General features: G+C 39.5%; 14 protein-coding genes, 1 long non-coding RNA gene and 1 pseudogene across 20 annotated transcripts; 7 read left to right on the top strand and 9 right to left on the bottom strand.

Moving 5' to 3' along the window:
• The first annotated feature begins 13,932 nt into the window (after positions 1–13,932).
• LOC116252191 (E3 ubiquitin-protein ligase BOI-like) lies at positions 13,933–16,524 on the top strand. The gene is made up of 4 exons (XM_031626302.2): positions 13,933–14,483; positions 14,977–15,062; positions 15,144–15,445; positions 15,779–16,524. The coding sequence occupies exons 1-4, from the start codon at positions 14,428–14,430 to the stop codon at positions 16,256–16,258; spliced, it is 924 nt and encodes a 307-aa protein (XP_031482162.1). The 5' UTR covers positions 13,933–14,427; the 3' UTR covers positions 16,259–16,524.
• A 6,669-nt stretch (positions 16,525–23,193) lies between these two features.
• Positions 23,194–25,580, top strand: LOC116253387 (uncharacterized). Its single transcript, XR_004172432.2, has 3 exons — positions 23,194–23,436; positions 23,519–23,584; positions 23,680–25,580. It is a non-coding gene; the product is annotated as an uncharacterized LOC116253387 (long non-coding RNA).
• A 2,288-nt stretch (positions 25,581–27,868) lies between these two features.
• Positions 27,869–35,890, top strand: LOC116253402 (cell division control protein 48 homolog C-like). The gene is made up of 10 exons (XM_031628202.2): positions 27,869–28,905; positions 30,475–31,091; positions 32,129–32,281; positions 32,995–33,111; positions 33,215–33,319; positions 33,810–33,875; positions 33,981–34,045; positions 35,058–35,253; positions 35,369–35,506; positions 35,596–35,890. Exons 1-10 carry the CDS (start codon positions 27,912–27,914, stop codon positions 35,641–35,643), a joined length of 2,499 nt encoding a protein of 832 aa, XP_031484062.1. The 5' UTR covers positions 27,869–27,911; the 3' UTR covers positions 35,644–35,890.
• A 935-nt stretch (positions 35,891–36,825) lies between these two features.
• Positions 36,826–40,677, bottom strand: LOC116252139 (uncharacterized). The gene is made up of 5 exons (XM_031626222.2): positions 40,417–40,677; positions 38,348–38,409; positions 38,120–38,210; positions 37,936–38,035; positions 36,826–37,817 (listed from the first exon to the last, which is right to left on the bottom strand). Exons 1-5 carry the CDS (start codon positions 40,563–40,565, stop codon positions 37,164–37,166), a joined length of 1,056 nt encoding a protein of 351 aa, XP_031482082.1. The 5' UTR covers positions 40,566–40,677; the 3' UTR covers positions 36,826–37,163.
• A 756-nt stretch (positions 40,678–41,433) lies between these two features.
• Positions 41,434–45,707, bottom strand: LOC116252227 (superoxide dismutase [Fe], chloroplastic-like). 2 transcript variants are annotated; one of them, XM_031626360.2, is made up of 10 exons: positions 45,561–45,651; positions 45,420–45,469; positions 44,878–44,961; positions 44,608–44,787; positions 44,318–44,506; positions 42,975–43,146; positions 42,740–42,858; positions 42,159–42,185; positions 42,010–42,033; positions 41,434–41,922 (listed from the first exon to the last, which is right to left on the bottom strand). In XM_031626360.2, the coding sequence occupies exons 4-10, from the start codon at positions 44,695–44,697 to the stop codon at positions 41,710–41,712; spliced, it is 834 nt and encodes a 277-aa protein (XP_031482220.1). In that variant the 5' UTR covers positions 44,698–44,787; positions 44,878–44,961; positions 45,420–45,469; positions 45,561–45,651; the 3' UTR covers positions 41,434–41,709. The 2 variants fall into 2 exon arrangements, with proteins under 2 accessions (XP_031482220.1, XP_031482219.1); XM_031626359.1 differs by lacking the exon at positions 44,878–44,961 and having other exon boundaries at positions 44,608–44,679; positions 45,561–45,707.
• A 2,314-nt stretch (positions 45,708–48,021) lies between these two features.
• LOC116252681 (superoxide dismutase [Fe], chloroplastic-like) lies at positions 48,022–51,690 on the top strand. The gene is made up of 8 exons (XM_031627115.2): positions 48,022–48,224; positions 49,221–49,256; positions 49,341–49,529; positions 49,981–50,152; positions 50,247–50,362; positions 50,804–50,830; positions 50,980–51,003; positions 51,107–51,690. The coding sequence occupies exons 1-8, from the start codon at positions 48,192–48,194 to the stop codon at positions 51,224–51,226; spliced, it is 717 nt and encodes a 238-aa protein (XP_031482975.1). The 5' UTR covers positions 48,022–48,191; the 3' UTR covers positions 51,227–51,690.
• Positions 51,691–52,990: 1,300 nt separating this feature from the next.
• Positions 52,991–56,451, top strand: LOC116252682 (10 kDa chaperonin 1, chloroplastic-like). Its single transcript, XM_031627116.2, has 7 exons — positions 52,991–53,258; positions 53,338–53,417; positions 53,511–53,561; positions 54,705–54,770; positions 54,855–54,902; positions 55,394–55,423; positions 56,130–56,451. The coding sequence occupies exons 1-7, from the start codon at positions 53,006–53,008 to the stop codon at positions 56,196–56,198; spliced, it is 597 nt and encodes a 198-aa protein (XP_031482976.1). The 5' UTR covers positions 52,991–53,005; the 3' UTR covers positions 56,199–56,451.
• Positions 56,452–57,787: 1,336 nt separating this feature from the next.
• Positions 57,788–79,208, bottom strand: LOC116252323 (regulator of nonsense transcripts 1 homolog). The gene is made up of 29 exons (XM_031626498.2): positions 78,474–79,208; positions 76,358–76,609; positions 76,083–76,253; positions 75,605–75,655; positions 75,312–75,404; positions 75,091–75,186; positions 74,844–74,894; positions 74,634–74,752; positions 73,504–73,612; positions 72,254–72,376; positions 72,083–72,154; positions 69,732–69,803; positions 69,545–69,611; positions 67,976–68,118; positions 67,827–67,898; positions 67,610–67,738; positions 66,608–66,763; positions 66,335–66,448; positions 66,130–66,228; positions 65,958–66,035; positions 64,434–64,568; positions 63,557–63,631; positions 63,315–63,429; positions 62,052–62,428; positions 61,895–61,960; positions 61,737–61,808; positions 59,979–60,110; positions 58,895–59,014; positions 57,788–58,578 (listed from the first exon to the last, which is right to left on the bottom strand). Exons 1-29 carry the CDS (start codon positions 78,996–78,998, stop codon positions 58,459–58,461), a joined length of 3,804 nt encoding a protein of 1,267 aa, XP_031482358.1. The 5' UTR covers positions 78,999–79,208; the 3' UTR covers positions 57,788–58,458.
• Positions 79,209–86,643: 7,435 nt separating this feature from the next.
• Positions 86,644–92,367, bottom strand: LOC116252293 (protein TRIGALACTOSYLDIACYLGLYCEROL 4, chloroplastic). The gene is made up of 5 exons (XM_031626453.2): positions 91,944–92,367; positions 89,331–89,577; positions 88,504–88,885; positions 87,042–87,388; positions 86,644–86,903 (listed from the first exon to the last, which is right to left on the bottom strand). The coding sequence occupies exons 1-5, from the start codon at positions 92,273–92,275 to the stop codon at positions 86,703–86,705; spliced, it is 1,509 nt and encodes a 502-aa protein (XP_031482313.1). The 5' UTR covers positions 92,276–92,367; the 3' UTR covers positions 86,644–86,702.
• An 874-nt stretch (positions 92,368–93,241) lies between these two features.
• LOC116253466 (nuclear intron maturase 2, mitochondrial) lies at positions 93,242–98,500 on the bottom strand. Of its 2 annotated transcripts, none has more exons than XM_031628288.2 (3): positions 96,018–98,500; positions 94,661–95,011; positions 93,242–93,814 (listed from the first exon to the last, which is right to left on the bottom strand). In XM_031628288.2, exon 1 carries the CDS (start codon positions 98,227–98,229, stop codon positions 96,052–96,054), a length of 2,178 nt encoding a protein of 725 aa, XP_031484148.1. In that variant the 5' UTR covers positions 98,230–98,500; the 3' UTR covers positions 93,242–93,814; positions 94,661–95,011; positions 96,018–96,051. The 2 variants fall into 2 exon arrangements, with proteins under 2 accessions (XP_031484148.1, XP_031484149.1); XM_031628289.2 differs by having other exon boundaries at positions 94,724–95,011.
• Positions 98,501–99,229: 729 nt separating this feature from the next.
• LOC116253099 (ras-related protein RABH1b-like) lies at positions 99,230–106,007 on the bottom strand. The gene is made up of 6 exons (XM_031627862.2): positions 105,750–106,007; positions 103,560–103,630; positions 102,284–102,372; positions 101,689–101,800; positions 100,476–100,566; positions 99,230–99,783 (listed from the first exon to the last, which is right to left on the bottom strand). The coding sequence occupies exons 1-6, from the start codon at positions 105,864–105,866 to the stop codon at positions 99,637–99,639; spliced, it is 627 nt and encodes a 208-aa protein (XP_031483722.1). The 5' UTR covers positions 105,867–106,007; the 3' UTR covers positions 99,230–99,636.
• Positions 106,008–106,370: 363 nt separating this feature from the next.
• LOC116252901 (probable purine permease 11) lies at positions 106,371–108,085 on the top strand (annotated as a pseudogene).
• Positions 108,086–110,393: 2,308 nt separating this feature from the next.
• Positions 110,394–112,559, top strand: LOC116252900 (probable purine permease 11). Its single transcript, XM_031627514.2, has one exon. It carries the CDS (start codon positions 110,593–110,595, stop codon positions 111,784–111,786), a length of 1,194 nt encoding a protein of 397 aa, XP_031483374.1. The 5' UTR covers positions 110,394–110,592; the 3' UTR covers positions 111,787–112,559.
• Positions 112,560–115,757: 3,198 nt separating this feature from the next.
• LOC116252691 (probable purine permease 11) lies at positions 115,758–118,114 on the bottom strand. The gene is made up of 2 exons (XM_031627128.2): positions 117,353–118,114; positions 115,758–117,222 (listed from the first exon to the last, which is right to left on the bottom strand). The coding sequence occupies exons 1-2, from the start codon at positions 117,387–117,389 to the stop codon at positions 116,090–116,092; spliced, it is 1,170 nt and encodes a 389-aa protein (XP_031482988.1). The 5' UTR covers positions 117,390–118,114; the 3' UTR covers positions 115,758–116,089.
• A 2,288-nt stretch (positions 118,115–120,402) lies between these two features.
• Positions 120,403–126,233, bottom strand: LOC116252692 (UDP-N-acetylglucosamine transferase subunit ALG14). 4 transcript variants are annotated; one of them, XM_031627131.2, is made up of 9 exons: positions 126,067–126,233; positions 125,912–125,971; positions 125,464–125,564; positions 124,118–124,223; positions 122,999–123,216; positions 122,757–122,896; positions 121,020–121,169; positions 120,877–120,936; positions 120,403–120,731 (listed from the first exon to the last, which is right to left on the bottom strand). In XM_031627131.2, the coding sequence occupies exons 5-9, from the start codon at positions 123,138–123,140 to the stop codon at positions 120,555–120,557; spliced, it is 669 nt and encodes a 222-aa protein (XP_031482991.1). In that variant the 5' UTR covers positions 123,141–123,216; positions 124,118–124,223; positions 125,464–125,564; positions 125,912–125,971; positions 126,067–126,233; the 3' UTR covers positions 120,403–120,554. The 4 variants fall into 4 exon arrangements, with proteins under 4 accessions (XP_031482991.1, XP_031482990.1, XP_031482989.1 ...); XM_031627130.2 differs by lacking the exon at positions 125,912–125,971; XM_031627129.2 differs by lacking the exons at positions 125,464–125,564; positions 125,912–125,971.
• Positions 126,234–134,557: 8,324 nt separating this feature from the next.
• LOC116253728 (uncharacterized) lies at positions 134,558–136,071 on the bottom strand. Its single transcript, XM_031628702.2, has one exon. It carries the CDS (start codon positions 135,602–135,604, stop codon positions 134,729–134,731), a length of 876 nt encoding a protein of 291 aa, XP_031484562.1. The 5' UTR covers positions 135,605–136,071; the 3' UTR covers positions 134,558–134,728.
• Positions 136,072–140,665: the final 4,594 nt, after the last annotated feature.

Below are 140,665 nucleotides of genomic sequence, written 5' to 3'. Positions count from 1 at the left end.
CAGCTGACTCAACTGGAACATCCAGCCCACCGATGAGGTGGCGGTCAGACAAGTGTCCGCCGTGTGTGCGTGTCAACACGTGCCAATAGGTCCGTGTCATTAGATAGATTCTCCAGCACACGTGCCAGTAGATCTGTGTAACAGCATGTCAAGTAATTTTTTTATGCATCTAATCAGAGATTATGTTCAGTGTCCACCCTAAATTGAGCTTGGAGATCGTGTGTTCCCCGCCATGTATTAAGATGTATTAATTAATGGGGATCCAGTAAATGCTTAATTATACAAAGGATCAATACATGCAAGTGCCCCATTGGATGTAAGTTTTCTAAGTTATACTAACCACAATTTAACCACATAAGTCTAATATTGCCACATGGTTGATTTTATAATGATCGATTTCAGATGTAAAACAATGCCCTTTTCTTCAAATCCCCAGAATTTAAAATTTGTTTATCCCTTGATTCTTGAATGTCGATTTCCGGTATCACAAGGCCTGTTTGTATCAAATCAACCATGTAATTCAGTTGTACGTATAAATTAATTAACCTAAACTGGCTTAAGATAATCAACTTCAAAGTGCAGACGTGTGCATATTCTTAAATTAAGTAGCCAGTGGTTCCCAACTAAAAATATATGCATTGGGAATTGAATATGATCAGAGAATCAGGCATATATTATATGCATGAAACCTGGTTTGCTGCAACTGGCGTAAGCTTGGCTGGTAAACCCTAATGAATTTATTAGTCCCACGCTTGTTGGCAGAGTAAGGAACAATATTTGTTTAAGGGGATTCTCTCCATGCCTGTTGCCTTAGTGAGGAACAATGCTTGTTAGACAGATTCTTTCGCCTTTATCATGGGCAAGTGGGAGATGTTGGCACATGGTCATGCACTCATATACAGGCCGACACGAAGCTTTGCCGTTAAAAAATAAAAGTGGAAGCACTTGAGAAGTTTCCTCTTAGAATTCTTTTTTTTTTTTGGGTGTTAAAAGTAATAAAGCTTAGTTGATGAGGCCGAAATTATGAAATTCTAGAATTGAAATTCTCATTGTTTATGAAATGAGAATTGCGTTATCAAACAAAAATTTTAATTCTAGAATTATAGGCTCATTCTTGAACCAAAATTACAGAATTTTGATCAATCTATAGATTGAAATTATGATTGTAGAATTTTAGAAATTTTTTATCTCTTTAGGTACACGTGACATGGTGGTTTTAATTCATCAATTTAAGAATCTCAATTCTTTTTCTTAAACACGTTATTTTCAATTTTGGAATCAAAATTTCGGACTATCAAACACAAAGAGACATTAGAACCTCGATTTTCATTCCAATTCCAGTTTGAAGTTGAAGTGAAATTTTGTTTTCAGAATTTTAATTGTAGAATCAAAAGTTAAGAGGTATCAAACTACGTACGTAAAGGTCTTGCATTCGAACCAGTTCAACAGCATGAATCATCTGGTTGCAAGTTTTTACATACATGATTTGATTCATTATGTAAGGACACTGTCATAAATTTATATCCTCATTCATTTTTGGCAGCACAAAAAAATGAGGGAACTTGATTCTTTTTCCCCTAAATGTTGACGACCTTTCATGCGTAGATATTCATGATAAAATCGTGGGCATTATTATGAACACAAGCAAGGTTCATAACATTTGATGTGATTTACTTGATTCGTGGACTCCTTACAATAATATTGATGTGCATTATTTTGGACTCCAATCGATGGATATTTCTGCGAAGCTTGATGACTTGCCTCCACTCACTGAAAAGGTTCAAAAAGAAAAGATTCCCCAGACGAGTGCCATATTATGAGGCGAATAAGCTAAGATGGGAAAAGGCTCAACTTTATAAACAAAACCCTCATTAAATCAATCACTTAGTACCGGCTCTTGGCTCGCTGAAGTGCAAAGATTTTTCTTAATGAAAAGTGATATCCGTAATGTACAGAAACAGAAGATGCATCGAATTCAACTTTTAGACTTTTAGTTTAGTTGTAGGACATCAATTATTTGTGCCATAATTGCTTCTTACGGCCCAGATATATATATATATAACCAGGTCCATCTATGGTAGATCTAAGGTAGATATATAGTTGAGAAAAAAAAAAGTAAATCAATACACCAGCCGCACTAGAAATTTTTTCTGGTGAGGACACTCATTTAATACCTATAATTTTTTTGGAGCACTTATATATATAACAATCAAATGTATCAAAATATTAACATATATATTAAACTAATTTTGTGAGGCTGATGTGGGCAAATGTGAGTTCTCTAGTTACGTAATTTAGTGACTCTAAAAAACAACATTTAGTATATTGATACAGTTGATCAGAGTTAAAGAAGTACTTAATAGGAACAATGGTGGAAAGGATTGAACGAGATAAATTTATAAAAGGGATGTGCGATAGACTGTCATAGAGGGAACGAAAATAGGAAACATGGTACAGAAACAAGACAAGGAAAAATCTCCTTTTCTAATGTAGAAAATTTTTTTATCTTGAAATATTTTCCAAACAAATTTTGGTGTTTTTCAAAAAGTTTCAAGGGGAAACATGGATGGGCGAATTACCACCGGCTGATCATTTCCGACCACCGGCAGACTGCCACATCCCAGCCCTTTGTATCATTGTTATCAGAATATATCAGATTGAAGCGGCCTGAATGGGCAGATCTGAATTGAATCCAAAACTGATTCAATAGCCAAATTCAAGACTGCCATCTATCAAGTATTAACGAATTTCTTAACTATTTGAAGATTTTTTTAAATTTTTAATTACTTTAGCAACTCTTACTTCGTCAGTTTAAAGCCCCTTTTGGCCTGTAAGCAGAACACATATTCATGCAAGAACTGTTTCTGTCAATCATTCGATTATTACCTGATATCCTCTCTGAATCCTGCTTTGTGAAAGCTAATAAGAAAACGGGGGAAGACAGAGAGAAATAGAGTGTGTGTGTGTGTGTGTGTGTGTGTATGCTTAAGCTCATGCATATGTGCGTAAGTTGGTTTCATCTACCCGCCTACTTTTGTTGGGATATGGAGGCAGTCCCCCTGAAATCCTCTGCAGAAAGTGGAAGCTGACACAGTGATGGTCACCAAACAGTGCCGCAGTTCACCTCCTTTGTCAGTAAACGCCAAGCAAGACAGACATGATCGTTTCTTGTTCTCATCATCCATCCAAACTTGTAGAGTTATATTACAGGAGATGACAATTTGGAAACAAGCTTATGGCAGTTCCTAAAATTACTTAGCCAATTCCATCAATAGAATTGGTTTGTTATCCACGTGAAGTTCCTTCTTTTTTTTTTCATAATTCATACCTTTCCTTGGATCAAATTAGAGTTAGGCGGACTCCAACCATTTGAAACTTCCTTTATCTTTTCTGATCATGAGGGGGACTACAGTGAATCCAGAAAGTTTCTTGAAGTCTTCGCTGAAGTTTCAGTTTGACATGCAGATTACGTTGATAATTCAGGTGCCAATCAATCAGATTACGCCAGAGAGATGTCCCCGACATTGATTATTCGCGAGCTTCCTCGACTTGAACGATTCTTGAGTTCAAACCCTTCCGCCAGGTGGATGAAGGTTTTTGTTAGCAACGTGCTCATGCCATACTTTTGCGCACAGAAAGACGTGGTGATGCTCCCAATCACTCTGTTAAATTGGTCTGGCATGCTCAGTGCCATTGGTTTTCATCTAAGTTCGACTCTTCCTTGTTTACTTTAGTGAGACTCGTTGAAAGTAACGTGATATTGAAAGTTCTGGCTTTGCTCCGCAATGGCGGTGATTGACCAGATCATTTTAACGAAGTGAACTGTTTTAATATCATATTATCTACCCGCTTAATTAGAAGCTATCATTTGAACAAAGTGACATGGTTGATTATATTATCCGCCCAACTTAATTAGGAGAGTGCCTAGATCTAAGCTTGACGCTCGCCAGAGTATGAGATGAATTCAGAAAGTTTTGGTAAATTTGGTGCATAAACGTAGAGAATCGCTCTTATACATGCCATTTTATGTGGGTATATATATAAATCGGTGATGATAATGGTAAAGAACTCAAATGTCTAAAATTCCTGAAAATTTGGTTCCTTGCAGGATTCTCTCATGCAGTAAAATGAAGTGCCTAAAATTAGACGTTGTATGGGTTTTCTTAGACCATTTGCCGACTCTGTCCGTTTTAATAAGAGATGGGCATCAAGGGAAGGATGCACATCAAGATATACAGGAACAATATCAACTTCAAATAGCGATGTAATTAACGATTAGAATATGGTTTTTAGGTTTTTTTGGTTGTACAGATCATAGATTTTATTCAGATCTGATCTTCCATGTATCTAAGAATTGCCATTGAATCGGAACGTTTTGCAGCTTTGAAACAAACACATGTTGGACCACAGTATGGGCTTTCATATTCATCTGAAAATGAAGGCTGTCGGCATGTATAGGATTATATATCATGTAAGACCAGGCAAACCTCCAGCTTCATTGCTTTTGTAGACAACCTTATTGAACATGTGAGATGCATATTTTGCGTAGGGAAGGATGGGGTTATGTATATTGGAACAATCCCAACCAGGACCGGACAAACCCATATAGATTCCAAATGAATTTCTACATAGATCTTTGGGAACATGAAGCTTCATAGGAAATATGACGGGTTCAATGCTTCTGCAAAAGACACATGATTAGATATCCCTCCATGATAAGATGCATCCTTCTTCAAGGCCTAAAGGTGGTTTCCTAGGGAAAGACATTCAGAACCCTATTACTCAATCAGCTTTTAGATCACACACCAACTTTCTATTGCTTGATTTGATTCTTTTGTTTCTCATTAGCTGAACAGAAGTCTGCAGTTATATCCTTTGGAATTAGGATCTACTAAGGCATTATCAGCTTTAGGGGATTACTGTTTAGGATGACTTTTTGTTTGAAATATTCACAAGAGTAGATCTTGGGGAGATTGTGTTGCTCTGTGTGTTGATAGGAATTGTGAGGATGCTTAGTATGTTTTTTTTTTTGTTTTAATGTTCCAATCGAGCATCATGTTTATGTAATTCATCACAAGAAAAAGATAAAGTTTTATAAAAAGAAAAAAAGTTAGACATGTCTGCATCCTGCCGACTCACAAGATCCAAAACTCCGATCCTACTACACTTGTCCAGGAATAGACTTGGCGGACAACTTTTTCCTGAAGTAGGGATTGCTCCTAAAAGAAATAGAGGAGTTTGTAAATTATACATCTTTTGTCTTCACTTTTTTATCCTAAATGAACTTGAGTAGCTTCTTTCTTTCGTATGTTGAAGATTGTTTCACCTACTTGATGTATATGATGACGATGGTGAAGATCAAAATATTTCAGGATATGTTTGACCAGTGTAAGCCAATCCGTGGAAATCAAACTTCAACTAAGGATCTGGGCAATCATATATAAGTTATGAAGTTCCTGATACTTAATCCGATACTTAACCCAATTAAGAAAAAATTAATAAAGGCTCGTTAGACTAGTAATGTAGTCATCCAAGTATTAGTTATGTCACAACTTAATTATCAGTTGCCTCATTGCCTATTAGATTGAATAACCAGCAAAACATTATCAAGCTTACATGTAACCTTCATATTACGTGTTAACTAAGCATTGGCAGGGCAAAACAAGCCGACTTGACGCTTGGTGTTTGTTCTAATTACCCATTTATGCATAATGAGCTGCTAATTGCGCAGCTAGTCTAACAAAAATACAGTGTTGGTTAAACATGAACTTATTATTTATTCATCAGCTCGACCTGCAAACTGAAAGACTGCAAGAGCAGGGAATTGATGCCCACTTTGGGAAAAATGGTTCATGGGTTGGCTAGTTAGAATTGTTTTCCTAAACGAAACTTAGTTTCAGAAACTACGCTTGGTAGTAACTCAGTCTCAGACGTTCGTTCTAGAAGGACTCTTGTTAGATTACGAAGATTAGTTAAATGTATGCATCAAACAAAGAAGTCATTTTCATAATAGCTCCATCACAATAAGGTCCTATATTTGAATTGGACTCAACCTCCTTAAATTTCTATCATTCTTGGCAGCACGGGTCTGACCAGAGCAGAAGCACCATTTTTCTCTTGATGTGATATATATATATATATATACACACACACACACACACACACACATAAATATAATGTGTTTTTTTACTTTTTTTTTTACAAGTTCTTAACGTTTCAAGCTCGGGAGCCGTAAAAACATTTCTAACAACTGCATGCTGACATACTGTTATTATTTTACAGGTGGAGCCGATACATCTTAAAGTAAACCAAACAATTCGATGTCAGATCGGATGTGCGGCTAGAAAAAATGACAAAACTCTCTTGCCAGATCCAACCCACTTGTGTCGTTAAACCCAGAAAAGCTAAAAAAAAGATAGTGTAGATGCATGTGCACGTATAGATGAATTTGCTTCTGCATCTTTTTGTACATTTTCTTCAACTACAGCTCACAGCTCACTCTCATAAATGCAAGGCCTAATCAAAATTGGCTCCTTCTGATATTGAAGATCAAGTATTTGTCAAATCTTGGGTTCTTCCCCTCCAAACCGAAGCACAAGGATTTGACAAGGTGGAGCATAGAGCAATATATGGGCAAGTAGCGACTGTTGAGAGGGGCTGAATGGCCATGGCATCAATGGCAATGGCCCCCCATGCCTGACTTGCTAGAAAGTGTAGAACGCCCCCACTGTCTTCCCATTAATGTACAATGTCCACACTTTTGAATGCCAGAACCACTGAATGTGACAACATGCAGGGGCCTCATGATCTTATCTTTCAGAAATGGAGCTTTGAGCAAGTTGGGGAGGAAATAACATTCATCTTTTGGTGGCACTGGTCCTCCTCCTTGCGGAAGCTGTCAAAGGTAGGCCTATGAATGAAATGGTCCAATTAGGGAGATCTCTCTCTCTCTCTCTCTCTCTTATAAGACGAAGGACCAGCCGTCTATCCACTATCTCTCCCACCCCTCTATCTTGCCGTGGCTGAGTCTCGGGTTTACCTTTTTACCTAATGTCCTTTCTTCTGTAGTGTTTTTGCCTTTGTTTGGTCTTCCTTTGTTAGTAGTCTAACAGACCCGCCCTTCATTCGCCTTCTTTTCCTTTTTTATCATTTCCTCTACCTGTCTTTTTTTTGGGATCATGTTTGGAGGTTGTGACTCACATATTCTTGGTAGCACATTTGAGAGGAGTGCAACAATAGGGTCTTCAGGGGCATATTTTCATCACCGAATTTTGTGGCACGCATTGTGCATAGAGATGTCCACTTTGCTATTTGGCTACGACACAGTCTTTCGTTTGCTGCTATGTGACTTTGCCGCTCTGTCTAACCACTCTCTCCCCACCCCTCTTATTCAATTTTATTGTACTGTTGTGTTGTATATATCGTTTTTCTATTTTTTTTTGTGGTTTGTTCATGTATCTATAGAACTTCTTGTCCTCAAATTTTGTTACCTCATTTTATCGTCTTCTCTCTCTCTCTCTCTCTTTGTGCATACAAGGGAGTCCAGTTCTGCTGAACGTTGGATGTTTAAAAATTAAAAATCTGTCTCTAAAAACAGTTGCTCTATAGGAGCATTAGTAATGGTTTATGGCATTCTCAACATAGAAATCCTCTCCTATATATGTATATGGAAAAAATTATGAGTCATTGCGTGATAGGTTAAGAAGTTTCTTGATTGATAGCGAATTGGACAACCCTTTGAATTTACACTAGAGTTGTATGTTTTTGAAACCAGCTTTGAGCCTCACAAGCAGATTAAGCTCAATAATGTGGGGATTTAGCACTGGACTTGCTGTTAAACAGCGAGATTTGATGTAGGAAACTAGAAAAGGATCCCTCTTGGCCTATGTTGAACGGATGTATAATCTAGTTCAATTTTGACTGCCGAGAGTTGAGAAGGGTAGCCAAGAATATAATTTGGAGAGGCAAGTGATCCAAATTGGATGCGCATGCAGCACAGCACCTAATCCTAAAAGTCAGACGACGTCCGAACGTAATCGCTCACATACGTATGCCCATAATTTGATTGTCAAAAATAATGCAACTGCTGCTGGCAGTGTCCGGGGGTCCCAGACGGAGCAAGGACCATAATTAATTAAATCAGATGCATCCAAATCTCACGACTCCTAATCCAAGTTAGACGCAACCTCACAACTGGAACCCTCATCTCTTTGTCTTACGAAACCAATCCACTTGCTCATCATCCAGATCCAACATATATATATATATATATGATTTCTTAGAAAAATTACATTGATCACACACATGCAGGCACATTGGCTCATCAAATACTAAAGGATATATATATATATATATATTCATCTAACTAAAAATATATGTCTGGAGCAAATCGATAGTTGAGAGAAAACCAAAAAGAAAAATGTGTGAATGATAAAAATACCACACTTTTTTTTCTTAACCATTCATGATCAAATGACGGTATGACTTAGAAAAGTAAGAGTCACAATTCAATATATATTGGAATTTTATGTCATGATAGAACCAAATCACATGCTTTATCAAGCATGTCGGCATGAAATAAAAATCTCTCCCTCCCTCTCTCTCTGCCATGTGACTATGCAAAAAATGAGGAAGACAGACAGGAGGAGTGAAATGAGGGAGCAGTTAAAAAGGTAATGGGAAGCAGGAGGAGGAGGAGGTGCGGGCGAGTTAATTTCCCTTCCTTGTTTGGAAGCGCCAGCAGATCACGAGCCATCGTATCATTTATGTCCCAATAATTAATTGGGTTGTGGCCATCCATTCTTCCATTTCCAAATGTCACCATATGGACACACATATATCATCATATCATATTCTCACAATTAATGGCCAGCATGCTACTCCACATTGTCAATGTCAATTTATGAAACACTTATTTTAAGCTGATTTTACATCATATTATGTTAACATTACAACACAAGAATACATAATAAAAGAAATATTAAAATAGTATCCTATGATTTTTTTATCTGTTCGCTAGGGACATGCATTCAAACACCTCTTGCCTTGAGGGTCCATGCTTAGACCAATCAAACACTCGGAGACAGAAATATTATAGTGTTCATTGTTTGCTCGACCACGACCACTCCCCTGTTTCGCTCCCAACCATTTACTGCCTAACCTCGATCGGTATGACAAATAATTGAGTGGCTGGGTCAGAACGAACGATTGAATTAATTGAGTCATCTAAATCTTCAAAGTTTCAAGCTCTCAATAGTTCCCTAACTTTATTTAATTTTCGCCGACATGTACACTCGTAGTTGCTAATTGATTTTCTAAAGAGCTTTCATCCTTTAGAGTTGAAAAATATTGATTGATCGACATTGCGCCCATGTTAGGCCGCGGCAAGAACCAGAGTCACAAGCTTTTTCGTGCTCTGGATTGAATTTGTTTAGTTACTTAAATCAATAAAATATGCTATCCGCACTGTAGAGTTTACGCATCTCAAGGAGATTTATGTGTTGAGATTATCAAAAAATAATACATGCGGTTTCCCAATGATAAGACGACAAACTATATAATATATATGGCTACCAACATAAATTTTGAAAAAAAAAAAGAAACGATCATACTTTTCATTGGGCTTAATTGCGTAAAATACAAGGTTGGATAAGATATTAGATTATAGATCCTTTTCATAATCAACAACAGGCTGGCCAGAAACACGATTTGTGGGACTCGTTGATTTCGATATCGAACTATTTGGAATTCAAATCACCAAGATTTGGAGGTTTTATGAGATGTAGCTGACTAAGAATCTAACTTGGCAGCCATGATTTTTTATTTTTGGGTAATTTATAGTCTGATGTTTGGTTTTGCTTTACGCCAAACTAGAGGTCGTCGAAAGTTTTCTTCGAAGTTGAATTTTTATGTAGTTTGAGGTCTGGTTTCAGATCGAACTTCCAATAATTTCCAACAAAAGGTGGCTTTATTCCACGGCAATCAAAAGAAGCTTCAAGTTTCTTTCTTCTGATCTCTCCATCACTTTTTGTTGTTATAAAAAAAAGGGCGAGCGTATGTTGACTGGCTTTTGATCAAGGCTTCTCATTTGGTGTTTTTTTAAGATAGAACAAATTCGATCGAAATGTAAGTGTGGAATCAACCGGTAATTGCATGATAATCAAGTGATCTTGAAATCCTATTATCCTTTTTTAGTTTACTCCATGGTTAAAGATAGACGAACGGAATACAGGAAGGGGTGAAGAGGAAACAAGTGTTTCTAATTATATATATATATATATATATTGTGAGTAAATGACTTTGGTTATCTAGAGTCAACAAGCTATCTAATTAAGACCGTTCATCTAAAGCAGATGGATGATGATAGAAAAACATTGAAAAAAATGTGTAAACTGATAGTAGATGATGAAAATGTTCATCACAATTTTCTTTCTTATTTTTCTTTTAACCGTCCACCATGTTGGATTGGACGGTGTAGATTAGATGGTTGAGTGACTCTAAAAAACTACAATCACCATTCAATTTTCCTCTCTCTCTCTCTCTATATATATATATATATATATCGCTTTACAAGGTAAGAAACTATATGATTAAGCTAGGCTGGCTCGTGGTTGAGCCTGCAACATTGAAAGCAGTGGGTCCAATACGGACCAGATCGACAGTAAATATGTGGGGGCAATCTCAGACTTACGCTCATTGTGTTAACTTTGCAGAGGTGAAAACAGATCTTCATACCTAAAAAACGTTGAAGAATGGAGCAGATCTACCTCATATCCAGGAACAGAATAATAGTGTATGGACCAATGAATCTCATTCAATCACAAACGAAAACTTTGCAAAATGACTCCCAACAGTTGGACTTGGTGGTATAGTAAAAGCATGCTTTAGTTTGGATTTCTTTTGTTTAACTACATAGGTCGCGCATAAAACAGACGGATTAAATGAAATAAATCTGAGATTAATGAGTAAATAGATAAATTTTTTTTGGGGGTTGACAAGCAGTTAACAGAACAATCTCTAAATAATTTTACTATTAAATTTCATTAACTTCCAAATGACATTATTTTGTTTGTTTAAATTGTGACATCTATTTAACTTGCCACTCCCTAAATGAACTCCGAAGCGGAAACTCATAAATGTCATTGATGACAAATGAAGGTGACTAATCGCAATCCTACAGGCGTGCTTCTCTTGCCAAAAGGTTGAAGTTAGCTAGACAAGGGACCACACACGTCTTACTAATCAAAAGGCTTGCTAATGATGTTTGTGTAGTGACACCATTCTTTTATATATATATATATATATATATATATATATAACTCATCTAATTAAGGTCGTTTGATTCATCATGACGGATGGTTAAGAAAAAAACTATGAGAAAAAATTGATTATCAATTTCGTCATCTACTATTAGTTTCCACTTTTTTCTTCATGTTTTTTCTTTTAACCATTCATCTTCAGATGGATATGGCTGGGTAACTATAAATAGCTAGAGTTACCACACACACACATATATATATATGAGTGTGTGATCTTATCTTCCATAGCTTGATCTTCCTTGTGTTCAATCAATTCTTTGTGTGATGCAATTTGAATGCTAAGCCATGGACAATGGGCTGTCACACAAATTTTGTGAAATTTATTCATATTAGGGTTGGAATGCCAGCACATTAAATCATCATGGCATTTGTTTTTTCTTATGGATCTTTTTTTTCGATGAAAATAGAAACACTTAACTTTTTAGTTGGAAGGCCTTCCCATGTTGGTTGTTTTTCTATCATTTCTACGATTGGCTTATTTTATTGGCTTGAATAAAGGTAGCGGGCCTAACCCCAGCGAATTTTTCCTCGGATCGAACCCGGCCGGCCGGCATGACAGTGCAAAACTTTGAGGCAAAAGCCCCTTAATCAAACCACCACATGGAGAGCACCTTTCAAGGCGGATTCAGCTGGTTGGACGGTCTAAAGCTTTGATGTGGAAGCCTCCTAACTAAACCACCACATGGAGAACATATTTGATTTCTGTGCACACAAACCAAGATATTCTCTAGATGTCATTTGAATATGAACCATTTCATTTTGGCATCTAGGGCAAAGTAAAAGTGACCTCAATGCATTCTTCATACTCAACCAGCAAGGAACCTTTGGCTTACTTGAAAATCAGGTCCCATGTGATGGAGATCTTGATTTTTGTTCCCCTGAAGGTCTCAAATTAATTTCCTTACTGCCTTTTAAGAACAAATGTTCATTTCTTGCTATGAACTCTAATTATGAGTGTTTCATGAATTTAACCAAAAGATTGTGGCAGAACAAGGCTGATGGAATGTTGCCTCCTTGGGATTTTATTAACAAAAATAATGGCAACGAAGCTATGATTGCTATTAATCGGCCAGGTACTCCTCAATCTGGGGAGTACCTTATACAGCTATGAGTTTCTTATCAATTAATATGACGAGTTCGTCAAAAGATTGAGACAAATTCATGACACCTAGTTTTAGTATTCTATGAATTTATTTCAATCTCTAGAGTAGATTCATGGAACACTCATATGGCGTTTCAACTGCTAAATGACTCCTAAAAAGCCATTTGATATTAGAAACACCATGTTATGTTAGTATTTCATAAATTTGCTTCAGAATTGAGGTAGATTCATAAAACGCTTCTACGCTCATTTTGGATCAAATTCATGAAATATTAAAATGTTGTTCCTAATGCCAAATGAACCCTAAAGATGCTTGCTAAGAAACCCCCAATCTGTCACAAAGACAAGGACATGAAGCTAAATTTTCAGAGATAATAGATTTTTAGCAAGTAGTAGAATATGAAATGAGATTTAATTTGTAAACGTATGTACGCGTGCAAAAGATTATTGGACTATCGCAATAAGCTATTGAATTTTGTCAACTGTTTACATTATTGTACACATCTATCACGGTTACATTATTTATCATAGTGATCGAGCCATTAGGAGAAGCAGAATTGGTGTACCCAATTGAACAAAAAAAAAGTACAGCCCCATATTCGTTTAATATTACATATTTTTTTTTTCTTTTTTTCCAACCATCGATGTGAGCAAAATCAACAGCTTGAAGCTTTTTAAACTTTGGGTGCATTTGATCTCATTCTTGTTAAGATCAAGCTCTGGTCTGTGTCACCGAGCAAGTTGAACAATACAATGTACTAGTGAGAGTGTACAAATAGCCAAACTATAAGAATCTTATAGTTGAGTAATTCAGGAAATTGAAACTGGGTAGCATCCTAATCTATATTCATGGTATTGGGATTTTATTGCCACACATTTTTAATTGATCTGCATCCTAAGTTGCCATACTTAGTGGGAATTGAAGTTTCTCATTCCAAAATTTATATACAAGAACCTTCAGATCTCCATTACAGGCAACGCCACATTAACTGGTTGTTTAAGGCGCTTTTTTTCAAGTATACGCGTCCCAAGGTTCAAGAAATTAGAGATAGAAAAATGAAAACAACTGCAACCTAAAATAGATGTGGATTCACACTGACAGCAATGAGCCTATAGAATAGGTCGGATATATGGAACCTCTTCCCTTCGTTTTCCCAGGACAGAAAAATTGCCAAGTGTGATGTGAAAAAGTCATAAGCTCTAAATGTGCCTTTAGTTACTACGACTTTGAACTCGTTTATCGTCCATGGATTTCAAGGTTCTGAAAATATGAAAAAGCAAGAGAGTTACCGTTGCGAGCCTCTGGCTTTTTTTGTTTTTTTTTTTTTTCCTTCCTTGGCAGAAAATGTCAAAGAACAGATTGACAAAACTAGCATGTTTATATATAAAGAGTCCAAGACTCATTCTCCTCGAAACAAGAAACGCGAGACTCGAAAACAAATCTCGATTTGGGGACACCAATTTTCCAAGTCAAACATTGATCATAGAATTTAAATCGTTGCAGTTATTTAAATCCTGGAAGAAAAAAGGGGGGGAGAGAGAGAGAGAGAGCGAGAGATGCCATATATATTCCCTTCTTTCTACTTTTCCATCCACCTGCATTCGTATGTGCAGTTGTGCACAAACCATCCATCGTCGACGGCATTATCATCACCATCACCGAGAGAAAACAAGAAGCAGAAGTAGGCATCAACCAGAAAGAAGAAAAAGAAGGCTGCCCACTGAAGAAATCTAGAATATTGATTGAGAGAGATTTTCTTCTTTTCGGTTGGAGGTCCTTATTGGAAGACGCGGTGATTCCTTGAACGGAATTCATACTTGGTTGAGTTGTGAGGAAGCAAAAGAAGGAAACTGAGATAAAGGGGAAAGAAGGGGATGTATAGATGGAACGAGTAGATGCTCACCAACGCTCTGCCTCGGGCTTTGTTGTGACCAGATTCCAATCGTTCTTCACTGCCCTTCTTCCTTTCTCGCCGGTCTCGTTCTTCATTTCGCTTCCTTAGAAACATGGCGGTTCAGGCTCAACACCCATCAAACTTCTGGCTTCCTGATTTCACAAACAGGTTTGTTGCTTCATTTTTCTCATTGCTTAATTTTACATCAAAATTTTGATCGCCAGACTCTGTTTTGCGTCCTTGCTCTTTCTCAACAGCAATTTTCTTCCTCACATTTTCTCGATTGCTCTCTGTTGTTTGTTCATTCACCATTCACCAAAAACAGATGGGCAGGTCCCTGTTGAATCCCCATTTTCAATAGCATAAGGTTTCCCCTTGTACTATTTTTCTTTTTTATTCAATAATTGTTTCTCGGTACAAGTTTTGGGAGCCTTCTCTTCTCCTTTGGTTTGTTTACCGTTTTCGTCATTCAAAATCTAGGCACCGAGTAGCGCCTATTTCCATTTCTTTTACTTCATTCCCTGTTTTCATTTTCACAGAAAAGAAAAGGTTCTCACAGAAGCCTTATTTCTGAATTATTCAGTGCTCTTTTCTTTCTTCATTTCATAATCATTTCTCGTCAAAAGATGTCCTGGTCATTGTTTACTTTTCCCTTTTGCAGGAACGGTCAGGAAAAAGAATTGCTTGGTGCTGCTCTAGGTTCAGATTATGCATTCCAAACTCCTGATGACAATTTCATTAGCCACTGTAATCTCTCTCCCTCTCTTCCTCTCTCTTTTCCTCTCTCTCTCTCTCTCTCTCATACAATCTTTCGTGATTATATTTCAGTAGGAAGCAGCATCCCTCATTCGAATTCGGCAATGGCCTTCCTGCAACCGCCCCAAGCACAGCATCAACAGCAATACCACCAACAACAGGAGAGTCCTTGCATGATAAATTTGGAGGACCTTCGTCTCCCTGCTGCATCTGCTAAGGCGCCCATCTCCACATCCTCATCGCCCGTGTTCACAGGCCTACGGCTCTCTCTTGAAGACCAACAGAATCAAACCAGCCCCTCCCTCATGGCCAATGACCTTTCTCTTCTTCTCAACCAGCACCAACAAGAAATCAATCATCTCATCAGAGTACAGGTGCCTACCAAATCCCTTGTTCATCTAACTCAAGAGTTTTGCTTTCATTCCTTCGATTGGTGCAGTTTTTTTTTTTTTTTTAGTTGTTTTTAATCTTTAAATTTAATCTATGAAGGCATTTTTTCTTCAATGTCATTTTTATGTACCCAACGAAATCATTCAGTATCTTCTTTCCGCTATTTTAAGTTCAATTGGTAGCCTTTCTTCATCTTTAGCAGAAGCAGCCTAGAAAAACCAACTTTCCCTCTCTCTCTGTCATCAGCATATATGCAAACTAATAGTAATCAGAATGCTAACTGCTCCCCTCCTCTGTGATCCCTGGAAACTGAACAGAGCGACCAGTTGCGCCAGAATCTGATAAGGAAGCGGCAGAAGCAATACGGGGCGCTCGTCTCGGCTGTGGAGCGGATCGCAACACGGAAGCTGAGGGAGAAGGAAACTGAAAGGGAGCGAGTCTCCAGGCGGAACGCCGAGCTCGAGGAGAAGGTGGAGCAGCTCCGGGCCGAGGCGCGATTTTGGCAGACCGCCGCCAGGGCTCAGGAGGCCGCCGCCGCGACCCTCCAGGCTAGATTGGCCTCCGCGGAGGCGATGCCCAGCCGCGCCGGGGAAGAGCCGGATGACGCCGAGTCGTGCAACTTCGAACCCGTCCTGGGACCAATGGGGCCGTGCCGGGAGTGCCGGCGGAAGGAGGCGTCGGTGGTGGTGCTGCCCTGCCGCCACCTCTGCGTCTGCTGCCTCTGCGCCCGATCTCTCACGCACTGCCCACTCTGCGGCAACGTCAGAACCGCTTGCATCGAGGCCTTCTTCTCCTGACTCGTATCGGAATTATCCGAGTTTTCTGTCCCCATACTCTTCTCCCTTTACTTTCCTCAATATAATTTTTAGTTTTCTTTCATATGATATGATCTTTCCCCTTTTTTAAACGGGTTGGGTTATTGAATGATGAGCCATATTCAATTTCTGTAAAAAATAAAGCTGAGTGGGACACACTGGTAGATTCTAGAGAGAAAGACAAATAGATGAGAGTGTGTATGTACAGGTTTTTCTTTGATCCAAGCTTTTATTTTTGTTATTGTTAATCACTTTCCTTTTGTTTTTTTGGTATTGGATCATTGCTTTCATGTTCCATTCTCATTTCAAGCATCTCTCTCTCTCAAATATGCCTTTCAATTTGAGTATGCCAAAATGAAAAATCGATTCTCCCAATTGGAATTGTACAGTGAAACAGACAGGCTTCAGTTTTTGAATTTTGTGACATTTTGGCTTGGCTTTATCACTTTAGGCCTTAGTAGTTTGAAAATTATGTCACAGTGACACAATTAAGACCCGTGTTTGATAGTTTCTGGTTTGAGCTAATCAGTCACTTTGCAAACAAAAATATTCTCCTTCTTTTCCTTTAAATAGGGAATGTAGAAATTTCCTCTCAAATGGGTATCTCTAAATGTGTAAAAAGAAATTTCATAATAACAACGTCTGTAAAAGAAATTTCATAATAATAAGATCATCAATTCTGCCATTGATAAAACTCAACATCTTTATTCAGAACAAAGATGACCACTTAGACATTTTTATGTTTTTTAAGTTTCGAAATTTCAAAACTAAGTTATAGTAGCGAAAACTATCGTGTAATTATGTGGCACCGACGCACCATGATCATCACCTTACAAAAAAGTGCACAGTTCTTTTTTACAGGACTCAAGACAACCATCTTTGATATGAAAAAGTTGAAACAAACACTCGAGTAGATAAGGTTATCCTCTTTTCTGACGGCAAGGAACCTTTCAAAGACCAACTACTCAACTCAATGCGTCGGCTCTTTTGGACGAAAATGCTAGGTGAGCTCGAGGCGACGTAATAAATATTAAAACCATATAATATATAGACATATAATACACTAATATATAGACAATCGGTGATTTATGCGACCGATTGCCTACACAATACATGCATCTCAGCAAGACTTTAAGAAACCAGAAAAACTCATTTCATGCACACCTAATAAGAAGAAAGGCACTTTCTTAACAGCATGTATTGTTTCCTCTTCCATTGACATTATACTGAAAGTTCCATCTCCTATTTTGCGGAATTTTTGTTGGGGGCTGCTCAGCACCAGTTTTGGTATATTTCCCTCTTTCCTTGGAGGAATATACCGTATATTCCTTATTTTTGTTCTATTATATTATGTCATTGGTGACACCGATATTGGATTAAACAGCAAGGCACATTTGGGAGGTTAAAAGTCTAAGTGGGAAAAAGTACTTTTGAGCGCACAAACACAAAGTTGAAGTTTTCATAGGAAAAAACTTATTCTCATTTAATTTAAATAGGAGATTTCTTAACCCGAGAAGTTTGTCGTACTGGTAAAAGAGCAATCATCTGTTTGATTCCTATGGATGTCAAGGCCAAAACAAAGGCCTTGGAAGTGGGAGTACTCTTCTTATAGTCACAAATTTGCCAATTCCAAGAAAAATTGGTGCCCAACTTTTCACATGGAAAATCTCTTTCCAATCCTCTTCAGGTTTGCAGCTTCATGTGATTGGTAAAATTTTCGTAGGCAAATTAAACATGGCGGGCGGCTGTGACAACATACACGACCATTTCTCCATATTATGAGTCAAGAAACCATTCAGTGTCTGATATGAATCGGTCTGCACGTGTTAGTTTCCTGGGAAAACTTTTCTCTTGCAATGTAATATGTGTGGACTTCAGTTGGTGCCATATCATATGGGAGGCGGTGGTGCTGGCTGGTGGACAGAATATAATAGTTCTAAAAATATGAGTGGCTTGGGTCCTTCTTTCCACATATTTTCCTTTTTACTATTTGGGCTGCTGATTTTTTTTTTTTCTTTAGTTTTTCTGCCCATTGGTTGTGATCCCTCTTTCCCTTCTCTTCTCTCTCTTCAGATATGTTGCTTTACACTTACACACGATTTTAAATTGACTTCTAAGCGAGCCAGAGGTTCATCCTTACCTGCCTGAAGCGAGACCCGAAGACCCTTTCATTCCTCCTCTGCCTTTAAGATCCTGAGTTGTGTCGATACCAATGATAGCAGTGGTGCACCCTACCATCTTAAGATACAAAAGCAAACACTTACAAGAATTGAACTAGAGACCTGCTTTTCTACAAGCTTCTAGCTGATGTCATGTAAACGATTCTTTTTCAAACTAAAAATGTTATTAATTATTTTTTTTTTAAATTTACACGTGATATCACATACTTTTTCAACTAAATGGATGAACTAATAGGCTTACTAGAAATTGTTTTCACTAGAAACACCAGTGCATGTACAATCCATTATGTTTTAAAATTTTGGTTTTACACATTTATTACTTTCTCATATATATATATATATATATATATATATATATATATATAGAGAGAGAGAGAGAGAGAGGGAAAAAAAGAAGAAAGAGAAAGGTTGGGGGGACAAGTCCACATAGTTGACGTTCATGGGGGCGCAATGTCCCGAAAACATGCAAATCGGCTTGCCAATTATTTTTTGAGTTACGTCAAGATTAAATTAGGTGGATTTGACATTTTTTAATGCTGATAGAAAATCACGATGTTCTCTAAAATTTAATGCCCGAAAAAGTCAAATATTTTGGTTGAACTGATTAAGCTGATAGCGCTATATGTCATAAATAAACAAAAAACAGGGAATGCATCTGCATTACTAATGCAGAACAAATAATGTACTCAATACATCTTATATAAGTATATATGTATGATATCTAGGAGGTATAACCATTCAAATTCTTTAAGCTGATGATCTTTCTTTTCTACACGCAGATTAGATTAGGTTTGAAGAAGAACATTTTGCTTGATCATGACAACTGGACGCAATCAAACTCTAGTTGATCTCTAGCTTGAAAGCCTAAAGTCTGCGTGAGCGAGAGGATTGTGACCCACGACTTGAGAAGCACTCCTCTCGGCCACATGTAAAAAGCAAAAAAAGGTATTACCAGCCCGACAAACTATGCTATGCGCCTTAAGGCAAATAACTACAACCCTTTCATGTCTAAGCCGTTCTGAGAAAAACAAATACCTGGATACATGATCCGCGTAAATGGGCATTTCAAGAATTTCTCTGTCATCTTTGTAAGGACCACTTCATACGCTGCTAAGATTTTACTTCAATAAAAAGGATAGCTGATATCGATTCCGAAGATTTCTTATCCCTAAAGGCTCCATGTTTGACGCATCTGATGTCCCTTTCGTTTTCCTACAATTTCAGCAGAAAAGAAAGAGAGAGGGAGAGAATCAAACAATATTGGTGCCCGGTGTCCTTGTGACGTATTGTCTCTTCTATACTTGTTTGTTTTCCTCTTTTCCTCTTCACGTTCTCCACCCAACTTCCCAGATTCCACATCATTGTTATTGCGTGATGATCACAGAAAAAAACGAACATGTGTGATGCCATTCCATACCATTTCCAATCAGTATCTCTGTTATTCCATATCCCTGACACAATGTCCTCCAAACACGAGAGAGAGAGAGGTGACAAAAGTAGTTACTCTCACACACAATAATGCAGGAGGCAATAGGCATGGTTTTTTAGGGTATTCGACCCGTATCGGTACATTCATACAAAATTAATTTATAAAATTTTTAAATACATGCATTTAATTTTCTTAATATCGACTCGATTTAGGGGACATTAGAGAAGACAATTTAAAATCACAGAAGATCTCGGATTTAAAATCCGACCCAACATATGAAGTTTTGGCCTTAGAGGGAGGATATCGTATCAAATCTTGTTTCTACTTTAGTCTCGGATCCGAAGCTATCAAACACATTCTAGATACACTGTGTTTGAATGGCGTGAGAAAGTTTTCGGAAAAGATGGAAAAATTCACAGCGAGATTGTGGTTTCTAGATGGGTTTCTTTAGATGCCTTCGTTGCATTGCAAAAAAGTTGGTCGAATGCTTCCTCCGATAACGCTGTTTTAAAAATCATCATCATCTCTCCTCCATGATTCTCCACCTTACTTTCTTCTTAAGAAATCGTAACTCACCGGGAAATTGAAAAATAAATTCACCGGGAAATTGAAAAATAAGTTGTGAATTGAAATTTTAATAAATAAATAATAAACGCTAAGGAGTTATTTGCAGACCTACCTAGCTTGGCCCATATGTTGACCAAATTAAGCGTTCCAACAGGTGCCCTCCCTTAAAATAATTCGATAGATATTTGACAATTTGTGGAACCGACCCAGCCATTAAAAAAGGTCCGGCCGCCGGCACATCAAACTTTATCTAACGCCATTATTTCTGGTCTGGGTTGCCTCCCTTGCAACCCTTGAGTCCAAATCAATACACATCCTCTCTACCTTCCACACAACAAATATCCGGATGCGCCAAATCTAACAAACCTCACCTACGTCTCTTACCTCATATAGCCCTTTTAATATATATATATATATATATATATCAACGCCTTGTGATGCACCAAACTTTCAGATAATAGTCAAACAACTTTATGTTCCCATGTCACTTTGCGTATGGAGTTTTAGTGGCATAAAGATGGAGAAACCAAGATTTTTCAAATTTTACTGCGAAGAGGGAGGAACAAGATTGTCAGAAAAGTTTGGCCTAAAACTCGAGAATTATTTGTATGCTTGTCTGTGTGTGCTTCTTTTGCTATAAAATTTGGTGGGAGAATCGAAGCAGATCTCAACAATCTTTTCTGCTTTGTGTAACCCCGTGCTAAAGCTGAAGTAGAGATCTATCGATCTAGGTTTTGGAACTTGAGACCTTCAGATTAAAGGAAGCCACAAGAGTTTAATAATGTCCTGATGCATGTTCCTACAACTTTCAAAGAAAAGAATGCGCATTTTGTTTCTGGACATTTGTTCTCAGTTTTGCAGTAAGAATTTTTTAACCAAATTTTGAAGCAGTCCCAAAGGATTTGAAATCCAAAAGCTAACCATATTTAGAGTATAAATCTAGAACAACAACCAAAGCAATTGGTGGAATAAATAATCCATGCTTTTGAGACCAATACATGCTTATTGCATAAGAATGTTTTCAAATTATTCTTAAGCCACGCTCGCGATCTTGAACCAGAAAAAATGGAAAAAAACAAGTGAGAGGTGATAGATCTACCACTACTGTGAAATCAGGTAGCAATCTTATCTCTTATCTCTAGTGAAGCATCTTCCAAAATTGCGAATGCAAAAGGCAGTGCAAGAACAGGTTGGAAGAATCAATCAGGCACATAAATAATGCATGTTGATGTACTTAGCAATTAGGCATCAAAAATATGGGCATGTAGGTGCTTAATATGTATGAGAATTCTCTCATCTGGAGTTTTGTCCTCAACAACTCTTTTGGACTTCTCAAGGCCAGTTAGGTAGGCATGTTTGGATCTTCATTTCTTTCACAATAATTTCTTTTTCTATTTTCTCCTTCACATGATGGCATGTACCATCTCTTAAAAACTAGGTGAACTATTTACTGGTGTCTACTTCCAATGGAAGCTTATTTTGTTGGGGAGGAGACAGAAGAAGAGGGAATGCATACAGTTCTTCTGGACCAATGTGAAAAGAGTATGGATCAGTGCCTCTTAAATCGAATGCAGTATTATCGTGGACAAATTCGATCGTGTACAGGATATAACGTAAACTGATTTGATAAAAACCAAGGTACCTTGTTATCCGCATTTTTCCTTATATTAAATTTTCACATATAATCCTGGATATAAATCCTATATATTTAAAATATTGATTGTTCAAAAAAAAAAATTTATGTGACATTTTCAAATTTTTCTCTCTTACTAGGGGCCTAACTTTTCTTTTTTTTTTCTCTTCTCCTCCATTTTCTCTACTATCCAATACACTTTACTACCGTTAGATATTAGAGAGGAAAAGTTACCTTATATATATATAATCTGTGTGTGTGTGTGTCTATGTGTTTGTGGAAACGGTAATTGCAAATTTTGAAAAACTAAATGTTGATCTTAGTGGGCATTTAGCTCGAAATTAAGTGGTTCTCTTCCTCCTATTTGGCTTTTCTAGGCCGACCACGGTAGATTGAATTGTTTGCAAGTTGCAGGTGTGAACAAAAGGATTCTTTATGATGATGCAGCGAGTGATCGGAAGGCAAAAAATTCCTTGCACTTATCTCACTTTTGCACTCCCATGATCCTTCTTTCATCAGCAGGTAATGATCATGGCATTATTATATATATATATATATATATATATATATATATATATCTAGAGAGAGAGAGAGAGCTGAGCTACATGTGCGGTACAACAACAGCAATGAGATAAGTGTGAGGAATAATTTCCTTTACATCCACGCTTGCTCGGCTGTCCATTGCTGATGTCCACATTGACAATATCATCGCCTAGTTGGCCGGAAAATGAGCCGAGTCGAGCCAAGCTGACCTTGAGATGGAAGAAAGTATATTTCTGGGAAACTAGTGAGCACTAATATTTATCCTGTTCCCTAGCTAACAGAGGTTGGCCTTAAAGACTTTCAGGTTGAAGGTTATGATGCTATTGCTTCTTTGATCTTGTCGAAGGCTCGACCGTTTGTGTCTATGAGCTAACGAGCTGTGTTTGCATGCGTATCAACTCGGTTGATCAGTCTGACTAAACTCCTTCAACAATCGCTGAATTAAGCTTGTAATCAAAGATCTTTAATTTCCCATCGTTTGAATTCTTTTCTCCTAAGACTCGTTTTTGAGTAGTGATTCAATATTGAACACGTAATTAGTCAATCGCGTGCTTCTGCGCTCTTCCCAGATCTCTCTTTCTCTCTCTCTCTCTCTCTCTTTTCCTTGGAAATGATGCGTAATGTCTGGTGTATAGCGGCTAGTGGAGAAGGAAGAAAATGGTCGTGCTGCTGCTTTACTTTCTTGCTTGCCTCTTCCTTCCCACTTTCGCATACTCCCCGCCCTACTTATTCGCAGAAAAGGACCCCCAACTCCATTCCTCTCTCTATTATTGTGATCCATGGTGACACCAGAAAGGCGTGCCTCCAAGTAACGCATATATATCTTCGTTTTAAAGGGGACCCAAGTGATGAAGCTTTCTTTCTTTATGTTTTCCTTTCTTTCTCAACAGGGACTTGGCATATGCGGACGACCTCTCGCTCTCTAGACGGTAGCTTGTTGATGCGATGATCACTAGGTTAGTGCTTCAACGTCGGCCATTTGAGATATTGAAGCTTGGTTGGTCAGGCTATCGGATTTGACAAAACAAGTTTGCTTTTATCATTTGGTTAGGTAAGATAACGTGGATCCGATGCCGACCATCGATTCTATTTTGGACACAACCATTTCCTTTCCTTTCCTTTTCCTTCCAAGCAAACAAGTTGCTGGCATCCAACCATCTCTTCCTCTGTGGATCTATCTGTGTGCATGCCTGTCGCAGAGCAATTATCTATCTGATATCAGTGATGGGAAGCAAATCAAAGGCGCATCACGTCCAGTCAATCTGCGCACATAGACGTATTCGGCATGGTTTGCTGAAGATTGGTCCTTCCCCTGTTTCTTCTAAACCATTAAAAAAAACTTTGAATTATCCAATTTAGGTATATATTTTCTTTACTTGATCATTCGAACTCTTGAAAGATATGCAGCCATGTCACCGATTCTTTACTGATAGACAAATTCCTCGCGGATCACATCTGGAGGATCCCATCTGCTAACAAATTGAATCGATAGTTTTTCTAAAAGAAATGCGCTCAACTTTTGGTGGTGTAGCAAAAGGTACAAACAATTTAATTCTTCCAACTGACAATTTCTCTTATATAATTGAAGCAGCTAAATATTTTTTTTTCTTTTCTGTTCGATCGAAAGTTTAATGTGGTGAAACAGGGGTTCCTCCTTGAGAAGATGAGAGAGAGAACATATCTGGGCCCAGACTTGATGTCCACATATGTTTATAAAATGGTATATATGAATGTATATATGTAAGACTCAATTTTTCTGAACATTAAAAGTTAAATAATTAGTTTAATAGCCTCAAGGGGTGTAGCCCAAATGGGTGGCAAAGCGGCTTACACTTAAGGGATCTAAGGTTCGAATCTCGTGTTTGATATCATGCACCAATGTGTTACTTTCTTAGGTTGTAAATGGTGGCAAGCATGACACATAAGTTGAAGAATGAACCTAAGTCTACCAGGCCTATTAAAATAATTAGTTCAATGACTTCAATCTATCATCTGTTTTTACTATGTATTTGTGCATGTCGGGTTGGTTGAATTTCGTCGTTGTTATCGTGTGGGGATTTTCCCCTTCACTTATTGGAGAAACAGTGCATGCTTGCATTATTTGTTTAGTCGGGAAGCGAGGAAACATGTAGGCATCATCACCACAAATGACAAAGTTGATACTATACCTTATGGACACCAAGCATGATTATCTCTGTTCTGGACAAAATAGAATATTAATTGCATTTGGTCCCTGTTTGGCAGGCTTAGATTCATGTGGAATTACAAGTATTAGCAAAGCATGATTTTCAAATTTGTCGAAACCCCAAAAAGTTCTTTGAAACTTTTTTAGATTTGCAGGTAGTATTGTCTGCAAAGTAAAAGGGAGAGTGATTACTGTTCCTACTGTCTTCCTGAAAGGCAGTAGTTCTGCACCATAGCCTTGTGTTGCCAGTCTGCTGTAACTGTCTACCCAGTTTGGTGTTAAGATATGGCTTTGATGATTGAGTTGCATGTTGCATTTTCAATCGACTCTATCTTTAGTGCAATGTTTTGGCGACAGTGGTGCTTCCTAACATCAAACGGTATTATAGGAACCAAACACACTTCTCATTGCTTACAGCACCATGTTCTAGACAGTACCTAAGGCTCATTTACCCAAGTCCTTAATCATGCAGAAAATTTCAGTAGATCTTACATAACCCCCAGTGATTTTGGTTGGGGTACAAAGGAATGCGCTCTTCAGAAACTAAGTTACTTGGAGAGATCATCATAGTCACGAAATGAGCCAACAATGTTTGCTTCAAATAGCATGAAATGCTTTTGAAGTCAAGAACCTCTACTTGTAGGTGGCTGGTAACTGATTGTAGTTTCACTGAATTTTTGCAATTTTACATCCTTATTTTGATGAATCCAAATCCAACTGGTAATCAAAGTCCTAACATGATTCAAACTGACTATGCACATAAAAATGCTGATATCCTTGATCAAAGTTCAAATGGGCAGCAAGCACTGCTGCTGCCTTGTCAAAGCTTAAAAAGTTTTCTCTTGAAGAAATTAAAAGAAGCTTGAATAGATTCGCTTGTCAAAAAATTATGTTAACAGAGTATTGGCCAAACTAGTGATAGTGGTACCCTTAAGAATTTGCATTGGACGTTGTCCTTCTTTTACAGTGTTTCTGATAATAATTCAGTTGGCTGTGACTTCCAACTGTTTCTGTAATCGTTTCAACCAACTTGGTCAGTGTGAATCCATTTCATTTAATGACGCGGGTCCTGAAGAGACTGATACAGAGAAAGATAAGCAAATATGGAGAACTTTGATTCAAACTTTCAAAGGACAAGGACTCATCCCCCAACACAAGTTCGCAGAAAATATTTCTCCGAAAACGTAGTGGAAAGCAGATTTAACGGTAGTTGGCGAATGGTTCACTCTTGAAAATCAATGAAATTGTAAATTGCAGAATTTTATTTCCAACATGCTTGAACCCCTTTGCCGAAAGCAGTTGCAGGTGTTGCAGTAGTCCTTTCCTTGTAGATATATCACGTGCTACTGCTTCACTTGGAGGTTCTTGGAAACCAGTGAAATTGATAACTACGGAATGTTTTCATTCTCAAATAACATGAACTCTTACGTTGAGAGAAACTTTAGGCATGGCTGCAGTCGTTTCCTCATACATAGATCATCTGCCACTGCCTCACGAAGTGATGGTGCTTTGAAGTTGTGAGTCTCATCACATGGAGATGTTGTTGTCTCCATCAACCAAGTGGATCTAAGACAACCATCAAATTCTCAAACACCTTCTATCTGATAATCTATATGTATGTCTTAGTCACACTTTTACTTAGTAGACATTACTAATCTGAGCAAACTCGTGGATTCATATGCATTTATGTTCAACCCAGTTACTTCTTAACTTTAGCTAGACTGCCCATTATAAATGTAACATGCGAAACTATGTGAACCATAAAGCTAAAATTAGTTATATTCTGATCCACCCTCCTGATATACATTCTTTTCCTGTCCTCGGAATGTCTATTTGGATCCTTTCCGCAGAAAGAGTCTGGTGGTTGAGTTGAGTCTCCCAAATAATGTTGCTGAGGATTCCACTTCTGTAATTATTGGTCCTTCTTATTAGTTTTTATCCATGCAAATTGTTGCACTGGACTCTTCTCAGTAATGGCTGCACTGGTCATGCAATGGAGAATCACCACGCTCATTGAGGTAACTTAATATATGCCTATGCCGTGAGTGGTGCATTCCTCTTATACTGTAGGTAAAGCAGGGAGCCTCACTTTTTCCAGGTTCTGAAGAACTTTCTTGAGCTTCTGAAAAATGATTTGAGACCTAGGTTGGGTTGGGTTGAAATTTGAATGGGCGGCTGAAGCATTACCTTAACAAAATTTAAGCTTCTTTAATTTGCATATATCAAGTTTATGCATGTGTTTGGTTTCCAAAAAATGGGCTTCAGTTCAGATTTTGCAATTCCTATTACGTGTGTGTGGCTGGAGTTCTGTTCCAGAGATCCATTGTTCAAAGCTCGTTCCTTCCAGCTTCTTTAAAAATATCGTGATACAGAAACTATCTCACGCGCAGTTCATTGAGTTCTTGTTTGTTTTGAGCTCAAGTTTCTTCATCTTGCAATATGAATGGCGGATGCTTTTGGTGACTCTGTTCTCCTCCAACGCGAACTTGGCAGTCACAAGTCACGGTTGTCATCGATACATAAACCAAGAAAAGCGTCTGCCTCTTAACCAAATAAGAACAGTCCAGCTTCACGAGAGTGACGAACTGAATGGAAGCAAAAGGCCTCGGAGTCGCTTGTTCAAATTGGGAGTTGTTGCAGTTGAAGCGTTTTATAAATTCAAAAACGTGGTCTGACATTTAAGAGAATAGCAAAAAACATAATCAAGTTTCATTTAACTGCTTTTATGTTGCGGATAGTTTGATGGAAGAACTAAATCCTGATTCTTCAAGCATGAGCTTGTTTCTGTTGAACTTGTTTTTTTGTAAAATATTAATTTATAATCTGTTGTATAAAATATGCTTCTGAACCATTTTTGCCACTGCCTCATGCGCATGTTCCCAATCCGCATTTTCAGTTGATAAGAAATAAGTACGATTTTGGAAGCTTGTGAAAGATTTAGGACTGATCACGAAAAAACTTTTAAACTGGGAGCTTTTCCCGGAAAAATAAGAAATTCACCGCCTCCAAAACCCTAAGCACCCCTCTCTAGTCTCTCTCCCCCCCCCCCCCTTTTCTCTCTCTCCCTTGTCATCGTTCTGCTGCTTGGCCGGACGGGGATGGGAAAGAGGATGATGATGGACGGCGGGAGGTCGCCGTCGAGCATTCAACGGATGCTAGTGGCCAGGCTTGAGCAGTATGCCTACAACCACGACATCGCCAACGACGATGACGTCCTAGACCACCTCCGCACCAGCTACCCCGAGTACAAGCGCCAGAAGCTTGAGCCGTTCCGCCGCTACGTCCTCCCTGCTCTTCGCCGCGTCCGCTCCTCCATTGCCGCCGCAGCCAATTCCCCGTTGGATGAGGAACACGACGAAGGGGGCTGCTGCTCCACCCCAGCCTCCGCTGTCGCCGAGTCGTCGCGGAGAAAGAATAAGAAGAAGGCGAGGATAGACCCTTCTGAGGAGAAGCTAGCTCTTAGAGAGAGGGACCACCTGAGGAAGCGGAAGATGGCTCTCGGTGATAATGTTGGTGACGAGGACGATACTGGTGAAGAGGACGACAGTTCGAGCTCAGAGGAGGCGGATTCTTCGCCGCAGTTTGACCTAATGAAATCGATGATGAGATCGAGTTATGGTAAACTTAAGGGAGCTTCTGCAACTAGCGCCAAAGAAGAGATGCCGAAGTTGGAGAGGAATCTGGAGGTCGTGTTGGACGCGAAGGCGAATGTGGAGGCTGTAAAGATGGAGCAGACGGGTAGAATTGGGGAACTCGGAATCACAGTGGCGGCTACAGCGGCGGCAGAGTCGAATGTGTCGAATCTGGTGCTGGAGGATGGCAAGGGGATGAGCGGGAGGGAGAAGAGGGGGCGGCCCAATTTCAAGGATCTTGGTGGAATCAAGGGCATATTGGACGAATTGATGATGGAGGTGATGATCCCGCTATTCCATCCTCAGCTGCCTGAGCATCTGGGAGTGCGGCCATTGAAGGGAATTCTGTTGCACGGACCGCCAGGATGCGGGAAGACGAAGCTTGCTCATGCCATTGCCAACGAGACTGGGGTGCCATTTTACAAGATCTCGGCAACAGAAGTCGTTTCCGGAATCTCAGGTACTTGGGCTTCCGTGTTTAGTTTTAAAAAAAATATATATATTGAACGGCGCCTTCCATTGCATTTTTTATCTTCTCATTTGTCTTTAGATGTCCTATAGTTTTACATTGATTCAGATCAAAGTATGTAAACGATAGGTTGCATATGGATTCTTCCAGGCTGTATAATTGCATTGTAACCCAGAATCGAGGTTCCCTTCTTTCCGTACTTCCTCTGGAATCGAAGTGCTTCAGCCAGAAAGATATGAATTTGAGAAAGAAAAAAGATGTGAAGAACCCGTTAATTCTGTTGCTTCGTAATGAAATAAACAATTTCCTCGAGTAGATACAGGAAAGGTGGCAAGAAATGTTCAAATGGGGCATCATTTAGTTTAAGTGAGAATGTTGGTTGGTAATATGCTCATGGTCATTTTGATGGCTACATAACATGATTGCTTTAAAATAGTGTGTGGATCATGTTAATGCTGATTCAAGATGCTGGGCCGTCAGCGTGCTATATATTACATGTATCACTTCATGTGTGTACAATCCATACATTTTTGCATCTTTCATTATGTGTTCTATTATGGAACCTCATTTGTAATATTATAATACAAATAACAACATGAGCATGCACGTTCTTGTTTCTTTTCTTTTTCTGGAAATATATCTCTGTGTATAGTTATACCAGTGCCACAAATATCGTTCTCGGGTTTTTCTTGGCGAGATTTTTCTCGGGTTTTTAATGGCAAAGATATTTTTTTTGGGAAAATCCTGGGAAAAACTCAGAAAATTTTTAAAAATAAAAAAATTAGGTATAAATGAAATAAATGCGAAACTAATAGGAAAACATGAATAACACTATAGAAAAGTGATAAAAGGAATGTTTTAATGATAAGAAAAATGACGAAAACAATTTAGTTTAAGTTTATATTTAAATCCATGATAATATTAATGCTAAAAATGGAAAAATGAAAAAGTCGCAAAAAAAAAACATGATAATTTTTTCTCAATTTTTTCAAAATACCATATTTCCCCCCTTTTTTTTCGTTTTTCTGATTTTTGACGTTAATATTGCAATATTTTCAAAAATATCACGATATCTGTGACAAATTATACTGCACAGAAAACTGTATCTATTCGGTGGAGGTTCTTTGGTGCTAAAAATGTAAGCTGAACTTGGCTAACTACAAATCTACAATGCCTTTCTGCATTTCTGATGTAAAGTATTCGCAAGGAAAGCAACACATAAGAGTCTCATAGCCTAGCAACATGAACCCAAGCTTAGGCTCTTTTACCGATGCTATTTACAGGATTAATTGTGTCCTACTTTCATGGAAAGGAATGTTGAACCTAGTGGAAATGCTTGAGCAAGGGAATCTTGATAACAAAAAAAAAAAGTTATTTTTCTTTCTTCTAGAAAGTTTTCTTCCCTGCTCTTGATAAATCCTCTTTGAGTGGCATATATTTATACCTTGATTCCTTCAACATGGCCAGAAAATGAACATAAATTACTATCATCCTACTTTGGAGAACCTTGAAGCAGCTGAATTACTCGCTTCAATCCTTAACGATTACAGAATAGTGCAGGTGTCTCTGAGGAGAATATCCGCAATCTTTTCTCTAAGGCATACAGGACTGCGCCTTCAATTGTCTTCATTGATGAGATTGACGCAATTGCTTCAAAGAGGGACAATTTACAGAGAGAAATGGAGAGGAGAATTGTGACTCAACTTCTGACATGTATGGATGAGTCAAACCATACTGCTAGTTCTGTTGGTCAAGATTCTGATTCAGAAACTTCTGGCAAAAAGCCTGGATATGTGCTTGTAATTGGAGCTACAAATAGACCTGATGCAGTAGATCCTGCACTTAGAAGGCCAGGCCGGTTTGACCGAGAAATTTGTATGGGTGTTCCGGATGAAAATGCAAGAGTGGAGATCCTTTCGGTGCTTACCACCAACCTTAGACTGGAAGGTGCATTTGATCTGAAGAAAATTGCAAAGCTGACACCTGGTTTTGTAGCTGCTGATTTGGCTGCCTTAGCAAACAAGGCTGGAAATCTTGCAATGAAGAGGATACTAGATAAAAGGAAATTAGACCTCTCCCTTGAACGAGAAGGCAAAGAGAGTGAAGAAGATTGGTGGAGATACCCTTGGGTACCTGAGGAGATGGAAAGGCTTAGTATTACGATGGCTGATTTTGAGGTAATAATCATGTCTTTCAGTGCTTGGCTTTTTTTTGTGCCTTCTAACTAATTCTCTCTCCCTAGATGTTTTATCCACCATTGTGCTGCACATTATATTATTCAAGACTGCATTTTTTATCCTGTATTAGTCATGTTGCATTAAATTTAAATCCCTCTGGACCATCTGAATGAGATAATAATTTCTTGGAATCTTGTGTAATATATTACTGGGGTGATAATATGACCTAAGTGTCTCTCAGCTTTTTAGACAATGTTCCAAGAAATGGCTGTGATGTACATGTGAACATTGATCATTTCTTTGTGCATGCACTGTCAGCAATGGGTCATGATGCCACACAGCCACAGTCATTGGCTGACATTTTCTTTGTGTAATTCTTGTTCTGGTTATACCAGTGTTGTATATCGTACGATATGGGGCCGTATCGTATGATACGTATCGTTGCGTTTCAAAAATGCGATACGATACACCACTTATATCGTACAGTTACGATACAGGCACCACATCGTATGATACAGTTACGATACGGTTACGATACAAGTATGATACGGTAATTTTTACTGATTTTTTATTATTTTTTGAGAATTTCTTATATTTTTCTGATTATTTTTTTTAAAAAAATACGATACGGTTACGATATGTTATGATATTTTACGATACAACGTATCTTAAGCCAAACCAATACGGCTTACGATACACTTTTTACAACATTGGGTTATACAGATCATTCACAGTAGCTTCACTTTGCAGGTTGCTTGTTATCGCTTAAATCTCAAAAGCAAATCTATTTTCGTTTTTTTCAATTATGAAAGATAAAAATACTCTACTCTCTTCTTTTAAAGTGGTTAGCACTTTATTTTAGCTTTTGGTGCAAACGAAAAGCTTGCACATGAGTGTCACACCTTTCAGTTGATACCAGTGAGTATGGACAGCAGGTACATCATTTTGTCTCTTTTTTAGCTGGCAGTGTTGCCTGGTGGGTTAGTTTTAACTTTTAACTTGCTTCTTCACAATTGTTCATGTCTGGATGTTTCCAGGAAGCAGCTGCAGTGGTTCAACCTTCATCTAAAAGAGAAGGGTTTTCTGCCATACCTGAAAAAACATGGGATGATGTTGGTGGTATGCATTCATTGAGGAGGGATTTTGAGCTTTACATTGTGGGACGAATTAAACATCCAGAAGATTATGAGGTAATTTCTGTTTTTTACTGAAGAATGGCACACATTTTCTAGTGTTAATAAGGAGCTAACAATGCAGCAGATATTTCATTCAAGTTCTTTTGCATCTTTCCTTTTCACTCGATCAAGATTTTATTGTTCTCTCCTCCAAAGTCTTTGGCTGAACGTACAGTCTAGGACCCCAAATGTGCATGGTTGTACCTTCTTAAGTTAGGGAGATCATAGGAGAACCTTCTTAAATTAGGGAGATCATAGGAGAAGGACTTCCTTAGAGAGTTCTGGGGAATGAGGTCAAGTTTTATCGCTGCCTTACTATACTAGAACAGAACATCACAAAAGCATGTGTTTGTATCAGCTCACATCCAACATAGCCCCTCAAAAACCTTAGGAACTTGATAACGAGTTGGTTTTCATCTGAGACTTTAAGAGCAATACCATTCATATTGTTCTCGGTTCACAAGTAAATAGTTGTGCAGGACCTGTCTAAAAAAGTATGTTCCATAGTAATTTTTCACGAAACTTTAAACTAAAGGTATTTTTCTTTTTCTTTCAGCCTGCCAATGGGTTTTAATTAAGCAGGTCGATTTAACTCACATGGTCTTAAGCATATGCTCTTCTTTATTCCATTTTCATTTTCCAGTTACTTGTTCTTAGGCTGATAGGCTCTGTCATTTCATGTTTGACAAACTACATATGAAACTGACTTTTAAGTGGCTTGTTTGCAGGAATTTGGCATGGATCTGGAGACTGGATTTTTGCTTTATGGACCTCCTGGCTGTGGAAAGTCATTGATCGCTATGGCTGTAGCAAATGAAGCTGGAGCCAATTTTATACACATAAAGGTTTTGTTTTTCTTCAAAGATTTTTTTTCTCGTAGAAGAGGATTTGACATACTTTTAATCTCTCAACTACCATAATTGTAATGAACGTGCTGCTGATCTACAGGGCCCTGAGATACTGAGCAAGTATGTGGGTGAAAGCGAGTTGGCAATTCGGACAATTTTTAGACGTGCCCGTACTTGTGCACCATGCATACTTTTCTTTGATGAGGTACTAACTATTAATAAGCTAATTAGAAAGTTAAAAGTAAAACTCTAATATTGAATGTAAAGATGATAAATGTGATTGGTATCCAAATGGTGGCAAGCCATGGTGGACATGAAATTGAATGTGACTATCTTTTTTTTTTTTTTGGGGGGGGGGGGTGTGGGTGTGGGTGTGGGTGGGTTTGTCTTCTTTTCAGAACTTCATAAATTTAAGGTTCCATGCCTAGGATTCATAACTACCTTTGGCAATGTTAACAGAAGTATCTGATAATGTTCAGATGTTCCTGTGCTGTTGCCGTTCTTATCATGACTTGACTATATACTAGAGATTAGAGAACTAGCAGATTATTTACCTCAGTTGATCTAACTTCTATTATGTCCTCTGAATTTTGCTCAAAGGGATGTATCATGTCTGCAATACTCACTGCAATTCCTTTTCTTGTCTTTCCCCTTTACTTCCCCATCTCCAACGCCCCTGCCTTTTTTTTTTTCAGGTGGATGCTTTAACAACAAAAAGAGGAAAGGATGGTGGATGGGTTGTTGAACGGCTAATAAATCAGGTGAAGATGTGTTTTCACTTTTCCTTGTCTGGATTAGCTGGGAGTTTCTCCATCTTTAAGTTTGCATGACTTAATGCTGCATTTTGTCTCTTGCATTTATTGCAGCTGCTTATAGAGCTTGATGGTGCTGATCAGAGGAAGGGTGTTTACGTTGTTGGTGCTACTAATAGGTAATATTGTTGCTGGTAATGATTCTGAATTTCTATTTGAACAAGCAGAGAATTCTCATGTTGTTACAAGTGGAGCTAGTTAACGAGTCAGATTGGCCAATTGGCAATGCTTGGTGTGTTGAAGCTTGTTGCTCATGTTTGTAGACAGTTGCAGAATGAACCTGACCTAAACTAGCTGAGGTCTGGCAGGCTTGTTCACAAAGAGATGCGTTATTTGAAGCTGAAAGTTAGTAGTGTTTTAACTGTGGAAGTACTGAATACAGCTATAGTTGATTCTAGAAAAATACTTTGCATCAAAAAGCTGGAAGCAGTGAGATTTAAGTTATTACTTGTAACCAGTGTCGCAAAAAATGTGTTTTAAAAAAAAATGTTAAAAACGAAAAAACGCGAAAACATGTTTGTTTTCATTTGAAAACGTTTTTTTTTTCATGTTTTTTTAATGCCAGAGTTTTTTTTTTTCATTTTTTATTTTTTTATTTGTTGCAAATCTACTTATTTTTTGACGTTTGTGTTATTAGATTATCACTTATTTTATTTTTCTCTCATTTTTTAGTTGTTTTAAAATTTAAAAATTTACTGTATTTTTTCTGTTTTTTTAAGCTCGCTGTATTATACCCGACAAAATGTGGCCGTTTAAAACTCTGAAACGTTATTTGTGACTATGCTTATAACACAATTTCATGATGTCCATATGTTGGATACAATTTAAAACATGTCTAAAGTGTATCCTTTACGACATAGTGAGCCTATAAAAATCAAGGCAAGCTGGACACTTGTATTTCATGTTCAGTACTGAGCCTAGTTTATGCGCTTAACTTTGAACCTCTCCATAGGTCAAAACATGAGCAATTCACCTCTTTCCCCAGCTAATTGGAATGTGGTTGATGACTTGTTGGTGTTGATTTATTGCACTTTTTGTTCATATAATTGGAGAGATCATTCAAACTTGTTCATGGAGGTAAATTCCTCTTATCAGCCAAGTGAGATGACCGCTGTATTTTTATTCCTGCAGGCCTGATGCAATTGACAGAGCTCTCCTGAGGCCTGGAAGGCTGGGGAAGCTCATGTTTGTGCCTTTACCTAGCTCTGATGAGCGCACATCCATCATGAAAACACTATCGCGGAAAAGGCCGATATCTCCAGATGTGAACTTTGATGAGCTAAGTGAACAAAGTGAAAACTTTAGTGGAGCTGATCTTGCAAAGTGGGTACGTTCTTTTGCTCCTTTCATTCCCTTTTGATTATTTTTATCTGGTTGCACATTGTGTCCTCTAGCTAGGCATATGTAATGATGAGGAACGTGCTTCACTCTGATGCTTATAGGTAGAGGAAGCTGCTATGGCTGCATTTGAGGAAAAGCAAAAGTCCGAGGACAGGAGTAAAACAGGACATCGATGGCTTATCAACAAATCACACTTTGAGGAGGCCTTGAAGAAGGTTACTCCGTCTGTCAGCGAAAAGGTAAAATGGCCACTGAGAAATCACTCAAGCTTTGGTAAACTTTAAACTGGTCCTTTGAATCTTATGTTTGAAGTTTTGCCTTTGAGCAGCAACGAAGATACTACAGCGAGATATCATTGTATTTTGGAAGGGGTTGATGAGTTGCAAGTTGGATCTTGATTGTCATGGTTGAACACTCTGGAGAGCCATAGCTTGGTACAGCAGTAGGTCTTGGGCTGTCGGGAATGTGAAGCTGGTGGAAAGCCTTGTGGTGGCTAGTTTCGGCCTCTATTTCCGGACTGCTCTTTTTTTATTGCCCACAATGTGGGTTACGACCCCTTTTACTGCATTGTAATTTTTTGATGTAACAATGCTCCGATGAAAATAAAAAAAGAATTATGCCTTTGTCTTTTCCCACCCCTCACACATTCTTACTGTTTGAGTGCTTGTTTTATCGGATGGATACGGTTTTTAAGATATTTAACTTGATCAATTAGTCATATGCTATCTTCCTTTTTGGTTCGTTGATAGCAAATAATAGAACTAATACCTGAAAAGAGCAGCCTGTTAACGTGAAACGCCGCCAGATGTGCACACCTTGGATTTCACTGGCGTGTTGAACACTGAAGGGTTTCATGATGCTTCTAACTTCTAAGGTGCCCCTTTCTCTCAAATGAAAAAGCATAATAAAAGATTACGGTGAAATCGTAAATGACCTTACAGGCAGAAAATTTTGCGAGGGTTTCTTTGGTGGACTAGATGATATTTTGTTGGTAAATTGAAACTGGATCTCATTTTCCCACGGTGGAACACTGTCGATGGTAGTGAAATTCAGCTAAAGACTCTTTGACCTTTTATTTCCTGTGTTCTTTTCCTTTTCCGTTGTGCATTGGGTTGGATAAACGAGAGGGGCACCCCTTTGTGTGGAACGTACCACAACAGGTTTTTAATAAGTTATTCCTGATTTTCTGGCTTCATGCCTTGAGAAGATCTGAAATTGTCATTTGCCTGCTAAGTGCGCCTCCTTAGGAGATGGAAAGACCATATTCCAGAGCTTTGATAAAAGTATTCCCCTTGAATTGCTCATTTTAAAATTGAAAAATGATACAAATGCCCTTGAAATTGCGGAAAATTGGACCGTTGGGGAGATTTTTTTACTGAGAATAGAGTTGTTTTGCAGAGAATCAGTTGTTTTCTGCGGAGAATGAGTTGCATTGAGATAATTCCTTCCCTAAAATGCCAAACTAAGGTTGATATCCTAAGAAACTATTGAGCGTGCATGCGCAAGAGAAACAGAGAAACAGAGAGGGGGGGAAGAAAATTCTGCTGCAAGACATACATAAAAGATGAAATAGGTAGGAATCTAATTGCATTTCTAACGGTAAGCCTTGGCAAAAGATACAACAAAAAATAATAATACATCAAGCCGATAACCGAAGCATCACATAAAAAGTCAGACTAAGCCGCATTTAATCGCCCCTACCTGCAGCCCCCGAGTTCGTTTTTGCCTTTCTCGTGATTAAATGCTTGGACAAACATTCCCACTGATTAAATTGAACTACTCCCTTGAGACATAGGAAATGTTCGGAGCGGCAGTGAGTAATGTAACACAGCATGGATTCTATATCTCTGCAATTTCTCGATCAGGTAGAAATTCTTCATCCACACAGCATGGATTCTATATCTCTGCAATTTCTCGATCAGGTAGAAATTCTTCATCCACCTTTCTCAGTGCATCTTTGCTGAGTTCATGGCTAAAAACCATTGTTTGGCCGCCAGGGGCAGGAACCACTGGGTTGCTCTCCTTTTGAGGAAACAATTGCAGTTTCAGGTCTGTACATAGTTTTAGATCCTCCTTGCTTCGAACCTTGGACATTTTATCAAGAAGATCAGTTATTGCTGAAAAACATTCAAACCGCTGCCTGCATCCACTATCGTGGCTATCAAGTTCTCTCGTGCCACCTAAAGCGCCTGGATCCACACGATCCATGTCTCTTCCATCTGTCTCTCGTTTCTTCAGGTTCTCCAATCCAATATTAACTAGCCCTCGAATTCTTTCTCTGTGCTTGTCTGCTCTTTCAGGTTTGGATCTTAACCTTGCTTTCAGTGCAGAAACTACTCTATCCTGGTCAAGTCCATCTGGACAGCAAGACAGAAGCATGGGCTCACCTTCAGGAGTAAGGGCTTCCAATGAAGAATTGACACCAAAAGTTTCTTCCAGCAATGACACATTCTGCACGTAGCGATCAAAAGCCTCATCTTCTGCCTCAATGTTCCGCTCTTTATGCTCTCTTAACTTGGAAAACCTCCAGTTGTTAATGATGGCAGCTTCCTGAACTCAGTCGGAGAGATAAGAGAAAAAAGTCAGGAAGCACTGATCATCCTGATCCATAAAAACAGCTGCAAATAATCTTGACATAAGAACAACACGATATGACCTTGATACAGACCTTCCTGGACAATGGTTTTCTTGCACGCAATGCCACATGTGCCCCACCAAGATGAGCCAAATTACTAGAGGCCTGCCGGAGTGATGTGAGTCTGCTGGATCTGGAAAATGTGAAAAACTGAATAATTTTGTTCATTATATGAGCTTGATATATGTTTCTCTTAAGTGGAAGTTGGGAATTTTACGATAATGAGGACACATCAGTGATACTCTGGCCAAACAATGGAGAGCTTGAAGTAGGGAGTTTGTCCGAAAAATTCGCATTAGGCCTGAGAACTGCAAGATATTTATTGAAAAGTTGAGCAACGTGCACGCAACAAATGAAGATCAAAATCTTGAATATATAATTCAGTATGCAGCTAATCAAGAAAATTCAGAATGTTTGCTATTTTAACTTTATATAAGGTGCATACCATGAATGGTACATGGATTTTGAGCTTTAGAACAGCAACTCTTACAACATTGGTAAGGGCACCTGCACAATCATAATTGCACCAACCAATGATTAACACAGAAAACTTCTTATAGGACAATAAAATGCAGCAGCACAAGCATGTAACTGCAGCCAATAGCACAAAATGATGCCATAGCTGAATGAAAATGCTCATTAAAACAGTTGGATTGGTCAAACCCAGCAGTCTCTTTCCAGCATAAAGACAGTCACTAGGACTTGATGCTAGAATAGTCCAGGCATGCATAGCTAATGGATATCTGTAAATGCAGTACCTCGAGAGTGCAAAGATTACTCTGGGCCCAATGGAAATAGGACAGAGTAGCTACTTTCATGTTATACTACAGGCTTGAGAAACACCAAATTTTCACTAAGCATCAGATGAACTAATAAAAAAATAACCTATGTTTTGGGGAAAAGCAAAGCGAAGAAACACAAACTGTCAGTACCAGATGGCACGTTTTGTTACAAACCAAAAACAAAGTCATAATTTTAGGGCCATAGTTCCTGATTCTACATTAGAAATAGCCTTTTTTTTTTTTATCCTGTGAATGCTTAGTTTAGTGTTTAAGAAGGGACAGACAGTTCAACCTGCAGGTTGAAGAAATTATAGATCCTCTGATTTATTACAAATGTACAGGCCATCCACTATTTGCAGCATTGTGTATCAGATGGATCATTGGCGGATCATCCACCCTGCTAAGGTTTCATGTTGTTGACACGCAGTCTCAGCCTACTTTCCCATCTTAACCATCCTTTTGTGTTAATAATTGTTTATCAAAGGATAACAGAGTTGTTCACTTGTTTCTAGGTTATGTGTATTGACACCAAACTTTGCCTAAGGGAGGACGAGCATATAAAGGCTCTATAAAATTTGCAAGAGCATAAATATTGAGATCTGGGAAATGAAAAGCCAACTGTTTATCTACAACCAAGCATTTGAACTTGATTAGTAACCTCAGAATCCTTCATTCATCGCATTATGCAACCATTTCCATGGTAAAGATAATTTGATGCCGTCTTAACAGCAGTTGTTTTTTCAGTTACAAGAAAAGTGGGAAAAGATAGAACCATCAGAAACCATGTCAAGCCGTTGCTAGGAAGGAGTCACTTAGTACAGCTCAGTACTAAAGAGGATATTTCCCTCTTCACGTAAAACCACACATTCTTTAACACTAACTACAGAAACCAATTGCTCCCATTCTTTGGCCTAGAGCTAATAGAATAATTGGTTTTCATACGTCAAAATTAGCATGGGCCTCCCTCCATAACCTTCCCTATGGGGGCCCAAACTCAGAGATTTGCTCATGACTAAAATACTCCACACTCTTCTCTCCCTGAACAGACTCATTAAAACAGCAAAGGCACCATTCATGATTTTAAAACATCTAAATCTCCAAAACCAGGCAATTAGAAAGTTAGAACAAGAAAGAGAAACAAGATCGTAGACAAACATAGAACACAAACCGTAAACAAGCATGAACACGAGCATGGCTAACAAAAAAATTAAAGAATAAGGAAGAAAGGACTCCACCAAAAAAGACGTGAACACGATTCCAGACACTTCCACCACACTTCCATAAAGGAAGACGCATTACAAAAAAAAAGGGAGAAATCAGGCAAATGCAAAAGGAAAAATCAAAACCAACGATTACCCGCTTCGGAAAACCTAAAAAGCTTGAGAATGAAAAGGAAAATCAGCTCCCAACGTAGAGAAACGCGAAAACTTGATCGTCCAGAAACACTCAATTTTCCTCGACAAATCAAATCGAAATTACATGCCAAACAGAAACCACCAACAAACGAATACACGAACTCGACCTATATCGCCCATAAAATAGAACAAACGACTGTCTCCAAACGGAGGAAAGCCCATAAATCGAGATTCAAGAGAAACGACAACTGCCCACATAGACAAACACAGAAAATTCTTCCAGTATTGCAGGGGCTACACCATTCTTTCAGTAAACGAGAAAAAAGAATTTATCAGAGAGAGAGAGACAGAGACAGAGGCAGAGGCGCCCGTCTTACCGCGACCGAGCGACGTTCCCACACTTGGAGCACTTGGGCTTGTTCAGACCCCGGAGGCTTGTCTTGGTCTTGGGCTTGGGCACGTCCGTGTTCCCTTGCGGACTATTTACAACCATTTGTTCGCCGGAAGCCGGCGAAGCACCAGCCATGGCCGGGAATTAAGGCGCCGGACGTCGATTTGATACAATAAGACGAAAAAGCCCCAAAGCCGCAAGGGAAAAAAAATTTCGCCCTTTTCTTGGTGCCACTTATAGGGTTACGGATTGGCTACATGCCTTTTTGAAAGAGCCCAGGGTCTCCGTCTCTCTCTCACTCTCACATAGAAGGAGATCCAGATCCTTCAAATGAGATGATCCAGAACGTACTTTTAGATCATATTGGAATTCAGTTAATTAGGTTTATTTTGGAATTGGATCAGACCCAGATTGATGAGTATAGAATAGCTCGGACAAGCATGGCACACTCAAATCTTCATTTTGTTGGATCCAATATCATGACATACATTTCAGAACAAATTCCTCTGCTTCACTGGACATTACCTGGATCCAAACTTTGCATCACAGTTTTAGATCTTGAATTAGCCTGATATGGCCTTTGAAAGTCAACGAACCGAATTTATCTGGTTAGTAATCAAATCCATATTATTCATTATACAGTCTTCCATTCCGGGTCCATCCCGCGACCCAACTAGAGTTGGCAAAGACATGTAAAGATCCGATGACAACTTGGTTAAATTCGAGTATGTCTCGTTGAATTCCCAGATCAAAGCGACATTGCTCTTTTCTGCCAAATCTATAGACATATGAAAGTTTATCTACTCTGGGAATTCAACGAGACAGGTAGGTGATCATGCTACAAAATATCACAACTCACAAAAGGATTTCGGGCTTTCAATCTCATGCATAGTATTTGCTTACTTTGAACTTTTATAATTTTGTCAGATTGTTAACTAGAATACATGGTGAATAAATACTGCAATCATCTATCACTAGCTAATCATGTGAAATGATCTCAAGATAATGGAAAGCCCAATAAGCAGCTGCTAATAGTGCTAATACTCATCGTGTTACAAAATATTTTGTTTACTATAATGAAATCTCCTGCAAGCCGTCATAAAATTCTCTCGTTAAGCTCTGAAAACTGTACAGCCCGAATATCATATAAATCAAGCTAACTAAAGACCAAGGGGCTATCCTGTGCTAATTAAAGCCGACCGGGTATACCAAAAAGACGATATACCGACGCATTGAAGATACAACTACCATACCGACAGAAACTTAGAAGGCCCTTCCTTCATTCTGAATCTGACCCTTCAGGCTCGCCGTCCATATACATCTCCACTGGTTCGCTGTTCTCCCATTCTTGTGTCTCCTCTTTTCTTATCCTTTCCTCCTCCTCCCTTGCCCGTTCTTCTGCTTTGGCTTTTGCAATCTCCAATCTGGCACTTACAGACTCCCACGAAACAAGCTGCTCCATGAACACTGAAACATATTCTGGACGCTTGTACTGCTTTGACAAATGCAGACGAATGAATGCAATGTTTGTTTACGGAAAGAAACTGGAAAAGTTATGGGCATAGTTAATTGAACCAACCTCATAGTCAAGGTAGTAAGCATGCTGGATCAAAGAGAAGAACCAAAAAATGAGTTATCAGCAGTTAGAATGGAAACTTGGAAATTGTTAAGAGGAAATGTGTTAAGTCACAAAGACCATTAAGAACATGGAAGGGATGCACAAGTTACCTCCCATACATCAATAGTCAGCAATGGCTGCAAGAAATTTAGCACTTGCATCAGAAGCGAATGATAATCTAGAAGAAGCAACTCATAAAACCCAATATATTTAAAAACAGAAAGGTGTTAGTGGGTGAATGACACCGCACCATTCTTGCTCAATGGTGTATCAGTTCTGGGTGAGCAGGAGAGAACTCCATAGCCCAGTGAGAAGCTGAAGCCCCCTTCCTTCCTCCTGCCCTTGAGGTCTAGGGCAGCTTCAGGACCTAGATGGATCCATAATACACCTGTCAACTAGAGTGTCCGCTCGCCACCATTTGCACTCAAATTTAACACCCGCTGGAATCAAACTGCCGAGGGGGCTCTCACTCACACAACTAGCTGACCAGCTATGCTAAGCCCCTTGGGGCTCAATGGTGTATAGTTAGTCAATCTAAGACTCTAGAGGGAGGAACTAAGCATCAATGTTTCTATTTAACCAAATAACTGCTCAGATTACACATCTTCAAAGAAAGGATGTAAAATAAGCTCAGAGTACCGACTCAGATTACACATCTTCAAAGAAAGGATGTAAAATAAGCTCAGAGTACCGAGTAATCCCAAACAAGAGGGTTCACTGCATTGGGACTTTTGGAAATCACTAGCTTGTTATCTTTCTCTGTAGGAAGAGGATTCACTGCATTCCCCACTGCAAGTTTGTTTGCCTTATCTGGAAGAAGAAGGAAAATACTGGCATTAAGCTATCCTAGAGGTAGTAAATCCTCTGCAACTCTGTCAACAATAATACAAGATACGCATAGAATGGCAACAATATCTGGTACTTACAGGACAGCCAAGCCCAACCAGACCCAAACTGTGTAGTTGCTGCGGCCTTAAATTCTCGCACAAATGCATCAAATGAGCCAAAATCTCTTTCAATCAGTTCCAGAAGAATCCCAGTAGGAACTCCTCCTCCTCCAGGCTTCATAGATTCCCAGAAGAAATTGTGGTTCCATGCCTGCATACATTGGAAAAACTTTGTCATACAAGTATGAGTTCAGCAAAAAGCAGGTTCCCGTCTGGAGACCTTGGTTTTCTCATGATAGTAAATTTGTACAATCAGGAGCTTGATCTATCCTGGTTCTTAACTTTGCAATATATTAGAATAGCAGATATCGAGTAAACAAAATGGATAGACCTAAAAGAACCTAAAGAATCACATTTTGGAAACACGGTATAAGTCCATTTTGATCCATATCTTATTGCCACTTGCCAACCGTGTCTTGTGTAGGCAGGACATGGCACCAAAAGTAACATCCTACTTGATGAACAGTCAAACATATTTTTGACATGTCCAATGCTATGTTGCTAGATTTATCTATTGGTCTTTGTGACCTCAATTCTTATTACTATCAGCATTGTTTTTATCCTTCAAAAATCTCCATTAACCGCATAAACATTTTAACTTTTATTATGAGTCAGAATTGTTTAACAGCTTAAGACTAAAAGCAGCAAAAGAAAAGAGCAGAATAAATATATGTATTATATATAAGGATCGAACTTTAGCAAAACCCTGGATGCTGTCCAAATGTTTGTGACCTGTTCTGCATCTGTACCCGTAATCTGCATCCTAGGTTCCGGTAAGCAGATAATGCTTCTTCTGCTAAACCAGATTGCTTAAATGCTCACTAACCATCAGCTGTGAATATCAACATTCACCATCATGAGCATGTAAGAAGCATCTTTCATATATGTTGCACCACTTGCCTTGGCAATGGATGCTAGCAGACACAGCACATGCTAGAGCATCTTAACAATGTACTTAGGCAGAACCAGCCTCTGTTCGAAATGGAGAGAGGAAGAAAGGAAGCAATCTTCACATACACAATGCTCACCAGCCATCACAGACTTGGTCATGCATTAACATGAAGCACTATAATTAGTTGATGGATTTTCAATCTACATTAGGGGCCATTCCACAAGTGTCATAACAATTATAAATGTGCGCCATGATAATTACACTGAAGTGGTTACTAGACTAAATAAACAAACACCCAACAAGTAGTAATCCTCCCATCACATCACAAAATTTTGACCAGCTTAATCCATCAAACCGACTAGTCATACCAAATTATCATATCTAAAATATATAAAAGCTATAAAAGACACAAAATACTGGGTCTATGCACCTGTGCAGAATTATTAAACGGAGGAAGAGGATCCCCCTTGTTGTATGTGGTGACGATGATTTCTTCTAGTGACATTCCGTCCAGCTCAGTTCCTGCAATCTGCTTGTTTAGATTGTCCACATATGCTCTATGATGCTTTCCCCAGTGATACTCTAATGTTTGACGGCTCATATGTGGCTCCAAGGCATCCTATTAAACAAAAATAAATACATAAAATTAATTCTAAAGAAGTAGTACTCCTTACTTCTTGCCCAAAAAAAGAAATATCGAAGCCAATGCAATGGGCATACCAGTGAATATGGAGGTGGCTTCAAGTCGAGCTGAGCATGAACAAAAGCATGCCTCTTCCTTGAATAATTCTTCTGAAACCAATTAATCATTTAAAGAATAAGAAACCAGGCAAGTGAAAAAGCAAAAAATAATTCCTCGCATAGCCATATCGCCGGACGAGATGACTCCTCATCTAGCAACTGCATGAGATAGGTTCCATTTATCAAATTTCTTATGTGATGCAGATAATGGCTGCATATTTCTTGAAAATATGAGTATATCAGTAGTACCCAAGGTCATGCTTCGGTCACGCACGTGTATGAATGCCATCATACTCTGCATGGGAGTATCACAGGAGCGCGGTTCTCTCACGCCTAATAACAAACAAGTAAACCACATGTAGCACGAGACACGTTGACATGCAATAAGAACAAAGAAAAGCAACAATTTTCGTATAAATGTCAACCAAACAGAAAATGTGCAACTACATTGGTGGAACATTAGGTAGGCAACTCATAGAAACCTCGCTGTATCCGAAACAGGCAGAGCAACATATAAAAACCTTGCCATCTCCAAAATACACAGAACAAAACCATGAAAATATATCAATCAAATTGTTAACTTCCAATGAAAAGGAAGCGGAAGAAAGAAAAACCATGAACCCATCGAATTCTCGTCTCTCATATAAACAAAGAAACATCATATAGTTCACTTATGTGTACACAATACCATGGGTGCAAGATCTCAGAAAGGACGGTGCGAGAGTACGAGGAACTAACATAGAATACCAGAATCACCCCCACAAAAGAGAAGGTAAAGCCAAAAGATGGACCTTTGGTGCTCCCCATTTCAGTTGATGAGCTAATGGCGACCTTCTCAGACCTTTGGCAACAAAACAAATACAGTGGTAGTGAGCATTCCTCCTTTGTAAGTCAAACCAAGTGACAAAAGTGAAACGGGGGACTCCATACACCTGAACAAAACAGAGGAAGTGCTTGAGAAGGGAGAGCTGATGGTGTCGCACACTCCATTCTGAAGTGCTCTATCCACGTTCCAACTGAATCTAGCGCCAAGGGGGAACAGGAACACCGCTACAAAGTCGCTGGCATCAAAGGGCATCCTAGTCATTCAGAAACCCTTAGAATACAAGACGGATTTTTCTCTTTTCCAAAAAAAAAAAAAAAATCTTTTGGTATTAAAAATAATTTACTCAAACCTAATAAAGTAGCGCCGCAGTTGTCACCGAAACATTGGATGGAAATGCATAGACACTCACCTTAATACGTCATCTGGCAGTGGTCTCCACACTTGATGTCACCATTACAATGTCTTCTGGAACCCGAAACGAGTCAAAAGAACCAAACAGTGACAACAGTTCATTTGAGCAACTCCAATATGAGCGGAAACCTAGATTATGAATCTAACTTCGTCAATCTTGGCTGAATCCATTCAAGTAAAAATTTATGTAAATTGGTTGGTCTTATATCAAAGTAATTGAAAAAAGGGTAATTTGAAACAAGATCTAATGCGGCAGATAGATTTTTATGTCCTAAACCCTGCAGTCAGCTAAAGCTAGTGTTAAACAAAAGCAAATGCAGGAAAATAAAGGCTGAAAAGAAATAACTGAAAATTATGATAACACAACATGAAATAAAATAAATAGTTAAAAGAAAGGATTTAATATCTTTCCCAACCGATCCTCATTTTGCACATTTCAAATGGATAGTGCTTTGATGGTGGTATGGGTGGAGCCAGAAATTTTTAGTTGAAGGGCACTAATAATAAATTTTAAATGTTTAACGGATATTCACGTGTAAATGAATAAGATTGTCTTGAAAGGTCAACATAAAAATAAATTTTTTTTTATGGGTCTAAGTGGGTAATCTAATCGCCCAAGCTTGCCTCCATCCCACGGTGATGGCTGCAGTCCTCTAGCCACATAGTAAACTCTTCCATCTCACACATGTGCAAGGCTTGGAACTTGTTCATTGTGCACCAATAATCATCTAGTTGTTGTCCATGTTCATTCAACTGTGTTAAGCCTTTGATTGTTTTCATCCATCTTCTGTACAAAATTTTGGAAACGCACGTCTAAAAAATCGTGGGCAAGTGTTTCATCCTCCTTTAAACCTGCCATCACGAATAACGGATCTTTGAGCCTAATTCTGGTGTCACTTGATGCAGTAATGCAAAACTATTAAGCTAGACAAACTAATAAATCACTCTAAAGAAGATAAAAATGATTGAAAACCAACTTACATAAGCATGAAACGTTAAAGAGAAACAATTTAGATTCTCACATCACCACCTAAACTCACAAAATGAGTCCCGCATTCCTTTAAATAGAGACAAACGGATGAAACTCAGATTTGGATCAATTTGAATAAGATTTGAATATCTCTAGATTCAACATGTGATCAGGATTTTGAGTACAAACTACGATCTGACCTTTGATATTACTCCATTAATGGTCGGGGGTTATTCTCTTTTTACTAGAGGAGAAATAGACCAAGAGTGGTAGCGGCTGGTAGGTCGTGATGAGACAACCGAAAAACATTTTTTGTGAGTCATTCGGCAAAACATGAACAGGCTTATTGAAGTTCAGTTTTACATTATGTTGTCTTTTCACCAAACATGTCGTGTAGCAGTAGTATGTTACAATATCCTGTGGAATTATGTGGACGACAGCCTTATGTGAAAGCTGGGGGTGTGTGATGGGCTCGTTTCCGAGTTGATGGAAGATGAACCCCGAACAAACCCAACAGCTGAGTTGCTCGTCCATTTTAAACATAACAAGGTTGAATTTGATGTCATTCACAGCTGCTAGCTCTTTCATGTGAGCTACCAACCGACCTCCTTCTACCAAATGAATTACTGATGTTTGTTCAGGATTCAATGCAAACGATTCAGATCCAAAACGGCCTAATCAAATGGTAGACAAAAAAAAGAACCAAATTTGACAGATTAAATTAAACCCGACCTACCCATTTTACTTTCTGCCTTACATGATCCCCACTTGGCAGTAAGATCGAGTTTTGCTCCTGGCATCCTTTCTGGCTAGTTGCCACCGTGACGATACGCCATTAAAACAAAAACGTGTAGCAGCAGCAGCATTAATGGCTGAGTGATGGTCGTCTAGCTCTCTTATCTTGGCTCCTCCGGCCCCTCATGCCAATTCCTGCGTGCAGTCACTGAGTTCTTTACCCGAGGAAACAGGGGACAGACCGCTCGTGATAGAGGTCCGATTGCTGTTCGGTCCGGACCTGATCTCGTTCTTATTCGGGCACCCTCTTGACATGCCCGGCCTTTACCCAACTCAGTCCGGGACCTCCTGCAGGCCCAGGCGATCCGACTCATCTGCTATTGCTAAGAACTTTAAAGGTGTCTTAGTCCTGCAACGCTTTCAGACGGTCTGGACCAAACGACCATTCTAGCGGCGTGAATTCCATCTGATTTTCCACCTACCACATGCGTCAGTCTTCGGTGGTGGTAGTACAAGGTACTTACAAGCGGCAGTACACGTTACTACACAGCTCAAAACCCCAAGCGGCCCATCGCTAGGAAGTGCGGAGAGAGCGAGGGAGTGAGTGAAGCTGTGAGATCCATGGCGTCCTCAGGTGATGCAGCCAAAGAACAGGTTCGGCCACCGACTTTCCCTTTTTTCTTTTCCTTTTTTGTTTCGTTAAAATCTTGGATGACAGTTGGGGATTTTTCTTTCTTTTGGGTGCATATCCAAAAATATCTGGATGCACAAGCTTATCCAGAAAAGTTGATTTTCTTAGGCAATTAGAGTGGTGTCTCCACCATGTATGATCTTTCTTGCCAGTGCTCTCACTCACTCTCTCTCTTCAACAAGTGATCCATCTGCCTGACTCGATCTCCGGGACTTTATGAACCTTCAGTACAAGAAATTCTGTATATAGATGTGTTCCTGTTAGCATAAAAGTGGAGGACTTGATCCGTTTGAGTACTTGAGCTAGAACATCCTTCTCTTGAACAATAAAGTAAAAAACATGAACCAAGAACAAGAGTAGAGAGAAGTGGTTTTCGTGAAGAATGGTGATGTTTAAACATTAAAAATTGTTTTCGTGAAAAGTGATTGAAAGGTATTGAAGATTATTAAAACAGCAATAGGTTAATACGCCATAACACCTGCATCTTGCCAATCCCTGAAATGGGTTCTGGGGTGAGTAAAGTTGGAGGTCTGACCGCTCTGTACGCCTGTTAGAGTCAGCGATATGGTTATGGACGTAATCAAAGCAAGGGAAAACCCAGTGATTACTCATCAGATCTAATTTTATATATATGTATATATATATCCAAAATAAATGTTCTTCCCTCCCGGCCTGGTTTGATTTTACGCACCATCAATTGTCTTTCTTTGCAACAAGGTCCCTCAGAGCCTCAGAGGTATAAGTACGGTTATGTAATTATCTATCATGGTTAGTTTGAGGGAACTCTAAATCTCTAATCATATCAGCATCCGATAGTCGTCAATAAATTGTTGAAAATTCCAACGAGGTAGAGATGTCTCTGTCAACAGCCTCGAAGGCAAGGTTCATTTCAGAAAAATGGGAAACCTTCAGTTTATTTCAGGTTCATTTGCTTGACGCTATTTGGTCTTATTTTACAGGGTAAGTTTGAGTTAAGGCCACCTCCATATCCATTGGTATGTCTCGACTTCCCCCTTTTTTCTCCTTCTTTTTTGGATGATTTCTTTTAAGGATACTCTGCTGCCTGGTGTTTGATACAGGACGCGTTGGCGCCTTACATGAGCCTCAATACACTGGAGTTCCACTGGGGAAAGCATCACAGAGCTTATGTGGACAATCTAAACAAGCAAGTTTTGGGTACTGAACTGGGTGGATTGTCACTAGAAAATGTTATTGTGAAAACATACAATAACGGAGATCTTCATCCTCCGTTCAATAATGCTGCCCAGGTGCTTTCACTCTGTCTTGTCATATTCCTTTTGGCAAATGCGTGAAATTCGCTTCTTAAGTTAAATCTCTGTAGTTGCTAGAAGTTGGGAGTTTTACAGTAAGAGTGGTCTCTTTGTTCGTGGAAAAGAAGGGGTTAAATGCTCGAACTTGGTTGAAATAGGCAACTTGAATTGATCTTGATGTATAATTCCACTGTTGGGCAATTCCTTTGCAAAGAATTTTCTTTTGTCTAGATCGCTCTGGTATTTCCTGTGTTGTATCATGCGTCTTCTGAACCCCACAGCGCATCGAATGGTTATTTTGTTTGAGCACAAAATATGTGATGTTTATTTTGTCACTGAGAAGCCTTCTGATTAGATTCCCTCGATGGAATTAGACAGCCAGGGTTGTTCCAAGACATGGATACGGAAGACCAATTCTGAACATTTAAGGATTTTTTGCCTTTTGCAGGTATGGAACCATGATTTCTTCTGGGATTCTATGAAGCCAGGAGGAGGAGGGCGGCCTGAAGGCCATCTTTTAAAACTTATTGAAAGAGATTTTGGATCTTATGATGCGTTTGAGAAGGAATTCAGAACTGCTGCAATTAGCCAGTTTGGTTCTGGTTGGGCATGGCTTATATGTAAGGATCCTTCCTTCGTCACGGATTATTGAGTGCATCATCCTTTTACAGATTCAACAGTGACTTGACAAAGTATGTTTTAGATGATTTTCAGATAAGGCTGATGCCGGTGAGGTGAAAGGAGCGGATCCTGTGCCTTTGGAAAAGGATTACAAGCTTTCAATTATGAAGACACCAAATGCTGTGAACCCCTTAGTGTGGGACTACTCGGTACGGACCTTTCTGTTGTCTGTTCATTTAAGATGCATATGATAATATCCGAGTGCAAAACAGAAACCAGATTCAGAAGATTTTCAATGGAATCCTCCCTCAGAAGAGTGTAATTAATCGTTTGAAGAAATTTTCTGTAATGGAAATCAGTTCCTTGTAAATTATGTAAAACTCCCTGCCCTGGGAATCAAAATTCTTGGGAGTAATCATGTCTGCTGATCAATGGAAAGTGTGATTTCTTAAAATATGGACCAAGTCATGTTAGAGGCCGTACCAAAGTATTGACGTTAACACAAACTGAATGTCCTCTTTCCTTGCTTTTTATTACGTTAGATGCTTTAGCCTTTAGGCTTTGAGTTCACAAGCATAGAGTTCAGTCTTGATTTTCAGTCTGTTCCTCCTCCACTATTGTATTCTGACAAACTTTTCAACTTCTTGTAGACGTTGCTGACTGTTGATGTCTGGGAGGTAACTTCTTGTGTCATCCTCGTTCTCTAAAGTACATTTTGCTTGTTGAATCTAGTAGCCCTTTAATATGCAGTTGTTTTGGTGAATGTTTATTGTTAAACTTTTCCCATTTTTGGCTACTGATATTTCAATTTGATTCACCATTGCAGCATGCCTACTACCTCGATTACCAGGTTGGCCTCAAATTGCAATACTTGATTCTACTTCGTTCTTGTCTATAGATTCGATAATTAATGAAGCAGCATTTCCATGAACGTCATGTGTTTATGAATGCAGAACCGACGGCCCGACTATGTATCGGTCTTCCTGGAGAAGCTTATTTCATGGGATGCAGTGAGTGCTCGACTGGAAGTTGCAGAGGCGAAAGCAGCGGAGAAGGCAAAAGGAAAGCTGTGAATCTTGAAGCTCGAGAGACTAAATAAGAGGAACCCACCTTTTCATTTGTTGAGGGTGGAAGTACTGTTAGTTTTGAGTAGTATGTTATCTTTCAAGTTTCAGAAGAATGGGTGCTGCAATTTTCTGTTTGGTTCGGTCACTTCAGTGTTTAGATGCTTTTAGATCCGATCTTAAGCCTGCTATGACTTGTTTTAGATCATCTGGCGTTGTCGTTCCACATCTTGCAAAAGCAAATAAAAAGTCAAGCAGAGCAAATTTGAACCGGATATGAAACAGTAGATCATTAAAAATTCTGATGGATCTCAAAATGCATAATGCGTCCATGTATACAGACCCCAGAGTATTCATAATTAACTTGTACAGGGTGTGATTCGGCAAAATCTGGCTATTTTAATCCAATTCAATTCAGCTTGTAGCAATGACTTGTTAAAAATATTAATATATTGAAGGAATCTATGCTTCAAGTTGTTGGATTTACTGGATTATTACTTAAAAGATGTAAAAAGTAACATTGTTGAAAAGAATTCCGGTGCTTAGATTTCATGGGGTGTTTCGCGTCCTGTCTCCTGCAAACCTTCTTATCTCATCATCCTGGGTATCTGTTGAACTAACGCTTGGGGGGAGGTGAGAGTTTGTTTTCAAGGAAAGGCTCGGATTAATATATACTGTGGGTGAGCCTGAATTGCAAACCGTGAGTGGGTGTCACATCTGCGCTTGACAGCAAGAGTTAGCTTGTGTTCCGTGTATTTGGGGATGAAAACTTCCCCCGCCCGCCATGTAACCTGATCTGCCCTTTCTCGGCTGGTCAGTCATGAGAGCGGTTCATAGAGTATCTGAACGTGCTTATTTGGAATAAGCTCCATAATGTGAAGGCACTTGTTACTGTAATTGACCCTTAAGAGAAACTCGAACCTCAGACAATCTTCTACAAGGGAGCGTGTGTGATGCAGGAAAAAAGCCAAGAAGCAGGCTAAAGTGACAGGTTGCTTTTAGTGCGTTGAATAATATTCAAGTTAAGGAGCTCATTTGCTCTCAATCTGCTCTAGAGGTCTGTTCTTCTGCAAGAGCCTCGTGGTCCTGACGTTATAGGAGATATGAACTACTGAACAGGCACTCAAGGCGATGGCGTGACGGGAGCTGCAGCTGGCTGCCCCTGCTTGAGAAATAGCTGGAGGGAAGAAGCAGCCCATGAGGAGCACCTGAAGCAATTAGTTGCAGATAACCCCTTGATGTTCATTAGCATCTCCATTGTATGCGTTATAGGTGGGATAGATCATATTCTGCAGAGTCTGTTCCCTGTGTATTATTTGTCAACGAAAAGATCATAAATACTAACGACTAAAAGGAACCGCTAGAGAAGTGAGCATATGATCGCTGAATGTTCTTCAGGTAATGCTCAGTTTTTGCCTTCGGATCCCATTAATCTGAATGTATTGCTATATTAGTTTCTAAGCCGCTTTGTTCGCTTGGAGCTCTTCAAGAACCTGACTAATTTCCCAAGAGCTTGTATGAACTTTGACTTGGTTACATGTCAAGCTGCCACAAAGTATGAGCCAAATACTTACAGCCATGGCATAAATTTGGAACTATGAAGTGCTTGAGGAGCGTGTTACAGATTTTTTTTTTTAATATCGAAATATCAAAGAGGTCGGAAATGTGTCGCAACGTTGATGCCATGGGAGTGTGCGACAGGCGATGAGAGGGTCGAAGGCTCATTATTGGATATGGAACCGAACCCTGATCCACATAGAAACAACTAGAAGGTCCGTGAGAGCAGGAATGGATAATAAAACCCTGCTTGGCCCCCGCCTTCTTTCTCTATATTCCTGTTCCCGGCCGCCACGGCTCCGCTCTCACTCTCCCCTTTCTCTGCCAATTAGCAGGGCTGTTTTGGGCAAGAGGATATTCGAAAAAAAAGAGTTGCAGAGGGAGGAAATGGCGGCAGCTGCAGGGTTCCTGGCTACATCGTCCCCTTCTGCACCCAGAACCACGTTTGTCTCACCAAATCCAGTGTCCCACAAAAACCTGAACGGTTCTCCCTCTCTCTCTCTTTCTCTCTCTCTCTCTGTTCTGTTCTTCAATTTCTAACATTCTTTTCGGATTTCTGATAGGTGGGATTCTCACGTTTTCAAGAAGAAGCCAGACTTTCCCCAGAATAAACGCAATTGCCACGAAATGGGACCCCGCAAAGGTCTCTCTCTCTCTCTCTCTCTCTCTCTCTCTCTCTCTCTCTCTCTCTCTCTCTCTTTTGCGTGTTGAAATTTTGTGGTGTTCAAATGTGCAGGTTGTACCTCAAGCGGATAGGGTTCTAGTTCGCCTGGAGCAGTTGCCTGAAGTACGTATGCTTGCTACTCTCTTTGCTCTTGCGGGTTTCCTTTTTTTCCAAATTCATTTCTCTTACCATTTTCAGTGTTTGATCATTTTTATGGGCTTCTGTTAGAACATATATTGCCGTGGATGCTTTAAGTTGAATGTACTCCACTACGATGTGGGAGTTGGTCTCTTCTAAGCATTTTAGTCGTATTAGCTTTTCATTGTTCTACATTCTTGTTTTCTTTCCATTGATTAGAAATGGAGCTCAAGACTGCTTCTTGTTGGAATTTTTTACTTCGTTCAACTGCAATTTAGGAAATTCCGTACACATTTGGATATTTCTGTTTGATTCTTGAATGTAAAGGTTGTCGCTTCGAGATTAAATGATGTATCATCTTTTTATTTTATGTTCTGTTGTTTGGATAAGGCTGTCTGAAATAATGTTGTGGACAACTTACGCGTCGGGTTGACTGCTTTCATATTTCTTGTAAGTTTCCTAATGTGCGTGCTGTGCCCTTTGGGATGCCAGATACTGGATTTGGGGTTTTTTAACTTGTAATTCACACGGCTTGCCCTTTTTGAGTCTATACAACAATCAGCTATTCACTAAGAAAATTTATCATTTTCTCCGAGACATTTCACTCAGTGGATGACTGCATAACTGCATGTGTTTGTTCTTCATTTAAAATAGTTAATCATGAAAAAAATTGCTCGCGACGAGCTATATGTATGCAGAAAGACCATCAAATCTGCATGAAATTTTTTCTGATGAATCTGGAGCAACTAGTGGAAATTTGAAGATGATTCTATTATCAGCAATAATAGTATTTCTTATAGTTATTTGTTCCCTATACGGGAGGCATATTCACCAAAAACAAAAACAAAAAAAGCTGTGGTTGTGAGGTGAAAGCATGGAGGTAAAACCAAAGTGAATATTGTTAACCTTTATTACCTAGCTATCATACATCCTTTCTTAAAGTTTGATAATGGAGTTGAATTAAGAAGTTGCATGCTCATGCCAGTATTATATTTATTTCTCACAAGAAATTTTGTTAATGGCTTATACATTTTTACGATTTTTACGAGTTTCAGCTATCCAATTTCTGCGTGGTTGACCATCGTTTAGATTAGTTTTACTGTTGACCAAATTAGTGCTATGATGCAGAAATCTTCTGGTGGAGTGTTGTTGCCAAAATCAGCTGTCAAATTTGAACGGTATCTTATGGGCGAGGTGAGCCTTGGAAAAAGTGTCAATTTTTGTTGGAAAAATTTGTGAAAAGTCTATTCCATGTTTCATTTTTGTTTGCATGAACAGGTTTTGTCTGTTGGAGTGGACGTCACTAATGTTGAAGCTGGCAAGAAGGTAAGCTAGCTATTGATAAATGTCACCGGAGTTGTTGAAGCACTTTGAATGCTGCTTACAGTTGATGCACAGAACTGTATCGACTTGTATGAGTTCTTGTTTCCTATTCTAAGTAGTTATACCTGCCCGCCTTACCTATGCCTGCATGTGGTATTTCATTTCATGATTTAGTATATTGCAAGCATCCAACACATATTTATGTTATTAATTGGTAGTTGATTATACATCTCCAATATGCTTTGGATTGTAATGACCATCTGCAGCTCCATAATTAGCTCGTCTTGTAACATTGTGTACTATATGTGTCAATATGTGTATGTAATTCTATCCCCATACCATGTGCATGTGAATGTGGTATAGCAATCACTGCGTAACTGCAAGTAGATGTTGAAGTTATATGCAATCTTGTGTAAGTATATGATTGTTAGTGAGAAATATGGGTCATCCGTCATATGAGTCAGATCTTTAACCAATTTTTCTTTTATTTGCAGGTTCTTTTCTCGGACATTAATGCATATGAGGTGAGTTTGTCAGTGCTTGAACTTCTATTACCTGACTTATGGACTGGCTTTTTTCAATGCATCGAGAACTCCACCTGATCTATTTTAGTGCTTGATTTAGCTGAACTTTCTAGTGAAGGCCATGCTCAAATACCGGATTGTTTTCATGGCAACTCATCGTATTTAAGAAACTAGGCGGGTGTTGTTTACAGTCGTAGTTGAAAACAAGTTTGTCCTACTTGGTGATTGTCGTTGAGACAAAACCAGCTTGGAACTCCTTGAGGTCCTGCAGGAGTCTCGATTATGTAGTTGTGCGGTAATCTTGCATTCATTCGCATTTGAACTGACCGCAGCTCCTAGTCAAAAGCCTATGATGCTTTTCTGAGCTTCCTCTTACAAACATCATATTTTGTAATCCCAAATTCATCAATCAAGTAGGTACAGCTCCAAATCAAAGTCTTTCTATTGCTTATCTGAGCTTCCTCTTGCAAATATTTTGATAATCCGAATTATGGTCCTTGTTATTGTTAGTGCTTTGGCAAAGCGCTGCTTCCCATTTAACGGGAAACTCACAAGTTAGGTTTCCGTTTTGGAGGCAGTTCACTTCCCTTAGTTGAACCCCCGTCAATGTTATCAGCTGTCTGTCTGCCTGCTGCTTCACAAATGTATTTCTGTCTCTTTTTTGCTTGCTGGTCAGTAGATGATTACTTGACGGGTTTCTGTACAGGTGGACCTGGGGACTGATGCCAAACACTGCTTCTGTAAGGCTGGAGACCTATTGGCTCTGGTTGAGTAACCAGGACCAACTATTCATTTCCCATTACGGGTGGCATCTTTGAGTTCTCCGGTAGTTTTTAGGCCGTTGTAGGTTCTTGTCGTTGCTGTTTTGTCATTTACATGAAAATAAATTAGTTTGTTGGTCGTGGCTTTCCAAAATCTCCCTCTCCCTCTCTGTGTGGGATCCTACATATTATGTTGTGGCCACTCAGACAGAATTATTACATCAGAAAGATCGACTAAGCAATACCAAGGTGAATTTTGTCGAGCCACATCGATGTGACGCGGTCAGTGTATGACATTGTAAGTGGAAGGCAACGCGACCCATTGAGGCAAAATACTTGTGACGTGAGATTTTCAAGGACATCTAGCACCAACATAATCTGATTACCGCTGTTAAAGGACAAGGTACGGTTAAAAAGGCAATAGAGAACTGGATCATGCTGTAACTTGCAGGATCTGGAGGCTCTTTTCCTATAGTTTGGAGTTTTATGTGCAAGTTTAGAGAATTGGTGCCAATACGTTCTGGATAAGCAACCAACTGTTTGCAAAATTCCTGTACCATCTATTCCATATAGTTCCCTATTTTTCAGACGCGCTTGTACTCGAACAAGTTTTTAAGAAACCCCAATACCAAAACGTTTCACTGTTTCCCTAACATGATCCCGTAGTTTGATCCCCAACTACAGATGTTACTAGTGTCGCGCCTGAACGTGCAACCGCACTAAAATTCTCTCCTGGCCCGTTTATTGGCTACGATGTTAGACGCACCTGTCTTCCTATCACTACCAACGGATATCAGGGACGAGCCACGTCCTCTGTGAACGTCGTACTCGTTAGGCAAGTCGTGCGGTTACGGCCAACATCAATAGGTATACAAAAGCTTAATGAAGTGGGCATGGCAAAGCCGCCGCTCACAAGAACGCTTCAGTCTCCAACTCATGCTCATCCATTGCGTGCTCGAACGTGCTGTGGACCAAGCAACCGGAGCAGGCAGTGACAAGAGAGGGAGAACAAGCAGGATGAAGGACCTACTCCAGGCTCATGAACTCCGGAGATTGCAGGTTCCAGACCTAATGAAGCGACGCTACGTTATCTCAGATATTCTGAGTAAAGATAAACCGCAGCAAGGTTAAAATACAGTATTCACGAATACGAGGCCTGCACATCTGCTGTGACAGATGAAAAGCCTAACCCTTTTTTCAGAAAAAAAAAAAGACAATTACCTTAGAAAATGGGTCCGACCTAGGACCTCTAATCAGCGAAAACTTATGAGAGACAATTTTAAAAGGATTAATTTACCAATTTTTTCTTCACTATCTGAAAAGGTAGTGTGATATGGCAGACGGCACAGCAACCAATATAATCTTAAATCGCAACAATACCTAGAAAGCGTCTTAAGCCGACGTGACCATGACAACCAGATAGAGAGTCCATCTGCAGACTTAAGCAATGACCAACAAAATCACCATCGACGCCAACTCAACCAAAACGCATCATGCGCCCAAAAATGACAAGACTAGCCGACAATCGTATGTACACATCACGCGCATCACAACCAGAGCAAGTAATAAGGTTAGAAGCAATAGAGTTTAAACAGAATACAGATAAAACCAAAATATATGAACATATATAATTATATGACAAACTGTAGCAGTTAAAAAACGGGTGCTGGTGCCATGGAGTGCAGGAGCAGCGAGAATACACATTCTAATAACTTTCTTACCCAACACAATGGGAGTATGAGGTTTTGTAAAAAGCCGAGCAAATGGGGCCAGCCTGCCCTGCCACTGCAACTGTACACAACTTTAACAGTCATGGCTGCGTGTGGAACTTTTTAAGGCCACCAGCAAAACCCATCAGCACTGCATTTGTACACTGCCTCTCATGTTCCACCTGACGTACCCGAGCCTCAAAGCCGACCATCTTCAGCTCGCAAAGAGATCGAATTGCAGGTGTATACATATACATGTAACATGCTCACTCCCCCCTCCGCACATTGCTAATTCTCAAAACAACAGAAAACTTTCAAGTTGGGTGTGGGGTTATTCTTTCTCAGCTCTGGCTGTGCCCGCCGTGGCTTACCGCTTTTCCATTTGCAAATCTTGAATTGCTGAGCCTTTCATCCACCCATATGGCCCACTCCTGGTTGAGGGAAGCAAATGAACTCCAACAGCAGCATCACAGACACATGAATGCGAAGAAGCAGACATGTCAGCAAAACCAAAATGCTGATCTCAAAGATTATAACCCATCTCATGGTCAGGCCCCATGTTGGCTCAGCCAGTGTAATGAAGTTTCTGGTTTTGGGCAGTCTGGCCCTGCTGTGGAGCTTGCATGTTTACTGGTTGGCTGTTGTACTGCGTGAAGGGCTGGGAATAGAGAGGATTCATAAGCCCCTGAAAAAGTGTTCATCTGTCAGCAGTTTGTCGAACAAGTTTTGCATAGATAGCAACCAGCGAAACCCACAACATTGAAGTTCCACCACACCAAGGCCCAAAAAACATCCATCCAGTAAAGAATTTCAGCCAAGTTATTAGCCACTCAGTAGTCACCAAATTCAATGAACAGTGGTTCAACCTCATGGAATTGTTCCCACAGAAACTCAGCTTTTTTGGTTAAGCCCAAACTCTATTGTATACTGAAAAAACATTGACCCACCCCCACCCCACCTCCCCCCTAAAAAAAAAGTCAATGTAAAGTATTATGCAATACCTGAGACTGGAGAGGACCAGGTCCAGCAACCCCAAATTGAGCTTGGGAGGAATCATCTTGAGATGGATCCGTGAAGCCAACTTGAGTAAAAAGACCTGGGGATCCATGAGGCATGTAATCCTGTGCACATACAAAAGAGACAGAAGGTTTAGGAAAACACCTGTCCATTTCTAACAACACACACACACCCTGCAAGTCTTTTAAGACACAAGCAGCGCCACATATGAGAACCAGCCGTCCACTAATATTGGCTGCTGCATTTTGCTATATCTGCGGTTATAAAAAAATGTCAACTTGAAAGGAAAGTGATAACTCATAATCGTGACTTTTAGAAAAGGTAATTTCCACGTCTATTTGAGAACCATTGGATCATATCCAAGAAATGGTTGAAAATTGAAATTAATGCATAAAAGCAGTCATATGGTGATGCTCCAGATTGTTAACTTCCCAAAAAGCTAATTTACACATTTATTTGCAAGCCATCCATTGTATAGGTGGAACCACTGAAATAGAGCATAGTTGCATACAACTGATTTGGTGAGTCTCACACAAGTGCTCATTTGGTAGCACATACAAGTACTTGTGTGTGTGTGTGTGTGTGTGTGTGTGTGTAGACAGAGAGAGACTACAATTGTGAAAAAATGGTTGGACAAAACCAAGACAACTTCCATTACCAAACACGCACAATTCCAGAGACCTTCAGGACAAAGGTGAATGATTCTTTTTTATTTGACCCTAACCACTATGTTTTTGGGTGTGCATGAGATAGGAAGAAAGGTGTCTCATACCTCAAGCAAGAACCAATTGAGTTTTATGGAAATGAGACCAAAGAATATGCGTTCAGCAAGGCTCGCTTGCTAAAAATTAAACTTTTTTATTTGACCCTAACCACTATGTTTTTGGGTGTGCATGAGATAGGAAGAAAGGTGTCTCATACCTCAAGCAAGAACCAATTGAGTTTTATGGAAATGAGACCAAAGAATATGCGTTCAGCAAGGCTCGCTTGCTAAAAATTAAACTGCTAAAACATGCTTCATCAGCATGAAACGTCAAGCATGTCCATTTTTGGCACATTATAACGCACCTGAGTAATAAAGTCATTCGCAGTTCCAAGATGAGAATAACCAGCCTGTGTGTTCTGATTCAAGAAGCTCCCTGGAAACCCACCTTGTGTCCCTTGAGTGACGTAATCAACACCATATCCACTTTGAGAAGCCTGGAGCATAATACAGCATAAAACTCATAGCTCACAGCAAGAACAAATTTTAACCAACCAAGTTTTCATTGTAAAAGAACAAATAACTTTAAGAGGCTATACATATGAACATTTCAACAATACTTCTAAAAGTTTGTTGAAATTTCTTAGAAATATATTAAGTCTATAACCTTCACATGATGTAAAGCTCTTTCTAAAGCTTTCTAAGGAAGATGCACGACAAGCATATGCATGACGGAAATTGGCGCAGACGGGGAGTATCATCCAGATAGATCAAATCATCATAATTGCAGTAAACAATAGGAAGTGGTCTAAGTTAACGAAGGGGGGGGGGGATACAGACTGCTGATACACAAAGTACTAACGACAAAAAGAGTAAAGTTGTCTACTTCTGGACCGACCCTGATACGAAATAAAAATCCATCATCAAAATGCTTCAATACTCAAGAGCAAGCTTCACACTTGCATATGCAATCTCTAACATTCTACCTTCCAATTTCATCCATCTTTCTTGTAAATCCTTCACTTTCGACTTGTTCAGCCAACTTGATCCATATATACAATGTTAGAGCCTCGGTTTCACTCCCTAGAACGTCCTGCTTTGGCTGTCTTGAACGCTTCAAGAGCAAGCTTCGCCCTCGCATACGCCATCTCTAACATTCTACCTTCCAATTTCCTCTGCCTTTCTTGTAAATCCTTCACTTTCGACTGTTCGGCCAACTTGATCCATATATACAATGTTAGAGCCTCGGTTTCACTCCCTAGAACGTCCTGCTTTGGCTGTCTTGAATGCTTCAAGAGCAAGCTTTGCCCTCGCATACGCAATCTCTAACATTCTACCTTCTAATTTCCTTTGTCTTTCTTGTAAATCCTTCACTTTCGACTGTTTGGCCAACTTGATCCATATATACAATGTTGAGCCTCAGTTTCACTCCCTAGAACATCATGCTTTGGCTGTCTTGAACGTTTCAAGAGCAAGCTTCGCCCTCACATACGCAATCTCTAACATTCTATCTACCTTCCAATTTCCAGTTTTTCTTGCAAATCCTTCACTTCCTAGTAACTATGTTACAATAAACATGTTAAATAGTTATGGTAGGGGATGATATACCCAAATGTCCTGGTGAATTTAGTAACTAATTTCCCTTGCATAAAAGTGTGTAAACATGTCAAATAGTTAAGTGATTATGTCAGTCATGTCGGAGATGACACTTGATTTGAACATTGCTGAGATGCGCACACAGTATATTGCACATGTGTGCTCTCATACTTATTCATGGAACTTCACTCATAACAATGTTCAGCAGATGCAAAAGCATTCATCTAAATATCATTACAACCTTCTGGAGAACAGTTTTTGCATAATCTTAATAGCATCACTAACAAGCTCGCAGATACTGCCAGGTTCTATTAATATGATTTACTTGTGCATACACCTTGCCTCAAAAACATCCTCAAACAGGAAAACGATTACAAAAAGCTGACAGATAGCAAATCTCCCCAGTGAAATACCAATCAAATTGAGGAAAAAAATTATGAACTTCTAAGACTGACTGCCGAAGAAAATTTACCATAACAGGCACAAAAGAAACAACAAAAACCTAGGGATACATGCACATTTCATACCTGAGTTGAGAAATCAGCAACATTGTAAGCAACATGAGATCCTTGACTCTTGAAATCGTCCCCAAAGAAATCCTGTGAATGATTGACACCAACAAGTAAATTGCCAATACCCTCCTGAATACCAATTCTGAGAGAAATAACAGATAGATGCTAAATACCTGAGACATTCCACCAAGAGAAAATCCCTCACGGAAGTTCTGATTTATTCCTTGAACTGGTGGTATCTATTCATCATATAGATATGACCTAACTTAGAAATACAATAGCTGCAGCACTAAGAACTGGATCCAAAATTTCAAGCGCAATTGCACAAACCTGGGTTAATAATCCACTCTGGGATAATGGCCCACCAACAGAAGGCTGACTATTTTGGTTGTCCATAGGGGGAAAGTTGAATGAAGATCCAATATTTCCAAGAGGTTGTTGCGAGCCTTGCTGGTGAGAAAGATGGCCGCCAATAGGACCGCCAGCATTTCCACGTCCGGCACCAAAACCTCTATTTCCAGACTGAGGGACCTGAGGTACAGCCCCAACAGGTCCATGAACTGCACCACGGGTTGGAATTGCATATGGTTGTGTATGTGGTCCACCTGGAAATGGGGGAAGCGTGAGGCGGGGAACAGGAAATCCCCCAGGATGAACGCCAGGCTTATGGTTTCCATTTGGTGGACCAAAAGGCATATACGAATGGCCTGGTGTTATAGAAAGGAAATGGTTAGAACATTCAATGTGAAAAATCAAATCTAAATGACAGAACAGAGTTTCAGAAAGAACAACCCAGCACAAATTCCTGACAAAGGAAAAATGCAAAAATGGCATCCATGTTAAGATTCAGCAAAGCACTCCATGCTAAAGCTTAATCTCATAAAAACGATACTGAATCAAAAAAAATCATTCCTGACCTCCATATCTCCACACATACTGGAAAGCTCCTTCTCATCATATTTTTTCACACAGTATTGAACTTCCAAAAAGAAAAAAGTATTAACAAATAAAGGGCAAAAAGAGCAAATCTACACATCCTCTAACGAGCAGTGAAATAGAAAATAGTATGGAAGATCACTTGTAACACCAAATGCATGATATCAAATAAAAAATGTCATACAAATGAAGCACCACAAGATAATTCATGAGTGCTGAAGGCAAGGAAAAACTGAGTACCGTTAGCAAACCCAAAGCATGTCTGCAAAGAAAGCATGAAAGTCTTGGTCACCTTTTCAAGACCAAAAAAAGGGAAAAGGTCAGGTGACATAAATGTGTACGGCTGACTGTTCTATCAAAGTCAAACACAGGTGATGAGTGAAAATCGCTTCCTTCTGTTATGCATATCAACAGAAGAATAGAGACGTATTTGCTACTGCATATATAAGGTATGAATTTCCAATTCTAACCATACACAAAGAAAACTACATTGAAAAACAAAACCAATAAAATATTAAAATTAGTATTCCATGTCATGGAATATTCAACAACGAAGTTTAACACTGGTCCAGAAACATGTTAGCCATTAAAAAAGATCCAACCACTGATAATATAAGTGGAGTAATGGCACACAAATGTAACCACCAAAAGCTTTACCTTTGCTACGAGGCCCCCTTTTGTCAGCATTGGTGCTTGCAGATCCAACAGGGGGAAAACTATCACCAGGAACAGCTGCTGGCCCACCAAAGACAAGTCTGCGATCATTATAGATCTGTTGCATAACAAGTAGACGAGCAAATTAAGTCAGGAATCAACAAGTAGCAAGTACCAAGGAAGCATCTCAAAAAGCCCTCCAATATCTCAGAAGTTGTCACGAAATTTCATCATTGTTAACAAACCTTCTTTGGCTTCTGGAACTGAACCATACTTTGCTTCAGATTATTTAACGGGCCTTCCACCAAACATTCATGCTCCTGAGAGGGACAAAATAACTTATTAATTCATCTTGATAAGCGAAGGAATTAAGATGCACATCTGCAAAATACTCCATTAACACTAAGCGGTCAACATATATAAATAAATGGATTGTAATATACTAATACACCTACATTTAGTTATTAATTTCTAGGATACATGCTTTTTACAGATCATAATGAATTGTTTAAGTTATAACAGTTTCCATGTCCATAAGACATTAATCCACAGAAACATTGCTACTTTTTGGAGAAACACAATGGGAACAAACTGTTCGACTTTGCTGCATATGCCAATAAAAAGAGATGAATGCTGGGGATGCACAGGGAAAATTTAGGAGGCTCCATATTCACTACCATTGGGAAAGAGAGGAAACACATTGTTTCAAATACAATTCAATTACAGCATTATATTAAATAAAAACAAACAATGATCATTCAAGCTGCAGCAGAATGCAATGATAAGAACTAAAGCTTTCCTTGCCCGAAATTTTTGTCAGAATAGCATCAACGACTCTTATAGGTCATTTTATCATAATTATGTATTGAACCTTCTGCAGTCCCCAACCCTCAAAAGCAGATACTTGAAGAAAGGTTTACAAATAGCCTGTAATATATGTCACACAAAAGCAGAAGTGTTTGTATCTTTCACAAAATTAAATCCAGCAAGAAGCCAAAAAGCATATTAGCATGTTAGGTAATGATGGCACAATTATCTCAAAACAAAAAATTGCAAGCACAAGGCAGAAATTCTATTTGGGAATACAAACAAAATTAAAACCGCACAGGTAAGAGGGTTTACCTTATAATGTGTCAATAAGCTGTTCCAAAGTGGTTGTTTGCTCAAAACTTTAGGATTTCCCAATATCACAATTCCATAACGAGCTCGGGTAAGAGCTACATTTAATCTACGTGGATCATTCAGGAACCCAATGCCCTGAGTAATTATTAGCAACAAGACAGAAAAAATCTGTAATTAGATACTTGAAGAGAAAGTAAGTTCTAGGAGTACTAACATGAAAGGGTAATTAGATGCAAGATACCGGCTAAACTCCATCAGAGTACCATAACATACAGATCCATAGAGATATGGATTTCCATTATAGAGAACTCTTTCCAAAACTAGCTGCAGTTAGTGTAATGTGAAGTTATGAACTAATATTTAGTTGGTTATTGTTACATTGCTCCAAGAGAAGTACTCTTTCCTTGGTTTCTTTTCATTCACCTATTCAAAATAGAGAAGTGTGGATGGAAGCAAAGGAAGCAAGATCTACCCATCTCCTGTAACTTCTAGTACATACAAGTACAACAAGTTGCACATAGAGAACAAAAGATTATCTTTATTGCTGATTGTGACAACAAGAGCAAATAGTTCCAATCTGTTGCACTTAAAATCACATTTTCTCCTGCAAGCACATTAACATATGCAACAAAATTTCATCATTACTGAAGCCTACCAGTTAGACATGTCGGAGTTACTACAATAAGAATCTTACAACTTAATTACTATCACAAATTGAGAATTTAAATATGTATGTTTACTATGAAATTTGATGACTTACCAGCTAGTGGATTGCATACTTGATCAATAACTTTAGTTAATAATATCACAAATTTACATTGATACATATTTCACCACTGTTAAACACACTAATTAAAGCATTAAATTTTTTGAAATACTGTTTGCTCCTTCACTGGCTTATGAACTACATTCATCGATAAAGATAAATGAAAATAGAAAGACCCCTATACACTAGATTGACCGGCCCCAATGTCAAGTAATGACTAAATCAGAAAGATAACTTCACCATCTTCAATAGTAATGCTCAAGCATGGTCATTTTGTGCTGGATAGAGGCAACCATGTTGCGTTAGTTGAGCAATATTTCCAGCAGTAACTGTCCAGAATTTATGTCCATACAATACCGCACATTTCCACAAAGTCTACCTTAATTTTGCTTTGCAAACTTATAACCTCAACACAAGTTACATATCTGGGCAAGTGACAGCTCTGTACAACCAAGATATAACTACTACGCTCTTTCTCCCTTTTCTTTTTGATGCCTTCCGAGTGCCTAATATTTTCTACTTTTCCTTCATGGGTCCAACTAGGTTGATTGCTCCTATAGGCTCGCTTGCACCCAGACACCTGATTCCCTACCTCGTTCAAGAACTTAGTAATTGTGTAGACATACCTGGATGCATTTGTACATTAAAACAGCGAACAACTTCCAAAAATTACAAATGGATACTAAAAAATCAGAGAAAAGACATAATTGACCACAAAATGTTCCAAAACAAGTGCACAGCCAGACCAAAAGGCACACCTGATGCTCATTGCTCCTAACACAGGAGAGTATTATGTAATCCTTCTCTCTTCCTTGGAAAGAATCAACACTAGCAACCTGCAGAAGAAAATTCCTAATCAATAAAGCTCCTCAACAACTGCTGACAAGTTTGACTTTCAAATATAGGACAGAGAGATAGATAGAATAAAACCTCAATTTCTTTGTATAGCTGCTGTCTAAGAGCTCCATTTCTTGACATGTGATTCACAATGTATGCTCGTTGCCCTTCATAAGGTGTTATGACTCCAATCTTGTCATCGCAAGAGTAAGGAGGCTCAGAAATACTCAAAAGAAACTGAGAATGTCCAAAAGCATTTGAATCAAACAAGAACCAATAAGTAAGAAAGCATTTGAACCTGGCTTGGAACCACTCCGCTCCTCAAAAATGTAGTAACAATCTTTTCTACATTTGCAGCCTCAGTCCTGTTCAGGTAGGATGTTCCACTTGCACTGATTTCTTCTTGGCCCATCTAACAGAAGTATAGTCAAGCATTAAAGTATAGCCAATATGCTAAGTCAAGAATGCCTCAGAAAGCTAACTAACAGAAGTATAGTCAAGCATTAAAGTATAGCCAATATGCTAAGTCAAGAATGCCTCAGAAAGCTAAATTGCTTCACATTGTGGATACCTGGACATAGAAAAACATTGGACGGTTTGGAACAGGCCATGGAAAATCAATACCAGGTGACTGCCTCTCATTAATAGTCACCCCGTTTTGGAGGGTACCTTCATAAAAGCTGTTTGAGGGAAATTCTGACAGTGATGGGTGCATACGATATTGAACCTGCAAAGAATTTCAGCATAAACATCAAGCAGCTCCAAGGTTAAGACATAAGACAACTTTTACTTGCCACCCCTTCCACCATATAATAGTAAATGTATGAAAACCTGAGAATCAGCATGCATGAGGTACAGCATCTGATGTGATCAATGCGAATAAGCTTATATATCATGCAAATGAAAGTTAAGGTCAATGTGTCAGTGTGCCAGACCACTAGTCTAAAAGAGTAACTGCAGAATGCGTTTTTTTCCATAACCACTTTTTCAGCTACTGCACCATAACCATAACCCAAAGCCTTCTTAAGCCATATCGTACCCTCCTCGCCAGAACCTGCATCTGCACCTCTACCCATGTCCTATAGGTCATGAAAGTCTTAAGCTTACATCTCCAGATGGGAGAAATAACTCCCAGTACTCCATTATATACATAGCAGTTATGCTAAACTTATTTATTCCTCAGCACAGGAATTCACCAACCAGACCAATTTGAAACATGGAAACAATAGAAAGTGACAGGAAACACACCATCTGTGTTCATGTTATGCATTATCGAGCTCTGGCCAGTGGCCACTTCAAATAATCAGAACAAAATCAGATTAGAGATGTGAGCTTCAGCTACAGCATACTTTCTTGAATATATTACTCACAAATTTTCTGCTCTTTTTCTTTTTCTGATGGGCAAAAGTGGTTTAGGTTATCCACTGAATAAGGACATAGGTAAATTAGTTGGAATTTAGATGAACACCAAAAACTGCCAGCTAATAATAACAAAACAGAATATAGAACCTCAGAAATTAACTTTTTCACCCAACATAAATTTCAATGCAGAAATTTTATCAATATGGATCACCTGTAACCTAAAAGGCTTCACACCCAGCAGCACAAGGCGCTCAAAAAGTGATTGTGCAAGACCAGCACGAGCTGCCTTCTTGCACATAATTACCGGACCAAGCTGGCAATGATCTCCGACAAGAACAACCTATTTGTAAATATAATAAACTATGAGGAACATAAAGCAAAAACTTCATTGAGGAAAAAAGCCAAAAGAGTTGATAGCAGCAATCTACCTGCTTAACACCAAGAACAAGAGGAATAAGACACTCTGGTTCTGTTGCCTGAGTAGACTCATCAATAAGAACCTGTAAAAGGGCGCACAAATATTAGAACAAAAGGAGAATAGAGTACAAGGACAAGCAAAACCAGAGTGAAACCAGACCTGCCGAAACCTAAAATTTGCTAAGCGTGGATCCCCAGCACCAACACAAGTGCAACAAATGACATCTGCACTCTGTGTTATCTCCCTTTCTGTTGCCCTTTTAAGAGCCTTATACTTTTTCTCATCACTGCTGGAAAGCTCACCTATTGACATGCATGGATTCAATGTCAAATTTTATTTAGGTAACATAGCTAGCCAAAGTTCCAGAGGCATATTAGAAATTAGCCACCAGCCTCCAAAAGATGGCCCACAAGGTAGTTACATATCCATATAAGATATAACCATAAATTTATAAGATACATCCATAAATTTCTACTAAAAGAACTGCCTTATAAGCATTTCTAGCACCATAGTACATAATCAGGTAACCAACAGATAGACTGAAGAGATACTTCTATGACTGCAAATTGATCAAAAGCCATAACATGAAAGAGTAAAAAAGCTGAAATGGCAGCATAAAAATAACTGAGCATTATCCAAAAATGCCACTATTCACGTTTAGTTGAACAATACAATCATATAATAACTATCAAGTAAGAAGGCCTGTGGCCTGTACACTTCAGATAGAGACGAACTCAAATTTTCCTTGACCCAGCTATGCTGCTAGATAATCTCAATTATCATAATCAAGAGTGGTATGCAAGTTCATTAAGGCTCTAAAAGGACTATCCAGTCTAGGCTTGTTGGCTAAAATAAAATCAGAAATCTAAAACAGAATATTCAAAGTGATAAAAATAATAAAAATATTATTATGGAACGAGTAAATCACATAGTTCGCCAATTCACATAATGTTGCATGATAATAAACTTGACATTCAAGCATCTAATGCTACTCGGTACATGTACGTGTGTAAGTGTCAATCTTACATACTAAAAAGCCAACACACATTACACAACCCCCTTTCTAGAAAGGAATTAAGGAAAAGAATGAGTGTGCAATGTGCTGACATGGCAGGGTTATGTCAAAAAGGGCACATAGGATGTGGGATGGCCAGACAGGGAAGGAGAGAAAATCACCCAAATCCAAAAAAGGTAGGCAACCTATGGCACATCTGGCTACTATAACAACCTTTTCAGCTTTCCAAAATTATTATACTTAAAAGACAAGGTGACCAACCAACAGATTAATAGATCATCGACTACTGACCCAACTACGCCTGGCAAGTTTCAGGCCAAGGTCTAGTCACTGGACCAGCAACTAGGCTGACCAGTCAACCAATTGGTGGTTTGACATAGATCATCGACTACCGACCCAACTACGCCTGGCAAGTTTCAGGCCAAGGTCTAGTCACTGAACCAGGCAACCAGCAACTAGGCTGACCAGTCAACCAATTGGTGGTTTGACAATCACACAGATAAATGAGGAGAAAAGAACGTAGATTAAATTGCCAGATAATATTTGAAAGGGGAATTTTAAAGTGTACATCCCGCAATTTACAATTAACCAGCACCTGAGGACATCAGGACAACTGTAGACATAAATCATTTAACTTAAAAAATCTGCTACCAGCAAGTTCGGTCAAAGCTTTCTTTTTTCTTAAAAAAAAGTTGGACAGGAATATGTAATACCTTGTTCATCTTTCAATTGCTGAAGCTTGTGAAGCTCACTTTTTTCTGACGTATCAAGGTGTCGAACCTGATAGAGTTCCGAAATAATTATTAACTACTTCAAGAACAAAAAAAAATGCAATCATCCAAGAGGATCTGCTCATTATCAAAATGAATGATTGCAAAAGAAAATTTTGCAACAAATTGCCTGATAATGTAGTGTCAGATGTTCAACAGGTGAGCTAACAGCTTCCCTTGATTTGGCACAGAGTCTAACAACCTGAAAAAGATGACCGCAAACAAAAGCCATGAACAAGTAAATTAAAAAACTACAGCACAAAGAACCATCAGAACACAATATGTCGATAAGCATTAACATGACACCTAAGTACTATTGCAGCATGTAAACTGAAAGTTTTAGCAGCAATGACAAAAGAAATAACATTGCACTGTAAAATTGTTTACAAACATGAAAACTTGGGAAAAAAAATAGGATTCTTTTTTTTTTCTTGTATAAGTCTAAAAATTCTAAAAATTCGAGTTACACTGTTGGAAATTTGTAAACCAATTTTACAAAATGTACCTGAACTCATAGAATATACAAAAAAAATAAAATATCAAACCACCAACTCAAGCACGACAACCCATAGATCTCAAATGCTATCTCCTGTGCAAATCCTCAAAAAATCTTCTCCTGCAGAATCATGCCATTCTCAAAGTGGCTACTATATCGAAGGTTTCATTTTTTGTTTTCTACCAAAGTAATGTATCTTACCCATTCAATTTCCAAAGACAGTTTATGAATTAAAAAAGGCAGGACTTCAGATATGACATGTAAACATTAAATTTTCTAAAAAGGACTTGTTTATAGTAACAAGATCTAAGTTCTCAAATAAGAAGACAAACATAAGCTGTTTAAGACCCTAAAAAGATAAATCAACTCGCTGATCCAACGTGGTCCAGGTTGACTGACTATAAATGAATTGTATTCACTATAAATGAATAAATAAACAAATACTTGCATCTATATGGAAGTAAATGAAAAAACATATATAGTTATAGAACGAAATAGATATACAAATTTATGGGTATGAGATTAGTCAGCTAATCAATGTCTACTGGTTTCTAAAAATAACTCGTTCACGGTAACAAGATCTAAGTTGTCAAATAAGAAACAAGACACAAAGTCGTTCAAGACCCTAAAAGATAAAGTGAGATAGCCACAAATATTGTTTCGTGTTTTAAACAACGAGGTTTTTCTCAAGTATAATATGGCAAGCTCGCAAGAAAAATATTGTAAATTCTTAAAAATTTTAAAAATCTTAAAAATTAGGAAAAAATAAAATACAACAACAAAAAATAACTAGACAAGAAACAAATAAAAATTAGAAAATGGAAACAAGCAATTTGGCATTAAAAACAAAAAACATGCCTAAAATTAAAGAAAAGGAAAAACGCGCAAAGACAATTTTTTTTTCATTTTGGTATTTAAAAACAACAGTATTTTTTGGTTGTTTTATCGGCTGACTTATTTTTCATGTTTTTAATGTGTTTTTTGGTTTTTTGTGACTATGAATTTGAAATCAACTAGTTGGTCCAACTTGGTCCAAGTTGATTGACAACAAATGAATAAATAAATATGAAATTAAATGAAGAAACATATATATTTATACAAAGAATGCAATATATATTGATAGGTATGGGATTAGTCAGGTAATCAAAACTAATTGGGCTAGTTTGATCAACTAGTTGCTGGTCTGAAAACACAGGTTGGTTCGTAACCAGCGCAATCAAGTAATGAACTAATTGAGACCTTAACAACTAAAAGCAAGATAATATGAAAGCTACGCCACATGGGTGCAGAGCGCAGGTGCCAATGCCGGTGCCAGATGCAGCAAATTCCAAAAAAAATTGGGTGCAGGTAAGCTTTCATGATTTTATTTGTCTACATTTGTATTTTTTTATGAAGTATACTTTAATCTCATTCAAAATTTTATTTCATAAAATAACCAAAGAATGAGGGCCTCTCAAGACGACCGAGTCTACAACCTTCATTAAAAAAATAAAAAATGCAGGCCAATAAAACTTGATGTCCTTTGAAAAGGCCACTAAGTTTCTTCTCCTTTGAAAAGGACTCTCTCTGTTGAAAAAGAGAAAGAGATAAAGAGGGAAAAAGAAAAAGATAGGAAAAGGAGGGGAAAAGAGTGGAATGAGAGAAGAGGGAAAAGATGAGAGGAGAAAAAAAAAAGAGAAAAAAAAAGCAGGTGCAGTCAGTAGCACCCAACTCAGTCAAACTGAACCGGGAGCATGTGGGGGCACACCCGCACCCACACCTGCATGAGAACATGACCAGGAAAGAGATCATACAACTATTTTTAAAAATTTTCCCAAGAAAAGTTCAAGCAGCCACCTTAAATTCTATTTACTTTTGTTATAATAAACAAATGCACGATTGAAATGTCCATGCTGACAAGTACTGCAGTTGTCAAAAGATGGGAAAAATTAAGCGACATAACAAACGTGTTCACGAAACACAAATTCATGATAATGTTTGGTTACCTTCAAACCAGTTGTACTTATCTTCTCAGCAAGCTGATCAACTGCAACATTACTTGGTGCACAAACCAAGACCTAGCAAGTACTTACAATAATTAATGGACCAAAGAACTTGACAGATAAGATGAAACAAAATTCTCAAATGATGATAAATTATATTAAACCATTACATACCTGGCCCTGTCCTTGTTTGGCCATGTGATATACAATAGCTGCAGAAGTAACAGTCTTTCCTGTACCAGGAGGACCTTGTATCAAGCTGATAGGCTTCTGCAGAACACTCTTAACAGCAAAAACCTGAAACCAACCAGATGGACCTATGTCAAGCATGCTCCTGAGTAAGTAAACATCAAAAAAACTTGAAACCACCTTAACAAAGTTATCAGCAGGGAAGAAAATGCAAAAAGGACCATCACTGCTGAACAGATGCACCAACATCTTTTCTTCAGTGACTCCTAATGATAAAAGGAAAAGGGAAAACTGTATACCGGGCCGGCCCGGCTCGGTATGGGCCGGGAAAATCCCGCCCGGGCCGCGCCCGGGCCCGACAGCCAGGCCCGGGTCGGCCCGGCCCGACCCGTTTAGGCCCAATAACTTAAAAATATATATATATATTTAATTTTTTTTGTTTTAATAATATTTTTTATTCTTAATAAATACATTTTATATTAAAAAATGTTATTTTATAATTAAAAATAATAATTTAAATGGGCCGGGCTGGCCGGCCCGACCCTTAAAAATGCATGGAACATATATGTGTGTGTGTGTGTGTGTGTCTATATATATATGTATACCAGAATACCATAGTAGAATGGACCTGATATGCACAAAACTTGGTGCATCAAGAAAAAAAACTACGGCAAATTTGTAAAAGACACAAACCAATTAACAAAAATCAAACCAGAAAGAACATATAACATCCAAAATGAACAACAAACAGCACGTATGAAACATCCACTAGCAACAATATCTAAATGTAAGGATTTTAAATATCATCATATATTAGATATTGGCAGACCAATCAGAAAAAGAACAATCATAACAAAAGGCTCCCATACACCCAAAAGAATTTTTATTACTGGCAAGAATCAGTCATCACTTTTTCTTAAACAGCAAGCATAGGTTAAATGCCAACCAGCATTGTCATTGACAATTTATTAACACCAACCAGCATTTTTCAATGTTACAAAGACAAAATTAACCAAAATCACTTTTATTACCACCAGGATTGGGATACACGATGATGAAACTACCCAAAGGCACCATTGCCATTAACACAGATTAAAAGGATCTAAACACATTTTTCACCACAAACGAGTAACAGAAGAGGTCCATGCAGAAAATTATAACATATGAAAACATATCTGTGAGATCAACTCCAAAAATAAGGTTCCTGGACTTATACCGATTAACATAGAATATACCTGTGAAGCATTTAGGTCTGGAAGGCCTGGAGCACCAAAACGACGAGGCAACGTGTTACGAACCACCTGAGCCTCAACTTCATGGCCCAGCAAATGATGGTATATGTACCTAAAATTATGAATCCCAAAGGAATTTAAAGCCCACATATAGAAACACAAGTTTTACCAACAAGAAATACACACACATGTTTTTGCACAAAGTATATCCTCAATCTGCATAACCTGTCGTAAAATTTGAAGTGCAGAAATTTCATAGGAAACTTTTCCAAGTTCATAAAATCTACTCCTTTGTTAGATTTTATGATTCAACAGCTGGAAATATGTTTTGACCATATCAACAACACTCTGTGAGCCAAATGTTTTTAAAAAAGAAGGCAAAAAAAAGCATTTAGAGAACCTTCAACAAGATGCCCTTTCCACCCCCATCATCTGAATACATACATGTGTTGTGGGCACAGACACTAAAATTTTCACAACCAATGATGCCTGAATTTATCTCTCTTTTCTTAAAAAACATATTTTAAAAACAAAGCTCCTCTGCATTATAGAATTCCTACATCTCAAGCATACGGACAAAGCTGGTGACATGGAACCTTTGACTAAAATTATATTTGCAGGTGTCATCAGTAGTGGGTGCTCGTCTACAGCGCATTTATCCACAATAAAGAACTGCCATTCATTCCACGATACTTGTGACTATTTAGAAGAACAATAAAACATGACCACTGCACCGCAAGAATATCAGCAAAGAGATGCTTTTTGCCCAGTAAATTTGGCATAAGCAGGTTTTTAAGCAGATCAAGAATCAAAATAAATCAAAAATCAGATTAAGTAGTCCGTTTTCACAGGGATTACTAGGAACAACATGCATCAGTGCAGATTGGGATCTGTACATAATTGAAAGAGAGAGAAAAAGACAGTGGACTGTCTCTCCTTCCACCTCACAGTCTGAACATGGAACGAAGGTTCTCTTTCACATGGCTCCCAGCATCTTAGTGCATGATGGGAAATGAAGTTCAACAAATGAAATAGCTTACAGTTCGGTTGACTGAAACCACGAAAGAGTACTATTTCCTAAAACATGTTTTCTGCAATTGCAGCAATGGCTGGGCAATGGGAAAAAAAATTACCCACTAACACTTGTTTCATCAACAGCAAAAGTCTTCATTGCTCCCTGCATGCGATCAAAGCTAGTGCTTTTCCAGACAAAATCCACACTAAATCCATGATTGACATCAACAGGAACCCCCTATAAAACATGAAAAATATATTCAACACCCTACACAAAAAAGCTTTTGAACCAACTATTACTACCAAACAATTGAAACTCAGAAATGTACCTGACTAGCACGAAGTTCAAGAGCAACTTCCTCTTGTGCAGTGAGCTTGATCTAAGACACAAATGACTACATCACTAAAATTAACTTAAAAAGGAAATAATCAATAGAAAAGATCCATAAAACCAAGTCCATGAAGAACACATGTTCCAGAATTAGAGCAGAATTTGTCATAGAAATAAAGTGTAAGAAGAACAAAAAATATTGCAGAATCCCAGATATGGTACGAGGTAACGATAATGAAACCTACCACATGTCCAACAGACTGCCAAGCAGGATGGGCTGCATCACCTGAATATCGTAGCCGCAACTCATCACCTGGTACCAAGCGCAGCTCATTGTCTTCCTGTTGCAATGTCAAATTAGTGATAAAAGTGACAGTATGAAGTGAAAAAGAGATTCAAAGTCCGCAGAAAAGCAATGTATCTTTAGACAAAGATGACAACATTAGTCAAGAGTCAAGACCACTACCTTTGGGAAGATAAAGTACGCAATCCGCTTCTTGTTAAGGCCAATATCCCAACGAATGGATACATTGTCCTTACTTTGTGACTCTTTCATCATCTACATCGAGAACATTGATAAGTCATAAGAAAAGTTCCATTGCTGATATAATAACTGCCAAAAGGAAATTTTACAGTTCATGTACAGTGCAATATCCAATTTAAGAACTAGTTATCAAAACACATGAAAGATGCGGGGTATACTAGTAACAAACAAATAACACAAAATACATCAAACATAAGCTTAATCTTGATACATACTTTATCATAATCTGCCTCCAACTTCACGAGTGGAGCAAAAACATTTTGATACTGCAAAAATAAAATCATCCATAAGTCGAAGCCACATAAAAGTACTTGCAACAGAAGCTAAGAGAAACATATACATTCACAAAGAATATACAATAATTTAAGAAAGATAGCTTTAGAGGGGGAAATGAGTATCTGTGTTGTTGAAGTCTACTTCATTAGTAACAGTAAATACAAAACAAATACCAAGATTCTATACACAACTTCTCCACTTGGAGTCCATCTTGTTATCTTTTTCTGCTCATATAATTTCACTGTGTAAACACTTTTTGACTTATAAGAACAGTAAGACCAGCAAAGATGCAATGTGGATTTCCAATATTCAGAACTTCCATACACCTCACAAAATTTATGTTTTGTGTGCAATGTCCAGAAAATATATCAAAATGGATACAATAACTATCGAAATGCAGTTACTCCATCCAAGTACCTGGTAAGCATCTTCATACTTAAGGGCCACAGGTTGAGGCTCATCATCTACACCAGGTTTCTCAAGATCTTCAAGAGAAGCATCGGGATTTGTTTTCCAAAGTTCTTCAACCTTGTTTATTTGTTGAGCACTGATTTGACGTGCTCTCAACTGCTCTTGCTCAGATGGAACCTGGGACCACGCTTATTTTAACAATATATTGTGTCCATTCAATCTAGAAAAGCAAGAGAACAAAACTTGAACCACACAATCTCAGTAAGGAAAGAAAGTCATACCTTGACAAGCCATGGAAGGAAGCATCTATCATCAATAAGTGGGCACCACTGACTCAGATCCCAATTCATATCTTTCAGTGCATTAACGTTCAGGCAGGGCTCCCTACACAATAGAACCACAACGCTCTCCGTCTTAGCAGAAATGAACCCTAAAAGGAACACATTTCTACAACCACAGTTATAGCATTCAAGGATGGTTTCTCCAAGAGGGCTGTCTTTGTGAAGGCATACTTCTTTGTGTTTGGCTCGAACCTATCACACATGCAACCAAGAAATGAGGTCAACATGATGACTAATAAAATTTTAAAAAAAAAATTGAACCAGAAAAGCACCAACGTCCTAAACCAGACAACTTTCTCCTCTATAAGACAAAAGGTAAAATTTGAAATCTATTCAATGAACACACGGAAAACATAGATAGCTTGGACTAAAATCATAGACAACAAAATGAGAATTTCAAATTTGTGGGGTTGGAGAAAGAAAGAGAAGCTTCGATATGGAAGACAGAACAAGAACCTACTTAAACAACCAAAAAAGCAATGCCATAAAATTTAAAAAGGCTAACCGCAGAAATTTCCAGTTAGACAGATTGAGTAAGAAAAAGTTTTCATTATCCAAACTGAAACGATAAGATACCAGATACATTACTTAGTAAGCCGGCCCTATATCTAGAAATGAATAACAAACAATACCTCCACAAACACACTGAAAGTTTAACGCTTTTTTACAGGATTAAAGCACAAAACAGCAATCAATAAATCATGACAATTTTGAAAAGGAAACCAAATTTCTTAATCAGTTAACTGAACACATAATTTAACTAGTTGCTTCAAGATGGAACTGAATGTTCGAACAACTAATACGGATCCCCACCATCCATTTGGGCAATGCTAATGGAATATCCTTCACTATTTGACTAAAAATGGAATCAAATCTTCTTCTTCCTTGTTTCTAAGAAGATGTCTTAAGCAATCAGACAAGCGCTTTGGAAAACACCAATCTTTTTAGCAGAACTTACAGTCCAAAGCCTGTAAGCATAAATCTGCTAGCAAGAACGACAGCTTGTTTATAGACAGAAGACATATCTGTTCTTTGTCATTCCCACTTAACGAGCTATTTATGAAACTACGAGCACTCAAATGCCCTGCCCATGATAGATAGTTAGATATAGACAGAACAACACGCTACCACTCAATCCAGAAGCAAAGCTCATTTCTTAACTGCAAGTTTAACATCTAATTTGCATTCCTACTCACATCCGATCCCCAATTGTTTTTCTCCCTGGATGATCGTGTTGGGTCAAATTTGACCATGTGCAATCATGTCAGCCAAGCAACAGCCACTTCAAAGTAAGGATCTATGTGCCAAGAGGTCACACTTGGCCTAGCATCCTACAAAGACATCATAAAGCAAAACAAATACCCATAAACTTTTGAATCCAATATATATTACCCTTGCCGAAAGATTTACAAAGAAAACCATGCGAAAAGTTTTAGAACATCAAGTTTACTATCTGGAACTATCAGGCTTCCAGTTAACTTAGTTGTTCATCATCACCTCTTGAAAATAATAGGAACACAAGCGTTTCCTTCACTTCACGCTCGAGAAGCCCACAGACACAAAAAAAAATCATGGAACAACCATAACTTTTTGGATCGAAGAATATCTTCACATAATGGTTGTAATCTCCATATAACATCTAACTATTTGACCGGTTCTAGTAGACTCCGTTTTACGTAATTCACTCCCTAGCGTTCCCCTTCTAAGCATGTTTTCTCCTTTCACGGAGGAAATGAAAAGAAAACAAAAAGAAAAAGCTTCCTCTCGGCACTTGTAAAGTCTTTGAAGGAACTGCACTCGGTCCAATTGCCCATTCTGCTACCTTCCTCAGTTCAATTTCCTAATTATGGACTTGTATTGCACCAAACACATCCAAACAAATCCAGGGAACAAGTGAAAGCGGAAGGGCGCAGTTCGGAAGGCAAAAACGCAGACCAAATCCAACATTAATATTTGTTCAACAAAATTTAGAAACATACTGAAGCCCCAAAAATGGAAATGAGAGACATGGTGCCCATTTTCAATAAATAAAGGATGAAGAGAAACGGCAACTAACCAGATGATTAACAATATGAGACCCGGACGTGTTGCCCCTTGAATTGCAGAACCACTTGCGGCAGGACGGGACGTTACAGCGGACGACGCAAGCAGGGTTCTGCACCCCGCAATACCGGCACGCATGCTCAGTGAAATCCCCACCCTTGCCAAACTCAAATCCCTCCTCGTCCCCAGTCTCCTCGAAGCTCAGCCCACCGATACCTGCAGCCAAGGCATCTGCCACGCCCTGGTTCGACCGGCCTTTCGTCCCAGTAGGCCTGGGAGACGACGCGGCCGCGTTGGCAGACGCCGTATCCGCAGGCAGATCGCGGTCGTTCGACTCGTTGGCGGCCGCGGCACCGGTGGTAGGGAGGTGCGAGTTGTCGGGAGACCACACGGTCGACCTGATCGGCTGGCTGAGCTCCCTGAATTCGTAGTCGTAGTCGTCGCCTTGCGTGTTGAATTCTAGGAAGGTGTAAGCGTCGCCTGTGTCGGGCTGGGACGCAGTCTCGTAGAGGTTGGGGACGACGGGCTGCGCGGCCATCGTGGGGGGAAAGGAAGGAAACCCTAGCTCCCTCGTGCTTCCCCCCTCCCGTGGAGAAAGTCGATTGATTTCCGTTGAAGGGGTTTCGCGCGCTAGGTTAGAGCCAGAGTTAGGGTTTCTTCTCCCCTTCGAAGGGCTTTCACGGAGAGGATGAAGGAGGGAGAGGGAGAGGGAGAGGGAGAAAGGGAGAAGAAAAAAGGGGGAAAAAATAGAGGAAGGGGGAATTTGATCGAGTCCCTCAAATGGGAACGATGAGTTAAGAGAACTAACCGCGGTTAAACCCAAGGTAACCGAGTCTTTGACATAGATTTCGGTGACCCGTGGGTGTAGGAAAAGATCAAGCTCAGGGATTTCGTGCGAAAGACGTCGGACTCAATCGGGTTGGCAGCTCTTACAACCGACCCGCAGGGGAATATTGGAGCTGCAAACGGATCGAATATGATTTTACGATTTGATTCGAATGCTACCCGTTATTACTGTTTTTGAACTTTAGACCAGACCCATTTGGACCCGATACGAACAAAATTAATTCGTAGAGTGGATTTTAATACTACAAGACGGCCGGAATCAATGGCATGTTCGCTACAATGGCTTTGGTGATTTGAACACAAGCAAAAAAAAGGATGAGGTCTGATTAACTAGTTAAGTGAGACAGGCAGGAGGACCCGTTTTACAGTAGGATTTTATTGCAGATTTAGGTCCAATATTAGGTTTAATTAAGATGTTCCTTCTTCTAGCTCCCCTCCTTTTGATGTGCAAGTTGGGATGAAAAGAAACCCAAGCTTTAAAAGCTTTTCTTTCTTTCCTTTGCTCTTTTAAGGTCTAAAATTGTCAATTTTAAAGCCTGAATAAACTTATGGTTATAACGTCTACGAGAATCGAATTGATGGTCAGGCTCTCACCAATTCATCAGCTCGACCAACTACACTACGTCCCCAAGCCAATTGAAAATTAGACGAATCTTACCAGTTTAGGCATATAAGAATGCACTTTGGCTATCAATTTGAAGTTTTGAATCCAAACCCAACTTCAAGAGAGGATATATTGCTAGTTGATCCTTTATATGTTTCCAAATAAAAAGTATTGCACTAAAATTTTCAAATAAAATCTGGGCCAATTTACACTAGTCTCCCTTCTGCAATTCCAATGAAAATCTTGTCGGGAGTAATTCCCATTGTATTATCCCTTTTGCAATTAACAGATGCCCAAAGCACTTCACCCAACTTGTTGAGGGTTTGATTTTGTTCTTCAAACCCAACGATCAAATATCATAAGCAAACGTCACTCTTGCAGTCAATCGTGCACCAGCGGAGCCTTGGGTGTTAAAGCTTGACTCGTTTGGAATGAATGGATCATTCGTGTCTTAATGAGCTCGGTCGAGTTGAACTTATTTTTTTGAAGCTCGAGCCAAGTTTAAGCCAATTAAGTTTTGAAACATCAAGTGTGGGGTAACTTCGTTGAGAGGTAGAATAGAAACTCAAACTCATAGATTCGTTTTTTAAAAAGCTTAAATTGTAAGTTAATGTGAAAAACAAAACGACACACCCCATAGTGAGGAAAGCATATCAAACATATATATATATTTTTCATATGTCTAAAGTTTTGTTTTTCCCAAAAAGAAAAATGAACTGTAGTTTGATTCTTTCTAAGATTTCCTTCTCTGATCTTGCTAACGTAATGCAAATACATGTGCCCAACACATGATTAAGACCAACTTTGCATGGTTATTATACACAAACAAGTAACTGTGTGAAACAATCCTGGCCCGTTCCAATCCTTTCATACGTGAAGAGTCTTCACTCTTGTCATAGGCGAAGGCTAAGCCACGGTTGTTCTAGCTGTGGATCGACTCCAATCTCAGGCCTAACTCTTCGACCCTCTTTTTCCAAGTGAATTAGTGTCTAAGCTTGTTCAAAAAGTCAATTAGGCAAAGTTTGAGTTTTCTCCTTGCTTTCGTTTCTGTTTAATTAGGAGGTTCGTGATTCATTGGACGGCAAAAAGAAAAGTAAAGCATGATTAAAAAGAAAGTTTCATTGATCTCAATCTTTTTCCTTTTGGTGGGGACTGTAAGAATGGGCGAGATCTGAGCCTACCAGATTATGCAGGCAGGTCGGATTTCAAGCTCTGGACAGGCTTCAATCCGAAGGTCATATCCACCTGCTCAAGTGGTTGATATCTTCAAGTTTGATGAGCTCATGACTTCAATGTTCAATTAGGTGCTTCTTTTGGCACAAACCAATACGAGTTTGCATAACAAGTTTGTCTCCAAGGGGGAGAGAGAGAGAGGAAGCAAACTCTGAAAATGGTTCATGTTTCTTTCAGTTCATAGGGCAAAAAATATTGCTGGTTAAAGAAAAGTGCAGACGTTAATGGCTAGATAGTGGAAAAGTTGTTGAGCATAAGGTTTTGATGAAGATGGAAAGCTTTAATTATCTACCTGCAGCCCTTGACATGATCGCTACCAATTTATAGCCACCTTTCTTTTTTAATAGAAGTTACTTGCTTGCTTAAAAGCATCAGTCTATGCACTCACTCGCTTTTGTTTTCATGACTAGAGATTCACACCCTATGGCTTGTAAAATGAGACTTCGAGCCCCCCTCCGCCCATTCTCCCGTTCCGGGGACCTAGGTTGCATAGGAGCCTAGGTGGGTGGTAGGCCTCCTTTAGCTTCACGGCACAGTTTAGAGGAGTAGCACCTACATCGATAAAGAGTTGATGTACTATCTATGACCTCCACCCCAACCAGTTATGCTACACCCCTTGAGCATATGCATTTACTCAAAATAAAACGATCAATTTAAACCTGCCATTTACATTAACATGAAATGAGTGTTACCACTAACTGTGCATTTATAACCCAAAAATTTTCCTTAGTTGTTAGAAACCCAAGATCGATGCTCCTAATGACTGCTGCAGATAGAGGATGAGTGAAGAGAAATAGAGACTCTTTCAATGGGAAAGAGAGTGTGTAAATGGATTTTTACCGTGAGAAATGGAAAATATGATACTAAACGTGCATCTCCCACGCCGAAAAGTTCTTAACAGGCCTCCAAAAACATGAGTTTTTTCCTCGTTCAATAAAGCCAAACACCAAACAGTTGGGAAATTATACTTCAGATTTTCAATCCTTCACCCCAAAAACGTCCCTCTATTATGAATATAAAAGCCCATTATGAAAGTTTCAAGAGTTTCACTGTCAATAGTAAGTTTACTAATTTATGCTGCGGCCTTTCAAGGAAGTTGCAGATTGGATGCCATGGAAAGGGTTAGGCATCATCAGATCTGGGGCTTGAGTTGAAAATTTTGGTTATTGAATCCGATCGTATTTATTTCCATCCTGGATGTGAATAAAGCAAATAACATAATCATGGCAGCGGTAGATGAAGTGGAACTCATCATGCAAAGTGAAAGATTGCTTCACCTTGGATGGATTTATCTGGCACTCCCATTAACGTTTTAAGACAGGAAGACCTCTTTTTAGCCAAACAAAATGAACTTTTAGAAAACTTAGTTTCTTGCACTTTGTGTGAAGAAATTATTCTTGATTACAAAAATTTGCAACAAGAGATGTTCATAGGAAAAATTTTCTGCCGATGAAGGTATTGACGGAGTGAAATAGCAGGGCTTTCTGTTTCTCTCTCTCTCTCTTTCTCTGAGAAAATAATACCAATGTCTTCTTTTTTTCCGGATTCTTTTAGCTGTTTCAACAGTATGGGTGGACGGCCGTGAAGGATACGTCTCGGCTGTCCCTTTGTCCTTTACATCTCCTTTGTTCTTTCGTCTCCTCATCTAAGTCATGTCTAGACGACTCTTGATTGATGATGGTGACTACTGCAACCATTATTGCTTAAAAAAGTATGAAACAACCACCGTAATTATGGTCGCTCTCTCTGTCTCTCTGTGTGTGTGTGTGGATTTGGTAAAAGGCAACTCATTTTCATTTGATGTGAAATCTTGATTTGTTGCCACCCAAGAGGACACGTAGCTTCAGTCTGGTCTCCTTTGCAATGTTGTTACTAACTAATGCTTGTGTGTATCGTCAATATTGCCCATGCACGTTAGAATACCAAAAAATAAAACACAGTGTGATTATGGATATTGTCTCTAAATCCAACGATTAAACAATAGACATAGTTACATTATATTTTCACCAAACAACAACATTAACATGGATTCAAGAACACATTGTTTTTCGTACCAAACACTCCCTCGGTAGATAAGACCAAAAAAAAAAAGAGTTCCTCATTGTTCTGCCAAATTAATGGAACTGCAATGTGCTATTTCTTCACGACAAATGCTCTCCTAGTATATCAGCAGACATAAAGCTTATATCAGCCAATTATATTAACAGAACATACATTAAATCATTTATTATGGTTGATAAGGTCCAACACAGGCCGATGCACATCCACGATAAGCAGATATGTTTTCCAGTAAGAGACTGGATCCAATAATTGGAACACTGCTTTATAATTACGAACTGTTCCTTGTAGGCAGGCTTCCTTTTCCTGAACAAGCTTACCGTGGAAGGGATTAAAAAGAAAAGTTCATGTTAAAAGAACGGTAGCGAGGATGGTTAGTGTTACATCGTCCAAAACATGATAATGGTAAAAAAGATCAATTGATTTCTTGATCGGAAAGGATGTTCTTCAAGCTCTTAAGATTTAGCAGTTGCCCACCAAATAATTCAAGCTTTTGACGCTTGGTGATCATAGGGTCACTCCTAGTTATTACCAATCACGGGCTTCGGGAAAAAATCACTCATGGACTTGCAAAACAAGAAGCTGCACTTTCCTTTGTTTTCGGCTTCGTTCTCTCTCTCAGCTAGTTCTTCTGCTCTCTTGTTTATTATTTTTCGTTTTTTTTTTTTCACTTCACATCTGTTACAGCTTAGGATCTGCAGATCTTAAAGATGAAAAAGAAAACTTCAAATTTCAATTCTATTTGAAACTGGTTTCACTTGTTTGAAATTATCTTTCTCAATCATGAAATTAGCGGCTAGCTAGCGATGAATTCTCCCCATAAAAATAATGATTCTTCATCCCTCAGCCTCATGAAAGTGGGACGCTAGAATGACACATGCAAATTGTACCAAATAGGCACAACCACTTTCTTATGGATCTGTGTTCATATTAGTAATGAAGGTGGAACTTTCTCTTCTTCATTCATGCACCAAACACTTTAGGCGTCACCCGCTTCTTTGAAAGGTACCTGCTTTAGGACCACAAAACTTAAAAAAACTACCCTTATCGTGTAGCCATCTTTACATGAGCTTAATGTGCACTACCTTGGGGTTGATAAGTTACACCCGGGGAGGTTTTATTTACCACCTCCAGGGTCCAAAACATTCAGATCCAAGTAGAAATCCTTATCAATGAATCGCCTGATTCCTCATTCTTCCAGCAGAACTTGAAAGGGCTTCGAAATCTGGTTCCTTTCGTTTTTCTCTCTGTTTCTTCTCCAAAGTCTGACCTCGTAGAATTTGATCTACCTTCTCATCGACTGAAGGGTAAACACCAATTAGATTGGTTATTTTGGGTCAAAGTACTATGAGAAATTTTTAGTTGTTTTCCTCCTCTATTTATATTCTACAAGTACAGCATTTGAATCAATCCTGTTACATGAACCGAAACGATTACCTTTCAATTTTTTAAAGATGGAGGGAGAAAAGGGAACGTGAAAATCATTTTGCATTCCAATGGTTTATCATGAGGCATGTTGAAAAAGGAAATCATTTTATGAAATCACTTATACATTAAAGTTGAAGTTAAACAATCAAATACCAACATAGGAATTTACAAGATCCAAGTTGATCAGCTTCATGGAAGCCAACAAACGAGGATTGCTTAGACATGCCTTGAGTTCAAAACCAACAAGGGGCATCCTTTCCAGCTGGATTAAAGTATTACCAATTCACAGTTTGTAACGAGCGGACTTGGATATAGAAGTGCAGTTGGTCAAGAACGGGGTTCGAAAGGATGTTCCCCGGCCAAAACAATTTCATGTATATGTCGGACAATTGATGCATCTCCTTGAAGCTCAAGGATGTGAAGACAAAAGCGGTTGTTTGAAAGTGAAACTCCGCTTTAGCAAGCTCTTTCACATGGCATGGGTCCATCGATTTAACACTTAGCCATTTACAACCTACCCAAGGAAGCGGGATCATTACGCAAGTTCCACTGTAGCGCAACTTCCCCACTAAAAATCCAGAATCTCTTCAACCGAAAAAAGAATTGATTATTTACGCTACATTTGTATTCATTTGTCCAAGCAGAGCATGATCTGTAAAGCTTGAACTTAGGCAGCTAGGAATGCAGCTTAATGTACATGAATTTACCTGAATGCATCTGTATGGTTATTTTAAAAAAATCCAAGGTACGGATAGGAAACAGGAACTGTTTCTTGTAGCTTGGTTCGTCAACCAGTAATGCAATCATTTCTATGCCTTTTCACATTACAGACTCAAGGGTATGAGCTACAATACACAAGTTTAAAATTCAAATTTCATTTCTGAAAGCTTTGAGGCAAAGTATTCGAGTTCGCAGCTGAGCCAATTATATGTAATATGAAATTTGCTTATCAGGGTACCGAGGAAGATTTGACAAAAGTGGTAAAGCGAAACACACGAAGACTCGGTGCATCGACAAGTTTTGGTAAAGAATGGGCAGGGGACCTTCTGCGGGCAGATAAGATGAAGAGATGATTTTGGAACCTGAGCATTGAACTGTTCCAATGAACTATTTCTCCGGAATGCTTTGGAGAAAGAATCATGCCAGTTAATGAGAAAAAGATTAAAAGGACCAGAAGCAACTGCACAGATGGATTTTCTTGGGAACTTCACCAGCCGTTTTCGTTCTCTCAAGATTGACTTCTAAAATCACAAAGAAGTTTGGATCACTTTAAGAACGATTCAGGGCACAATACTAAAATAAGGAGTTCCTGCATTGGGCATCTAGGAACTAGAAATGTGAAAGATGAGAATAAGGAAGCTAGTTCCTATCAGGCAAAGCCAGAAATGAGCAGTAATACTTGAGTTTTAGATTTTTTAGGGGCAGCAATATGTAAATAAGTAGCCATGAGGTACCAATGTAAAACAGGCATTTATTTGTGGGTCTGTGTGGGCAACTGCCTACACAAGCCTCACCTGCCTCTACCACTCGTTCCTATTATACCAAAAACCAAGGCTGGCCAAAGGCATAAGAGGAAAGATGTGCATCTGATCTTGCAGAATGATCTGAAAACCCAAGCCGAAAATACATTTAAGATGCTAATTTGCTAACTAACAATTAGAACTTAGGTATTAATGACTCAATATTCCTATAAAAATATCTTAAACATTTTCTTATTAAACTATGGAGCAGAAATCCTCAATAAAACTCCTATTAGGTGCAGGTCAGAAGGGATAGACACAAACCTACATGTGACTTGAGCTCTAACAAATGTATGAATGCAAGTATGTGTTTGTGTGCTTGTATTAGAGAGAGAGAGAGAGAGAGAGAGAGAGAGAGAGGGGGGGGGTTGTAGCACATTATGGCTGCACACCATGCATTCCATCAACTGCCAAACGGATGTCATCATGCCATGCGTGAACCTGTACACTCAGAGGAAGTAATTTTTCACCAATGGAAGCCAAGAAACAAAACATAAAAAGGCTTACCTGGTGCCAATTGAACTTGGACACAAAGAAATCATGCAACTACATTTCAGAACTCAAAAAGGCGCAGTTCTACCATGCCTTCTTTCCTCTTGGGTGAATACCAAAATACAACCTTCCCAGACTCCAGTAATTTCAACGAGTAACATAAGCTATACATAACATCTTCCACATGAGGAAAGTGCTTTCCAGTTGCAGGAGAGTTTGCGGAAATCCTTGAATCAATTCGGAAAACAATTGGCCCAGCAACCTGTTATTTGGCAGGAAAACGTGCCCCAGTAAGCTTGCAGAAAATGAATGTCTGGCATAGGAATTCAAGTAAACTAACTATTTCAATCATGGCATAGGAAGCCCTCTTTGAGTAAACTAACTAGTTCAAGTCTTGTACCTGTTGTTGAAAAATGATGTTAAGCTTTGGTGATGCTAGTGGGTTCACCTTCCTTCGCTCACTTGGTTTTTTTAACATATCAGAGAGGAAATATCTTGCTCCCTTTGCAAATGCAGCACCTGAGCAAATATCCAAGCGAGCATCAAGACGCGTGAAGTCATAAAAGCTTTCTCTGAATTTCCCATGCTGCAAAGTATAGCGTAGTGAACCGAATAAGTCTGCGCTAAAAGGGGATCTGCTCAATGAATATGGAAAGCCATCAGATCCCTGGTTCTCTCCACCTAAGTGCTTAGTTGGATTACAACATAAGTTGATGTTGCCACCAAGCCAGGCTGCACATGCACCACCTGCAAAAAAGGAAAAACAATTGTCAAAAATATTTGTCAAGGACAGACAACCTAGATTCATTTTAACTAACTTCAAAAGGTGTTTCCATGTTAGCCTGTCAAACTTCAATTCCAATCTCATATATCAGAATATCTTAACAGCCAGTGATGAATGACGTGCAAACTCTTAGATACAGTTGCAGGCCTCAACTCTAGGTACAAATTGCAGGACAGAAGCAGCTTTTATGTATTTTTTTTTATTTACAAGAAAAAAATTCCCACCAAGAAACCATATGTGTAGGGGAAGAAAAGCGCACGATTCATGTAATTGGAGTATGCACAATCTTAAACCACCAAGACAGAGATATTTTTTTTGGCAAAAATTGATAAAATTGAGATAATCAACAGAAAAGCCATGTCCAAACTTCAGCCGCTGCTTGCCTATGTCGCTTTCTACTAGACTAGACAGTCAATGCATATTGAAGAACCAAATAATCCAGATACCATTTCCCATTTGTAGGTTTCCCCTTTCACTTTCTTTAGTATATATAAGCAGATAGAAGCTTTTGTCAAGGACCGGATCACCTAATGAGTGAGGAACACTCAGATCTTGCATGCTTCAATTGCATAACAAGTTGCAGAACCACCTGCGCCTGTGGGACTTGATTCTGTCACTTTTGCCCTCAATTACCTCTCAATCCCTCCCCCTGTCCATGGCTATGCAGGTGACCAATGTGGTGGTCTGGGAAGGGTTGGAAATGGGGAAAATGCTTAATACATATTAATCAACAGATCGAAGTTGTTACATATTGTTCCTTTTCATTACCTCCCACCATGTTGAACTATTTGATGATATAGCAACTGCTGGGTATATTGTTCAATAAAAAAAAACCTTCACTTGCATGGGATTCAGCTTCAGATATTGAGAAGATATTTCTCATTTGTCAAGTCATGGCACAATTTTCCTGATTGTTTATTGTCTACACCTTTTAAATTCTTTTATCTATGCCACAAGAAGAGTATCAAACTGGAAAGTTTTCCAGTTTGTTTGCCTTTCGACAACCATGGAGCATCCACACAATTTTGTAGTCCTAATAATCTGCAAAGAATTTGTCTCTTAAAGCGAACACACATACCAATAAGTCCTGAGACAGCTGAATGAGGTTCATTCATACGTATGTCATATGGGATCCTCAAGAATTTTCGCTCTTTGGTCCTCACTATTGCATCCTGTGGGTTATCTTTTTCCCTCCAGATGTCCATATTCTTCTCGTAGGAAAAAGCAGCTTTGGCACACCACCCTGGCATTAGGGATGCAGGTACATCAAGACATGTGGTGTTAAGTGGTTGAGGATGTCCACCATTTTTGTGTATACCAAAACGATAACGTAAGCCAGACTTGGAAACAAGGGAAGCCAAATCCAGGGATACAGAAGCCGGCACTTCCCAGTAAGTTCCATTTCTGTCAATGAAGAGCTCAGGCCATGCTGCTTCCAGGGTAACATCATGATGTGAAAACTGTGCACATGGAAGACTTGAGTAATCAGCAAGACAATTACAGACAAGCTCATTAGCCAATTCATGAGCAATCTGTGTTTAAAGCAAAATGAATGATATACGAAAACTTCTGCACTAGAGGTATTAACCAAAGCAAGTGATATAAAAGATTAGACATGATTGTCTAGAAAGCCACTGAGAATATAAGCACCAGTGCACACATTATAAAACAAGAAACTCTCTAGGAAAGCACAGTCAGTTAATCCAAAATTTTATGGGATGATGCTGATGACCGTTCACAAACTAGGGAACTAAATAAAAGGCAGACATTAATGGTTATGCTCGCAATACTTATTGCTTGAATTTTAAGAAAATAACGTTCTTGTTCCTCCATAAACTGAAACAGTATAAAACCACAAATTTTGCACCTTGCAATTATTAGCAATCGGCAATTTTTTATGCCTACCTTATGAAAGTAGATGGCTTTGGAGCGTTTCCCTTGCCCACCATGAGCTTCTGTACTAAGAACCAGAGATGAATTTGGTGTAAGAGGAAGCTGGGAACAGAGCCCTGCAGCGTACAATGTTTTATCACAAACAATCTTCAAAATACTCATGAGTCCAGGAATTTCCAGCTCATCACCACCAGTAACTTCAGCTTTAATGGAAGTGAACAATTTTTTTGGGCGAAGTTGCGCCATCAAAGTAACCCACCTAAATAACATGTAGACAATAATAAGAAAGAATTTAGACATGCATATAACTCAGAAAGACTGATACATGCACCAGTGCTATGAAGGTATGAGAAATACAACAACCAAACCAACAGCCAAATGCTCAAGAGAGCCAATTACTTCTAAAGAAACAGAATAACATCTGTGAAAAGATACAGTAAATTGTCATTAAATTAACAAATTAAGTGAAATAAAGATTGCCAAATGACAATAAATAATTAAAATTCAGCATCAGACTAACCTTATTCAGCCGTACTAGTCCTGTGGAACATGTTTGCATCATCTTAGGAACGTAAACATCAAATCACATGCAGCATAGAGAAAAATGTTCATTTGGTATATCCATAGAAAAAAATTGTGCATTTATTGGATCTTGGTTAGAACAAAAACTTCTTTATAGCATTGGGAAATATCATAATTTGTGAAAGCAATAAAAGCATTCTAGGCCCTATTTCATTTCATCTGGTGGGAAGGATCCCATTTGCTCTTAACTGGGTGCACAAACCTGCCCAATGCCAGGTGGAAGGGAAAGTTGTATTGCAACCACCCCAGATGCAACACAATTTTGCCTTCAAAATAGGGTGGAGGAGAGAATAGTGAGTCCAAGCCTCCAGCTCAGATTTTTCTCACCAGCCTGTTTGATATTTGTTTCATTCAATGATAGGAAACTTATAAATCTTCTTCCAGATCAGCATTTTCCCAGTAATTTAGGTTGAAATTAAAGAGCCCCTGATGTCCTTCCACGAGGTGAATGTCTTCCATGACAAGAAGCTAAATTAACGTATAGTTTGAGCTCCTGAAGCACGTTTCAATGAAGCAAGATGAACAACAAATGTGAGGCTCAGAAAGAATTTGATTTTCTTCCATCGCCATGACAAGGCAGTTCTGCGGTTAACAATTGACGAGAGAATTATGGTGAGAAATGAAAGGAAAATTCTCAAGTCATTTTGCCATTCTTACCACAGCTAGGGAAAGATAAGATTAATAGCCCCACTCAGTTGAATGTCAATTTTTTCCCACTAAAAGGACTTACATCCATGGTTCGTTAATGATCCAACCACATCCCCACAGTAAATTTTGAGGCTTATCTGTGGTGTGGATAGTTATATCGTCGAGAACTCTTCAGAGAATGACAACATTTACAAGCGTGTTCAGTGGCATGCTTAGTAGTTTTAGAGACAATAGTGAATGAAAACAGTCATGTCCTTGATTTTATTTTCTTGTCTAATGCAGTGAGCTGTTCTTTTAGATTGCTTTCAAAAGTACATAAACAAAAAGAAGCTGACAATCTACTTCCAGCCTTCTACTAAAAAATTTAGCAACCAAATTTGGGTAAGCATTCAACAGAAGCATTTGAATATCTATTTGTTACAGCAACTTTCCTTCAGCTTTTTTTTTTTCTGATATTTTATGCCATCCTGGTCACGAAGTTACTTAATTTCAGCAGGCCCAATCGTCATCATAATTTATATCACCATCACTGCAGTTCGATGTCACTTTAAATTGAAAAAAGCTACTGTTCATGATTGCGTACTTGATGCAGATGCAGACCAGGTTCATGGTAACTAGGCCGACCTACACCCAAGCTATCGCATCCTGACTCAAAAGGCAATGGCATGGTTCTCCATAGTCCATAGTCGATTCAGGATTCAGGTTCAAAACCGAGAATGAAAGAAAGCAATTTGGGACAGTGGAGTGAGTTAGCAAGGGCAAAGGCAGCACACCCATAGGCCACAGCTCATCGCGTTGAGGCGGCGCCGAACAAGTTTGATTCGCAGGTCTGAGTCCGGGAAACATGATTAGGACAAAACAAAAGGGTATGGATCCAATTTGGAGGGTGCTCCCGACTCCCGAGCTTGGGAGATGCTCAAAATTAGATTTGGGGTTCGGTTCCAACAAAATCGATCCGACAAATCTGGCTGTCCACAACTTCCGGTCAAGAGAGGTTTTTTCTTTGAAAAATTCGCTCCGAAAGAGACACCAAAAAGGAAAATAAGAGAAAAGTAGCCACATTGACTGAGCTACCCCACTGACTCGCCGAGTCGGCACAGAGTCATGACGATAACTCGGGCAACAAATCCGAGTAGTGATTCGGGAGAGTGGCCGCAAATGAAGCATGGCCCGAGAGTCCCCTCTATTCTCAATCCCGAGGATCTGCTGAACACCATTTTCCGGTCACCGTAGAATACAGAGTCGGCAAGCCCAAATAATCCCACACATTGCCAAAACACCGTAAATTTCGCACATAACAACAAAAATGCGATTCAGAGAAGGCCGGAGATAATCGTGAACCACGACAGCAGACACACACACACACACACAGAGAGAGAGAGAGAGGGAGAGTACCAGTTGGAGGAAGGTGGGTTGATGAAGAGAGGGGTCTGGAGGGCGAATGAGCCGTGCGTGTCCTTCAGCGAGGCCGCGGCGGAGGAGGGAGAGCCAGAAGCGGTGCAAGAAGAAGAGGAGGGCAGAGGAGGACAGAAGTTGGGGACGAGGCCTAGAGGGAAGCCCCTGGCGAATACCGGGAGCTGCTGCGCTCTGAGTGTGGTTCCCGCCCTCGCCAGACCAACCGGAAACGGGTCGCCGGGCACGGCCCTTGCCACCCCATCCACCGTCGCCGCCGACGACAAGTTCACGTCCCAAAATGCACAGTCCATCGCCGTCCTCAGCTTCGCCATTCCTCTCTCTCTCTCTCTCTATAAAACCCCCTTATCCCTCTACTCGAGTCTGGCGAGAGGGAAAATGAACATTCCAACTCTCACTTGCCTCGCTCCCCGTCTTCTCTGGCCCTTTTCATCAAGGTAGACATTTTTGTCCTCGACCTCGTAAATGCATGTCCGATATGCCCCGTCGCTTCTAGGGTTCCCCGCGGTCATATTCTAAATCCACAGTAATTTACAGCAAGCTCCCAATTTTATCGATTTTGCTCAACTGCGGCTCAGAATTTGTGCCGTTCGAGTTTTAGGATAAGTTGTAAAAGAGAGAAAAAAAAACTTTCTTTTCTTGCTCGTCTAAGCACTTTGCATCTGAAAAATGTATAATCAATCGGCGTATAAATTACCACTCATAAACTGGTAAGGATATTCCAAACCCCTGCCTTGGCTTAAAGGGGAAAAAATGCATCAATTGGATTCATGAACACTGATCATATCATTTGCTTAGTTTGCATTGTCCCAGATCTGTTAAAGCTGTGGCCTAAAAGTTTCGCTGACAGATCATTTAGCGTCCTTTTTCTAAAATTCCGGGTTCCATACTAAAATGGCATTCGAGACAAGAAGGCAGCACGAAAGAACTGCGGCTCCAAGGAGCACAAACACCTAATCTTGCAGGTTGACACGAAGGCCTGACTTTGATAGTACCCATCCATATGTTGGTAAGTAAATGCTGGCTTCCATGAGTAACAATAGGAAACAAACTTGGCTTCACCGAACTAACGCACCTACACCACTGAAAAATTCTTACAAGCTCCAAAGCTACTAGACCTAAGCAGATACAGCATCCACATCACTCAGCTGTCTGTGTGTGTGTGTGTGTGTGTGTGTGTGAGAGAGAGAGAGAGAGAGAGAGAGAGAGAGAGAGGGGGAGAGAGAGAGAGAGAGAGAGAGAGAGAGAGAGAGAGAGAGAGAGAGAGGTTATAAATGTGATGCACAAGAATACTTCATGTCGATTTCAACTGCTAAAAGAATGTCGTGATGCCATGTGAAGACCTGTACACTCGAAAGGATGCAAGTCAGATTTCTGCCAATAGACACCCGAAGAAAAGCTAGAAAACAAAAAGAAGACTTGATGCCAAATGGAGCTAAACATATAAGTTACAGTCTGGAACTAAAATGGCACCTCTCCCAAGTAACTTGAGAAAATCTTCGATCTCTTGAAATTATAACCATGTGTGCCGGTGTTAATAGGTTTGCCCGTTGGCTCGCTTAGTTGGTCTGCTCAAAACATTTAGAAAGCAGATATATGGCTTCCTCTGCAAAAGCAGCAGCAGCGGAACAAATATCCCGTCCAGCAACAAGCAGGGCAAGTGGAAAACATTAACCCAGAACTTCCCCATGCTGGAAAGATATAGTGGAATGGAAAAATAGTGTCCACACTGAAAGGGATCTTCTCACTACATACGAATAGGCATCAGATATTCGGCTCTCTCCATGTACTCGCCTGGTTGAGTCACACTCTGTAAGTTGATGTTGGCACCAACTGGATTGCAGAAGCCACACCTGAACATACAGAAAAAAAATAATTTAATTGTCAAACGAAGCTGTCAACCAAAGTTTGGATGGAGGAATTGCCAGAAAAACTCAACAGACAAAGACTATATGTGATAATTAATGGGGTTCCTACTGCGTGCGTAAGCAAAATGCAGGATTGTCCAGAACTATAACAGGGTGCAAGTTTAAAGCCTCAAAATAACAATATTTCATGATGCGATGTCCACAGAAAGCTATAAGATCCAAACTTCCATTCAACCTGCCATTTTGACCATTAATCCAATAGTTGAAGGCACAAAAGTGCAGCACCGACTAATGTAGATAGCATTTTTCACATGCATTATTATTATTATTATTATTATTTTTTTTTATTATTCATTTGTACTAGATCAGCACATCTCATACGCCATACAGCCTGGATTTATCTGATTCAAGCAAACAAAAGCTATGGCTAAAACTGTGATTATGGGCTTGATCCCCCGGCGCCTTCATCTCAATGCCTTCTCATTCTCACCATATTTATCAACAGAGCTGTATTATCAAGTGTCACCACTTTCCATTATCACCCCACAGGTTCAAGCATTTGACAATTTTGAAAACTAATGCATATTATTTATAGAAGGAACTTGAATTGCATGATTTTAGTCTTGAAATTGAAAATAAGTATCTTTAACAAGTAAGCAGACATGTGCTACAATGTTTATAACTATGTAATCCATTTTTGCCTTTTTATTCTAAAAAAAAAGACAAAGACAGAACACAAAATTCCAATCCTTTGGAGCTTGTCATGGACATCTACACAATTTTACAGTTCACAATTTCTGTAATAACCTCTTTGAAAGTGGCATTTCATACCAATAATTCCTGAGATGGCTGATAAACAACCGCAAGTCAGATGAGGACCTCAAGCATTTTCACCTTTTAGTCCTCACCATCAAGTTGTTTCTCTCTTCCAATCCAGATTTGCATATTCTTCTATAAGGAAAAGGCAGCTTCATAACACTAGTCAGGCATTACAGATGTATATCATCATTGCGTTTAAATGTTTTGAGGATATTCAACATCTCTGTGTAGATCATAACTGTAATTTAAGCCATATTCAGAAAAAGGGACGCCATCCCAATATTAGCAGAAGCACTTCCCCTCCATTTCTACAATGAATAGCTAAGGTTGAGCTGCTTCAGATATAAGACCTCGGTATGGAAGCTGCAAAAAAGGACAAACTTGAGTAATTACCAGGGACAATCGGAAACAAGATCTTTAGTTATGGCAACTAACACAATGAGATTTGTTTCTAAGGTAGCAGGAAATAATTGATTGGCAAATGTTTATGCATTACATTGTTTATGCCTTCACACAGGCCGCCTGAAGCAAGTGAAGGAAAAGATTAGACATATGATTGACTAGAGAATGATTGAGAATATATGCACCACTATACATTTTATTCTACAAGTTCCTTGTGAATGCACACTCAATTTTTTAATTTAAAAATTACAAATATATTCACCCGTTGAATTGATAACTGACAATTTAATTGTTCATAAGTAATGAAGAAACAAGATACTAAGTGATTTAAAAAAACTATACTATGAGTCGATAAAGTATCCAGATAAGGAATATGCAGGCAGTGAAAAGGTACAGGATCATCAAGTCCAGAGTTGCTATAACAGTCAGATGTAATGCTTTAAGCAAATACATAGCTTCAGAATGTTTCCTTACCCACCCTCATCTGTACGTAGCGTCAACAATATCTTCCTACATATTATACAAGCAGAATACAGAAACAAGTTGTGCATACAATCCTAAAGCATCGTCTCCTGCCTAACAACTGTCAAATTATATGGTTTAATTGAAAGTGGGACTTAGGTCTGCCCTACTGCTTGAACTCAACCATGAAGATATGTCAGTTGATCCTATCTACAACACCAATAATCCATGATTCCATGCTGCCCTAGAATGTGACGACCAGATAGAAAAAAGGTACGCTTCTAATGGCGCATGAACAATGCAGAATACATGGAAACACAATAGCAATGGGGAGATTGGAAAAGGTAATCATGATCATAGTGGAACCCAAGTCTTCTTTGGTGAAAAATATGAAAAGCTTCAATAAGTCCCATAGCCTTCATTATACAGTATGAAGGGGGAGGTCACCAACAAAAGTTTCATCGGAAAACTTTAAATCAACTCACGAAAGAAAGATCTGGATTACCTTGACAACTAAATATAGAAAGCTGCAACCTCTATCACATTTGTGCAGCAAGTGTAACTCTGTCTGCATTCTCTTCGTCCTCCTTATCCTTGTGTTTCAGAGCTTGGTCACCTGATCCAGATAGAATCTCTCTGGCCCTCTGGTCAAGCTCTTCAATTGTCATGGACCGATCTGCAAAGATAGCATTCTTTTTGTAGTTCCATACAAGCATAGAAATGTAATCCTGAGGTGTTACAAGACCTTCTTCCCTAAGTGTTTCCCTTTGTTGATCTAAGGTTTCTTGATTCTCCAGTTTTATATATTCAAGGATAACTCTCTCATGTTCAGGTCTCCAGTCTTTTGGAAAGGGCGTGTAATCAGGCTCAGGCACGAGAGATAACCGTGTAAACATAAGACCATCTATAGAATCCAAGAGACCCATTCTCATGAGATTATGGTATTCTGGTGACTGCCCTTTCTTCTCTTTCAATGGGCGGCTTAAATTCCTTGACGCAATCTTATACACCTTTGCACGAGATCGTAATTTGTACTTAGCAGCATACAACTTTGCCAGTGACCCTCTTATGATATATGAACAAAAATTCACAACTTTCTTCCTGTTATCTGCATAACGGTACCACTCAGCCATGGTTGCCAAAAGCTTGTTCATCTGTGCATTTGTGTGTGCTTGTGTTGCATGGAACATTCGGAAACAAGGTTGAGGATCTGGATCTCGATCCCCCTTAAGAAACTCAAGCTTCCTAAATTGCCTAATGCATTGCTTTAAGCTTGCAGTCACTGAAAGAAGGGTGCCCACACCCTTTTCACTAATAATTTTCCCACCAGTTGCTGTGTACCTCAAAGTTGGATAAACAACTCTTCGACATAAGACATGATCAAGGAACATTATCCCTTTTGTGATGTGTTCGATTGGCAAACTCTCATTATCAAGCTTGAGTGCATACTTTTCGTCACAGAACTCAATCAATTGCTTCCTGATAGTAGCGGCATCAGCTCTAGGTCCCCTCACACCAATCAAAATGTGTCCCCCATATCGTATATAGTCCATCTTCCTTGTTTTATCTGGTCCACTGGTCGGAACAAATTCAGGCCAGGAGGTATTCCCCTGCTCCTCCACACCACTGGGACTGTTCCAGATGACATCTGTCTTCGACGGACGGAAAAACTCCTTGATTTTCCCTTCCATCCAATGATCCAACTCATCAAGGCAGATGTTGGCCAACAACGGACTCAGGACTCCACAGTGTCCCCATGACGGCACCTTCTCTGCTTCCTCAGGAGCAAAGCCAAAGAAAGACGTGAGCCAATAAGGGTCAGGCTTAGGCTCATCTTCAGCTAAAACCTTCTTTTTCTGATACTTCCTCTTCTTTTTCTTCTTCTTGTCCTCCTCTGGCGACCGACCAGTAATCACCGGCGTAACAAGCGCCGATTTGATCAAATCAATCACCAATTTGTCCCTCACATCCCTCATAAGAGCACCGATCACCATACTGACCTTGACCCCATCCAATATCGTGCTCAAATCCCCTTTCACGTACCAAAGATAGCCCGCGAAACTCCTCCGGATCACTCTCAACACCGTATGAGCATTCCGTCCGGGCCTAAAAGCATACGATTTCTGCGAAAACCTCGCCTCATACACAGGTTCTAGGATAATTAACAGGACTTCCTGCACAATTCTATCTTGGAAAGCTGCAGGTTGAGTTGTAGTCAAAAGAGTCCTAACCTTCCGCTTTGAGAGCGACTCTAAATCAGTTTTATCCTTGGGAGACCTAATGAAGAACTCCAGCCTAGCGCCCCACCTAAAACGATTCTCAAGTACGGCATCACGGAGAGAGATCAAGCCCTCAAATGCGGCATCGTCAATCGAATTCTTGGGCATATACGCGCCGGTCTCGTCAGCGCAGACCTTTTGGTAAGCTATAACCCACAACTCCAGCCTCCTGAGGTACGTCGAAAGATTGTAGACGTTTTTCTCGGGTTCTCTGAAGTTTTCAACCCATAACTTCGCGCAAATAGAGACTCCGTCATCTCTGAGAAGAGGTGGCCGATCATTGGTGCCGACGGGACGGGGTCTGGTGGAGAAGGGCGAAGAACGGAAGGGCAAGAAGAGGAGGAGGGCTTGTGGGGAGTCGGAAAGTGGGGTTTTGAGATGGTTTTTGGGGTTTATGAATGTTGAGATTGTTCTAGTGAGGGCCAAACGACGATGCATTTGGCCGGTGGCAGTCTAATGCTTCATAAGCTAAAAAAAGCTCCGAGAAAACACGATTTTCAACGAATTAATACAGGCGGAAAATGCAGAGATGAAAAGGAAGCTTCCGACAATGAAGAGAACGAAGAAGAAGATACCGACTACTGAGTACCTGAATCAAGGAAAACAGTCGAGAGAGAGAGAAGACGAGCGACCGCGGGGGTTTCCAATGGAAGGGCTAAAACCCTGTTCGTGTCCGAACTGATGGAGCAGGGATACTCACAAATTACCGGACAGTGCACAGACATTTTGAAAATTGCCATTCCTGTTGGATCAGGATCATGTATTTCAGGATCCACCAGTTCTAATCTCCATCAGGAAGAAGGAATGGAGCTAAACTAAGGATGTATCGTGTTTTCCCGTTCATTGACACGAATCCACATGAGTTTGATAAACAGGATCCTTTTGGTATGCATTTCTGATTTGTAATATGAATGAACTCGAATTAGTCCCATTCAACTACAATATAGTTACATGGAAAAAAAATCAGGCCCAACATACAACACCGGTGACTTGATTTCAATTCTAGATCAGGATTTGATTAGAGAGAAAAAGAGAAAAAAACCATCAGACTCTTAAACGAAGACCCATTCTGATTATGTGAAGCCCAGTTAATTGGTAATCCAGCCAGCCCAGCACGATTCCATGCCTTCCCTTGGTATAGCTTGGGAACCTGTACACCGTTAGCGAAGGCGATCTTGTAGCACATACAGAAATTGTTTTTGAGAAATATGAAGAAACTATTGATGCCGACGGCGAAATGGGAGTATGGCACGATGTGAAGAAAACACACTAAGAAGAAAGTGTCTACTCTTTGTTACTGACGACGTTATTAACCATGGATACTTCAGTCACGGCCTCTTTCCTTGGTTGAACACCTGTTTGGTTCAGCACTAGTTGGACGAACTTGAACATTGCTAACGGGATTTCCAACTTAATCTTCCTCGTTCAAGATTCAAGAAGTACAAAGATAAGTATCACAATAAACCAAAAGCAGGTCCGTCTCATTAAAAGTATCTGCCGATACGATGCAGATCTTTAAACCTGACTTTGTTTCATTATTTAATTGTCAAATGCAAGACATTCTTTTCCATTTATAAAGACCCTTTGGAAAGGATTAAGACAAAATTCTGCCGATCAGAAGTACTCCTTCAGGCTGCAAATCAAGCCATTGGTTACAACACAACTGATATTCTCAGCCTTCAGCCATATTCAACATCAAGTGCCTCCAATGCTTCACACCTTTCGAGTTTCGGTTTCAGCCATCCAGAACTACAATGAAAAATCGGAGATAACCAAGAAATGATGACAGAAGCAACAGGATCGAGTGTTGGAAACTTCAATGAGATGTAAGTGCATCGCCATGCGCTAACAAGAACATCCGCTCCCTTGCTGCTGTGCCTGTGATGGGTTTGAAGAGGTCGCTTTTAGGTTTACGTCCACCATGTCTTCTTGTTTTGTTGATGAAAGTGTCTCCATTCCTGGAAGTGCGGCTGCAATCTTTCGGAATAGAGCCTGCACAAGAATGCCAATACCTGATTTATTCCCTACGAAAGCATACAGAAAAACTATTAACGGTGGACTCTGGAGTGGTAGGTCTGGTGACCATTCGAAGGTTGCAACTTGATCCAGGTTAGGGATGCACAAGGGGCAGATTTAGAAAAACCAAGGTACCAAAAGGAAGCACAATTGCCTGCATAAATCATACCCATCAAATTCATGTTCCAAGAAACTCTTGACAATAACTGGCTGGTAAGCAAGCAACCCAAAGTTGCACCAGCATTTTTTAGCCCATGCTCTGGTTCAGTGGAGCCTGAGCATGAGATCAAAACTCATAATAAACTGAAAAATTCTGTGTTGCAGTGAGAAAAAAGTAAAAGAACTAAACTGCCAGGCCTATGCAGGTCCATCCTGAATCTCGAACAGATACTACTATTTTATAATTCTCACATTCATGAGAACTCTCTCTCTCTCGTATGCACACACACACACACGTACATACGGCCTGCCTGAGCTGAATTGAGCCAAGTAGCCTTCCTTCAAGCCCATTTTGTTATCATGTTCAAATGAATTCTAAACTTATTCATGCACCAAAATGAGCTCACCACCGACAGGCTTCTTGATTTACCAATCCTACCCACAAGCAAATGCCCAGCAAATTAGTTGGCCCGCAACTATAAGAAAAAAAACAAAGTAATGAGTTAGACCTTAATATTAAATCCAGCTTTGGCACTCGTCTCTATGAACATGACCCCAAGCTCATGAGCCTTAGCCTCTCCCTCCTCTATAGAAACGTGCCTGTTGTAACAAGGTAAGGATGAGTAAGAAACTGCACAAGGCCTGGTAAAAATGTCAAAGCAGTAACTTCAAAACATGAGCAAACTGCATTGAAGTAATTAATTTCATATCAAATATAACAAGTAGCTGTCTTACAATGACCAAATTGTACACCGAGGGTCAGAAGTGTTGGATTTCAACCTTTTGAAGGTTATCACACATAAGTATGGAGGAAAGGAAGACAATACCCAAAGTGACAAGGAATATCTTCATGATTTATAGTTAGACGAGACTACAGTACCAAAAGAGAACAAAAAACCAAACAAAAAGGACAAAGAGAAACACGTATAACAAAACAACCCAAAAAGAAAACTAGTCCATTAGCAGGCATCTGAGCTACAATCTGCAACCAGTGATGTTCATAACAGTGTAGGCAGCATAACTATTGATTAGAATCATGCACTGGAATGAATAAAGCTGGAAACTTACAAACTGCCAATATGTACACCTGACCTCCTTATTGTACATCAACAGCTTGCTGAAACACAAGCACCATTGACGTATAAATTATATTTCCAACTCTTATTGATAAAGTGGCACATGCTTAGTTATTAAAACTTTTCCCTATATCCTTGCTACAAAAGAACAACTCTATCAACTAAAGCAAGAGGACAACTCATGAATGAAACTGCTTTACATTGTTAAGTTCATACTTTACACAAAGCAAGAAGGTCCTCAAAACAAATACTTCATAAAAGCTGTGCACTAAAATTGACAGCAAAATACATGTAACCAAAAGAACAGAAGAAGCAGTGCAAATACATACTGTTGATATCATGAAGGATTAGTGGATAGATCAACAGCTCAAGTGAAGATCATATACACTTTACAATAAAAGTGACAGATCATCTTAGCCAAGATATTCAACAAGAAACCATGCAATGAGAGAAGGCCTTAGATGTTCTAACATTTTCCGTTGCATTGTAAGATTCAATAAACAATAACAGGTGAACTAGCTGGAGAAAAATGATCAACTCTCATAGTCTCAACAGCAAACCACCAAGATTTTTTTCGAAAAGCAAAGTTATAATTGGCATGACAACCATTTGTTGATGGTGACTTGAATTAGCAGATAAACATCACCTCTTTTCTACAAGGTCCGTTTTGTTCCCAACAAGAACAATGATAACATCACTACCACGCTCAGTACGTACTTCCTCAATCCATTTTATGGTGTTCAGAAAGGACTGCCGGCCTGTACCACAAAAAGGCAAAATGAAAATAAAAAGCAACTTGGAAAAGGGGAAAAATGAAATGTGTGACACTGTCACAAGGAAATGATATGGAGAAACCATAAGATGAAAGAAATGATGTTACTTGAACCACCAAAGAGTTGCGAAAAACACTTCCGTGGAAGTATTAACACTCAAGTTGAATGATCTAGGGTTTATATAGGCATTATGCTGCAAATGGAGATGCTTGAGTTTCCATTTGAAACATAAACATAAATATGCCTAAGGCACATGAACAACATTAGGATGAGCAGTAATCATCAAACAGCTGAACATATTATTGGATGACTATTGACTAGTAATCATCAAACAGTTGACAGATAATAATCATCCCCATGTTGGTGAAGAACTTTGGCTGAACTAGTTCGTTCCTCCAACACGGACTCTGTTACCAACACATTCCATACACAACAAACACAAAAAGAAGGTTGAAAATAACAACATACTTGCGACATCATACACAATCACCGCAACTGAGGAATCTCTGATGTAACTTGGTATGAGACTTCTGAATCGCTCTTGTCCAGCTGTATCCCTGTTCATCCAAGTTATTTGTATACTACAGTTAGAAGGGTAATTAACATTGTTACAGGACTAATATCATAAAAAAAAAGGAACACAAACACATTGGCCAGAAATTTCATGAAGCAAATCACAGTACAAGTAAAAAAAGAAAGTGGGTGCACTAAACAGAATTCTGTAAAAGGACACAATAGCAGCATACGTACCTATAAATCACATTAAACTTGGGGTCTAATCCAACAACATAAAGAAGGTTAACCTATACAAATCTTAAGATTCAGTTAAGCTCTTTATTTTTTGTAGATGTAGCTTCTTTAGAACATACTCTCTCATAACATAACAAATAAGTTTACACTGTGGACTTATTGATGAGCGTTACTCACTACTAAAGATAAATACTGAAAATATGAAGAACATCTATATTGACAATTGACAAAGTGCAGGGTTTCGGTATTCATGAATCATGAGAGCATTTCAAAATATGACAAAGTGCATCTTCCACTGTCTCCGAAAGAAATATCACATAAGAATGAGATAGCCTAGCAGAAGAGTGTATATGCACTCAATTGCTGACTTGCAACTTGCCCTAGTGTTTGTGTATCAAGAAAACTACATATGCTTATAGCCACACTGGAAGTTGAAGCTAGAACACCTCATTTTTGGGAAGAGCTAATAGTTGTTAGTTAAGACATCCATAGAATCACTGTTACACATGCACATAAGCATCATACTCGCAAGAGGCATGATTTGCAGTAGAGGCCTATAACTTTTAATAGAATAGGTTCTTTCAGACCAAGTGAAGGTGAAGTAAGGCTGAAATAAGTCATGGATAGCGAACATTTTATGCAGGATAAAGTCTTGCAATTTCTAGTTCTTCAAGATAGACACAACCAACATGATGTAATGCTTATAAGCTCTACAAGCTAGTAGATTCACATGACTCAGAACTTAATAACAATATAAATTGTTATAAGGAAGAAACAATATATCTAAGGAGTATGTCTTACTACTCGACTTGTGACGTGATACACAAAACAATATATCTATGGAGTGTGTCTTATTACTCGACTTGTGAAGTGATACACAAGAGTGCGCTCATGACATTGGATTTACCACATGCATGCTACCAATTAAATGCTTACTGAAGCAATTTTCACTTCCATCATATACAATGTAGAGTAAAGCATAATAGTATAATACCATAGCTGCAACCGGACTGTTCGATCCTCCAGGTACATTGTCTTTGACAAAAAGTCAATCCCAATGGTTGCCTGCCATACAAACCAGGTAAAAAAGAATTGAATAAATGCAAAGAGAATAAGAAAAGACATGAAGAATCCTTTACAATGTATTGAAGAAAAAGATACCAATATCATCAGAGCATAACTACTGTAAGATGCCATATAATCAAATATACTCCACCTAGTCCCAACCCAATTGTCAATCATAGTTTACAATTTAGCAGATTGTGATTCAGGCAATGCAAAGATTTCTGTGCAAAGATTTAAAATTGTGGGTATTTGGGCCCTGCATTTATACCAAGTGCTTATTTGTGTTGAGTCTGTTGACACAAAAAATGCAGATAGCAGAGAGTCTGGGGCACCATGGCAGATAATGCAGAGTTAATACCTGACTTATGTAGACTTATTTTAGCTATTTAAAGGTAGTTTAGAATGTGTAGCCAATGCTTGGCCATGTCAAGCAACTTAACTGCTTGCAAGTTACCTCATAGTTAAGTCATGACTTTTATAAAGCCATGTCATTATGAAGTCACGGGAACCTTATTGAGTCACATAGATTTTTTAGTAGCAGCTGCATCAACATTTTCATTTAATGCAGTCCCTATCTTGATGTGCAAAACAGCAGGGTAAGTTACTTACTAACTTGAGGTCCTTAGCGAAATGTGCAAGAGTTTCTTAAAGCATAATAAGCAACATAGTATTTTGCTATAGATCTTGTACTCCATATGACGCCATATAGCAACTTAGTAGAATAAGGACCAGAAAGGCTTGCATAAAAGAGTCTACAAATATATAGTTTGGATTTTGGATACTGAATCAATTGAAAATCAATTAAATATCATCATTTTGTTCAGAGATTATTGTTGTTCTGAACGCTGAATTTCTATCCATTGGTATCAGACCTGGGTTTAGCTTGAGTTCAATTTTTTAACATCTGATATTGGAGTGGCTTTTAGAGTGAATTCTACTGGTGTTTAAGTAAAGAGATACTTTAAACCTTTTTCCCCTTATTTTTGTCTTCTTCTTTTACTTTTTTCGTTCTTTTTTTTTCTCCTCCTCGTTCGTCTTTCTCAGCCTTTTTCCTTTTACACACTAATGTTTGGCCAGCCTAAGCACCCACTATATGCAGCCTAGGCCTTTTTGGAGGGTCGCCGCCTAGGCACCTGGTGCTTTTGACTACTACGATAAAAAAATAGGAATTGGATGCTGAACTTGATTCGATCTGGTTTTAACCAACTTTATAGTATGATGTACGCAGTGCAAATTAGTGAATAATCTAAAAAAAAAGCACGTTAGAAATGCCATCGTTCACTCCAGTCAAGTGTTATAGCATTATTTCTTTCTTTTAAGGACTTCCTGCTCTCATGAATCATGAGGTGTGATGCTCTCATGAATCATGAGGTGTGAAAAGCAGAACCCTACAAAGTTGCAGATCCATTTCCATGCCAAAGAGAGATCAGCTACTCTGATTTTAACACCCTGTTCGTTGGTACAGCAAATGGCTATCCATTCCTTTCAAAAAGCAACAGCAAAAGAATATTCGAATGTGGGGCCAAGTTCCACGTGAAGCAGGAAGTTTTGACTGTCCCAAACTTTCATGCAAAGCTAAATAAGATAGTCATTCGTTGCATTTAACCAGGTATACGCCTATCATAAGATGACGCCAAAGTAGAAAGGACGTTCCCATCATCGTCTACTTACCAAGAAAATCGCAGTAGAGCAAATACCGGGTTTAAAACACCAACAAATTCAACGAATCATCTCAGAAACTTACACCAATCAGGAAAGAAAGATAAAACGGAAATGCATGAAGATAAGTCGAGGGAAAACAGAAAATTCAATGATCGATATGCAGATCTCCAGTATCTAATCCGCAAAAACTGCATAACACAGAACGTAAAACGCTAACGGATGTTAACTCTTTCTAAGACCTAGATCACAGATGGATCCAGCAAGAAAATACAGGATCTGACGTAGAAGAATCGACCTTCTCTAGAATTATGCAGAGAGAGAGAGAGACGACAAAAAAGGGAATACGATTAACACAAAATAGATGACAAGCAGTGACCAGAAGTTACAAAGAAGCGGCAGAAGTTACGAAAAAGCAGCAAATGAGATAGTTAAGCGCTTATCGTCGTCAGCTGAAAACCTGGTAGGTGTTATCGAACTTGTCATACATGAATCGGGTGATGATGCTCGTCTTCCCCACCGACTGATCGCCCAAGAACACGAGCTTGTACTTCGCCAGAGGAGAGACCGTCGCCATTTCCGGCTCTTCCCTCCCGACTGCAGCAAAGCAAAATTCCCTCAAATAGAGAGAGAGAAAGCGAGAGACGCCAGAAGAAGCGAAATCTGTCGGACTTTTTCTTTTTTTACCGCCGGCGGCAAAAGAGCAACGAGACAATGCACGAGAGGGAGGGAGCACGGACCCGAATTTTCATTTAAGGGGCAATTCTTTATCAATAGTTCCAGAAAGAGGCCTAACTATTTTGAAATTCATATTTTTGCCACTTTTCTTTGCCTCGGCCAGTTCAAAACTTAGCTCGTTTAGGTAACAGCTTTAATATTGGGAGTAAGTGGAGGGAACCCCTCTCCTCTTCTTTCTCTTTACTTGTTGTTTTCAATTGAAAGTAGCGTCTGCTATCTTAACAGTTTAAAGGAATAGTTTTTATAAAAATTGAATTAATAACTGAACTCTCAATTCCACAAAAATCCAATAAATAAATAACTAAGCCCTCACCAACCCACCAAATCCCCTTAAAACAAAAGATTTCTACGTAGAATTAAGCAGAACAAACTACGGACAGACTTAAATTTGGCCAGTTTAATTCAAATGTTCTCCAAAATATAGTAAATGAAGAAAGAGCTTGACTTGACTAGTCTCACGCGTCATTACCCTGTTATTTATTGGGCCCAATAACTGAGCTCAAACTGGCCATTCATCTTCATCCCATACTTTTTCTCTACGTGTCATCGTCATCTCACAGCCTCTCGCCATCAATCGATCATCTCTTTTCTCTCTTGCTCTGCCTTTCCATACTCCATCGCCGCCAGATCCGCGGACGCCATGGAAACCAATACTCAGATCACCGCTGTGTCACCGTCTTCCCTTACTCCACCTTCCATGACAGTCGGGCCCATCCCCGCCGCCACTTTCAAGCCTTTCCGCCACCGCTACGGTCGGTGCCTTCTAGTCTCCCTCAACATCTTCTTCGTCCTCGTCGGCCAGACGTCAGGCACCCTCCTGAGCCGCTTCTACTTCGACAAGCGCGGTAACTCCAAGTGGCTCGCCACCTTCATCCAGACCGCAGGGTTCCCTCTACTCCTTCCCATCGTTCTTCTCCTCCCAGCCAACTCCTCCACATCTACCACCGCCACCACGAGAACCACCTCCACCACCATCCTCATCTACCTCGGCCTCGGCCTTCTTATGGCCGGATACGACATGCTCTACAGCTACGGCGTCGCCTTCCTCCCTGTCTCCACCTACTCCCTCCTCTGCTCCACCCAGCTTGCCTTCAATTCCATCTTCTCCTTCTTCCTCAATTCTCAGAAATTCACTGTCCCCATCTTCAATTCCGTCGTCCTCCTCATCTTCAGCTCCGTCCTTCTCGCCGTCCGCTCCGATTCCGAGCGCCCAGCCGGCGTCTCGAGCGCGCAATACGCCATCGGCTTTGGCTCCACCATCGCCGCCTCCATCTTTTTCTCCCTCAGTCTCTCCCTGATGCAGCTCTCCTTCCAGAAGCATTTCAAGAGGGTGACATTCTCCGTTGCGCTGAAAATGCAGGTCTGCACATCCGTGGTGGCGACGGCCGCCTGCCTGGTGGGCCTGTTTGCGAGTGGGACTGGCGGAAGCTTTCCGGCGAGCTACACAGCTTCAAAACCGGCAAGGTTTCCTATGTGATGACGATGGTGGGGACTGGGATTGCATGGCAAGTTGGTTCCCTTGGCATAATTGGGCTCACCTTGACTGTGTCTTCCCTCTTCTCCAATGTGATCAGCACGGTGGGATTGCCCATCGTTCCCGTCTTGGCAATCTTTGTGTTCCAAGATAAGATGGATGGCGTTAAGCTGATGGCTTTGCTGTTGAGCTTATGGGGCTTTGCTTCTTATGTCTATCAACAGTATCTTGATTCTGGCAAGAAATCCACTTCTGGTTTCGCGTTTGAGAGGACGAAGGAGGGAAACAACTGTGTTGACTGTTGAGGGCCTGCTGGAGAAAGGAAGCCATTGATACCAAGCACATACTCTGTTTCTTTTTCGTGGATTTATAAATTCAGTACCTGCGGACATTGAGAGTTGGATTTGACTGCAGGCAACAAAAATTTCTGCAGTTTTTGCTTTTGCTTGGCTATTGCATCTTCGTTACGCAATAAATGTGAAACACCTGGAAGATAGGAGGCATCAGTGGGTCAAGCATGTGTTGTCGTCTTAGAATGTATAATACCAAATGCAGTGGTGTCTCGAAGGATGACTTATCTTCTATCCACCTCTTATTTGAGGTTCTCCCACTTGTTCATTCTAACCTGACCAGCCTTTGATCCTCGTCTTCTAGTTATTAACAACTTATGTGAAAAGACATAAAGTACTATTGAAAAGGAAATCGGATAAACAAAAAAGAAGAGAAATGGCTAAATGCTCAAGCATATTGCATATAATTGATAGTTTTAAAGTGATATGCACTTCCTATACATAGGGCTGTTCTCCTCGATTTTTTAAAATTTTTTATTTAATAATAATATATATTTTATTATTCAAAAATATATTCTATATTATATTTAATTTTTTTTTTTTAATTGGGTCGAACCTAGGCTTAATTAATGGGTATCAGGCCGGGAGAGTATCGGGCTCAAGCCCGGCTTAGGGCTCGAGTTTAGGCTCAATTACTGGGTATCGGGCTCAAGCCCGGGCTCAAGTTTTGGGCCCGATGCTCAAGTCTACCTAACACATAACACAGTGGTGCTGGAGCCCTACCAATAACATAACTTAGGGGGCCTATAAATATTTGTATTGGACACTCTCAATCAAGCTAAGCTCATGCATTGAGCCAATTATATATTGCTTGGGAAACAGATGTTCCCTTCGTTGAGATTGCATTATCAAATTGTTAGTACAGTAATGTCGTAGTTTTATTAGATGATATAAAATTTGCATACTGTAAAAGGGTTATTAGGTTAAAATCTGGTATTTTTCATTCTGAACTATGTAAATCTGTCCTTTGAAGAATTGTGCTTTTAAATTGGAAAGCCAATGTTTCACTTTCAAGTTTCACCTAATAAAGCATATTAGCACATCGTTAAAAAAAAATTGCAATAATGAAGCTCGTTGAGTGTCTTATGCCAATAAACAAAGTCATTTTTTGGAAGCAAATACAAAGTGGTCATCCTGAGAACTCTCATTTTTGAGTGAAAAATTAAAACTGTGTGTTCAGAAAACACTGTTTTGACCACAAATGGCGTTATTGAAGGCAAAACGTCCTTTTAAATATGTTATCCAAACACACAATGCAGTTTCTAAAAAATGATTAAAAACCACTTTTTCATAAAACCAATTTCTTCGAAACAACCTTTTTAGGAATGTGACATGCAATCACACCCTCCAACTTGAGCAACGTTTCAATTGAAAGATAAAACTTCTTTATTCGATTTTGCGGAAAACTTTTTCCTTTTGCTTTTTACCTCAAGGACAATGAACAAAGTTGGATATCTTTTCTTCACTGACCGCCTGAACCCAACATGTTTGATGGGTTCGGCTTGTCGCTTTTTGACTTTGTGCGGATAAACATAAAATCAAGGTTAAAAAGTTCTACTTATACTTTAAAATTTTTATATTCACTAACACAGCAAAGTAATACATAAAATATTCAGGGTCCGTTTTCTTCTAGGAAAACATTAGGGTTTGGTTAGTTCTACCATTTGCATTGCAAATGGTTAGATCAGGCCAACGGGTAGGTGACGTTTGAGAAAAAAAAATATTCGAATTATGATTACGTCTTCTTTCGCCAGGACGGTCCGCAGTGTTAAAAAGAAAATTTTCATCAGAGTTATGTCACCTTCTTATCAAAATAGTCGATTCTTTGTCCTTTGAGAGCCCAAGACGTTTCAAATACCTTCAAACCCAATAATCAACATAATCGACTCTGCTTGTTAAGATATATCAAATATGTAATCATATCGGACTTCCGGCGGCCGTTTGATCACCACGATGAACAGCAACAAAAGGCGTTCATACAATCCATTTGGGTAGCGGATGGTGGTAATTCAAACACAGATTAAAAATTTACTATGCTTCTTTGAATCTTCATTTACCTGTTCGCTTTCCAGTTATTTATTCCACATGACTTGCTTTGCCTCAGCGACCAGCGTCAACCATTTCCTTTACCAAGTCGTCATCACATCCATTCTTTTTTGGATTCTCTATAAAGTGTGTTCCGTTTCCACTGTTTCTTCTTTCCCTCTCTTGAACATTCAACATAACTGAAGCTGCAAAGATTATATTCAATCCATAGAAAAAAGAGTAGCTACTTGCTTGCATGGAATTGCCTCAGCAGTTGGTATCCAGTTTAACTTAATTAGTTGAGATTGTAGGGTTTCCTAAGATGGATTCGGAATTTACTGCTTCCTGTATTTTGGGTTGAATCTAAAACAGCACGATTTTCGAACCAGATAAGTATAGAACACTTCACATTCTTATTTCTAAATAAATTTTTTACTAAAAGAACTGCAACTAGTTTTCTCATCCGCTAAATGTCGTTTCCGTGACGGCCCGTCCTTTTGCTGAGTCTTTTTTGCTTTCTCCATCCTTATTCGTTAATCTTGGTGCACTTTTTCTCGTTCTATGTCTCTCTCTTTTCAGCTTCAGTCCACCTGTACGCTGTTTTTTTGGCCAAATTTCCTCTCCTCCTCTCTCTCTCCCCCCGTGAATCGCTCCTATCAACACCCCCAACAGCCATCGCTGATCTTCTCTCTCCCTTTCTCTCTCTCCCCAGAACAATGGCGGAAGGCAAGGATACCAACATCCAGATCACAACAGAATCAACAGCTCCCGTTCCTCCTGCTTCCACCACCCCCATATGGCAGCCTTTCCACCGGCGCCACTGGTGGTCTATTCTGGTCGCGTTTAACGTCTTCCTCCTCCTTGCCGGCCAGACCTCGGCCACCCTTTTGAGCCGCTTCTATTTCGACAAGGGCGGAAACTCCAAGTGGCTCGCTACCCTCGTCCAGATCGTAGGCTTCCCCATCCTGCTCCCCCTCTTCCTCCTAGCCCCCATTGCCTCTACCACTTCCTCATCCTCCTCCACCACCGTTACCGCCGCCTCCACCTCCACCTCCACGTCCTCCCCCGCCGCTTCCACCTCCACCACCGTACTCATCTATTTCGGCCTCGGCCTTCTCGTTGCCGCAGATGACATGCTCTATACCTATGGTGTTGCTTTCCTCCCTGTTTCCACATACTCCCTGATTTGCGCCACGCAGCTCGCCTTCAACTGTGTCTTCTCCTTCTTTCTCAATTCTCAGAAATTCACTCCTCCCATTCTTAATTCCGTTATCCTCGTCATCTTTAGCGCCGTTCTCCTCGCCGTCCGCTCTGATACCGAGCGTCCGGCCGGCATCTCCGACCAGGAGTATGCAATCGGCTTTGCCTGCACCCTCTCCGCCTCCGCCTTGTATGCGCTCATTCTCTCCTTGATGCAGTTTTCCTTCCAGAGGCATTTCAAGAAAGAGACGTTCTCCATTGTGCTGGAAATGCAGGTGTATACATCAGCGTTGGCAACGGCGGCTTGCATGGTTGGCCTCTTCGCAAGTGGTGAATGGAAGAAGCTGTCCGACGAGTTCTATAGCTTCAAGACCGGTAAGATTTCCTACGTGATGACAGTGGTGTGGACAGCTGTTGCCTGGCAGGTCGGATCTGTCGGCGTAGTGGGACTGATCTTTACTGTATCTTCCCTCTTCTCCAATTTGATCAGTACTGTGGCGTTGCCGATTGTGCCTGTGTTGGCAATCTTTGTTTTCAATGATAAGATGGACGCTGTGAAACTCATGGCCCTGCTTTTGAGTTTGTGGGGCTTTGCTTCTTATGCCTATCAGCAGTATCTTGATTCCGCTCAGAAACCCACATCTGGTTTTGTTATTGAGAGGAAGAAGAAAGAAATTAATCCTGTCGGTACTTCAAATTTTGCTGGATAGTGGAGGCCAGATAGCAAGGAGATAAGCTTTTGGCTCTTGATCAATTTTGCCTTCCGTTACATTGGGCTGCTCATTGTATTGCAGATGTAGGGGACGGGTTTCACTCAATGTTAGATTGAGGTTGGTCATTGTACTTGCAAATAGAACAGGTTTAATGCAATATTAAGCGCAGAAAATTATTAGCAGGATTTTGCTTTGTCTTGGTCATGGATACCACTAATTTTTATTGTATTAGTCCCCAAGTTATCTTTTTCTCTTTCCATGTCTCGGCGCTGCTAGATGGTTGGTCATGGTTCACGGTAATATGGTAAGGCTGGAGCTTTTGCGAGTCCCGCTTTTCCTGTCTGTTCCAACTTGGGGCTGTCTGCAGAGTTTAAGGGGAGCCACTAATAGCATATCCTCAACCCTTTATGGCTTTTCTGAACCCTATAAGAATTGATGACTTCAAATTTCCAAGAGCACGCCCTGTGATTCTTGTGGAGAGCCTGGGCAGTTAGCTGGTCTTATCCAGGAAGGCACTACGAAATTGAAGCAAGTGACTGTGTATTGTAAGAGCGAGGGAGCTTCCTGTAAATGACCATATCACTTGTGCTGTAGTCCTGCTTTCTCCTGTACTGAAGACCAAGTGTAATTTTTTTGCGTTGAATTCCTGCAGATGGCAGACTGAAACATGATCTGCAGTTTGGAGGTGTACCCTTCATGAGCTCCCCACGTGGTAGTTCGTTTGTCACTGAGGCACAGAAGAAATGAAAGTGGTGAAGATAAAGTTTTCAGATCCCTTGTCAAAGTTTTTAGCCTATCTGTAGCTCAATACTGAAGTACAAATTATAACCTTGAGATATTACAATTGAAGCATCGTACTTATACATACATTACTTGGGGTAATCCATGGTTAACATGAAACCCACTTTCCTTTTTCAAAATTGGGGAGTCCATTGTCTATGCTAATGTAATATTTTAAACATATACTTCTTCACTTCTGTTTCACGCGTCGCCTTGCCTTTCCTTTTTACTTAGTGGTATAGAGCATTTTCATTTTTGGGGTTCATTCGCAGCCAATACTGTGTATGGCATTTTCTCGGCGTTATTGCAGGAAGTTTCTTGCAGCAGCCTTAATTAAATGGTTATAGGTGTGTTTGCTCACGTCTACTGTTTTCCTCCTTAGCAGTGAGAAGCAGGTGGCAAGGAAAGTTGGAGAGCGTCTTTAAAGCGATGCTTGACTGTTGGAGCTGTGGTCCTTGTGGCTACATTCTTCATGGTGTACTAACTTAAAATCATGTGAAGAAAGTTGCACTTGTCTTCAACTGACTGACTTCCGATGCAGCTCATATGAGGGACTTGTCTTTCCTCAATTGTAAAGTTAAAAAGTAAAGAAAAAGTTTTAACTTTCCTCACCGTCTGATTGCCTGTATGCAGTAGTTGACCTTTACATGAGGTAAATGTTATCCGACAAGCCAACATTCCGGAATGGTCTACCTTAGAACATAGCTTACCTCTGGCGATCTACACAGTGAGCCTTCTATTGTGCCCGGTGTCACAGGCATGGTTCATCAAATCCCACAGGTGTCACTCCTTTCGCAAACTGAAGCTGAATGCACGTTCAAGTCCCCCATAAGTGCTCGTTCTTTTTGCAGGCTGATGCTAAGTGCTGGTTCGAGTCCATCAGCGTCGTTCCGCAGTATTACCCACGTGGCTGTATCCTTCCTCCCAAGTGAGTTCAAACCTCGGTAATAGGATGTCTGTAGCAGCTAACACGCATCATCTCTCCCAAGTGTCCTGATGAATGCCAAATCAGGTGGAGATTACACAATAATATTTTGTTCTGCAATTGATTCGTTTAGAAAGTTTAAAGAAGCACTTTTGTCGTAAAGGAGTGTTGTGAAGTAGCGTGGAGATAACGTACTTCCTGTAAAATGCCATACAGTTCTTACGTCTACGAATATTGTGGTTAATGCAACTCTTGACAAGAACGTATGCATGAAGACATTCTTGCACAACAATGTTCGAAGTTATTTGTTGTAAAGATTATAATAAAAACCATCACTTTCCAGGAACGTTTAAACCGACTTTTCCAGTCTGTGTAAAGTCTCAATGGTGCCAATATCCCTGTGGGATACTTTAACACGAGAATCTGCACATAGGATATCATGGTTTACTTTTCAAGGTCACGCCTATGGTAGAACGACCAGGCAGGAGAGAGCAAATTCGCCTGCAATATCGACTTGTGCCTTTTAAACTTATTTCAAAGTCATGTTGTTCACTTTTGTTGTTACTTTTTTCATATATACTATTTTCACTTATTACTTTTCTTGCATTTTATGGGCGTATCTCGATTCTTTTTTTTCACTTAATAGCATTTGTTTTTCACATTATCTCCTGTGCCCATGTTTCTCATATTTTCTGCTTCTCGTGTTTCTTGTATCCATTTCATATCCTGCTAGCTATGAGTTTCCACTTAGGGCGTGCGCGCATCTATTGCTGCGTCCATTGTGAAGTAGTAAGAAGACTTTTGGGCAGAGGGTAAGAGTTACAGAGGACATCTGTGACGAGGAGAAGACAAACAAGGACGTCATATCGGCTTGTTCCAACCATGTCCACAGAACTGTGATGACTCGTTTTTTCAAAGGGAAAGATAAAACCATGGTTAACGGCGGGTTCTCTTTGTAAAGAAATAGTATGGCTGGGATGGGTAGCAAATTTTTTTTGCTCAATAATTCACATCTGAGGGAAAATGTTTCACGTCTCTCCCTCTCCCTCTCAAAGTTCTGTAAGCCAGTGCCCGTAAAAAATGATTAAAACTTGAACAGTGACATGTACAAGTTACAACCCCCATGCTCACTCGATGTAATGGCCATTGAGAGGTGGGACAACAAATTATTTTAGCATGTCAAGAAAAACATAAAAAGAAAAGAAATTTTGACGTGGAGTAATTTTATTTATCCACTGAAGGCCGATTCAAATTACCGAGTATGCCAATCTCTTATATATAGGCATTACAGCTGTGGTAACTCAGTTTAAGGAGTTGTTACAAGATATTCATTATCAACACAACGCTTTCTTGATTTGTGTTTGTTATTAACTGTTTCCATAATCCATCGTCATGATCTTTGCCACCATATTTGCTAACGATCCTTTCCATAATGTTTGCATCCTTATCGTATGTGATGTGATGATTCAATTGTTGCTTGTCTTAAGACTAGTCATAGTCTAGAAACAAGCCCTTGTCCCTTGCCTGCTTGATAAGATCTATAGAACTCTATAATGGCTGATGTGCGTCAGCTTGATAGTGAACTCTCCCTTTCTCTCTGGTTAATGTGCGTCAGCTTGATAATGAACTCTCTTTGTTTCTATTTGTGTTTTCCTCTCTCTCTCCCTCTCTCCCCCTCTCTCTGCTTGCTTGTGATTTTACTCTCGCTCTCTTTCTTTGCGAGTTTGTATGCAATAATGAAGGTGCTGAATAACCGTCGGTATTAGAAAGTGAGCGTCAGAAAGTTGGTGTCCTGACCAAGGTGGTGATGTTACTCAAGCTGTTACAGCCAAAAGGAAGATCCAGTCAACATAGCTAGGCATTTGTTCTTATTACGCAACACCAAGGCCATGTTTGTGCAAAAAAATCCTAGATTTCCAGTCCAGAATTGACTACAGATCCAGGAAAACCCTTGACATCTCCTCATGCAATCAAACATGTCATGTCTTGTTCTTGTAGAGTCGATTATTAGTTTTATGCCCTTGAGATTTGAGAAAGCAGGCGCATTTAGATGAAGTAAAAACCAATATAGAATCTCTTAGATTGCATGTTTTTCTCACATAAGGTTGGCACACAATTGTGACAGTCAAGCTCAAACGTCGGCAGCTTGACCAAACGGGTACTTATCCCTTCCACGTGCTCCAAGCGGTTGGTGGCCTATAGCGACTTGGGGACGCCCATCTATCCGATAAAATTGGACGATAGAAGAGATCGAAGAGAATAAATAGACACAAACACAAAAAGGTGAACTACTTGCCAGTATAAGCCAAGCAAGGATGCATCGACTACCGCTGAGCATCTATCTTTGTTCATCTCCCATTGCGATCACTTCTATCTATAGTGACTGGAATTCAGTTAGTTAAACTCGAAACATTTGTGACAAATTGCATTAGAATCATTAAATTTGCACTGTCTTTGAGCCTAAGACAATTCACTTTCGCATTGAATGATGAAGAGAATTACTCCTTCTCTTCCATTCGGCACAGAGTCGAGAAAATATACGCTAAATAAAACTTCTGCAATAATGTGGCGCAAGAACAACCACGTAGTATTTGCTTACGAATCTGTGGTGCCAGACCTTTTTCTCTTGCTCGCGGAGAAAGACCAAGATAGGGGGGTACCACCAGCTTCCAGATACTGTTGATAAACAAAGGAGAGGCACCCCCACAGGCTCAATATCAGAGCCACAATTTTTGTTGCAGTAATCTTGTCATGGAGAATGAAAACAGACAAGACGGGTATCAAAGGCAAAGCCAGGGTACTGATTGCGTTGGAGAACAGGGAAGACACGGTGAATACCAGGCCCACTGTGCCCACAAAGCAAATCTGCCAACTGATTGCGTTCAACAGGTTAACCAATATGTATGAAGTCCGGCCGAGTTTGAACTCTCCAGACTCTTCGGCAAGAGCACCCCATTCTCCACTTGCAAACAGCCCGATCACGCAGGCCATGGACGCCACCAATGATGTGTAGATCTGCATGTCTAAAACTGCAGAGAACGTCTCCTTCTTGAAGATTTTTTGAAAAGAGAATTGCATTAGAGACAAGATGAGGGCGAAGAGGGCGGAGGCACAAAGGTTGAATATAATTCCTGTGGAGTATTGAGAAGTTGTATCTGTAGACTGCCCATTGCCCGATTGGAAGGCTAAGAGTATTGAGCTGAGAATCAGTAGCAGGACAGAATTCAAGATGAAGGGAGTGAGATGCTGTGAATTGAGAAAGAAAGAGAAGACGCAATTGAATGCCAATTGAGTTGCACATATGAGTGAAAAAGTGGAGGCTGGGAGGTAAGCTGCACCGTATGTGTACATCATGTTGTCCCCAGCAATCATGATGCCAAGAATGAGGTAGACAGCAATCGTGGTGGAAATCGGGGTCCTGTGGGTATTGACAGTCGCGATGCCATTGGACAATTTGATTTTAGAAGAGAAGAAAATGAAAGGGATCAGAACTGGGAAGGCAGCAGTTTGGACAAGGGTGGCCAGCCATTTGCTCTTCCCACCCTTTGCGAAATACAGCTTGCCCAATATCGTCGCTGCAGACTGACCAAAAATGACCATCAGAATATTAAAGGCAACGGAGAGCCACCAGAAGCGGCTGTACCGCAGTCGGCTGCCATGGATGGACAAAGTTGCTTGAGCTTGATGAGGATCACCATTCTCCAGTTCACCTTCTTTGTGGCTTTGAACTGGCAACAGAGGAAAACACTGATGACAACCAGTCAAGGAATAAAAGAAGATGACGAAAGATTCAAGCTAAAGAGTTCTTTTCTTCCTTGCTGCCAGTGCAAGGAGCTTACTTTTGTTGCAGATACTAACCTCTGATTTGCATCTCAGATTCTTTCACCGCAGCCATCGGAGGGATGTAAAAGAGAACAGATGAACGGGCAGGGAAGCGCAAGTCTTTTCAAGAGAGAAGAGTTGTAGTGAGCTTTGTAGCCTCTGAAGGTTCTTCACAAATTGTGGAAAAAGCTAGCTACTAAACCATGACCACCAGTTTTTTAAACCATTTTTCAAACAAGGAAGAAAAAAGCCTGACACAACTACCTAAGAGTAGCAATTAGACCGCCACCATCGTCAGCTTGTGGCAATTAAGTAATGCAGTCAGCATCTTTGTTTGTTTGGCAGCACAATGCATCACTCCATGCGAATGCTTTGCACAAGAGAGAGAAGGATGGGATAAGGTCCCTATTCTAACTCCGTTCATTAATGTTGACGTATTGAAGCCTGGCTGCGACTTTGCAAAAAGAATGGTCAGGTAGAACTTCTCCATAACTTGCAAGTTGGGAAGCCGCCTTTGAAATCTCTCTGCTGCAGGCCTAGTTACCATTCCTGATGCTTTTCAAAGGGAAGTGTTATTGTATACCTGATCTTTTCAAAGAGAAGTATCTCTGTATGCCTAAACACCATGTATTGTAGCTCAACTATATCACCTACAGGAGCTTTCTACAAGAAACAAGGATGTGATCACCATGTTTTGAAATCCTCAGGACAGATAAAATTATAAGCAAGGATGTGATAACCATGTTTTGAAATCCTCAGGACAGAAAAAGTTGTATTTTTTCCAGTCCATAAATGAGGATAAGCCGAAAGGGATCAGAACGTTGATGCCTAAACCTTCTTAAGATAAGGTCCATACATCGAAAAGCGTGATAACATTTTCTATTCAGAGGTTTTTAAACATGGCGATTGCACTTTTGGAGTTCATTCACGAAAAAGACACGACCTGAACGTCCAGCTACAGTATGTCAGAGTGCATATGATACATTTCCTTCTGCCACAAAACTGTCATGTTCTTGCGGTTGTTGAATTTTTGAGATATTATCAAAAAGGGTGTCTACTCCCTACCAAATTAACCATATACACTACATCAATATCTTTAAATTTGAGCAAACAACACGAAACTTTACATTTTTTAGCCCTTGCACACATGGTCATGAAAACAGCTTTTATAGGATCTCTGCTTGCCCTTCTCTCTTTTTTTCCAACTTTAAAAGCTTGCTAGCGTAAGCCAGCTACAGCCCAAAATATATTTTATGGGTAGCAAGTATTTTATGGTTTTATGAGCAAGCCTATTAATATTATTAGTGGTGGCCCCAGCCTTAAAATATTTCATATATCAAGCACCAGAGTCTTTAGTCCAAGGCTTGAGAACCACTTATATTTTTTACTACATGCAGGAGCAAAAGAGGAAGACTATCTAATGTACTGTAGATCGGATGGCTCAGAGGCAGCTAGACACAGGTCAGGCTACTGCGGAAGACGATATGGAGCAAAATCATATACAATGTACGGTTTAATGGCTATTATTGCTCATTTCTTGAACATATTATAATGCTTCTCTGAGTCCGATTTGCTGCCAAACAAAATCAAATGTTTTCAAGTACAAATATCACTATTTAAAGAGATGTTTCTTGCCGTTACATCTTTTGTTTCCGCCCCAACCCTGCGGGGGAAAGGCCCCCTAACCTTTTTTATTCCAACAGCAAGATATACATACAGCTCCACTTTCTGTTCAGAGACGGCCATGCCTAGTTGTCTAAACCTTCCTTCTTTTCCATTTGCATTATATATTTTTATATTTCTTTCCACCCAAGATTACCCAAGATTGTTTTAGCAATGTTAGGTCAAGGACAGCAACAATTTCTCGTTGAAGGCGAGCGTACTCATGTTTTTTTATTTTCTCAACGTTTGCCCATGAAAAGCGTCAATTTCTAGTTGGCGCAATCATAGCTTGTTTCTTCGTATATTTCAATGAAATCAGACATACAGGTGAATCCATTATGGTCCATTTAGATAGTTTTTCAAATCACTGTGACCTGACCTCTATGTCGGTTTTCACATAATTTTCCAACATATGCCATTGTAAAAAGTTCAGACAGAAAACCATTTTGCCAAAAAAGAAGATTTAAAGGTTGAAAGAAAACAACCCTGATTAACCCTTTACTGCATACTGATTTATCTGAACCAGTGAGCAAGCGTGATTTTTCGACGGTGCAAACTTAACGTCATGAGAATAAGGGATGATGGAGCCCCTCTACCCAAGTGAAATTCTCGTCTGATTCTGGAAACATAAGAAAGATCCAGTGGGCGTTACAAGTTTGAACTTATAAAAAAGCAACGGGAATAAGGAATGAGAGGGGTCCCTATATAAATGAAAATTTAAGGTCTGGTTACCGCAAACATAAGAAAGTTGTCAAATTAACTTTGGGCAACGCAAGTTGAAACTTTAAAAGCAAGAGCCTTGCTGCCAGTATGAAGCTGGGCATTTGGTGGGCACAGGAGGAACAAGTTTTACACAACAGCAAATCTGAAAGCCAGAAAGAATATCTCAAATGATCAACGATTCCTATGAAGAGAATACCGAGAGAAAACTCAGGCAACATAATATATGGGCTGTAACTTGATTCAAGGAAAAGCCATATCCATCGTGTCGTCATTGGGCTTTAAGAAAACTTTTACTGTTATCATTCCCGATTTCTTTTTCACATTAAAAAGCTGCCTTAGGCAGACCTTTCACAGTTATGCAATAGAGATGCACACTGGCAATCCGCCCTTCAACTTGAAAATCCACGCTTTCAACTTTTCCCAGTTGAAGGGCCTCAGGTTAAACAGCCAAGCTACGTGGATGTCTTTGTTGGCATTATCATCTCCATACTTGGCCGCTCGACTGGCCTTGATGGCATCAGGCAGGGCGATAAACAATGGAAGGATAAGCCTCCAGATTGAAGCCTTCCAGATACAGTTCTATATATTTACGAAGCCTTCTCTGTTAAGTTTTTTTGTTAGCAACAAACTGGTAGGAGACCACGTCCGACCTCGCTTGCCTTTCTGGAAAGGGAAAAAGGGCACCACCTTAGTTCCTGCTAGTGCCATTCACTAGTACATGTACGTGCACAAACACATTGTGACTCCTTGATTTAGCTTGTATTTAAATGATTAAACAGCATTTACTTGACAACAAATTAACAATGTGGTATGGCCGTATAAAAGGCATCCTGAAAAGATAAATGCCGATGGATTACATGAGACAACCAACATACTGAGCTCTGGGATAGGCCTTCTGTAGTTTTGGCCACTGGACGAAGAATTGATCAGCCAAATGTAGTTTGTACAACATGAGACCACTCAGAGAGAGCTTCTTCACTCTTGCTATACTCTCAACGTAGAAAATGAAGGACCATCTAATGCCAACTACCTGCAGAGGTCAAATAGAAAAAAAGCACCTGAAACTTAAAAGTGATACCCGATACCAAATTGACTAAAAAATATTAACGTAAAATGTGTTGTTTTATTTTGCGTCTGAGAGAGAGAGAGACTCAAGAAACAGATATTCTAAGCACCTTAACAAGAAATGCAGCTACACAGAGAGGGACACAGGTTCCTGGACCATTACACAGTACCTAGACAAGACAGGGTCATGGAAGTGAGAAATTAACTAGAGTAACATCACAAAGACTAGAGGAAAAGAACTTGAAAGAGATACCACTGTAGGCCTGATTTTCAATATTAACCATAAAGCATGAACCATGGCAACGAGTGTTGTTCCAACAGAAGTCACATATGATTGTCCAACTTCACGACTGCGATAAATCTGCATGAACTTAGCAGTCCTGCTTGTGTTCCCTGCACTTGCCTAAACAAACAACCACCATGTCAGAACTTTCCCAGAGAACTAGAATTGTGCCAGAATTTCTGTCCATTGGATGATTGCGCTAAAAGGACAAGTTAATAACTTAATACCAAAATCTACAAAATAAGATTAAGACTCCTAGAAGAAAAATTACAACTGAACATCTAGAAAATGGAAAGCAGAAAATATTTGGAATAAGGTGCCCAAACCCCCTTTAAGAAGGGAAAATTAACAGAAAAAACTGAAACACTCGCATAACATAGATTATTGGCCTGCCTTCGAAGAAATTGGTACTCCCTGTCACACTTGTGTAAAAATTTAGCTGTAAAAAAATTCTTACTGTACTATATCTGCTAGGTAAGAGACCAGCCATACTAGGCCAACCTATACCTGTGCCAGGTTGTTCAACATTGGTTTGGTAGCTTGGCTCTAGCTTGACCCAGCTCAAATATTTGCTAAGCATGAGCAAAATTCAATTGTTACATACTCCAAAAAAGATTCATACATTGAAATTGCACATGGATATGAATACAATTATCCAAATACAAGCAGAAAAGGTTTATCTGAGACTCTACAAAACATATTAAAGAAGGTGCTTAAAGCTGCAAATGGGACATCTCCACAGCAAGTTGACAGGGTCATTGACTTACTTCCCAATTGGGATGATTTACAAGCCCGACTTCAAACTAGGAATAGATGCATTACAGAATCAACTTACTAACACCACATTTTCAAACCAATGTTCAAAGTTTCAAACCATGACAAGCTATTAGTGAATCAACGAAGAAAAATTGTTAAACTCAACAGCTTTCATGAAACAAATGGCAGAAAAAAAATGAACTAAGAGACATGCATGAGAAAGCGGTGCCAAGTGGAGGAATTGATTTTTTCTTAAACGGTACTAAGGACTAAACCTCTGCAAGTGGAAAAACATGACAAATGGCGTTTGCAAATCGGGCTACTACAATACTGGGTTTGTCATGTCCAACCACATCACTCTTTGTACTTGGCAGATCCTATCGAATCCATTACTACTGTAATGACAGCCATCTGAAAAAGAGTGATAGTATAAAAGAAAAACACAAAATGACATGACTATTCTTCATGCTGCATAATCTTGAACAATGACCATAATCCAAACTACATACACTGCAGTAAACAAGTACCTAACAATCTTATATCTGCCACCAGAACCTAAATACACGAGTGGAGCTTTCAATCTAAGAATGGGGTCACAACCATAAACTAAAAACTCTATATGCATGGAAACAAGGTTGGTGGCATCAGTAGCAAAAGAGAGGTAACCTGGCATGTCTGCAGTGAAGGTTGCACAAAAAGCAGGAACAAATTCAGGAACTTCTATTGCAACCCAAACTTGCAGTAGGTGCCTTGATCACAATTACACAAGATTTGCAGTACACAATGAATATTTGCATGAACTTAGACATGTTCAACAATCAAAGAAAAAAAAAATCCACTACACAAAATTAAAATTTTCCCAGTAATGTGCAAAGAAAACATAACCAAAATGCTTAATTTATTAATCAGAAAAAGGTGGTCTCTGAAGAAAAATTATGTTGATTGACTTACACCATGAGCTAAAGATTGTTCAAACACCTTGGCTTTCTGCAAGCTCATATTATCAGTGGCAGCTGCAATGTATGATCGAGGGGAAAATTTATCAATTTCAAGGACACAGAGGAGATTCATCATCTCAGCTGTGTGGCCTCCTGCAAACTCCAAAGAAAATAAATACTAATTATGAACTGAGCAGCGGAAGAACAAAAAGGTTGGAGGTGAAGGTGGTGGCAGTAATGGCTAATAGAGAATACCAGAGCCAAGGATGATAAGGGTGCTGACTGGCTTTGAAGAACACAAATTGCGGACTGGTTTCCCTGTACTAAGGAATACAAACATGATCCTGATGAAGATAAGAAGAAGAAGGATGGAAGCAGCAACACCAATCAGGGCCATTATGACCCTCTTTTCCTCTCCTTCTTCCTTCACTTTTCTCTAAATATGCTGGATACTAACTGGTGGATTGAGAAATCTAAACCAAGTTGTACACAAGCAGTCAAGCATGAAATAAGTGAAAAGAAAAGTTATGAAACAAATATATAAGATATAAATAATGCTTATCATATGAGAGCATATGATCAACCAGACATCTCAAGTAGGGAGTAAAGCTGGATGCCCGATGATCCTACCTATCATAACCAAACACCAAAATCAAAATTCACAAAATCCCAGCACCATAACCTGCACACACACACAAAGCAGTCTGGCCAGCACAATACCTTAATCCTCAATGTGGATAGGAAGACTGATGCCCCATGTGTGCCCATGCACCGGGACCTACATGTGCTGTTTTATATTATTAATTTTCTCCTGGCCAGCACAATGCCTTAATCGTCAATGTGGACAGGAAGACTGATGCCCCACATGTGCCCATGCACCAGGACCTATATGTGCTGTTTCATATTATTATTTTCTCCTGGCCAGCACAATGCCTTAATCCTCAATGTGGACAGGAAGACTGATGCCCCATGCATGCCCAGACACCATGGAAGGGGGGGATTTTTGAGAGGGAGAAATTATGACCTTGTTTGCATTAGTACTCATTTTTTAACCAGGAAAAATACTAACTGTTTGGATTTGGGGGCAGATAATTTTTTTTCAGCAACAAATGAAGTTCTCCACATGTTCAATGATATTTCACAATCACAATGTAGGGTCTCCCTTCAATTTCATTCTAATTAACGGGGAAAGTAAAACAAGATTTCTAACAAAATACGAGAAGGGACTACAATATGATGAACCAACCAGTTAAAGTGCTTTTCCACAAAGTCAAACCTGTTACTTTGTAAAATTGGAACTGCACCTACTAAAATCGGTATAAAATTCAAATTATATAATTTAGCAGAAAGAAGAGAGGTCCAGTAATAATTTACCAGGTCAAATACAAATGGTGAAGTTGAAAACAATGTGCCTGAAACTCTTGGATCCAACTGCACAAACTGAGCTGACCAGTTTATTGCAACATCCTCAGGCACATACCTGAGAAGAATTCCCAAAACATCAGCTGGCTGGTTCATAAACATCAATGCCAATGCAGGAGGGAGGACTGTTCAACTAAAAGAATCATCCGAATATGCATGAATGACGTGAAGAATGAAAAATAATGTTTTCTCGTCCAGGTTTACACACATCAACATATATACAAGTCATGCTGTGGATTGCCTAGGAGTTATGTGCCTGATATTTCAGTTGAGAATCTAAGAAATGACATGAAATATCTCATCCTTTTAGCATGAAAATGGACATGAAATACAAAGGATACCAAATGATACATTCTAGGAAATAACAACAGATTTAAGGACAGAAGACCTTTTTATGAGCAAAGGCCTTGCCCCTCAATAACAAAAGTATAAGTCATCATAATTAATTTCTGCAAAATTTAAGTAGTTCCAGACGCACATAGCATAAGTATAAAACATTTAAGGCGATAAATCAGAAAATCTTCGTCAAAGGGAAGAAAAATGTTAAATGGACCACAAAGCAAACATAGCATGCCATACCATCAACTCCATGCACCAGAAACTATGGAAAATTACCAAACATTGTCATCCATGCTATCAACATTCCATGTTACCACAAAAAATTGTGGTTATTAATAATAATAGCAATTGACGAATACTATGTTGATTACTCTGTAGGGCTCTAGCACATAGGAAATGCTATATTTTATAAAGTATATTTTACATGCTAACTGCTATTTCTTTTGCCTCTTTTTAATGTTTAGTAACTCATAGGTGAAAATAAGAGTCACAAGCTGTGCCCTGCGCCATAAGATAATAATATAGCATATTGTCATCTGATTTTTGTAAACAGTTATATATATATATATATAACTGTGCCCTGCCCTACTGAAGGCATCATTAATTAATCTGATCTTGGAATGGCAGAATTTGACAGCACTCAACAGAATCTGGACTTCAGAGATCAATGGAAATTCACAAAAGAATTGTAGACATTTGTACCACATTTCTCCAGGTAGACAATTCCTTTAAATTGCTCCATCAAATGCCAAAACTTTATTGAATGTTTATATGCCAAACAAAATCACCTCTTCATATCCCTAGATCATGGGCATGAAAAAAATGTGCACAGGAGCTAAAAGCGTAGGTTTTAACTGATGACATTGGATATCTGAGGTAGCATCCAGTAGTAGCTTCATGCACCATCTGGAAATGGCATAAAGAAAACAACTTAAGAATAGAGGATGTGACAAGCTCACCCTCCAAAGCTCTCTGGTGAATGTTCTGGTGTCAAGAAGATAATACAGAATTGATTTGCATTCAGAAGGCTTCCAGACGAATGCTTTAAGTTCAAAAGGATCTAACATAATTATTTAGCGTGTTAAATTCATAATACAGTAAAAAGCAAAAAATAAAAGCAGAGAAGCAGCTAAATCAATTAGAAAGTAACTCGGTTATTTCAATTAGAAAGCAACTCCATTTTTCCAGGGAAATTTTTGTTCGAAAGCCTGAGGTTCCACCATCCAAATACCTGCCCAGGCTTGGCACCAGTTTGTTTTCGGAAACATATTGCAAACAAATAGTATAACGCAAGAGTATTAGACAAAATACATATGTATATAAATGATAATTATACAACTCGTTGCGGTAGAGAGGCCTAACTAAAAAGGTTCTTGCTTCGAATGGCAAGCTGGACCATCAGGATACCTAGATTTTGCTTTTGGTGGAATTCGATTCCTCGAACTACAACAAAAACAGCACAAGCACCTATCCAATGACAAGATAATCGTCCAAACCATTAATCCAAAAAAAAAAAAATTAAAGATCAAAAGAGAAAATTGAAAAATCTGAAGCGATTTTACCCACTGCTGCTGCGTCCTTCTCTTTCCTCACGTGATTCTCTCTGACTCTCTCCTCTTCTCTTCCGACCACCTTCCTGCAGCCCTGCTCTCTCTCGTGCTCCCTTTCTCACTCTTTCATTCTCTGTCTCCCTCTCTTTTGTCTCTCGTTCTCTCGCATTCTCTTTTTCCCCTTCGAAAACTGGAAATGAGGCAACGGAATGGGCTGAGGGCGTCTTGTAGTTTGGATCCGGGTGAGGCAAAACTAAACCCAGATCCAAACTAAAACCCGTGGCTCAGGCTCTGGAGAGTCGAGGTTCAGGTGTGGGCACAAGTACATGAACCTAAACCTAAGTCCAGCTTTATGCAATCTATTTTTTTTTTGATGGATTGGTGTGGGCAGTTGCCCACATTGTCACATTGTCGCTCCGCTATTGAGCGAAGCTAGAAAATGTTATAAGCTAAATACACTAATTAAAACACTTTTATATTCATAGGATCAGTGATGTATACAAGATTGCAAATTGTTTGGGAATCATGACAAATTGTGGGGTGGCCTGTGTGGGCAAATGCCCACACCACCCCACATGTAGCTCCACTACTATATCCCGGACAATATAAATACATACATTAAGGGGTGGGTTTATGTGCAATTGTCCACACAGTCCCAAAAAATTCATTTACTTGCACAGTCAGACCCGATCATTTCTCATTCATTTAGGGTGTCCCTCAGTCATTTTACTATGTATTATTTAAAATTATGATTCGAGTAGCAAAAAATTTTTTTAGCTCTGCTGCATAAAATTTGGAAAATAGACGGATTTCTTTTTTTTTTTTTTTTGAATTCCCTCTATCGGCCAAGCACATCCCTGGGGCTCTAACTTTCCAGACCTATTTAAAACTTTGGTATTCTTATTTATATGATATACAAGTTAATTCAAAGCACGGCCCTAGTTTTTTTGGCCATAAAAATAACATTTTTATGTTTAGTTCCAAAGAAGAAAGACACTTATAACAATATTGAAAAATCCAGCCGAGTTGACTCGGCTCAATCGGTGAGTCGGTGCTCAACCTGGTAAAAAAATTGGAAAAACCAGAAATTGTCATTACCAAAGAGAGAGAGATAGAGAGAGAGAAATTGGTAGGTACTAGATAGTTAAATGCTAGATAGATAAAAAAACAATCTTAATCCTTTATTTATGTTTTTCATATCCATGGTAGTGAGAGAAAAACAGTGAAAGCAAGGTGATAGAGCATTTTTGTTATTTAGTATTAATTTGCACTCTTTTCTCCTAGTTAAAAGATCAAAGGCTAATATTGTTCCTTATTCATCTACCAGCTATATATATATATATATTGTAGCTAATATATTACTAAAACTTATATTTTATCTATGCAATATATATTATTATACATGTTATATGTAATATATTGGTCTTATAATGAATCAAAAGATCAATTTTATAATATGTAGATGTACTTTATGCAAAAAATGAAGTTAAAACAGGCCAAGTCAATTCATTATATATATATATATATATATATCGCCATCTCCTCAGGAGAAAAAAAGGTGAAGAAATGAATTAAGGCCTTGGTCGAAATCTTAGAAATTTAAATATAGATTTGGAGAATGAAATCAGAGTTATGGTGCTTCACCGATACCACCTGAACTAGTTGAACTAAAATCATGCTTTGCTAATACATGGAAGCCATATTGCCATTTGAACAATAAGATTAAAGGCCCGGACCCTCATTAAACTCTTTGTTAAATCTTAATGTCTCAGTCTTCTCTTTTATGTATTTGAATTAGAGCTAATTGTATTGGCACAACAGGCAGGGTAAAGGCCGGTAGGTGATCAGACTTCATTTCAAATCTCTAGGGCGCCAACTTTTTTCTATTGTAAAAGAGGGGCACCGATATACAAGTTGAAACGTAATGAAAGCACCTTATCAGAGACATTGTTGGATGGTAAGACGAAATACTTCTTCTACTTTACTTGCCTGACGATAATCATAGTTAATTAACAGAACTTAATTAAGGATAAAAAGTCGTCCTCAACTAGGACCACAAGTCCCATGGAGAGCACTTGGGCACTCCTTCAATGCCTTCTGTCTGTGCTGCCCAGTTCGATGACAAACGCTGCGTACTTGATGAACATTGATAGGGACTTAATGTTTCGCTTCATTTCGGCAATAACTTATGGTCGTAAAGCAGCAGGGGGCCATGTCTCTGCACATAATTCGGCAGAAGCACGCTTCTTTGTTAGGCTAATCTGACTTCATCTGTCTGCATCAGCGATTTATTGAGCACCAATGCGATGAGAGAAGTAGTGATATTTTCAAAAGATTAAGCTTCTCTTTCCTGAATTATTGCCTAATCTGCATTTGGTTTACAACTGAAATACTTGCTTATAGTTTTCTCTGATTAAAACCCACTAGCTATGGTCTCATATTGCTTTATGTTAAGAAAAAGCTGTTCACGTGAACTGGTTGGTCCGGCTGGGATAGGGCTCAGCAAGGGTCCAGCAAAGCCTGGCTAAAGGCCCGGTCTCCGTCAACATAATTGATACAGGTCTTAGTCGGCTACCCCAGCTTATCTTGCATGTTGGCTTAGGCCAGGGCGGTCAGAAAAAAAGTGCAGTTATGGCCGGGCCCAGTTAAGGGCCTGACAGGTTGCCAGGTCCCAGCCTCATTCGACCATTGTTGAGCTTAATTTGCATTGGGCAGGACACCTGACATATACCAGGTCGGGCCCGTGCCAGATATATTTTGGGAATATATAACGACCAAGCTAGACTAAGGACATGAGAAGATTAAAAAGGATGGTCTATAATCCCCTTCACTTACCATATCTGTAGGTGAAAAGTATGAGTGTTTTCTTATTCCCCAAGGTATTAACTTTTCGGTGTTTCAGGGTGAAGTTTTTACTATGTTTCAACTTGTATATTGGTGTCTTTCTTTTTGCAATACATGAGGTTGATGTTTCGAGAATTTGAAATGGAAATTGGTCATCTACCAACCTTCACTCCATCCATTATGCCAAACCCGTCATATTTTTGCCAAGGTGAAGCATAACAATCACAAATTCAAGTGCATGAACCAAAAAAAAAAGGAAAGAATCATATGAAGTAATGCATAAATTACTATATAAGAAGAGACAAATAAAGGCAAGAGTGGCTATATAAATACTTCAAAACTTGCCCTAAAGGGTTTGGTGCAGTTGGTTGGTAAGCGGCCAGTCGCTAGCTCAAATTCTTTGGGCGCCGGTACCTTGCTCTAGCTGGTGCATCCGGTGCGATGACCATTAGGGCGAGAGAGTAGCCGGGGCAATACACTACTAGGTGAGTGACAAAGTCTCTAGGCGCAGGGTGGTTTCCCAAATAAAATTGATAAGAAGAAGAAAAAAAAAAACATACAACTTATGGGGATCCAATCTGTTCATCATTTCATCCCACGGTGGATCCATTCTTAGTTCTTGACGAAAATTAAAAACGCCATCAAGCCACCATAATGAAAAATATTATGACTGCAAACAGCAAAATAAAGTACAACCCTTGCCTATCATCCAAGGCAAAGCCACATGTGGTCATGTGTGGGCAATAAAAATCCCTTATTTACATATTGGTTAACTTCAAGTTTTTTGTATTTATAAGTATAATGCTCTTCAAATCTATGGCAAGTGCCTTTCAACTAAATATGTTTGGCTCTACCACTAATCATCATTTGTCTGGCCGACAAAAAAAGTAAACTTTTTATAACCCTAATGGAGTTTTTCATTCACTTAGCTGGACAGTAAACTTAAGACTTTAGTTGAAGAAGGTCAACAATTCAATACCTAAAATGTGTTTATCTTAGCAGAGTCACGTACCCTAGCAATCTTATCACAAAGATTTTGAGCCACATATAAACAAAACCGTGTCGACTCTCTTTTTCCCAAGAATGTGTGTTAGAAGTCATGAGTATGGCTAGGCATCTACTCAGGTACCCAACGGGTACCCGTTACTCGGTACTCAACAGGTACCCTGCCCAATCAGGCCCAAGTTCGGGCCCGAAACAGTGATAACTTATCGACTCGGCTCGGTTGGCTGACGGGCCTGATTCGGCTCAATATGTTTTTTTTAATATTTTTATTTTTATAATGATATATATATATATATATATTTTATTACGATTAATTATATTTATGTATTATTTTATATTTAAAAATATATTTTATATTTTAATTGAGCCATGCCTAGACTCGGGTTTTGGGTGTTGGGCCATCTTTGGGCTGCAGGGCCAAGCTATGGCCCACCCCGATCCCGAATCTTATCTGGTAGGGCCGGCCCAATGCCTAGGCCTAGTCATGAGACATAAATTTATAAATAAAACTGGTTTGTGTGAAAAATGAACTATTTATCATGCCCAAGAAAGTCCAATAGTTTATCTTCATAAATTGTGTTAGATGGGTTAACTTAAGACCTTCAATTAATGAAGGTGAAGAGTTTGATTCTCAACTATGAGAATCTATGCCTCATTTAATACGGTTTTGTCTAACATTGATGTCAATTATGAGCAACAAGAAAGCAAGTTTCTCAATTTCATGGAGCAAGTGGTTTCATTAATCATATAAGCAAGTTTAATTTGAGTTCATGGTAGAACTAGAAATTTTTTATGAGGGGGGCGGAACTATAGTTTCAAAATTTGAACAAGGACTTAAATATAATTTTTCAAATTTTTAGGATAAATGAAAATTTAAAAAATTTACATGTAAATTAAAAAAACCTTTTTTTTTTTTAATGGGGGGCCAAGGCCCCTGTTGGGCCTTCCTTGGCTCCGCCCCTGTTTCAGTCCAATTGATTCAAAAGGAATCAACAAAGTGGAAAAACACACCAGATGCATAAGCTTGACTTATGAATTTTTATTTCCATTAAACTATTTTAGAACTCTGTAAATAATTGTTTATTTTAATTTGGTGAAATCTTTAATAGATCATTTGATATTAGAAACACCTCCAGAGTACTTCTTGAATCTACCACAAATTTCAAATAAGTTTATAGAGCACTTTTATGTGTCAACCCAAAATTTGAGATATATTCATGGAACACCCACATGCTGTTCTTAATGCCAACAGACCCCTAAGATAATCTTCCCTATTTTCATAAAAGTTCTTACCTTTATGTGTTTTTTTGGTTTGCTTGTGATGTTAAAAGAGTGTTTGGTTGACACCCTCAAATTTCTTTTTACATCATTTTACCTCCAAACCAATTAAGTTGTTTTTGAGGAGTGTCATCCATACAAAACTTAAGGCTTTTCAGTGTTCTTGTTCAATGGTTATCTGAAGCTTATTTGAAAAAAACAAAAAAAATCTTATTCACAAACAAATTTTAACCACATATGATCAATCAATTGAAGCTAATAATATTGCATGGAACGACCAGATGCCTCAATTAGGATCACAATGACATGTGTTGATCAAAGATATGAAAAGAGGCCATAACGCAATACTCATGTCAAGGAAAATATAAAACAAGAAGCAAAAGGAAACTTTTACTGTCATGAGAAACCACACTTGAGCTGAGATGAGAGGCATTATGGCTTACCTAAACTTCCCTCTCTCTCCCTCTCTCTCTCTCTCTCTCTTATATATATATATATATGCGCCTCTTAGCTTTTACTTATTTATAAATAAGTGCCCCTTAAAATTTAAACTATTAGGGCCTCTGAGTTAGGCGATACACATGTATGTAAAAAAGACTGTGGCCTTTGGAAAATGTACAATACAATTAGTTACCTAAGTGTAGAAGTGAAGAAAAAGGAAAAAGATGCGCACTTCTTAGAAAGAAGAATAGATAGATTCTTTGGTAGAGTACACGAGCGAAAACTTTTACTTGAGGTAAAATTAACCTTTATGTCCATTAACAATTTGTGGGTCCATATGTCTTTTTATAAAAATCATGGGTCCCACAGGAAAATTTGTTTTGTTTCCCTGTGTTTTGGTCAACAATCTCATCAACTGTGCCTCACACCCGACGCCATTAAAGAGGCTGCAGAAAATTTCACTTAAGGTCCTGCCTTTCAGCGCTAATTCTCTAAATTTCCTATTGTGCCTCCTAGTGGTCAGAGGTTTTGTTCTTTTTTGATCATTGAGACAACTGATTTGCTTATTCCCAAGGATAACAAACAAGGGCGAATTACAAAAATTCTGCCGCTTTTTGGGATTAGGGGCAATTGGTTGGCCCTTGACAGAAACTTAGTTTCTCAAAAAGTTGGACGTAAAAGGTTACGAAGGAAAAAATAAAATAAAATTGGCCTTTGGTTTAAAAGTTAAAACCCTAAAAGCGAGGTACATTTTGGTAATTTCGAAAACCCCCGATACTTCAACCAACCGAATCAACTACCACGAGGATCCACGGCAGTGCGTCTTCAAGTCAGACCCACGCTGTTCAAAATTTATGCCGTTTATTCAATGCCCTTCACTACAGCTGACCGATTCTCCGTACCCACCACCTGACCCGGCGCCTGAATGGTTCGGGTCTGGTCAGACTCTTGGATTTGAAGCAAACATGAATTTCATCACGCTACAGTATGGGTAGATATTGACTGAACTGGGATCCAGATTGACAAGTAAGTTTATGTGGGCAACTGCCCACACAGACCCACATGAATTACCTATTTACATGTTTAGAGAAATAGATGATTGCTTACTTGAGAAGATAATTAATCGAGTTCGACTGAGAAGCCAACAAAGTTCAGTCAACCGCAGCTATTTTTCATTAGTGATTTCAATAACAGAAGAAAAATTGCCAAAGCTAAGACAATTACAACCTGATGAAACCAAGTTTCCCTCCCCTGGGGCACCTGTGCGGCGGTCAGACTCCACAATCGTCCGAAATAAACGGTACCCTCCAACGACATAACCCACCAACTTTGGGTACGTTTCGGTCCTGGCCAGTTTGACCACCGAAAAGATGACGTCACGATGACGAAAACCGGCAATAATTTGGTTGGTCCCGCAGCGCAGAACTCCCCAACCAACCCACAAACCAACCAATGAGAGATGGAGGGTGTGGCGGGGTCCCACCAGGCCATTGTGCCCCCTCGCCTCGAAATGACGATATTGCCCTTATATTTTCTCAAAGGGTGCTTTCATCGTTTTAGTTACAAGTCAAAGCTCGTCGGGAACCTTAGGTGGCTTCCTTTCCTTATATGGATCTCCGGCACCAGCGCCCAAAATTTTTAAATCCATTTTTTCAGGTTAGTAGCCAACAATCTTATCAAATTAGTGATTCAGCGAATGGAATCACTAATCATTTGCGAATCACACTGACTAAAAAAAAAATGTTTTAATGTAAAAAAAATAAAAAAAATGTAAAAACATAAACGCTTATTGAAAACAAAGGATAATCATAAGAATAATGGAGACTAATTCCAGCTGCACCCAAGATTTCATTGAGGGAAGTGAAAGCATTTCCCAGAAACAGTTTTCTAAAAAATGGAAATGTTTAGAACAACAGTCTTAACAACAAATTGTTAAGACTTGACAATTCTTCCCTACTCGCCCTGCAACAAATTAAATTTCATAAAATTAATATTTTCTTATGCCAAAACCCCGTATGATAAAAATTCCGTTAGACGTTCAACGCTCTTCCGTGCGGATTTATGTCTGGCCATCGACTTGATCGTGGAGGCCCATAAGACCTTGATGGTATGGGCCTCTCCGCGTACAGGAGGAACTAAGAAGACTTGACAAGGTGTTTGATGCGAGGTCCAGCAATGAAAGAAAAAGGAAAAGTGAGAAGCTCTAAGAGTGACGGATATTTGGCCGCTCTCCTGGGAGCAGGCTTTCCTCCGTCCACTATCTAGAGGTTTACGCCCCTTTCTTTGCCTCAGCTCGTGCTTCCATTTCGCGTTTCCGTCCAATGGTTCGCCGTTTCGTCTCCAGGGGGTGACCTCCGACTCCATGGCTGCTCCTCTCAAGGCCGAACGTACCTTCTCTGGCGCCGTCGACGGGCAGCCGTGGTGGACCGTAACCCTGCTATGCTGAGTTAGGCCGATCGACCGTCGACGGCGGGAGTGGAGGCGGTTGCCGAGCTGCCGTGCTGTGTTACATTCAGTGGGGAATAATAAAAGAGTGAAGGATCGAAGTCAAAGGCGATCAGTTCTCGTAGTCTCTCGACAGTCCATCGGACCGAGTTTCTCGCGCCGTGTGATTCTCGTGCTTGACTGGACTTAAAGGGCAAAAGCCAATGCCATCCAGAGGGCAACGCAGAAGTGGAACTCTGCGGCATAAGGGACCAAGTGTGGTAACAAACTGAGACCGAAGCCAGCTGAGCCATGTAGAGGCCAGCAACTCGCCGTCTCGCTGAAAGTGGCGAATCTGCAACTCGTGCCACTCACCAGGCCATGTCCGGCAACGATTGAGGTGAATTCGTAAATTTGGCGGCCATTCCGGTGACAGATGCTGGGTAGAAAGGTCATACGCAAATGCATGCCGGAAAATCCAGGAAAAAGGGAAAAACAGAAAAAAAGAAACTTGAAAATACATGAACGCTTCATCACGGTCGTTCGGTACAACATCGTTTCTTTCTTTTCCTTTTCAATTTTCCCTCTGTTTTTCCTGTACAAAAATTACCAGAGTAGAAGAAGGAAGTTCGTGAAAAAAATTGAAAGGAAAAAAAAAGAGAGGAGAGAAATAGGGATAGAATTAGGGGAATTTTCCAAGATCGGAAAGCTTTCTTGATCGGCTGCAGAAGGCGGAAGGTCCAGCGGAGACATACTTGTCGGAATTGGAAACCCTAAAATCGCCGGCGTAGGCGGGAAGGTCCCAAACGACCTGTTCCTGATGGCGATGGTTGGGGCTCGGCCGCATCAGAGGACTCAGGCAGATAGCGAATCCCGAAGGATTGTGCTGTTGCAGCGTCCGTCGCGTAGCCGCCGCCGTTGCTATTGCCGATGCGTCCGGCTTCAGTCTCGAGCCGCGAGCATCAGGGACGTAGCCGGCCTCGTCTGCTGGTACCTCATCGTCCCTCCCCCTCGCCGGCGCCGCCGGAGACATACCGCAATCCCTCCGCCGGCAAGAATTCCGACTGCCGGCGGCGGCGGCGGGGAAGAGGCGGGACTTCTTGTGTCGGATAGGTAGGATAGAGGAGAGCCACGACGACGAGGGCGGGGAGGATGAGGACGAAACCGCAGGAGGTGTCTCGCTCGGTTTCCGACGACCGAAGATCGCAGAGAAGAGGGAGAACCGCTTCTCCTTCCTGGGTACGGGGCTATGATTAACGTCCTGGTGGTGATTCTTCTTGGACGGGTTGAGCTGCGGGGTGCTGAAGAAGAGGCTCTCCCGGTCGCGGGCGGAGACGTAAGGGGAGACGGATCTCGGGAAGGAGAGGGGAAAGTCCGGGCAAGAGGTGGCGACACTGGAGGCGGTGACAGAAGACTGTCGCGCAGCCGAAACCAACGACGACGCAGAAACCGGTTTTCGACGCTCTCTCTCCGCCACCAACGCCTCTAGCCGCTCCCTCAGGCATGACGCGCACACGCCCACCCGGCCGGGATCGCACGGGTGAAATCTGCACCTCATTTCTCTCTCTCTCTCTCTCTCTCTCTCTCAATCTCTCAGTTGGCCATGATCGGAAATTTCCGGGAGGAGGAAGACAGGCAATTCAGGAAGGAAAATGACGGAGCACAGACCGAAGATAAAGGAAGTGCGTGCCCCTGAAAGAAATGGCCCCCTCCCATCGACTTTATTACAAAAATGGACGGTAAGTCGACTATGATTTATGCGACTTTCTCATTTATATTGCAATGACTTAAATGTCCTTGAGTGGAGCCCCAAATGACGTGCTGAGAGGTTCGGATTCTTTAGCATGCCGTTTGGGTGATCTACTGGATCCAGCGAATGGATATTCAAATTGGACAAGTTTAGGTTCGGGTAATCTGGGATTTGGATCTTGTGCTTGCTCCAGAACCACTGGCTCTCTTTCCTTAAGTCTTTCCTCTCCATTTTTGTTACAATAATATAAGTATGTTAGGGCAACAGTGGTTCAAATCTCTCAATGCAAATTAACATGCTCCTACAAGTACTTTTTAATAATTTAAATCCATGTTCTGCTTATATTATAATAAATAAGGTCAGGCACTTTGTATCATGATATCCCAAGAGAAGAGATGAACCCAAGGTCAAGTGGCATCAAATTGCCCGGAATGAACCAAGAGTCCTTGTTGTCATATGTGAATACTTGAAAAGAGGTGCAATGCAAGCAACGCTAACAAAACAGAAAACAGGTCAAACTTTGGATTCTTTATGCTTATTTAATGATTGAAAGCGGAGGAGCCAAAATCTCCGTCTACCTTTTCATCAACTTTTCGTTGTTCAAAGTGCTTGAACCCTTTGCCAGCATGAGAGTTTTAAGAACACAATAATTGCTCACATTTAAGATCAGTAACTTCTCTTTTCTTCCAGCACCAGCAACTGCAATATTTCAAATTCCTCCAACCGGTTCCTTGACGGCTGAGCTAGGACGATTACGTCAACCACTTTTATCCGACCGTTTGATCCTCCTGCAGTACATAGTTGACATATAAAATGGTTCTTATATGTTGTATAATTCAAAGCATATCATGAATTTACATTGTGTGTTTTTCTTTCAACTGCCGACTTGAAAAAATATTAAGAGTTGAGATTGTTTCTTATCTATTTAACAACTAAGTTCTAAGTATATATTATCTCTCCTCGAACACTCTGCTGTCGACAAGGTTTCATTAAGGACAGGACAGATCAGTTGGGGCACTTTGACAAAGGCGACATGATGTAATTAAGTATTATTTCTGTAAGACCATGGTCGTCGTATTTAATTAGATAAGTTGGGTTTGGGATTTGGAATTAGGTTGGGAAGCGCGTTGGTATAAAGAATATTGCATGCTTGTGTACCTTGTTGATGACTAACTTGTGTTTCTAAATGACCATGGTCGTCGTGATACTTAACTAGACTAGTTTAATACTTAGAGTTTTGGATATTGTAGGGCTTATTGGTATGCAAAAGGTGCATCTTTGACACGAGCTGTCCCTTGCACTTTGGCTGGTTGCTTCTAAAATAATAGGGCACTGTCCCTTCTGCTTGCTTCAGTTTTGAGGACACTTTCTTTTTGGTTTGAAGGGTCTTCCCCCTTGTCCTCGAGAAGATCCGACTCTCACTTTTCCCTTTAATCCTTGGGGAGATTCGATTGTGGGAAGCTTGGGTTTAATCTTATATAATTTGTCCAAAGTAAACTTTGATGGACGTGTAAAAATGGTTTTTACGATGAAGGCGGTTTTTATATTAAGCAATCATTCTTTTGGCGGAAGCTTACTCTTAATTGGGATCTTTTATTTTTTATAAAAATTGGTATCTGGTCCTCACTAGGGTGTGAATTGTCAAATGATAATTTTGAGTTTTTTCTTTCATCGTTATGAGATTTTTTTTTTTTTTCACTGATAGTTCATCAAACGGTTTTGAATCCAAGATGTAGTTAAAAAGAACTGGAGGAGCCATCCATTGTTCGGCCACCATGAAACTAATATAATCAAATCGAAGATCCAAATAGCATGTTTTTTTTTTCCCCAAAAAACAGGAAAAAAAAAGACTGGTTTGTATCTTCGTGAAGCTATTCCTACCACCGGAGAGAAAGCCGAAGCTCCTCCCTCCTCATCCTCTCCCTTTTTCCCTCCATCTTCCAAAGGTCCAAAACTACTTTGCGGTGCTTGAGGATGACGTTCTCGTTATGCTTCAACTTTCGTATCAGCGGTTCTTTCTTTGTATTACAAAAAGTTGGTGCTCCAAAAATTCAAAATGAAAACTGGTCGTCTGCCAGTCTATGCTAAAGTATGTTGCACCAACCAATTTGAAAATCTATTTCACACTTATAAAAGGGGATTTGGTTGCCTTGTATAATGCTATATTCGTGCATCCGAAGTATCTAGGTTTTGCTGATGCATGAAAACTTTCACAATAAGTTTATGGTTCTTCATATCAAGGAGTGACCAATCATTGACGCTTCAAGTTCTTTTGAGATGGGAGAGGCCATCTAATCTTAAATCCCTGGGATCTAAAATCAAACTAAATGAGAAGCAATCCAAGGCAGCCTAAAATAAGACGAACATCAAAGAATTGCCAGCAGGTTGGTCCATACCCATTTCCGAATCTCAAGTTGGTCCAAGTTAAGAAAGGATCCACAGATTGTTTGGTGTTCCTCCAAAGCAGTGGCGATCCAATGCCAAATTTTATATGACTTGGAAATGCTCGATGATGTTATGATCCAAGCTGGTGGACCCAGACCACATTAATCAATATCAAGAGTTATAGATCCAGATCCAAATCATGAACGGCCAGGGTGAGTCAAACATGTTCTTGTGGGACTGTTGAATCTCAGCATGGGCCTGTATTAACTACAGGCTGGGCATGGGGTCGGGAACCAGTTGATACCCAGCGCAACTCGGGCTCGAGTCAAAGAAAAAAAAAAAAAAACACTGGGTTGGCCCGATAACTTATCTGACCAGCTCAAGTGGGCCAGAGTAAACCTGCTTCGGCTTGATAAGATTTTTTTAAATATTATATATATATATATAATATTTTATTTTGATTAATTATATTTATGTATCATTTTATATTAAATATATATTTTTTAATTTTAACTAAGTCGGGCGGGGCTCAGGTTTTAGGTGTCAAGCTGGGCCTGAGCTCGGGTTTTGGGTGTCGGGCCCGCTTGATGCTTAAGTTTAGTATTAACCCACAGAAGCCGTTGGGACAAGAGAGAGTGGATAGTATTTTTAAAATCTTTAGGGAGACCTAATAATATCTTTTAAAATTTTTACCAGAACCAAATAGAACATTTTTAAAATTATAAATGGTAAATTTTATTATTATTACTTTTTTTAAATTCAAGGAAGAGTCAGGCCCTAGCTCCCCTTGGGTTTGATTGGGCGAATTGTAATAGAATCAGTGGCAAACCAATTCGATTTGATAGCCAAATTCGAGAATGACACGTGTTTTCTTAAAAATTTTAAAGACAATTTCAATAAATTTTCTTCTTTTAATATATTTTCCTTGTTTAAAAATTTTAATCTCCGTTTTTCAACTGACTTAGCTGAACTGGCCAATGTAAGTCTCATGAGACTCGTAGGTATAGGGGCACGCTTCAACAACAAAATAAGAACCTGCCGACACCAATATCCTGGTATACACTAAACTCTATTTAATTTGATGTTTCAAACAAATTTGACATAAGTTTTCTGACAAAAAACATGCTTCTAATAAATTTTTAAAAATATCTTTGTATTTTCTTCCATACAGTCAAATAATGTGATTCAAAGCTTATTAACATTCACGTCCATTCAAATCATTCAATCATTCGTCAAATGGTTTCGTGACAAACAGCATGAATTGAAACATGGGGCTCTCTTTCATTCTCTCATATATATATATATATATATGCACCACTTGCATGAGAGGAGGGAGGAGGTGAAGGAACTTATCTTTTGGTTGGGATGGAAGAAAACAATGGGTGCAACTGTGGATGGATGCGCATATTGACGGGATGGGAAGGGACGTAGGGATGAAGACGCCATAGTCTTTTGGCTTCATTAATTTTGACAGCAACCATCGAACAACTACGTTCTCCTGTTAGACTCTTCCCGTTTCGTCAAATATATGGAAGCGACGACCAACCCTTTCTTTAAATTAAAATCTTTTGTCTTGTAGATAAGGAAGAGTAGAGACTAGAGAGAGAGAGAGAGAGAGAGTATTATGGATATGGATTTGACTTCATCACATCATTGGGCCATCTAAAAGGAGGAAGAAAGTGCAGCCGCATGCTTCATGGGTGCATGCATGCATGTCGTTATTAGGCATCATAATTTAAAAAGAAAAAAAAAAGTGAAATTGACGAGTCTTCTCATATCTCCGTGTAATGTTTACGTGATTCCAAAGTACGGGTCGTCGCTGCTCGTTTGACACTTCTACTCGTGCCTTACATGACTTAAAAAAGGAAAGGCAAAAGAGTTGATTAAAAAAAAAACATTTATGTTTATAAAAGATAAGGATATATCTTATCTCCAAAATTTATTTAAACTTTTCAAATTTCCCGACCAGCAAAAGTGCACCGAAGCTTCCATCCAACCATTTATCTCCGTAGAATAGAATATGGTGTTGCTTCAACTGCGCTTAACTTCATTTTGCAGCACATGAGGTTGACATTTCTAACACTCGAAATCAAAACTAGCTACTTACCACCCCCTACCCAAAACCACTTAAGCATTCCAAATTTGTGTATTTAAAATATAACTTACTATGACATATATATGATAAAAAGGAGATGGATTGAATTAATATAAACTAAATATTAAATGCACAAACCTTTGTACTCAATATTTAGGTACGTTATTTTTAACCCTAACTAAACCTAATGAATGACGGATCTGGTGTTGAGTGTCTCAATGTAATGACTGTAGAATAGTTTTTATTTTTTGTTAAAAAAGTTTTTTTCATGTGCATGATGTGGACTGTTGTTGATCCTTAAAAGACTATGCAAAAAGAGATGCATCTTATGTATTGAACTATTGACCCTTTTCACTTTGAAATTCTCAATTTCAACTTCTTAGAGAAGA

The sequence above is a fragment of the Nymphaea colorata genome, chromosome 4, assembly GCF_008831285.2.
Source record: "Nymphaea colorata isolate Beijing-Zhang1983 chromosome 4, ASM883128v2, whole genome shotgun sequence".
Taxonomy (NCBI): Eukaryota; Viridiplantae; Streptophyta; class Magnoliopsida; order Nymphaeales; family Nymphaeaceae; genus Nymphaea; species Nymphaea colorata.
Note: the sequence above shows the minus strand (reverse complement) of the source record. Positions and strands in the feature narration are given on the sequence as shown.

Coding starts and splice junctions, on each gene's coding strand:
- LOC116253466 (XM_031628288.2), bottom strand. CDS start 98,229: ATGCATCGTCGTTTGGCCCTCACTAGAACAATCTCAACATTCATAAAC.
- LOC116252682 (XM_031627116.2), top strand. CDS start 53,006: ATGGATAATAAAACCCTGCTTGGCCCCCGCCTTCTTTCTCTATATTCC. Junction 53,562..54,704: donor GCCTGGAGCAGTTGCCTGAA/GTACGTATGCTT, acceptor GCTATGATGCAG/AAATCTTCTGGTGGAGTGTT. Junction 54,771..54,854: donor AACGGTATCTTATGGGCGAG/GTGAGCCTTGGA, acceptor TTGCATGAACAG/GTTTTGTCTGTTGGAGTGGA.
- LOC116252323 (XM_031626498.2), bottom strand. CDS start 78,998: ATGGCCGCGCAGCCCGTCGTCCCCAACCTCTACGAGACTGCGTCCCAG. Junction 69,804..72,082: donor TAAGTACAACTGGTTTGAAG/GTAACCAAACAT, acceptor CATCTTTTTCAG/GTTGTTAGACTCTGTGCCAA. Junction 58,579..58,894: donor CTGGTCCTCTCCAGTCTCAG/GTATTGCATAAT, acceptor ACACTTTTTCAG/GGGCTTATGAATCCTCTCTA.
- LOC116252139 (XM_031626222.2), bottom strand. CDS start 40,565: ATGGCTGGTGCTTCGCCGGCTTCCGGCGAACAAATGGTTGTAAATAGT. Junction 38,410..40,416: donor GGGAACGTCGCTCGGTCGCG/GTAAGACGGGCG, acceptor ATGATTGTGCAG/GTGCCCTTACCAATGTTGTA. Junction 38,211..38,347: donor AAATCCATGTACCATTCATG/GTATGCACCTTA, acceptor AATATCTTGCAG/TTCTCAGGCCTAATGCGAAT.
- LOC116252692 (XM_031627131.2), bottom strand. CDS start 123,140: ATGGCCCTGATTGGTGTTGCTGCTTCCATCCTTCTTCTTCTTATCTTC. Junction 122,897..122,998: donor CCTTATCATCCTTGGCTCTG/GTATTCTCTATT, acceptor TGGAGTTTGCAG/GAGGCCACACAGCTGAGATG. Junction 120,732..120,876: donor TAGCTGCATTTCTTGTTAAG/GTGCTTAGAATA, acceptor TGACCTCTGCAG/GTAGTTGGCATTAGATGGTC.
- LOC116252191 (XM_031626302.2), top strand. CDS start 14,428: ATGGCGGTTCAGGCTCAACACCCATCAAACTTCTGGCTTCCTGATTTC. Junction 14,484..14,976: donor CTTCCTGATTTCACAAACAG/GTTTGTTGCTTC, acceptor TCCCTTTTGCAG/GAACGGTCAGGAAAAAGAAT. Junction 15,063..15,143: donor TGACAATTTCATTAGCCACT/GTAATCTCTCTC, acceptor ATTATATTTCAG/TAGGAAGCAGCATCCCTCAT.
- LOC116252681 (XM_031627115.2), top strand. CDS start 48,192: ATGGCGTCCTCAGGTGATGCAGCCAAAGAACAG. Junction 49,257..49,340: donor GGCCACCTCCATATCCATTG/GTATGTCTCGAC, acceptor TGTTTGATACAG/GACGCGTTGGCGCCTTACAT. Junction 51,004..51,106: donor CCTACTACCTCGATTACCAG/GTTGGCCTCAAA, acceptor TTATGAATGCAG/AACCGACGGCCCGACTATGT.
- LOC116253728 (XM_031628702.2), bottom strand. CDS start 135,604: ATGAGGTGCAGATTTCACCCGTGCGATCCCGGCCGGGTGGGCGTGTGC.
- LOC116252900 (XM_031627514.2), top strand. CDS start 110,593: ATGGCGGAAGGCAAGGATACCAACATCCAGATCACAACAGAATCAACA.
- LOC116252227 (XM_031626359.1), bottom strand. CDS start 45,618: ATGGAGTGTGCGACACCATCAGCTCTCCCTTCTCAAGCACTTCCTCTG. Junction 44,680..45,419: donor TGAAATGGGGAGCACCAAAG/GTCCATCTTTTG, acceptor AATTGGTTTCAG/AAGAATTATTCAAGGAAGAG. Junction 44,507..44,607: donor AGCCACCTCCATATTCACTG/GTATGCCCATTG, acceptor TTTGTTTAATAG/GATGCCTTGGAGCCACATAT.
- LOC116252691 (XM_031627128.2), bottom strand. CDS start 117,389: ATGGCTGCGGTGAAAGAATCTGAGATGCAAATCAGAG. Junction 117,223..117,352: donor ATCTGAGATGCAAATCAGAG/GTTAGTATCTGC, acceptor CTCTGTTGCCAG/TTCAAAGCCACAAAGAAGGT.
- LOC116253099 (XM_031627862.2), bottom strand. CDS start 105,866: ATGGCGACGGTCTCTCCTCTGGCGAAGTACAAGCTCGTGTTCTTGGGC. Junction 101,801..102,283: donor GATTGTGTATGATGTCGCAA/GTATGTTGTTAT, acceptor TTTGTGGTACAG/GCCGGCAGTCCTTTCTGAAC. Junction 99,784..100,475: donor AAGCTGGATTTAATATTAAG/GTCTAACTCATT, acceptor ATTCTTGTGCAG/GCTCTATTCCGAAAGATTGC.
- LOC116252293 (XM_031626453.2), bottom strand. CDS start 92,275: ATGGCGAAGCTGAGGACGGCGATGGACTGTGCATTTTGGGACGTGAAC. Junction 89,578..91,943: donor AACCCACCTTCCTCCAACTG/GTACTCTCCCTC, acceptor CATGTTATTTAG/GTGGGTTACTTTGATGGCGC. Junction 87,389..88,503: donor AGCTGTCTCAGGACTTATTG/GTATGTGTGTTC, acceptor CCTTTTTTGCAG/GTGGTGCATGTGCAGCCTGG.
- LOC116253402 (XM_031628202.2), top strand. CDS start 27,912: ATGGGAAAGAGGATGATGATGGACGGCGGGAGGTCGCCGTCGAGCATT. Junction 33,320..33,809: donor GCATACTTTTCTTTGATGAG/GTACTAACTATT, acceptor TTTTTTTTTCAG/GTGGATGCTTTAACAACAAA. Junction 35,507..35,595: donor CTCCGTCTGTCAGCGAAAAG/GTAAAATGGCCA, acceptor GCCTTTGAGCAG/CAACGAAGATACTACAGCGA.